Source organism: Myodes glareolus, chromosome 15, assembly GCF_982192425.1.
Source record: "Myodes glareolus chromosome 15, mMyoGla1.1, whole genome shotgun sequence".
In the NCBI taxonomy this organism is placed as follows: Eukaryota; Metazoa; Chordata; class Mammalia; order Rodentia; family Cricetidae; genus Myodes; species Myodes glareolus.
The window spans coordinates 19,888,602-20,021,393 of NC_142040.1; the positions used below are offsets into that span (position 1 = coordinate 19,888,602).

The 132,792-nt window shown below is 45.5% G+C and overlaps 1 protein-coding gene across 2 annotated transcripts; it reads left to right on the top strand.

Moving 5' to 3' along the window:
- Positions 1-3,425: 3,425 nt before the first annotated feature.
- Serinc5 (serine incorporator 5) lies at positions 3,426-105,208 on the top strand. 2 transcript variants are annotated; one of them, XM_048455916.3, is made up of 12 exons: positions 3,426-3,593; positions 54,430-54,597; positions 72,417-72,595; positions 72,982-73,064; positions 74,779-74,872; positions 80,843-81,054; positions 83,102-83,197; positions 85,757-85,883; positions 95,247-95,313; positions 98,873-98,912; positions 99,528-99,672; positions 101,034-105,208. In XM_048455916.3, the coding sequence occupies exons 1-12, from the start codon at positions 3,567-3,569 to the stop codon at positions 101,179-101,181; spliced, it is 1,386 nt and encodes a 461-aa protein (XP_048311873.1). In that variant the 5' UTR covers positions 3,426-3,566; the 3' UTR covers positions 101,182-105,208. The 2 variants fall into 2 exon arrangements, with proteins under 2 accessions (XP_048311873.1, XP_085532984.1); XM_085676858.2 differs by lacking the exon at positions 3,426-3,593 and adding an exon at positions 27,956-28,087.
- The last annotated feature ends 27,584 nt before the right edge of the window (positions 105,209-132,792 follow it).

Below are 132,792 nucleotides of genomic sequence, written 5' to 3' on the forward strand. Positions count from 1 at the left end.
TGAAGCTAGTTTAGTTAATTTAAGAACATTTTTGTGGGGGAATATTTTACCTGGTCTGCCAAGAACTACAATCTTACTAAAATAGATCTGTAACTGCTTGTTCCTGAAAAAGCCACATCAAAAGGGCCTGTCTGTACAACTACCTTTAAGTTAGGAACACTGCGTCCTGCTTCAAAAAGTATGCAGACTACTTAAATATAGTAATAATAATAGTAAATTAAGGTGCCACTGTTTCTGTTGGTCTCCTAGCAGTTCCTAACTCTTGTTAGGGAACCGTACATATAAAGGGTGCCTCCAACCAGACGGCTCCTCAGAGTGGGGAAGTGAGGAAGCCTCCATGCCTGGCCACAGTAATTTGAGATCTTTGATGAAAAGAAGAGCGCACACAGATTTTCTCTTTTTCCTGCTGACAAGTCCTGTGTAGAGTTTCTTTGTACAAGGAGCAAACAGGCCTACGGCAGCCCACGGGTCAGTCCAGGCCTTCAGCACAGAAGTCTATATTAAGGAGATTGGAGGGGCTGGGCCCCCTTGGGAGTTTGAGCTTAGAGTTTCAGCTTGCCTTGGCTAGAGGGTTAGCCTAGAACTTTGGCATTCTGAGCCAGTCTTGGTCATAGAGCAGCACACACACTCTTCCTGGGCTGGGCATGGAAGTCAGAAGTCTGCTGAGTGTGCAGAGGACTTACTTCTGAAAACAGAAGGTTTGGCCTCCTTGGGCTTCGTGAAGACCTTAATAACCTGAGCAGCCACAGGGACGGCTTTGGCATCCTGGACCCAGTGCCTCCTGCGTGCTGGCAAGCGCTCTCAGACTCTAAGCTCTTAGACTGTGCTTCTTGACAGTTTTCTTCAGAAATTTGGACTCCAAATCCTCCTCTCTGTTACTGGGGTTTCTATGTTTCTTTCCGTATTTCTGGGAATGGAACCTGGGTCGCCAGGCCTGTCAGTGCTGATGTGAAACAGCTCTTACTCTCAAGGGAGTAAGAGATTGTTGATTCTGGGCCAAATATGAATACCCATGGCCTGGGAACATAATTTCAGGTTGACTTGAATGACATTCTATTCCAGAAGAGGGTAAATGAACTTTTATAGTCTCAGGGGGAAAAAAAACCTCATAAAGGAATGTATTTACCAAACACTTTGGTGGGGCTATTAGATAGGAAGGACATAGCAGAATGGGGAAATAGCTACAGGTTTCAGACATGTTTATAACACTCAGCTTCATGGTTGGAAGCCAGCACTCTGCTAAGCAGCACATTCCGAAGGTTTTACCTAATAGTCATGAACATGTTAGGTAAGATTCTGGAGGTGGGCAGTAAGTGGCTAGTGAGACAGCCTGAGATAACTTTGATCTTCCATCTACAACATTCCCTCTTTCCACAGTCATGAAGGTCCAGTCTAGTCTGCAGACTTCAATACCAGTGTGTTAAGGAAGAGAAAGCGATAGTGTCTACAGTAAGCTTCAGTTCACACCAGGCATGGCAAGGCTTCTACCACTGAGCGACATCCCAGCCTACAAAGAGTTTTCTTGATGCTATTTGTAAAAATGGCTATGCACGACACGGCGTTTGTACCACAATCCACATAGATCTTGAAGGGGCTGGGATCAGAAGAGAAAATCACAAATTATCTCTTCATTTTACTCAAACATATTCATTAATACAAGTGGTGATAAGTCAGTGCTTCAGAGGTCATGTTATCCAGCCTGTTCTTAGTCAAGCTAGAATTTGTAACTTCCTGTGGGAAACTCAGGTTTTTCTTAACGCTTTTTGGTACCACGGTATACATCTGACATGCCCGCAGGCTATTTATTATTGTTGGCGTGCTGGGAAGAAACTCATGCAGGCTGGGCAAGTGTTCTACCATTCAGCTCCAATCCCAGCCCTACCTCCAGGTCATTAAGATGCGTGCTTTCTCTACGGGACACTGACGCCCACACTCTGGATCCTAGCTTAGGTTTGGCAAACAAAACCGAAACAAAACAAGGACTCTGGTAGGAAGTCCCTGATCCTAACCCATCGATGTTTGATGAGAATTCTCCAAAAGGAGTGGAGAAGTCCCAGCTCAAAGGGCTGTGGGTTTTTACCTCGCCTACACCTGTTGGGCGGTTCCCACAAAGACAGAAACTCTTGGTGTCCAACCGGTTTCCCCAGGGGCTGAGTTTCTAAGTCAAGTGACCTTCCTGCAGCAAAGAACGAGGTTCACTGTAAAGCCGCACGGAGGTCCTGGTTCTGAGTCACAGGCCACCACCCAGCAAGTGCTGCCTTGATTTGGTGTGCCACCACCCTCACCCCTTTAGTTTTGGTTACAGCCACGGTCTTCCTTCCTAATTTTTCTGGCCTCCAAGCAGGGCCTGCTCCGCGTGTATGCTACTCTAAGCTCCTGGATCTATGACGCTGGAAGATTGGGCACTGATTGTCAAAAAGCTTTCCTTTAGCCTGAACTTCCCTAGACCAGTCAAGCCCTGGGTTGTGTGCCTGAGGACCAGACACCTGGATCTATGATGCTGGAAGATTAGGCACTGATTGTCAAAAAGCTTTCCTTTAGCCTGAACTTCCCTAGACCAGTCAAGCCCTGGGTTGTGTGCCTGAGGACCAGACACCAAGGTTCCCAGCTTTGCCTTTTCACTTCTCGAGACTCTAGGGCAAGCTGTTTGAGGTGCTTGGGCTTCCCTGTCACTTTCCTCAGTAAAGTTTATCTGAAATACTCTTTCAGTAAAAAGGGGGCAGGTGTAAAATTCATACTAACAGAAATAGCTTTACATTTGAAGTGACTGTGAGGAGAGATTCAGGTAGAGGGGAAAGCCCGGCGCTCCCTTGGCATCCGACAAAAAGGAGAATTGTCAGATCCTCCTTTGAGCGTGGGTCAGGTGAGAGGAAACAAGGACGCCACGAGTCCCTGAATTCCGAGACCGACACTCGGGGCAGAGCTCTTATCAGAGCCCCCAGAGTTCCGCCGAACAGCAGGTGGAACAGTCAGGCGCCTGGGGATCTGAGGTTGGGCGGACCCCCAGAAGAGGGGGTTGGGGAGCAAGAGGAACCGGTGGAAGCCTCTGAAGAGCGAGAGGCGATTGCAGCCCAGAACCAGCGGTGTCCCGGTAGTGGGACCAGGGCAGAAGAGTCGGGAGGGGGTCTCTCACTAGGGCTCCATGCTTTACTAGCGAAGGCAAGCGGTTCTAGCTCACCGGAGCCAGGGCGGAGAGACGCCGCGACGACCGAGCTGGTCGGTAAAACCCGGAGGCTCTGAAGACGAATTCCCATCGCCTAACCCGGAGGGACGGAAGTGCTGGGGAGGAAGAAGCCCGCTGCGCCGCCCGGAGAGGGGCGGGGCCGGGGAGGGGGCGGAGCCTAAGCTATGGGTGGGATCCGCAGGCTTGGGCGGTCCCGGGGCGGGGCCTGTGGCGCGGGGCGGGGCTTGGCGGCGGTTGTTTTCAGGCCGCGGAAGGCTGCTCTCAGCTGGGGCTCGCGGCTAGCAGGGGAGTCTCTTTTCCGAGACGTGCGCTCGCGGACGGAGCCGGGAGGGCCTGAGAGGCGGCTCAGAGGGCAGCGTCCCCGAGGTCGTCGGCCGCGGCGATGTCTGCGCGGTGCTGTGCTGGCCAGGTGAGTGAGACGGGCTGCCGCGCGGGTTGTCAGAGCCGTGAACGAGCCGCGCGCCGGGCTCGGGTTCAGGAAACCCCGTGGGCGGGAAGGGACGCGGGGGAAGCCCGAGAGGCAACCCCTCCCGCGACCTCTCCGGGATTCCCGGCTGGCGGGGCAAGCCTGGCTGGAGTCGAGAATTCCATCGGTTCCCGGGACGTGTCACCTCCAGAGCTTCGAGTGAGCGCCGCTGCTCTGCTGCCACTGCACTGCCTATGGGAGGAACCGGAGGAAAAACGTGGGGTCGGGCAAGATCTGCTTCCACGCTCCGAATACAACTCGAGTCAGTCCAGGCAGAGAGCGTTGGCATCTCCAAGTCTAGAGCGTGGGCTCTGTAGTCGTGAGAACGTCTGGAAACCTGATTCGCAAACTCCCGGGCACAAGTCTGGGCGCAGGGAAGGGTCAACCCTGCTTCCTGGGTTTACCGGCCGGACCCGACCCAACCCTGACTGTGCACGAGCCTTCGCACCCTCCTTGGCAATTCATCTTGCTGGAACCTGTTTTGTAATCTTGCTAGTTAAATTCTCATTATCCAAGCTATAGGCGACTCCTAACAGGAGAGAATTATTAGGTTTTAGCCCTTTAATGCTAATTTCCCTTCTTTCGACAGGGTTAGAAAAACAACAGCGAACTAGGTAAAGCCATCTGGATGTTCTTCCCCCATGTTGATTATGTCTTTTTGTTCGGTTTTAATGGGTTACTAAAAATAAAAACAAAAACCCCCATCTGATCTCGGTGGGTGGGCATTGAGGTGCGGGACTGGTCTTGTTTACTTTGAGCGTCAGGACAATGGAGGCCATCTGTAAGTGCTGTGGGGGTTAAGCTGAGTCTCTGGACCCACCGGTTGTAGTGGCCTGCCCTCTTTGAGGTGGCCCTGTAGAGAGTCATCTTGGTTTCTGAGGTCTAATACTGTGCTTGGCATGTAGTCATGCTGGCATTTTCAGAGATGAGGAAATTGAGGCTTTTTGATTTGAGGTAAAATGATATCCCTCCCCCAAATCCTAAAAGGAGAGAGCAAAGGAATGTGTCCCATCAGTGTCCTCCATTTTATTAGAGCCTTTGAGACCAAGAGGGGCCAGAAAAGATTGCTTTAAAAAAATTGCAAATTCTTTTTTTTTTTTTTAACGTGGTGCTGAAATGGGACAGAGTCTTGTGCCTGTGCATGCTAGGCAAGTGCTCTATCTTGAGCAGCATCCAGATTCATTAGTCTTGTTCTTTTGTAAGTGATACTCTTCAATTTAGCACAACACTTTTCATTGTATACAAATTGCGTATATTTGGGGATGTCCGTTCCTGCTTCTTTGGAAGCCCATTGAAACTCTTTCAGGACAGGTGCCGGAATTCAGGCTCTGAAATTATTGTCAGTAAATGTTGTTTTTTTTTTTAAAATTGGTATGAGTAATATTTTGCCAGGATTTATGACTTGTTTCTAAAACTCCCCTCTTAGGACTTTGGAAAGAACCAAGTCCTGGCCATTCCCCACAGGATAATAACTTCTGCTTTCTTGGTCCTGCCAGAGGCCTCACTGTGGTTCCAATGTAGTGAGCAGCCAATCACACCACGATTTTATATAGTTGGGCGGGCCTATCGACCCCCAGCAGGAGTTTATATGAGGGTATGGGGAAGAAGCAAAATGTTCGAGTGCTTGTCTAGCATGCACTTGGCTGAGGTTAGCCCCTAGCATTGTACACAATGAACCCCTCAAACCTCACAGCATCACCAGAAATTTAAGTCTGCCAGTTGTATCCTTATTGGCTTAAAAAATGCCTGCTGAGTGCTAGGGGAAGGATATGGTGTGGGAAACCAAACATCTCTGCCGGCAATGACCTGTGTGTGTACATAAGTGTGGGGCATTTCATCAGCGTGTAAACAACAACAAGGCCATAGTCCTGTAACAAGACTGGGTAGTAAAACTGCCCTGGGAGGGTTGGGTGAGAAGTCTGCCTGAGAAGAGGGAGCAGGCGGGCTAGACTGGCTTAGAGTGAGAACCGACTGGGCCAGGTGGAGATTGTCAGCCTATCATCCCACACAATGAGACATACCCTCCTTTCTTACTTTTTAGTCCAGACTGACTGGGAACTCAGCCTGTAGCCTAGCCTGCTCTTGAAATCATGGTGATCCCGCTGCCTTAACCTCCTGAGATTGTAGCCATCTGCCACCAGACCTACCTCCAAGACATCTCTTGTTGTCATTACCTGCCTGCCACTGCACAGTCATCTTTCTCTGGTTGCTCTATCCACTCTGATACTCAGATTTTGCCTCCTTGCTGGCTAATGGACATTAATGGAGGCAGAGATCACAGGGGAGAGGCCCCACAGTACCTCCTGGGTGAGAGCACCCTAACAAGGGCCTCTAGGGACAAGCAGAAAGCTTCCTTGCTCTTCTGATTAGGGCATGGTTGGGAATGAAGGTGTCAGGGAACTGTGGCACACTGTTAGACTGAGATGAGATGCATACTTTAAGAACAACATAGACAGCCTTTCCAAGACAATTTGAGAGTGAGAGTTGTCAGGGCTTAAGCATTCACGATAATCATGGTGGTGAAGGCGATAGAAGAGCTTTATTTCAGTGTTTACTGTGCTGTCTGGTTTCACAAATATATCATCCTCTTAGGTACTAGCCTGTCTTTCACAGGTGAGACCACTGAAGTACTAAAGAAAAAGGAAAAAAATAAAAACAAACAAACAAAAACAGATCTGCAGCCTGATCCAGACCTTTGGATACTGATTTTCCAGGCTCCGGTTGGCTGACTTCTCAGCTTGACAGTTGCCCCTTGTTTTGGTAGATAAAGCTACCAGTACGGCGAATGAGGTTTAGTTTCTTCCTCATACCTGGTCCAAGTCACAAACACCCACTTAACAGACTTAAGTTCTGCCAAACACACAATCATTTGCTGATCTTGCAGCTTTTCCTTAAGCTTTGGGAAATTGCAGCTCTTTTCCTTCTTGATGCTATGATCTGCATATTGAACAAAAAGTTCACTGGGGCAGATGTGAGCACCTTCTAGTGGGCAGAACTTGGCTCGCTTCTGCATGGGCTCAGGCAGCCATGACTGCTCCATGAGTGGGGGACTTTGTGGACAGGTCCAGCCTGTTGATTGCCGTTGACAAAATAAATACTCCATTCATCTCATCAGCAGTTTCATGCAAGGGCAGATGCACCCAGATGTTTACAGACAGGTCTATACATCCTCTACCCATCTCTCTCTCCCTCCCCTCCTTCCCCTTTTTTTCTTGAGACAGTCTAATGTAATCCACACTGGCTTTCAACTTGAGGGTGACCCTAAATTCTGATCTTCCTGCCTCTAGCTTTCTAGTGATGGAATTGCAGGTGTGTGGCTTATGCCTTGTTTTTGTTCTTGTTTTTGAGACACATCTCATCATGTAATTCTGATTGACCTGAGCCTCAAACTGAAGACTTTGGCTCTGACTCTTTAGTTCTGGGATTAAAGGCATGTGTCACCATGCCTGGCAAAATCTTCTTTCTTTCTTTCTTTCTTTCTTTCTTTCTTTCTTTCTTTCTTTCTTTCTTTCTTTTTTTCTTTCTTTCCTTCCTTCCTTCCTTCCTTTCTTCCTTCTTTTCTTTCTTTTTCTTTTTTCTTTTTCCTCTTGAGACAGGGTTTCTCTGTGTAGCTCTGATGTCCTGGAACTTGCTTTTGTAGACCAGGCTGGCCTTGTATTCAGAGTTTGCCTGCCTCTGCCTCCTGAGTGTTGGGATTAAAGGTGTGTGCCACCATTGCCCAGCCAAGATCATATTTCTTGATCACTGAGGTTTTTCTTAATGAAAACTCACTCTAATGTCTATTATGTTAATTCATAAAAACCTTTAATGCTACCAGGGGCTATCATCCATTGTTGAAGGTTAAAAACCAAAAATACCCAGGACATTTGTTAATGCATAGTATTTCATTTGGCAAGAATTGGGTAAAGCACTAAATTTCCACTTTGTGCTGCGTGAGCTGCTTATTTGTTCTGACAGAGCCTCACTGTAGCTCTGATTGGCCCAGGTTGTACTGAGTTTGAGAAGATCCTCCTGCCTCATCCTCCCAAGTGTTGGAACCACTTGTAGAGTCGACCTCTTAAGGGAAATAGGAAAGGGGAAAGTCGTAACTCAAGTCCCATTTAAGTAGTGAGAAGTTAGATACGGCTGGCTCTTGTACATGTGTCTGTCAGCTCTGCCTGCTCACGGGCTCTGGCAGTGTTAGGTTCTATCTTCCCACAGAGCTTAGAGCCCCAGTCTTGTTGGTTTTTTATCATAAAAGAATGTTCTCTCTCTCTCTCTCTCTCTGAATTTGCTTTCTACAGCCTTCTCTCTTCTTGCAGAGTATTTTAACGCATCTTTAATTAGCATTTGTCTGAGATGTGTGTGGAGGGATATGACTGCCACGGTGCACGCCTGTGTAAGTCTGAAAACAACCTTGTGGAGCAAGTTTTCTACTTTTACCTTTATGTTGGATTGGGGTATTAAATTCAGGTTGCCAGGCTTGCATGGCAAACACACATACGCGCGCACACACACACACAATGTACACACACAACATACACATATACGCACACATGCATTTGCACATACATACATACATGCATACATACACACATATACATGCACACATATACAGACATCCATATACATGCACAGAGAGAGACATACACAAATAAAAAATATAGACTACGTACCGCAAAGTATTGTCGACACCCCCAAGAATATCCTTCTGGTGCCCTTGGTACGGTGTGTCGCATCTTGTGTGCAGAACATGTACCATAACCTAGCTGAAAAGCTTGATGAAGGCTTGATGATGTTCGCAAAGCTCTTGACCTCCTGTTCTTTACTGAGCCCTCATAGCAGGTGCTCCCACCTTTGGAAGGAATTTAGGCACAGATTTATTCTTTCCAAGACTGATACTCTTTTGGAATTATGTGGCAGTACTGTGAAACATTGAGGAAAAGAAAAAATCACTATTACCTAGAGAGAGCCATGTTTTGATATTTAATATATCCAGTAATTTCTGCTTAACATAAGTGATTGATTTTGTAAAACTGGATCATTTCAGTCATTTTAAGTCTTTTCTTTAACTTTGAGATTTTTCTTTATCATTTATTATATATACCATTGTCCTAATGAACGGAGTCACAGTTTTGACTTTTTCCTGTGTTATTATGCCTAGTTTTGTTTTGGCTGCAATAAATTTGAGTCCTACACTTATCATTAGTGTAGGTCACTTTCAGTTTTCAAGTCATTTACTGTTTTTTATGTTTAGTGTATAAAATGATGACAGAATACAGTGGATGTCCATAGACCACCTCAACCCTGCTGTCAGGCAGGTATCCTGTTATCCTGTGGGCTGGCACAGCTCACAGTGAGCTGATACTGGAGCCGTGGCCAAGCAGTATCGTGGCAGGGTTCAGCCACGTTCCAGTGTTAGAGAGCTAAGGCTCTGCCCCGGTCTTCACTGGGCACAGTAAATCCAGTGAAGGTTACTGGGTGAGCTGGAGAGTTGGCATGCAGGTGGCTCCCTCATGCTTGTTTCCTTAGAACTCATGAGAGCTGCCCAGGGCTAGCTGACAAATGGTTTTGGGCCGGGTCTGTGTGGCAGAGCAAAGACGGATGAGTGCTGGGGGGTCTGGGGAGGCTGTGGAGCCACTGGTATGTAGGAAATGGAAAGCGGGTTCTGACTCATCTCTGGGCTAAAGAGATAGAGTCACATTCCTGCCCTATTGCTAGTTCCCTGACTGCTATTTTCCATGTAAATACTGGCGGTAGATTTCCCACAGATACTGGGTATCTGGCAGTGAGTAGAGTGAGTCTCATCAGCTTTGCCCAAGTGTAGTAATGTAATCATCCTAAAAACCTAAAAGAGGATAAAGCAATGATTATCATGGCATGGCTGCTTGTATTTTAGAGCTGTCTAAGTCTAGTTGTCTGGATCTTTTGATACATTTTGATACACACACACACACACACACACACACACACACACACACGGTCTTGCTATGTAGCCCTGGTTGGCCTGTGTGGTGGTTTGAATAAGATTGCCCCCCATAGTCTATCTGAATGCTTAGTCACCAGGGAGTAGCACTATTTAAAAGGATTTGAAGGATTAAGAGGTATGGCCTTGCTGGAGGAAGTGGTCACTGGGGATAGGCTTTGGGGTTTTAAAAGCCTAAGCCAGACCCAGTGTCATCTCAGCCTTTGGGCCAGGATGTAGCTCTTAGCTACTGCTCCAGTTGACGTGTGCCACCATGTTCCTTGCCATGATGACAATGGACTAACCCTTAAACTGTAACAAGCCCACAATTAAATGCTTTCTTTGATAAGAGTTTCCTTGATCATGGAGTCTCTTCATAGCAATAGGACAGTGACTAAGACAGCCTGTTACTTGCTGTTAGGCCAAACTGACTATGAATTTGTGGGAATCTTCCTACCTCTACCTTTTTAGTGCTGCAATGAAAGGAATTCTTTTTTTTTTTCTTTTTCATTTCCCTCCCAGACAGGGTCTTACCTGTATCCTAGTTTGGCCTGGAACTGTGTACTTATAGACCGGGCTAGTCTTGAACTCACTGCAGTCTTTCTTCAGGTTCTCCAGTGTTGGAATTAGAGGTGTGCACCACTCTGCTCAGCTTAGAGGGGTTCTTGTGCGAGCTGGTAGGTCTGTAGCACTAGCCATTACACACAATTGCTTTTCCTTCTTGGGCTAGGCTGTTTCCAGTACTTTGAAAAGGTGATAAAACTTGCCTAAAATGCCCTTGCTCCAGTCCCCTTGACCTTACTCAGCCTGAGCAGTGAGGTCCCACTCACCTGATGACTGAAGCTCATGGACCCCTCATCACCCTGAGGCAGGCAGCTTTGCTAGTGAGTTTCCATTTCAGATTGCTGTTTTCATTTGAGTTTAGTGTTATAATTGAATGTTGAGAGCAGTATTGGTCAAGTTACCAAACTAAACCACTGTGATTGTCCTTAAATTCTAGGCTTTCTAAGTATTCAAAAGTAACCCTCTGTGGCTCTAGTGAAAGAATATTTTATAATATTTTATACATCTTCTAACTTGTATATTAATGGTCATTTTTCTTATTAATGATAATTTTTTAAAAATATTTATTTATTTATTATGTATACAATATTCTGTCTGCATGTATGCCTGAAGGCCAGAAGAGGGCACCAGACCTCATTACAGATGGTTGTGAGCCACCATGTGGTTGCTGGGAATTGAACTCAGGACCTCTGGAAGAGCAGGTAGTGCTCTTAACCTCTGAGCCATCTCTCCAGCCCCTATTAATGATAATTTAAAGCAATTTTTACAGTATAGCTTGTGAATCAGTGTGGTATGTATAGGAAATTCAAACAGTGGTTTGGTTCGATTCTGTAAACCATCTGCCTGCACTTGAAGGGAAGGAGGCTTTTGCTCTTGGCCTTTCTTTTGTAGCTTGCCTTGTGAGGTTGAAGTGTTTGGAAAGCAGCTGCTATGGAAAAACTTGGTCGGATTGGGTTTGTGTCATAGAGCAAGTTTGGAAGCACTGTGGGTTTGAAGTCGTGTTACAGCACGAAGTGATTAGATAACGTTCTAGAAAAGTGGGGCAAGCTCATATACACCCGCAAGTCTTGTTTCTGAGACGACGAGGAGTGGAAGGAACTTCAGACTTCTGTTTACACAACATTTTTGTAGACTGGCTTATTGCATTTTGAAACAAAGCTTGGGAAGTCTGTGTGGAATTTCCCCCCAGCCTTTTGTTCTTGGACTCTGTTAGTACTCTAGTGGATGGCTGGCTCTCTTAACTTGCTCTGATCTTGGGTCACAGGAACCAAGGAGGAATTCGGTCTTTTGTTCTTGACTTCATGCCCGGATCTGCAGTGGTCTTCTCAGAAACAATGGCAGTGCTTTGTAACCATAGCAATGAAACTTCTCTGACATAGGATTCCGCATCTGTGTGTTCTTCAGCTTTGCAAGTGTTCTGCCTGAGGACCCTGGATCATTATTGACTTACCCCATTGGCTGCTGATTTTTTTTTGTAAGAGCTGACAAAGCCCTTAAAGCAGCATGTCCGCTTATACGTCTTCACTGGGTACGCAGGATAATGCAAACGAAAGACTTGTGAATCAGAACGTAGTTTCTTAGGGTAATATCTCTCCTCAGGTGACTTTCTTCAGGGCTCACTGAGGGCTGTGCCCCTGAGCTCAGAAGCTTCACTCTCTGGGGTAGGAGAGTGGATGGGGTTGTGTAGGGTGGGACACACATGGAGGACATGTATCTATCCCATGTAGCCCTGCAGTTGTACGCACAGCTATGTCTGTGTACCCTAGACATGTTACCCATGTATCCCTGCAGTTGTACACACAGCTATGTCTGCAAGAGCTCATGAGATGGCTCAGCTGGTTAAAGGTGCTGGCAGCCCAGCCTGGTGACCCATGTTCCATCCCTGGGACCTGTGTGGTTGCAGGAGAAAACTTCCTCCTGCATTTGTCCTCTGACTCCCACATGCATATTATTCCCCACTCCCATGCACAAATGTCTACATACGTCTCACTGAGCTCCCGTCCAGTTAGAATAGCCATTAGCAAGCTGTGGCACTTCACATTGGATTTTACACTTTTCATTATCACCCAAACCAAAAAGTCTGTGACAGGCTTAAAATTAGAAAAACAGCCAGTCTACAAAAACAGCCCAGTCTGGCCTGGAACTCACTCTATACCCCAGGATGGCCTCAAATTTGCAATCCTACTGCCTCAGTGTTCTGAGCCCTTTATGCCAGAAATAAATACCATGTGTCTTTTTACTGTGCTAGAATTAGTTAACTAACAATAAATGCACAAGGTTTGCCAGTTTCCTTGACTGCAGTTTACCTAGTAGTCAGGATTGGTCGTGCCCCAGAACCGTGGCTGCCACAGAGGCCACAGAGGAAGATGAGTAGATATTTGTCGCCTTCTAATCTTCATTGTCAGGGTCCTAGATCAGAGTCTGGGAAATGCAGCTGGAGTTGACAGATTCTTCAGCACTGGTAAACAGAATTGGACGTGGAGGCACAAGTGAAAGGTTGCATGCATGAGTGTGGCTAGGATGCAGGCCCCCAGCACTGCGCTACTGCTGGTGATGGTGCTGTCCTAATCATGTCGTCTGACCCAAGGCGGGTTCTATTCATGCCATTCTGCCCGATTTGTCGAACTGACAGGAAGTGAATGTGATGGGTTTCCTAAGTGCACGTGCTTTGGAAATGTCTCTTCTAGGGGCTGGGAAGATGGGTCTGTGATAAAGAGCACTCACTCTTCTAAAGGGCCCGAGCTTGGCTCCCAGGTGCCTTTACAGCTGCCTGTCACTCCAGCTCCCAGGAGGTCTGATGTCCTCTGCTGGTCTCCAGGGCCACCTGTGTGTGTGAGAACACACGGCACACACAAATAAAGATACTGTTTTTTCTTTCAAGAAAAGAATCTCTCCTATTAGTTCATGATTCTAAATGTCAGGTTGCTCGATACATATATGTAGTCATGTCTGTTAATTAATGTGGCTAGGGTGTTTGTTGATTTTTATAACTATTGTTATTATTACCATTATTATTATTGTGGTGCTGGAAATGGAAACCCAGGGCCCTGCGTATGCTAGACAAGTCTTCTAACATTAAACTCATTCCTCGTCCTTGTTTGAGATAGGCTCTTTTTTTTTGCTACATATATCTCAGACTGGCCTAGAAACATAAAATTAATAGATTTATAGATAAGATAACCCAAACTTATTAAAGCCTTCAAAATTAAGGAGTTTAATTTTTTTTAACATTTGTTTATTCGTGTGTGTGGGCACCTGTGCGATGGCGCATGTGTGGGGCCCCAGGGTGATTGTGGCAGCCAGCTCTCCCCGTCATCTCAGGTTGTCAGTCTCTGTGGCAAGCTCCTTTACAGCCAGGGGCTGGCCTTGGGTCTGTTGAGACACCCTCCTGCTGCTGCCTTCCTTCCAGTGTGAGTGTCACTGGCTTGCACCTGTCTCTGGCTTTAGTACTCCCGTGGAAGATAAGGCTTTTGACTTCCCAGTGGCAGCTTTCATTTCCCTTTTTCTTTGAATTCTGAGATAAGGCTTTGCCATGCGACCCAGGCTGGTCTTGGGCTCAGGACCCTCTTGTGTCCCACACCTGCTACAACCCTTCATTTTCTGTTTTGCTGACTTCTGCTTTGTTGGTTATTTTTCTCACTTTCAGCTTAATTTGCCTCTTGACTGATTTTGTAAGGCAGATGCTTCGACCATTATTTTCTCAGATAAGCATTTAAACTATAGCATCTCAATCCACACATTTGATGCGTTTTTATTATCACTCAGCTCAAAGTATTTTTCTTAATTCTCTCATAATTTCTTTTTTGACCTGGTGGTTATTTAGAGAATGTGTTTTTAATTTCTGGGTATTTGGAGGATTTTTCAGGGGCGTTTTTGCTATTGATTTTTAATTTAATTGCTTGATGCCTATAGGATATTCTCTACGTGTGTGTATCCTTTTTTATGCATTCGTGTGTGTATGAGTGTCTGTGTGTCTGTGGATCTAATCCAATGCTTCATGCATTTTAGACAAACACCACCTAGTCATACCCTAAGTCCGTCTATATTCCTTTTAAAATGTTGTTCCATGGCTCAGAATGTGGCATAGTTTGGTGAATGTTGTCTCTTCTCTTGAAAAGAACACTCTACAATTATTAAGTGTTCTATTTTGTTGATAGTGTTGCTCAAATTTCCATCTTTCCAGAATTTGCTTTGCTTTGCATTTTCCTTTTTTGCCTAATTCTATTAATTATTGGGAGAATGGTGTTAAAATTACAAATATGAATCTGCTGCTTTCATTAAACTTTGTCTTTTTTTCTTTAAGGTATTTGAAGCTTCATTAGGTGTGTGCCCATTCAGAAACATATCCCTTTAATAAATTGATCCTTTGTTGTTTTTTTTTTTGTTTTGTTTTTTTTTTTTCAAGACAGGGTTTCTCTGTGTAGTCCTGGCTGTCCTGGAACTCATTTTGTAGACCAGGCTGGCCTTGAATTCAAGGACTTGCCTGCCTCTGCTTCCTGAGTGCTGTGGGATTAAAGGCCTGTGCCACCACCACTGGCTAAGTTGATCTAAAAATTCCTGTTCTTGAGTTTAGAGATAGGAATTCTTTATGCACTTGCACGTGTGTGTGTGTGCGTGTGTGCGTGTGTGTGATTTAGAGAACAACCTGCTAGATTGTCTCCTTCCACTGCGCAGAGTCCAAGGATTGAAACAGCAGGACTGCTAGCCGCTGCTTTACATGATGAGCCCTCTCTCCAGCCCTTTACATCTGAGTTTTCAAGGAGGCAGTTGGTTAGGTATTTCTGTTCTTTTAGATGTTTTCTAAGAAGCATGGTATGCAGCAGGTAGGGCAGTCAGCATGCTAGGAATGTTACCAGAGGCCTGGGAGCCTTGCTTTGATAGCAGGCGGGCATTGGCACCTGGTAAATTGGGTCATTGTTCTTGTGCTATCACGGAAAAGAATTCAAGCAACACATGTACAGTAGCAGAAATAAAAATGTATTGAAAGGAAATGGAATTCACTGTCAAGTCTGGACAGTGGACCTTTTATGGGCCCAGAAGTCCCTAGGGTGGACAGTTTTTTTTTTTTTATTCTAAATTTTCTCCCTTCCCACCCCCAGAGTGGAGGTTTGAAGTTTGATTGATAACCCAAAGACCTGTGTGAGCTGTTGCTCGCTGAGCGTGCGGCTGCCTAGAACTTATGTGAAAAGTCGTTGAGAAGCTTCAAGTGTCAGTGCAAGCGATATGGTTGATACAGTGAGCTTTTGGTTATTGTTGGTCAGTGTCCAGGTCTAGCTGAAGTCCGTTCTCCTTAATTGGGCTTAAATATGGATTTTAAGAATTGCTTTTTTAAAGTTTTGGTTTTATTCCTGCAATTAGTTTAAGTAAGAAAGGAGGGCCCAGACACCTAGGACACCTGCAGTAAAATGTCCCATTCCCAAGATTTAACCTTTTCTTACTTTACTGCTTGTATCTGGCTATGTGTACTATCATCAGTAGTCAGCCTTCCACTCCAAAGCACAAACAGCAAAAGTAAGTAGAGTAGGAGTAGGAAAGCAATGTATTGAGATGGCTGCTGGATCAGCCGACTTGTGCCTGCCTTCAGAGAGCTAATAAATCACTTTGGGTCCTAAAGGAAGGGGCAAAAGACTGGGGTGGGGTGGGGTGGAGTGGGGGAGCAGGCATGGTCAAGCCGTCATATTCTTAATGTAGTCTGCTTGGTTGGAGTTCAGTACTGACCAGCAGAGCAGCAGCAACAGGAGGCTTCTCTGTAAGACCTGTGACCCTAGAGTCCAAGGTGGCGGCACTAGGGCAGACTGTGGTCTGGAGTTAGCAAGCTCTCATTTATGATGCCCTGCAAATACTGGAAGTGCCTTAGTCACATATTGATGTGTGTAGTCTTGGAGGGGAGGATTCCCATTTTCAGAGGAGTACTCTTAAATGATTCACGTGTTTGCCTCCAGATTCTGCCCAGAATTTAGGCTAGCAAAGGAGGCAGGTATAAAATGAAGGCAGACATAGTAAGTACACGTTCTGTTTCGTGTTACCCATTGGGCATCTGCAAACCTAAGTGGGGAGTTGGCCTCCAAGTAACAGTACTTATCAGAGGGACATTGTTTTCCTTGCTGGGAATGACTACCAAGGCACAGTGCTTTGTGACACGCAAGCCCAATGCTGCTGAGCTGCGCATGTTAGCCCCAACTGCCTGACTCTTAAAATGTTAAAGTAATATTACTTGGGAATTAATTTTAAAACAGTGCTCAGGTGCCTGGACAGGTAGCTCAGAGTTGAGCACTTCCAGAGAACCTGAGTTCAGGTCCTGCACCCAGTGCCAGGTGGCTGGCAACTACTTGTAACTCCAGACTCAGGGAATTTGATGCCATATTCTGGACTCCAAGGATGCCCACATATGCATACATGGCATACGTGTGTGCGTGCACACACACACACACACACACAGAGTGAATGAAGTCTCCTCCCCAGATCAGGCACAAACACCTCAGCACTTTATGCTTTAAAACCATATGGTTAATATAAGCATGTAGGCAATATGATTATAAAGGAAAAATATAACTTTGATCTGGGATTCCCCTCTGTGTGCTGTGAATATGGTTTATTACCATTGGTTAATAATGAAACTGCTTCGACCTATGGCAGGGCAGAGTAAAGCCAGGCAGAAAATCCAAACAGAGATATACAGGGAGAGTAGGCGGAGTCAGGGAGATGCCATGTAGCTGCTGAAGGAGAACCAGCCTTACATAAGGACCAGTGATACACAAATTAATAGAAATGGGTTAATTTAAGATGTAAAAGCTAGCTAGGAATATGCCTAAACTGCTGGCCAAACAGTGTTGTAATTGATATAGTTTTTGTGTGATTATTCGGGTCTGGAAAACCGAGAAAAGAACAAGCAGTCACCAGTTATAACTCACAGAAAAAAGCAAGCCCTGTCAGTACTTGATTGTATTTCATTCTAGGATTACAGTAAACTGTGTTCTGTTATAATTTAATCTCATAGAAGAGGGAATATTTTCAGTATTGTAAGAATTCTTCAAAAGCAGACCTTTAGGCAAGGGAGATAGCTCAGTGGAGAAGATGTGGAAGGTACAGGCCGGGGTAGCAGGGAAGCTGGCTAACTAGACTGGCCAATTAGACAGCGCTGCATTCAATGGAGGGCTCCTGCCTCAAGGACTAAAGTGAGAAGTGATCAGGAAGTCAGCTGGTATCAACTTAGAGCCTCCACCAACCTGCCCACACACATGCTCACGCACCCTCACACAGGTTTATGGCGTATTTAATTAGTTGAGATTAATATTTAATAAATAGCATGGACATCTATTGCACTCTTTTTCTTTTAATCATTTAGTGCATTAATAAAGGTCATAAGTAATGTCTCTTATCCTGGGCTTAGAGCCCTGGAAGCAGTGGTGCTTCAGCGAACAATGCGCAGAGTGCACTGTGCGCTCACACTCTGCATGCGGAGCTGTGCAAGTAAAACCACAGACCCCATGGGGAAAAGCTAACCTGGGGCACAACATTAAACATTAGCACTTTGTCACTAACACATTTTTAAGAAAAAGGACGTTTGAAGCTGAAGAGATGGCTCATCAGTTAAGAGCACTGTTAGCATTTCCAGAGGACCGGGTTTCGATTCCCAGCACCCACATGGTGGCTCACAACCAGGTGCAATTCCAGTCCCTGTGGATCTGACACTCTCTTCTGGCCTTTGTGTGCACCAGACATGCAAGTGGTGCACAGACGAACATGCAGGCAAAACACATCTGTACACATAAAGTAAATTAATTACAAAAAAAGAACCTGATGAAAATAGTATTAAAGATTTTTTTTATAAATCCAAGGTTGCTAAAAATTACTTAAACTGTGATAAACTTGTCACTTTACTTTGAAAAATGCTTGGTGTGCTTGTTGAAATAGGTGTTGGCAGTTCCAGCCTCGGGGTGCTGTGGAGGAGGGGGAGGGGGGCATCTGCCATGGATGGAGGCTGGTGCCCAGGTGTGCTCTGGCGTGACTCAACACCATTTGAATTGTATGTATCTTAAGTATTATGCAGCTCAGTTCAGCTGGGTCCAGTTCTCTGGAATCTCAGAGAAACTTTCCTTCCTGTTGAGCTCAGATCATCCCTAACACACAGATCCTGTTGGAACGTGTGTTCTTTCAAAGTAAGTATCGGAAGAATAGCCGAGAACATGTGGACTTGCAGCTTTCTTCAAGGAGGATGACCCAGGCACATTCCTGTTGAGATGCGAGGCCTGGAATAGCCAAGAAGCCCTGAACTTTCAGCTTTCTTCATGAAGGATGTCCTCAAGTCACACTTCTGTTCAGCTGCGAGGTCTGGTGTCGGTCCAGCAGGCTCCCTTTGGATCTGCTCCCAGAAATTTAGTGCTGGAAGGATCTGCCCTCCTGACCCATCTGTGTGTTGCTTTCTTTTACTGTACTAAGCAAACAGCTCCAGAGGCGGGATCTTCCTGTCTGGAGTCAGCTTTTCTTCATTGTCAGTGACCTCTGACGCAATCCTTCTTCCTGCTAGATGCCCAGGACCGAAAGAACTTAGCTGTGTCCTGCAGAGGGACACAGTCATTGCAGTATCATAGAGTCAGAAGGGGCAGCGTGGTCTTGTCAGTGTACAACACAGATTTCATCTTAAAGAGAATAAGAGATAGTTTTTTGTTTGTTTGTTTTGTTGTTGTTGTTTTGTTTTCTGATATCCTTCTGAGTGGCCATGGCCTGGGACCACAGGTTAGGTTACCCCATGTGGTGGTTGCAATGAGAATATTCTACCCCCCATAGGTTTGAATGCTTGGTCCCCAGTTAGTGAACTGGTTGGGAAGGGTTAGGATGTGTAGCCTTGTTGGAGGAGGTGTGTCATTGGTGGTGAGCTTTAGAGTTTCAAAGAATCCATGCCAATCCAGTCTTTCCTTTCCTGTCTGCAACTTGAAGATCATGTGAGCCCTCAATTACTGCTTGTCCATGTCAGTCTGCCTGCTGCCAGGCTCCATACTACAATCACCATGGACTAACCCCCTGAAGCTGTAAGCAAGCCTCCAATAAGATGCTTTCTTTAAAAGTTGCATTGGTCGCCTGGCAGTGGTGGTTGGTGCACGCCTTTAATCCCAGCACTCGGGAGGCAGAGGCAGGTGGATCTCTGTGAGTTTGAGGCCAGCCTGGTCTACAAGAACTAACTAGCTCCAGGACAGGCACCAAAGCTACAGAGAAACCCTGTCTTGAAAAAAACAAAACAAAAAAACCAAACCAAACCAAACCAAAACAAAAGTTGCATTGGTCATAATTTTTTTTTTTCACAACAAAAGAGCAGTAACTCAGGCACTCTAAGTTCCGACAGCTTTTACAGTTCACAGAGGGAAGGAAGTTCTGAGAAGGGGCTGGTTTCAGCAAGGCAGAGGGAGCTTTCCCTCAGGCCTCAGATGTTATCTGATGGCATTTTACGTTTGGGGTTGGTGGAAGTTAGTGGTCTGCTAAATTAATACTATATTTAAAAGGTTTGTAGTTTATTAATCACTGGCGGAGGAGGTGAGCATGGCTACTGGAGCTGAAGCTAGCCCCGTGGTGATGGCGTAATTAGACCTGTGCTGCTGCAGCCGCTCCACGTCACCAGGCTTGTAGTCAGCCTCTGTAAACACAGCTTCTTTCCAGGAATTCCCTTCAGAGTCTACAGCGTCCAAGTCACAAAAATTCCCAGTCTGGCTGTTAGTCCTGCTGTGTGAGCAGTTTTAGTGTCCACAGGTCTTCTTCTGGAGCCAGAAAGATATGCACCCTTCTCTAGTAACTAGGGGAAACAGACTCCTAGCATGGGGCTCTGTCAAGGGCACACATTGCTGCTGTAAGCAGCTTGCTGCATGGACAGCTGCCCTGCCCCCTGCCCCCTTTCCTGCTGCTCACACCATCGTGCAGTATAAAGTAGACACATACATCCTGCGAGGCAGTGACTGGGTGTTGGGGTTTTTCAGAGCAACCCAGCGAAGCTCATGGCTATAAATTTTAAACATGATCTTGTGGTTTAAATCTCATATTCGCTTTTTTTTCTGTGATAAATTTGGTTTAAGCTTTTTGTCTTTTTGTGTCTCTTAAACTCCCAAGCAGTTGCTTATTTTGTTGTTATTGTTCCAGAAAATTCTACCCTGTATGTGGATCACAAGATTTAACAGAAAACAGCCTTTCCAATGCTGTCCTGCCCTGAGATGTACTCTGGGATAGTTGCCGGTTGCTGAGTAAGGGGAATTAGGCCACTTCAACAACACCCGCTAACCAATGAGGAACCTTATGCAAATCATTCTGCCCAGCAGTGGCTTCTGGCTGGAGGCTTTGAAAAGCGTGAAGCAGTAAATGATTTCCTTATGGTGGCTGGGATGGAGGGTGAGGTGAGGGCCGCTGCACGTGGAAGTTTTGTGCAAACAAGAGGTCCAGTGGACCTGTCTCGAACCCTCCTTATCCCCCCCGGGGTGAAGTGGCAGAAAGTGGACTGCTTAATGAGAAGCCGCTGTGCCGGTTGTGGTGGCGCCCGCCGGTAGGGTTTGCGGAGGGAGAAGCCGCTGCTCCTTCTGCTCTTTTACGCGTGCCTATAGCTGTTCCCAGTGGGAAAAGGTCTTTCTCTTTCACACAGTAACTTTTAAAAACATCTTGAAGAGTATGAAAATTAGCAACTTGCATGCAAAGTCTAGAGCTCCTGATGGAAAACATCTATTCTAAGTCAGATATAATGGTATAGTCCATAACCCCAGTACTCGAAAGCAGAGGCAAAATGCAGAGATCCAGCCCCTGAATCCCAGTACTCGGAAGGCAGAGGCAGGAAGAGGATCAGTGCAAGTTCACACAGTCTCGTTATATCTAGCAAATTCCAGCTAGCCAGAGCTATATAGCAAGAAGATGTCCCAGTAAACCCCAACTCAACCCAGCCCAACAAAAAACACCAAAGCAGAGCATCCCACTACTGCTGAGGCTGATAGGTTGAAGTCTTAACCAACCTCGGTGATACAGTAAAAGGTCTAAAGAACAGTTCACCGTCTGTGTACCCCCTTGACATATGTAACGTGTAATACCTATGTATAGTACCTAACATAATGTGTTAATATAGAGCCTGTTAGGTATCGCTAAGACACAGTAAAGAAAAGCTGTGATGTCATTCTGTGAGCTGAGAAACTAGAGGTGAGCATTGCTGGTGAGGGGCTTGCTAGAGAGAGGCGCAGGCTTTTTGGCTAGAGTACTTCTTTCCTTTTTTTAAAAATTATTTTATGTTTATAAATGTTTTGCCTATGTGTGTCTATGTTTACCATGTATGTGCATGGTGGGTGCCCATGGAGGTCAGAAGAGGCTGTTTGATCCCCTGGAACTGAGCTCCCAGGTGGGTCCTGGGAATTGAACCCAGGTCCTCTACAAGAGCAATAAGAGCTCTATAAGAGCTCTAAATCACTAAGCCATCTCTCTAGCCTGGGCACGTCCTTCTTAGGAGGTCCATGCAGGCATGTTGTTTGTGGAACACTGCTTCAGCCGCTCAGTTAAAGTCACTCAGGGCTTTGGGCGTCCTGATCTCTTCTTACAGCTTAGATCTTCTTACAGACTTGCCCTGCTCCTAGTCCTGGACAGCTAGAAAATTAAAGGACAAAAATAAGAAAGGTTGACACTTGAACATGCTTATGTGTCTGAGGACACATGGTTGTGCTTTAGTAGTGGCTTACTTTAAGCCTCAAGGACATTATGTTCAACAAAACAAGCCACTTACAAAAGGACAAGTCTCGTATGACTCCATTCAAATGAAGTATCTGAGGTAGTTAAAAACAGTCACAGCCTGGCAGTGGTGGTGCACACCTTTAATCCCAGGCAGAGGCAGGTGGATCTATGTGAGTTCAAGACCAACCTGGTCTACACAGCGAGTTCCAACACAGCCAAGGCTACACAGAGAAACCCTGTCTCAAAAACCAAAACAAACAAACAAAAACAAATACAGAAACAAATAAATACAAATAAAAACAAATACAGAAACAAAAAACAAATCAAAAACCAAAACAACAGAATTGGGTTTCCTAAAGGTTGGAGGGTGGAAGCAAAAGGGGACACCTGTGTTGACTAAGCATAGTGAATGTATTTAATGCTAATGGACTACAAGCGTAATGTTGCTAAGGTGACTTTTTTTTTTTTTGAATGAGGTGACTTTGGGTGCATGGAGAGGAAGCGGTGACTGCGACGGTGTTGAGTAAGATTTTCCCCTGCGGGAGGGGGTTGGAGGGCAGAACATGGTGAATCCATGTATCTGATTTTCAAAGAACAGCACATGCGTGCTTCTAGGTGTAGACCCTTGTGCAAGTATGAGCGTTTCTGAGAGTTATCTGGCAGCAGGATCACTACAGAGGATCCTCTCAGGAGGCTGGAGGGTAGGCGGCCGTACCTACCTAGGGTACTGGTCATTGTGCTGTCAAGCTTCATCTTGAAACATGTCGGTTGCTTTTTAAAATTTCAAACCTTATTTCAGCAAAGCCAAATGTGTAAAAACTGGCATCTTACATAATTGCATTTCCCAGCATGGCTTTGATTTTGATGGTGATTTTAGTATTCCTGCCCAGGAGAGTCAAGGGCTGGAGGGTGTGGTGCTTGATGCCTTTAGAAAGCAGGCTGGACCATAACAGAGTCAACCCACTTTTACGTAGGCTAGAAACCGAGATGCCAGTCTGGCTGCACATCTGGTGTGACTGTGTGGCGTCCCTTATTCTTATCTGCATACCCACAATTTACATATGTAAATGGAGGTCTTTCTTTCTCCCCCCCCCCCCCCCAGAGTACTGAGGTGTAAATAGAGCTACAGAAAAGGAGTGTGCCACCCAGAGTAGCGGGTGCTAAGATAATAATAACCAGGCTGTCACATCACTTTGTCTCCGTTCCAGCTGGGCTGTGGGTTGTCAGCATCATTCTCAGGGCTGTGCTGGTGCAGGACAAGAAAACAGACTCGGGAGTCCCAGCGCTAAGACTGGGCCATTTCAAATGTACACTCTTAAGAAAACTAAACGTTGAAAGATCCATAAAACACTTCATGTAAACTTTATAAAACGTTTTACAGCAGGCTTACAACTTCAGGAACATAAGCACTTTCAGCCCCAAAGTGCTGTGAATTTGCCTTTGGGGGCACTTGGTTCATGCTTAAACTAACAAGTGTTCAGAGACCCTCCTTATTCGTAAAGTGGAGCTGGACAAATGCCTAACCTCTACTTCACTCTTGGGCAGACACGCCCGACCAAATAATTTAAGAATTTTTTTGTTTTATTGTTGTTGTTGGTAGAGTGAGTGGTGCAGGTGTGAGTCCATGCATGAGAGAAGGTGTGCATGCGCCGTGCTGCGCAGGAGAGAGCAGGTGCAGGTCAGAGAACAGCTTTTTGGAGTTGGTTCTTCCTTCTTGCTGTGTGTTTTGGGGACTCAGATGCAAACTGTCAGGATTGCAGAGCATGCAATTTTCCTCACTGACAAAAAACAATCACGATTTAAAACATTAAAAGTAAAGGACTTACAGAGATGAAAGGGCCATCATCTTGTTGGCCACAAACCAATTTTTTTCAACGTTATTTGAAAGTGTAAAACTTTTTTTTAATCCTAAAAGAATAACAGATTAGGTTTTAATTTTTAGAGATGTGAGGGAGGTGGCCGGAGAGGTGGTTGAGTGGTTTAGAGACCTTCCTGATCTTCCAGCAGGCCAGAGTTCAGCTCTGGTTCCTTGTATCCAGGTCAGGCCCCTCACAACCACCCGTAACTCCAGCTCTGGGCATCTGACCCTCCTTTAACTTACCTGGGAATTGGCATACATGTGAACATACATTCACATAGACAATACAGACAAAACATACATAACAGTAAACATAAATATTTGCTGGATGGTGGTGGTTCCTGCCTTTAATCTCAGCACTCAAGAGGCAGAGTTGGGTGGGTCTATATGAGTTCGTGGTCAGCCTGATCTACAGAGTGAGTTCCAGGACAGCCAGGGCTGTTAGACAGAGACTCGCCGACTCAAAAATCCAAAATAATGTGCGTTCATTTTTTCCAAGTCTGTATGTAGGAGTAGAAATGCTGAGTCATCAGATTTAACTCTTTGGGTGCCATCAAGCCGGAAAGGAACTGCCGCCTTTCCTGACTCACCAGTGTCCCAGGCCTCTAACTCCTACACACCCTCCCACGTGCCCTTAAAGAGAAAGGGCATCCTAATGGTGTGAGCTGGCTCTGCTTTTTCTTAACTATAAACCCCATTCTAGGATGAGGGCCATCTTGGGCTATTCTAACATCACAACAAGGTTGCTTTTGCCTTAAGTCAGGCTGTTCTTGCAACAAGAGTATGGATCCTAGAATATTGGTGCTGCGGGTTGACTGCCCAGGTATCTAGGGTCTTCCTAGAGGATAATAAAGAATTGAAACCGAGGTACGAAGAAAGTAAGGACTCTGGAGAGGCGAAGACAGATGTTTATTGAAGCAGAAGCTGCAAGCACCTTTGTGGCAGGTGGGGTCACCAGAGCTGGCAGGCCATCTAACAGGCCCTGAACTAGTCTCTTATAGGACTCTTGAGCTCTCTCTCCTCTTTGATCCTCCTCTTTCTCTTTATTAATTTTCTCCTCCCCTCTCCCATTACTTCATCTCCTAGCTAGTCCAGGTGGTCCTTGGCTCAGGGGGGTGACAAAGGCAAGAAAGCTGGCCTCCCTGCTGCAGAGTAGGGGTGTTAGCTCTCTTTGTGGTTTCTGTGGTGTGTGGGCAGATGTGCCTGGTTGTCCTTAGCAAGCTATGAGATTAAGCCAATAAACAGAATTCTTCATGGTCTCTGCTTTTGTGGCCTCTTCCCGGATTGCCTGTTCGCTGCTAACTCCTCTCATTCTCATGACCAGAGGAGCTGACCTCACAAGCCTGGCTGCAGTCTGTCTAGACAACACTGCAGAGGATTCCAGACTTTTGTGAGCAGACTCAGACCATTAGGACTTGGAGTACTGTGCTGTGTTGTGCAGATAGTTGTTTGTAAGAAAGGAGAAGCCACACTGGAGAGCTTCCATCTTTGCAGAGTAGTTAGATGTCTGCCTAGCCATCCAGACATGAGCCTACACAGATGTCAGCCCCATAAGACCTACCCACTTCCCTTTTAACCACTGTGAAAAGGGCTTCCCCTGCCTCCCAGCAAAGCCATCCCTCCCAGAGAACACTCCAACTGCAGCTTCACTCTAGTCATGAATTCATTCACAACCTACATGTCACTAGCCTGTCACTCGGTCCCTGCACAGCACTCATGACTCAGAATGCTAAGTGTCTTTTCAGGAGCCTAGTGGCTGTTTGCACCTCTTCTGGAGACATGCCCATGTGGATCCTTTCCTAGTTCTGAGTTTTAAGACATCTTAATATATTTTGGATTCCAGATATGTCCCTCCTGAGGCGAATAATTTGCAAATACTTTCATTCTTTGAATTGTCCTTTTTAATGATACTGCTTATAACAGAAAAGTTACTAATTTTGGTGAAGTATGCTTAAAAACCTCTCTGTTTTGAGTTGTGCTATAGGTCTTTTATCTAAAATCCTTTTGCCCAAATAAAGGGTTAAATCTTATTTTCTCTTAAGATTTTTACACCATTTTAAATCTTACATGTAGATCTTAGCATTAACTTTTGTACACTCAAGAAGATGTCCAACTTTATTCTTCTGAATTTAGATACTCAGGTCTAGTCACATTGATTGAAATGACATTTCTTCCCCTCATTCCATTATGTTGACAATATTAACTGTCTGCAAATAATCAGATTTAGTTCTGAATGCTCAGATTTCTTACTTAAACAATTATTATTGTTGTTGCTGCTGTTTTTTATTTATTTGTTTTGAGGTAGCCTTGGCTGACCTGAAACTTTCTATTTAGACCAGGCTAGCCTCAAAATCACAGAGATCTGTCTGCATTTACCTCCCAAGTGCTAGGCATGTACCACCATACCCCAATTTTTATTATTTTTTAATGATGTGTGTACACACACACACACACGATAGTTGGTTCTTGCCAACTTGACACAAATCTAGACATTTAGGAAAAGGGAGTCTCAATTGAGAGTTGCCTCCACCAGACTGGCCTGTAGTCATCTTTGGGTCATTTTCTTGCCCACTGGGGGCAGTGCTACCCCTGGGCAGTGGTCCTGGTTACCCTGGGTAAGCCATGAAATTGCGCCGGTAAGCAGTGCTCCTCATGGTGTCTGCTTCAGCTCCTGCCATCCTTCCCTTAATGACAGACTGGGACCTGAGAGTTGAGAGATGAAATAAACCTCACCTTCCCCCATACTTCGGGTCATGGTATTTTATTTCAGCAATAGAAAATTAACTAGGATATTGAATGTGGGTCTGTGCACTTGAGTGCAGTGCCCATGGGGGCCAGAGGTGTCAGATTTCCTGAAACTGGAGTTACAGGTGCTTGTGAGCCACCTGACATGGGTGCTGGGAACCAAACTCAGGTCCTCTGCAAGAGCAATAAGGGTTCATAACCACCAGGCCATTTCTCTTTTTATTTTTAAACATTGTCCTATAGAAGAACTCATTTGAGGTTTCAATGTGGTGAAACTGCTGTCACCTAGCTAGGGACTTACTTTGGGGACTGGCAACTGGTTTTTCTGAGATGGTTGACTCATCTCTGTGAATAATAATGACGTCAAATGTTCATAGAGATCTGATTGTTACTGCACAGGCTTTCTATAGATTCTGGTGGAAACCTGAGAGATGGTTCTGTTTACACACAGCATCTACTGTAGCAGTTGTTGCTGGACCGTCCATCTGTCAGTAAGACTGCCCTGAGCCCTGGAGCCGTCAGAAGCACACTTCCCTGCCATAGGGATCGTCTTCAGCTTCTAGTCTGATACAGTCATTTATTAAACTAAAAATACATTTTGATTGGGTTGTAAAAAATAATTATTGATTTCTTTTTTAAAGTGTGGTTCTAGGCCTGGAATGGAGAGACCAGTTAATAAAGTATTTGCTTTGTAAGCATGAGACCCAATTCCACCCCGAGGACCCACATCAGAAAAGCTCATGCTTGTGATCATAGTCCTTGCCAGACACATAGATCCTCAGGTTCCTTTGCCAACCAGACCACACTACTTGGCCAGTCCCAGGCCACTGAGAGATCTTATATGGACACATATGTGTGCCTATACACATGTGTATAAAGTGTGATTTTCCTGTTCTTTTCCACTTTGGTAGGATGGTTTCTTAAGTTGGCTTTGGTGTTGCTCCTAAGTTGGTCCTGTCGTCACCTCTGCAGAGCAATAGCTGTGACCGTCTCATTGGGAAGAGTCTGAGCTTCCCACAGCCGCCGTGACGGTAATGACAGTGACTGCTTCGCCAGCCGGGAGAAACTGTCCACACGGCGTCGCATCTGCCCCAGGCCTTGGCAGCAAACGCTGCATAATGAGCATTTGTCTTTGTTGATGTTTGTTCTTTGTTCTGCGTGGTTAAAAACCTGCTCAGGCCCCCTGGAAAAGGATAATCAAGGAGTTGGAAAGCGGAAATGCAAGGAGGAATAGTTTATTTGTTTTTCTTTTTCTGGGGCCCAGATACAAAGTTTGAGTCATGAAGCTGCTGCAGTTTCCCAGAGAGCAGATTGTCCCTCAGAGGAAGGGCATCTTTGTTTTCCTGTCCCCTGGGATTTCCTTAAGCAGTGGAAAGAGAAGCCACCAGATAAGCCACTGTGAGCCAAGTTGAGTTTGAAGAGATGAGACTCGAGTCCTGGGAAGCCTAGGCTGGGCTGCTCTGTCAACAGAGCATTCTTGTCAACAGCACCAAGATCCATGCAGAGCAATTGGAAAGCCCTGCACTGAGTGCAGCCACCATTTGCTGCAACTGACTGTGAGCACTCTGCTTCCGGACTGTGACTTCCCTGCCGTGGTGCGCTGGACCCTCGAGCTGGACCACAATAAACTCTTCCTCTCTTAAGGTGCGTTTGTCAGGTTAGTTACGTGTAAACAGATACCACATGTGGGCAGCTGTTGGGCTGCGCTATGTAGAGGAGCTGTGCACAGCTGTGCAGGGGAGAATGCAGGGGAGATGCCCATCTGGGACTTCAGGAGACTGACTTGGTGTCTGTCGGGTTTTTCTCATTTACGGGTGAATGGACTTGACATTGCTCCAATTCTCTCTCCTGTCCCTTGTCTTCTGCTTATTTTACATTTTCCTGAATTCTTTAAGATCATCATTATTTTTATGTTTGTTACGATTTTAAAAGTAGCACATATTTATGCAAAGTATTTTAAAGGGATGCTTTCTCATCCATAAGAAGTACTTGAGAGTATTTGTGGGCTGTGGAAGGATTAAATGAATCCTCACCAATAGCTGAGGACCCTATCTGTTAGTCTGTTTCCTAGTTCTTTAACAAATGCCCGAGTTGGGGGGAGGATTTTTTTCTCCTGGCTCCAGAGGGTCAGTCCTCAAGTCTCTCACTCAGTTGCTGTGGACCTACAATGACATGATACGTCATAGGGGAATACATAAGAGAGTGTGGCTCATTCATGTGGTCATACCAAGAAGACACATGGAAGAGGTTGAGGTTCCCAAAACCCCTTCAAGGGTATCCCACCCTGTAACAGTCTTCCCACTAGGTTCCACTGCTTAAAGGTTCTGTTTCTTCTCTTTAGCCCATAATCTGGTATATGACACATGGCCTTGGGAGAACACTCAAGATCCAATGTAGATCAAGGGTTATTGGGAGGATTAAGTGGACCCTATCAGACACATGCGTTTTCCATTATTTAAGAACATTTTAAGAATGCTTTTCTGAACACTGTGACGGTGGCTGTGTCTGCAGAGTGAGTTCCACATTGGCCCTCAGTGAGGGCAGGTGAGGAAGGCTAACCTCCATCTAGCATGCCGCTGTACTAGGCTCATTGCAGGTACTGCCTGTAAGGTCTCCTTGACTTTAGACTTTTTTATGGGACCAGGTGGAAGAGAGATCAAAATAGTATATTCTAGATATCCCAGATTTGGTAAGGGAGAACTGACTTCCGAAGTCAGATGGACTTTGGGGTCAGAGATCAGGGTTTCGGTCATTCCTAAAGGTTTCTGTAGTAGTTGGCCTTTCAGAGACTCGGGTTTCTGAAAAGGGATTGTGATTCAGCATAGTCTTGTTAAGATGAAGTGAAAGCCCTTAACAGGGGTGAGGGTGAGGGGAGGGTGAGGGTGAGGTGTGTATGAGGGAGTGAGGGGAGGGGTAGGGTAGGGGTGAGCGTGGGCTTGAAACAGGAGGAATGATCAAGAACGGAGGTCCCTATTCTATATAGTGGGTGCTGGGCAGAAAGCCTCCGTGGCTCTGATTTTCACCTATTTCTGGCCACGTTGACAGCTGTGCTTCCTTTTAGTCCATTCCGGAGGATGCTTGACAGTTTCCAGAATTTGCTGTGTAACAGTGCAGTTTATTTCATCAGAGCATTGACTTTCACTGAAAATCCCATCCTCGGGGTGGGTCGCTCTTTGCAAAGCATGTTCCTTGTACTGTGTCCAGTGAGAAAGCTAGAGATAAGAATCAGATATGACTTCAGAAATATGACTTATCTGTTCTCCCAAACCCCAAGCGTATTTGTATATAAAACAGCAAGCTAAATACCATAGAATTCCCAATTTCCCATTAGTGTTTGTGCTGTGTTCATTCTGCTTGCCATCTGCCCATACATAATGGGGAGCAGGTGGTGAAGGCTTAAGGAAAATTTATGGGATTAAGAAATAAAAATTAAACTGTGGTGTGTGTGTGTGTGTGTGTGTGTGTGTGTGTGTGTGTGTGTGTGTGTTGAAATGTAAGGTCTGTTACTATTCAGGTGGGTGAGGTCCACAGGCCAGGGGACAACTACAATGCACAAGTAATGGTGAGAGCTGTCAAGAGGAAAGGGACAAGGCACACCATTCAGCTACATGGGAAGCCACAGAAGCAGGCTGAAGTTGTTCCTTTGATGTGGCTTCCTTGAGACAGGCCCATAAGATTAGTGTGTATGTGCTGAGGTGAGGTGGCGGGCTAATTTCAGTGGATTCTGGGTGTTAGTCTGATTCAGAACCTGGGGTAATTGGTAGAAGGCTGTTCCTTTCTAGAATGCAGGGCCTGGGGGAGGAAAGCGTGGAGGGGGAGCTTTTGCTTGGTTGATTTGAAGTTGTGCTAGCAGGGAAATAGCTTGCTATTTCTAGGCATGAACTTGCCCTGCATTGGGCAGCCCCTCCTGGGTCAGCAAGACCTCAGAGACCTGGGCATTGGAAATACAGAAAATCTGAAAGTAAGTATATTATGTTCTGTTCTTGTAAAGTAGTAGGAAATCACAATGGAGTTTTACCTCGTGGGATGGCATGTGAAGCATAAGTGGTCTAAGGAGCTGGGTGTGAAGTCCAGGTACGAGAGGGCGAGGCCTTGTTTCAGGACTGGCTCCAGCACGGCTCCATTTTGCTCTCAGTGGAACTGAAAGCTGCAGATTCTCACGTGTCTCTGCAGACACCACACTTGTCATCTTCCCGTTGGAAGTCACTTGGGACAGTGGTCTGTCCACTCGTGGGTGTGAGTCTTCTTTGGGACAGCACAGTTGGATATTCCCCGTGACAGGGCGGTGTCTGCTTACAACAGCAGCCAAGAGTGAGGTTTGGACTATCTTATCAAATCTATTACTTAATCTCACTTTATGGTGTTTTTTTTCCCTGATAATTGTTGATTTTGTTGGGGTCATTCTTATCTTTAATTTATACTGATAGAATGTATTTTATAAATAAAAGTCATATTTTATGTAGAATGTAACAAATTAAGTTGACTTAATTTTTTCTGGTTTATAAGTTTCTATTATTTGATTTACTAAAAATTACATAGTCATTAATTTAAAAATTTAGGCAGACTAGGAATGTAGCTTAGTGTAGAGTAGTACTTCCTTAGCTTGGCAAAACTCTGGGTTCTATTCCCAGATCTACAAAAAAAATAAATATTAAGACAAAACAAAAACCAAAACAAGCACTGAAGCCCAAGGAAATAAAACTTATAAATTCAAGCTTAGTGTTGAAAACCTGGCAAGCTAGACTGTGACAGAGAATCAAAGGTCACTGTTATGCCCAGATCTATGAAGGTACCCCCAAAACCAACAAGGAGACTGAGTCCCGTATGTAAAAGCAAAGAGCCTTTATTTTATACAAGTTTGCAAACTTGGTCTCTCCATGTGTCCAATGTATTGGAATGATTGGATAGTCCTGTGCTCAGTTAGAGTTGGATTTTTATAGTAGTAAAGGTGGGGCTGAGGGGTTTCTGAGGTTCAGGACCCCTGATTGGCTGACATTTGTCTAGGGGTGTCCTGGTGAGTGTGTTCTGGCAGGTGATCCTATCTACAGCGGTTGGAACTTAAGGCATTTCCTTTGGATGGTCTGTTCTTGGGTGGTGCTCAGGTAATCTCAGTTATGGTCCTTCCTGAAACCAGGTATTGCTTCAGGGTAAACTACTGAAACTCAGGCCTCCATTAAACTTGTTGATGGCTGAGTCCTACTCTGGCAGGTGATAATGGTTGGAAGTAAAGAACTTCATTTGGGTCCTCTGTTTCTATTTAGCTTATCATGGCTGGCTCCTACATCCCTCAGCCCCGAGTGGTGTTTTCTTTCCCAAGAATGTCTGTTAGCATATTTCTGTACTAAAGACTTCTTCAAGATGACCTCCTAGTCTGTCTGCATCATTTTATTACACTGAAGTTGTGTTTGATCTTGCTGGAGACCTCCCTGCCGTGCTCACCACCACTGAGGGGTCCTTTGAATAAATATGGGGACACTGCTGTCAGGCATGTGGCGTGGTGTAATTTAATCACAGGTTGAACTGAAGTCTGCACCAGCTGTTGGACTGGTTCCTGATGGTCACTTGGAGACGTGATCTTACAGTACAGGCTCCGGGTGTGATTCTGTGGGTTAGGATGGAGCCTAGAAACTCCCAGCATGCCCGTACTGCTGGCCCATGAGCCATTAGGTGTGTCACAAGCAGAGGTGCTCCTGTCTTCTGTGGGGAAGCAGTTCTTGCTTTTCTTCTGCTCTGGGCTGATCTGCATGATGACTGCCTTCTGCCTCACTGTTCCATTTCTTACCAGGGCTGCTGAAGAGCTCCGGCTCTTCCCAACTGTGCCCAGAATACACACTCGTTGCCACCCAGGCTTTGCCCTGCTGACCCACCTGGCTAATCTCTCCTAGTCTAACCCCCTCGTATCACCACCAAATCAGAATGTCCTATTCTGTTGCCTTTCCCCACCAGCTTCTGTCTGGGAGCTCAGGTCTACTGCCCCTCTGATCCTCTTCTCCATGGATGGTGGTAGCTCCCTTCAGAGTCATTGTGACTCAGCCATCTTAGCCCATCCTGGCTCCCTCCTTGGCCTCCCTGAAAATCAACAACCTTGGGTTTTCCTTCAAAAAGGAATGAATGGGACAGGTCAGGTGTAGAGTCTTCAAAGGTACCCCTCTTGCTCAGTCCACATTCATTCCACCAGCTGACTAGAGAAATACTGGGTTTGACTGTGCAAATAACAATAATTAAGATTAATTTCCTGAACTGCCTCTCCCTTGGGCGGGTTTACCTCCCAGCCCAATTAACAGCTCACATTTTATGTTTCCGCCTGGCTTTGAGGTCCTCACATTTGACTTTGATGCTGGAGTGCTGGCTTTCATAGTCTAGGGAGGATAAAAGAGTTCTGCCTTTAAAAGTAGAGGGGACACTGCTTCCAGTGTGAGCAATGATCTATTTATGAAAGTGATCTGGGGAACCTCTCTTTAGATCCCCTGATGCCTAATGAATAAAGAAGATAAAGGCTGAAGCAGGAAGGCCCTGCTTGCGACTATATGCATTTCTATTGGTATTTTGGCAGAAGTGACTCTTACTTAATTTCACCTACTGATGTACTGTGTTTTGGGGATTGAATCCAGGAACCCCAGGCATGCAAGTGCATTGAACTGCATTTTCATCTGGGCTGTGACTCCTTTGTAGGGACATTTTAAACAGGCCACTTCTCAGTTGGTTATACGGGGGAGTTGCATGTGTGTGACAGTTGTCTACAACTGTTGCTATTGAGGCAGTGTGCCGTGACGGCAAGCTTCCCACACCAGCTGTATAGGGTTGGGTCCCAGCCTCGGAAAGAGGACTGGCTCAGAAGGGAGTGAACGGTCCTGGGACAGCCGTCTAGGTGACTGAACAGTGCTGCCTCTGGGAAAGGTAATGAACTTGTGATACCTTTTAAGGGACCGAGCCAACACTGGTTCTTTGCATTTCACGTTGGAAGGGGGAAAAGGAGCTGGATTTCCGTGAGGAGAGGAGAAGAGAGTGAGGATGAGGCTTCCTAATGTTTTGGGGATTGATGGCTGGTAATATAACCGTGAGGAGTATTTTCTCGGCTGTAGAAAATGAGTGCAGTTGCTGTCCCAGCTATAAGGGAGAACTGTCCAGTAAGCCCGCTCAGGTCCCCACAGCCCTTCATCCAGAGCAGGGTGCTTTGGAAGGGTGAGGGTGGCCTGTGGATTAGTGTGGGCCTTTCCTTCCCTCCCCTCTCTGTCCCTCGACTCTGCTCTTGCCTTTGGCACCATGGCACAGTTGTTTTTCAGACCAGAGCCTAGTTGCCTGACACCTCTTTTTCTGATTTACATGAAAATTGTACTTGTTTATTGAACATTTTGTGAATAGTATTATATGGAATCCTGACTACCCTAAGCAATCTAAGATTGGTAAAGTGTGGACAGAGCTCTCATTGTGAGACAAATTTAGAACCATCTTGGGGCTAGGGATGTTCAATTCCTTAGAGTACTTCCCCAGTATGCATGAAGTACGGGATCAATCACCAGGAAAACCAGGCATAATGGAGTTGGAGGCAGGAGGATCAGAAGTTCAAGGTCATCCTCAACTACATAATGAGCTCAAGGCCTGTACTATATGAGATCCTGCTTCAAAAACAAAGCACAAAGAGAAACCCTTCTCACTGGACGGTCCCAAGGTTTTACTTGAGTACCAGCTTTTCTGTGGTGTGGGCAGGGGATGTGACCCTACATGGAATGGAGGAGGGGTGGGTAGGGAATTTCCTGTTCTTTGCTTCTCAGAAGGTTGGGGGGAGGTTCATTAAGGCTAGGCATTGATCAGGACACAGCTGTAGCTGCGGGAAGCCACTCGGTTTTGTGACCAGCCTGAGGTTAGGACATTGTTCTCCATCTTTTGGCTTTCTCTGGTTGTGATGGCAACCTTTCAAAGTGCACTAGACTCTTACTGCCCGTTGGCTGGGATGAGCGGAGCGCTGCTCCAGTTTGTCTACCATGACTTGTGCAGCAGTTTCAAGTGTCTTGTCGTCGGCTGCACTGCAGAGCCTGAAGCGCGGAGCCCAGAGGCCAAGTTACCGGCTGAACCCTCTTCCAGAATGCCGCGTTGTTCCTGTTCGTGGAGTTGTTATTTGTCCACTGTCCATCACTGAATTTGTTCTTGAACCCACCGCCTTTCTGGACATCCGGTCTCACTTCAGAAAAATGAGGGGACTAGATTACATTCAAGGCTTTCCACCTACATTTGCAGACGTGCCCCAGGTTGGCTTGGCTTTCCAGGGTGTTAAGTGGTAAAATTTATTTACTAGAATGTGAGCTTCCTGAGGGCAGAGATTGCATGTCAGGTCCTGGGTCAGTGTTGCTTTACTAGGCAGCCTTGGTGCACATTTCTCATGCGAATGTTGAATTGTTTGTAGCATTATGGTGCATCCAAGTGTCTTACATGATGCATCTGGGCAGAAAATTTTGCTTGAAAAGAAGTGTGTTCCCCATGAAGCCCTTCACACTGGCACTCCTGGCCTGGCTCTCTGAGAGCAGTGAAATGAACTCACTGCTGTTCCCGTGCCAGAGCATATTTCCCCATCTCCGTGGCTCTCTGACCTAGTCTCCAGCCTGGAGAGTGCTTTGTGGCTTGGCAGGCTCTGGGAACTGAGCTGGCACTCAGTGGCTCTTGGAAAGGGCTCACCAGATCTCTCCATTACCACATAATCCCCATGACACAGGAGGCAGATTTGGGGTTTAGAGTTTCGGTAATTGACAGTTGATAAGCTGTTATTTATAAAGTAAGATAAGCAAGATTCTCTTTCCACCTTTGAGAAGAGTGTTTAAAACTAATTTGCAATAGTGATTTAAACTCAGTGAGTGTTTTCTCCAGTTCTCCAGACTTTTCCATTTTGAATTCCATGGATTCATTTCCTAGCAACATTTTCTTCTAGAACTTGAGGTTTTCTTTCCCGTCCCCTCCACTCCTACCCCTTTGTCTGTTTTACCACAGATACTGCCCCTTGATGGGTACAAATGATGCTTCTGCATCCATACTTTCTCCTCACCAATAATGAAAGGATGCAGATAGCTTTGGTTGGAAAACCACACAGCCCATGCAGGTGTGGTTATGTGCACAGAATCACCTTTCCGATGTTGTTGGGATATTCTTCTGGGTTCAGACTCCAGTTCACACTACAGCATATGAACCCCCATCTGAATCCATTACTCTTGTTCTTGGCTCTTAAGTCTGTGGTTCTCAGCCAAGGAGCAGTTGTCTGGAGCATTGATGACTGAGTTGTGAAGGAGAGGGAGCACTGCTACTGCATCTAGCTGAGGAGGCCACGAAGGAGGTCGGGAGCACGGCAGAATGTGACATAGAGCACAGGCCATCTTCTACAGCAATTAAAACCCCACCCTCACCCCAACATCAGTAATGCTGAACTCGAGGAGACTTACTCCCAGTATTCTACCTCTTAGGAAAGCCTGTTTTCTCTTGAACTCAGAGAAAGGTAAAGTTTTTTTTACCTTTAACCTTAAGCCTTGAAGAATCCCTTTTTCCAACCAACTGGAATGCATAGTCATTCTGCCTTGTCTGTAGGGCATACTGTCAAAACCCTCAGTAGATACCTGCAACCATGGATAAGTACCAACTTTACATATTATAACTGTAACTTTCTCTCCCACCTGCCAATTCCCAAATAACCACTCTGAGGCTTAATATTAATTACAAACTATTTGTCCTACTAACTCAGGCTTATTATTAACTAGCTCTTAAAATTAAATTAACCCATTTCTAATAGTTTATACCATAAAGTTCATGGCTTGTTACCTCACATCTTGCTTCCATGGGAGCTCCAGGTGTCTTGCCCAACTCTGCCTTCTTTCTCCTGGAAGTGTTTGGCTTTTCTGCCCAGCTATATTCTGCCCTGCCATAGGCTAAAGCAGCTTTATTCATCAGTGAATAAAAGCAACACATATTTTCAGCATACAGAAGGGCATCTCACATCATCTCCCCTTTTCTCTTTAATTGAAAAGGAAGGTTTTAACTTTAACATTGTAAAATTATAAATAACTAAACAGATATCAAGCAAGAATTATAGTTATAGTATTTAGTCTACTTGTTTTAGGCAAAATTAAAGAAAATAATCTATCATCTGCCCTATCTTTGTGAGTTTAAAGTTTTATTTCTAACTTATCTTATATCATAACTGAGGAAAACTATAGCTATCTAATCTTTAGCTCCACCAAAGACCTCAGAAGGCTATAATACTACCTGAGTAAACAGGAAATATATTGTATACAATTTCCAAAATTCTAGAAATAACAGAGACGTCAGGCTACTTAGACCATCACCCAGAGTTCTTTTGTAACATTGGGGCATCCATCTTCAGCGTATAGGCCTATAACACTTGGCAGATTTCTCAGTGAAGCAGGAAATTTGAAGGACTATCCTGCATATTTTGGCAAAATTTGTCAGTCACTTTCTTTGTCCTGCAGAATGTCTGGCAGACTCTTTCATGAAGCAGGAACCCTGAAGGACTGTCCTGCCTTGTTTTGGCAAGATCAGCAGTCATTTTTCTGTGGGTCTAGTTTATACAGCATAACATCAAGCAGCCCAGGCAAGAGCAGTTTCTTGCCCAAATGACTAACCTTGCCACACAGAAAGCAAACTCCATAAGGAATTTCTTTGATGTCCATCATTCTCTCAAAGTAATTGGTGCTCTCAGAAGCAGATGTCTCATGTCCAAAAAATTCTAAGTTCTTAAAACAGTTTAAATGCCATATTCTATAGGACTTTGAAGTGTTTGAAGATTACCTATCCACTTGAAATATATCTTTGTATATCTAGAAAATCTAAATAATATGTCTATAAGTTTGGCTATTAAATGGCTATTAATTTGTATTTCTTAACTATTCATTACTTTTTTAAATGCTCTGCATAAACATAACATTTTAAACAAGAATAGAATTATATATATAAAACAACAAAATTGACCTTAAATTTGTATCAGTAAAACAAAATCTATAGCAATATAAATTATTTTGAGATTAACAGTTGTTTTTTATATCCTGTATTCCCCTAAATATAACAAACACCCATAACCTACCAAATAACAAAAGACCATCCATACCTCCCAAAGCTCTTGGGAATGTGGATGTCGTTTTCTCCAAATTGCTAGGAAGTATATTTAGGGTCCCTGAGAAAATCTGAGATAATATTCAAGTTTTGGAAAGACCAATTATAACCTTTGTTGATAGATAACACTTGTCAAGGCTCAGGAAGTTTCCCTTGATCAAAGCTGGTCCATCTTAACCTGGACAGAGTTCATAGCCTCTTGTTTCCTGTGGAAACACAAGCAAAACCTTTTCTCCAAAGCAATGCATCTTAAAAATTCTGTTTTAAAGCTAAGGCATTTAAAAACATTTAGGTTGGTGAATTTTATCAGCCTTTCTTCCAGTCCCATGTCTCCCAGCAGCTGTCTCTTCTTGCCTTTCAACCATCAAAAAATTCAAAATCATTACAATAATATACAGAATCCAAACTCCTTGTTTATTTCTCATTTTTACGTGGCTTTTTTCTCTTATATTATTTTTCACTATCTCTTTAGAGACTTTGTTTTATTTTTTAAAACTTTATTTCTATAACTGCCTATACCCATTTTCTTTCTTAAGTCTACAGACATTGTAAAACACACTGGAACCTGTTTAGAGGTTTTCCCATCTGGACCTCTTTTACTGTGTATTGTTTAGCCCTTTTTGTCTGTATGAGCAACAATCCACTGTAAATCCACCGTAGAGTGCACAGCTGATTAACCTCTCTGTACTGAGGCCTTTGTGAGACTGCAGAAACCTGTCCTGCTGCGTAGCTCATGGCGGCTGGCTGCTGGCTCCATCTTGCAAACAGCTGTTGGTAGATGTGTCTCTGTGCTGCTGCTGGCATGAGACTGTGAGACTAGGAAACCCAGTGTGGCTCCATTTCTGTGGGTTCAGAACCTTTTTTAAACTTTTTCAGGTCTGATGTGGATCTATGCGAGACGTTGGGCACCATTTGTAAATGGAGTTTTCTTTCCTGCCTTCCAGTTCCCAAATAACTGTTCTGAGGCTTAATATTAATTACAAACTGTTTGGTCCATTAGCACAGGCTTATTATTAACTAGCTCTTACAACTAAATTAACCCATTTCTAATAGTCTGTGCTTTACCGTGAGGCTTGTGGTTTGTTATCTCACATCTTGCTTCCATCATGGCTGCTGGCGTCTACCTTAATTCTGCCTTCCTTCCCCCTGTATTCAGTTTGGCTTTCTTGCCTAGCTATATTCTGCCCTGCCATAGGTCAAAGCAGTTTTATTCATCAACCAATGAAAACAACACATATTCACAGCATACAGAAGGGCATCCTGCATCAACATTTACTCTCTGCTTTTCACTATATGTAAATATGAGAAATTTTAATTTGTTAGTCATAGTAAAAGATTAACACTATTAAATTATAATAAAATTGAACAATTCTAACAATAACTGTAATAAAACTTACTTCAGACTTATGTATTACATGTTCCTAGAATTTTCCGTTTAGTCCCTTTGGAAGGTGAAGAATAGCCACTGTCCTGTGTGATGTTTTCTGTACGGCACCTAAGTAGGGGCGGGAGTGTGATGGCATGCTCAGAAGACTCCATCTGCTGCCCGAGAGTGAGAACTCTATAAACATTCTTTCGTGTGGAAAGTAACCCTATCTGCGTGAGAAAAAGCTCCCCAAAAGAACAGCTCTGTCCAGGGCCCCATTGTAACTCCATCACAGGTGCTGGCTTTGTGGATGTTCACAACCTGTCCTTGGATTTTGCAGATTTGGTTCTGGTGGCCAAGGACACTGAATTGGTTCTTGACTGTACTTTTTGTGGAAACTTGTGTGTTTTGTGATAGTGAAAAGGAACTCCTGTCTGACAGCCGTTGGTGTCCTGCTGCCTAGCTAGACCCACGGAGAAGCCTGGCAGCCTGAGGATGTTCTTGAACCAAAGAGGAAAAGTCTCGAGGCAGAGACAGGTCTATAGGAGCGCCCATTTCTAGGCTCTGTGCTTCACAGCTTCCTCTTCACCTGCTTGACCTTTTAGGTAGTGGTTTAGTATTTTCACTTCTCTCACTGTTGCTCTAGGTCCCACCAAGTAGAGGTTTAGTTATACTAGTTAAACAGAAGAAAAAATGATTAGCCGGGCCCCAGAGATTTATTTGTTATTTGTTTGTTTGTGTATGCTAAGGAATCCAAGTCAGGAACTCTCACACACTAGACACATGTTTAACCACAGGACCACATCCCCAGCCTTAATGGTTGTGTTTCCGTGTGTGGTACAAACATGTAAATTTTACCATCTTCAATATTTTTAAGAGTACAGTAGAAATCTTTAATCTCTTGTGTCTCAGTTACCTGGGTCTTGCAGTAGCCTCCTGACTGAATAGAGTTCTTTTATTAGCTCGCTGACTCATTTAGCAAACGTTTAAGTGCTCCCCAACTACAAGATGGAGCAGGCATGCTGTTTGTTTTCTTCCAAACTGAAAACTTGGGGCAGTGGTTTTCTAACTATAAGCTAGATAGTTGTTCGGAGTTCAGAAAATACAGATCAGTATGCTCACTCCTGTCCTGTAGCTCTTCAGTGCTGTTGACATATTGGCCTATCTTCTGGGTTGTGTTCTTCTTACTGTTCTCTCTTGTTAGGTTCTGTCTTGTTAGGTTATTAGCTGTCTTCGGTTACCACCATAGAGGACTTGCTGTATGATGGGAAATCCTTGCAGTGAGCATGTTCGAAATGGGAATCTGCTGAAATGTACGTGATCAGTTGATCTATACTCCAGTTATTGAACATTCAAATTTCCTTCGTTTTCATCTTTCCCCTTAGTCAATTTTCTTTTCTTGTTACTCCTTCTCTTTCTGTATCTTGTTTGTTTTTGTAGACAGGTTATAGTTCTGTAGCCTAGGTCAGATTGGCCTCAGGCTTATTGCAGTTCTCCTGCCTTAGCCTTCCAAGTGCTGAGATTGTAGACTTGGGTCACCAAGTGCCTGACATCTTTTTTTTCTTAAACATGTAGTTAGTCATTTTTACAAATATCTTTCTTTTCTTCTCAGTGATAGGAATGAAATTCCATGTTCACTGCCACATTCCCAGGAGCAAATGTTGTTCTGTTTTCTCTCTCTCTCTCTCTCTCTCTTTTTCTTTTTCTTTTCTTTTTTTTTTTTTTTTTTTTTTTGGTGCGGGGGACAAACAGGGTTTCTCTGTATAACAGCCCTAACTGTCTTGGAACTAGCTCTTACAGACCAGGCTGATGTCAAAGTCACAGAGATCCTCCTGCCTCTGCCTCCCGAGTGCTGGAATTAAAGGCGTGCACTGCCAAAGCCTGGCTGCAAATGCTGCTCTTAATAGACACGCATAAACAAATACTGGCTGAGTGAGTGGATGGCCTGGTTATTTCTGTAGAGGTACGAGCTGGGATTTTAGTACAGGGAAGAATTTGGGGAGGAGGTAAGGAATTTGGTGCCTTGGTAATTGATCTGCTTGACAGAAGGAGCAGAGAACACTTCCAGGTCCCCTGCTGCCAGAGAAGATGAGCAGAGAAGGGGGTGACTTGTTGGCCCCTTATTTTGTAGAGCAGAAAAGAAAAATTGCTTCTTCCATGCTTACCCCTTCTAATTCCATCTCCCTTTTAGAGAAAGGAGGTTTGGCCAGTGTGATCTGTTCTGTTAGCACTTAAGCAAGCAGGAAGTGGGGCACAACTCACCACATGAAACCCTGCTCTTTCCTCACCAGCTCTGTCACCGTAAGTTGCTTCACGTCCCTGAGCCCTGGCCTCCGCTCTTTCACAGAGGTGACAGCCGTGACAGCAGTAACTGTAATCATTGTCCCTTGCAGAGAGTAAGTGATTGACAGGTGTTAGCTAATACAGATAAGTAAGCTTTGTCTATGTGGGATAAATAATGTTCCTAATGCATGTCTGTGTGTTGAGTTCATGTTGTGACAGTCATTCTGAGTCTGGGATGAGCGGCAGCTATAACTGAAGGACTAGCTGCAGTTGTGACCGTCCTACCTGAGCTTGAGTTGTTTGCTATCGTACATGTCAGTGAGCAGAAATGGACGCTAAATCTCTAAGTTGTGCATTAGCTAGGGGTCCGGTGATCTGAGGAGGTGGTAGGTTAACCCCCGCCCCGTAGAAACATGCTACCATCTCATCTTTAGCTCACAAGCTTTTGCAAAGAGGGGAACAAAGACTATTTATCATCCCAGAGCATAGCCATGCTCCCCCTGGTCAGGTGACCACCATTCATTCTTTCCCCCTCCTCTTTCTGGCTGTCTCAGGCACGTCTTGGACTACTGAGTCTGGCCAGTGTCTGCTGGTATCAATTCTGCGTCTCCCCAAGTGCTGCCTGGCCTGGAAAGTTAACCCAGAACCAATAGCTCATTAATGGTGTGTAAGTGTAGTGTTCTACCTATAGTGTGGAATACAAAAGTTTCCCATTCTCCTTGGGCACATGGTACACACTCTCAGCAGAAGGACTCCTTCTTTAACCCCATTTCAGTATTTCATAGGTGTTTGTAAAGGGCAGAGCCCAGCATGGACTATCCAGCATGCACTGCCTGGCACCATGGAGGCACCAGTACTCCTCTCCCTAACCCTTGTGCCGTAGGATGAGCCCTGCATAAATGCACAGAGGGTGAGGAAAATCAGCTGCAAAGTACTGGTTGTACAGTCCAGGATCTCAGGTCCTAGGGCTGCCCAGTTTAAACACTGACTTTCTAGTTTTTAGATCTGGGCTCCACAAGTCCTTTCTATTATGATACAAAACAAAAACAAGTTAGTATTAAGGAGTGTGAGGCGAGATTGAGATGGTGAGATCCAGAACACTATGCAGGAGAAGTAAAAGGGCTTGCAGCTGGGTGTGACATTATTGAGGTGAGCAGATAAGAGGAAAGACAGGCTCTGAGCTAGTGCTGGTCAGTTGAAGCTCCCCCCAGGAAAATACACACAAGATGCTATTGTGTTTTCATGCTTTTTTTTTTTTTTTTTTTTTGCTGGCAGTTATAATAGACTAAATTTTAAGTAGGGAAAGTTTCTGTTCCTTTTCGTCTATTCTATTTTGCCTATTTCAAAAAGGTGAACACCACAGCCCAACCTGTAGGCAAAGAGTTAACCATGAGGTAGCCAAGAGAAACTACAGTTAGCTTTTGGTAAACTATGATAAGACTTAACTATCCACAGACAGAAAAAGAAAAAGACCCGTGATAAAGTTCTAGCTGGTTATGTAAACACGTGAACAAAGACAGCATAGTCTTAACAGCCAGCAGACCTCACAAACGTGAGTAGTAATGTTGGCCGTGGCATTACATAGCAACAAGTTAGAGATGTGTGGAAGAGGGCATCAAAGCCTGGCCACTTCTCTAAGTAAGTAAGTGTGTGAACATGCACAATCATATTCCTGCTTGAACCGGTAGAGTGTGTAGAACATGGGGGTCGCTATTGACTCAACTTCACTATGCTCAGAGAATTAATCAATTTTAATAAAATTTGCCTCAATCTCTTCCAAGTTTCTGCCCTAAGTCATGTAAAGAGTCCATAGACAAACACTTGAGCATACCCGCTCCTTACAGGAGCAAATAGAACCTCTGTGGCAGCCCCTGTTGGGTCGGCCCCTTTGGGGCTTTGCTTGCCTTCCAGAGCTCTGTTTTCTGCAGCAGAGCTTTGATCACTCTGCTTTTATTTTTTTCTCTCTGTAATAGAAGTGTCTTTTAAATCTCATCCTTTTGATTGACCATGACTTTCACTCCGTGAGTTCGTGAGAAAAGGACCCAGAATAGAAGTTTCGTGTGATCACGAGCATTGGCACCCAAACCCTTGAGTTAAGCTTCACGCTCAAGGACACCCCCCCCCCCACACACCATCTCTGATCACCCCCAGCCATTCCTGCTCCATTTCACAGCTACCTGCTGTGAGCTTCAGAACCTGAAAGAAGGTTTGAGCTGCAGAGAGGACTATTGTGTGAGTTAGGTACCCCTGTATGTGTGCGCCTACCTGGAGACACGTGTGGACTTCTGCTGCGTTGCTATTTTCAGTTTGGACTGCTGGCGTGGGCTTCCAGGTAATGAGGATATTGTGTTTTGACTTAATAGAAGCACACGAAGCCACTCCCCATCCTGGCTCATGTTTCCTGGTACATTTCCTCATGGGGCGATGACTTCCCAGGGCTTGTGGGCAAGGCCGGGAAGTTAGAGTGGAGATGGTATTCACTTTTGTGGCATGTGTTTTGGTTTCTCCTTCGATAAAAGGGCAGCAGTGAGAACAGCTAGCCTGGCTTCATTTTGAGCCTTTCCCGGGCAGGGACAAAGCACCTTTCACTTTGCGTTGAGCATACCTCAGAAATGAGCCGGGCAGTGGGAGGACTCCAGGAGTGACAGATTCCTCTTTGTGATTTGTTTGAGAGACAGGAGACTCCTCAGAAGGGAAGAGAATCACTTAAGTCCATACTGTATTCACACATTCATTTGCAGAAACATCTTCAAACCTCATTGCTGTTCTAAAATACATAGATTTCCCTTCCTCCTTTGACAGGATCACATACATCCCAGTGTGCATGTGCTACTCTTTAAAAAGAAAAGAAATATGACAACTTGTCAAGTACCATGCCACATGCCTGTAATCCTAGCACTTGGATGGAGAATCCAGAGTATAAGACCCCCCCCCCCCCAGATACATAGTTTGAGGCCAAAATAGACTTCATAAGACCCTGTCCCCAAACAAAACAAAAGTAATATACACATAGTAAAAACTTGAGTGTTAAGAAGTAGATGTTTCTTTTCCCTCCCCATATCTTGTAACAGGAGGAGTGGGCAGCTTGTTGGTCCATCCGAAATAATCATACAGAAATTGTATTAATTAAATTACTGCCTGGTCCATTAGCTCTAGCCTCTTATTGGCTAACTCTCACATCTTGGTTAACCCATTTCTATTAAATCTGTGTATCACCACGTGATTGTGGCTTACTGGCGTGAGTCTAACCAGAGTCCATCTCGATCAGGAGAACCATGGCATCTTGCCACTTTACTTTTTTCCTCCCAGAATTCTGTTCTGTCTTCCCCGCCTACCTGAGTTCCACCCTATCAACTAGGCCAAGGCAGTTTCTTTATTAACCAGTTAAAGCAACACAAATACAGAAGGACCTCCTACACCAATATCTAGGTCATTTCCCTGGTAGTCTGTTTATAACCTTGTGTCTTCCCACATGGCTCTATGTATCTCTCTGCATAGGTAGTTTATGTCAGCGCATGCAGACTGTGTTGGGGGGCGGCCACACTCAAGCTCTCCAACCACATGACTTAAACAAAAAATTCAGTGTTGTTTCCAGAGGCTAACAACTCCAAAGCAAGGTTTTGGCGGGCTGTCTTATAAATGGCCCCTTAGCATCTTCTCCTAGGGCAGTCACTGTGACTGTGTTCTCTCCCAATGAGGACACACACCACTGGGATAGGGACTATTCCAGGGAAGCTGTTCAAAAACATTGACCTCTAAAGACCAAACAGAATCACATTTTCAGGTGCTGGAGCTCAGTACTTCAACACTTGAACTTTGGAAGAGACACGGGCTCAGTAATGTTAACCTACTCATTTTAAAACAATATCCCATTGGGTACATAGCTCATAATTAACAATAGGTCTTGTGTAAATGGATTATATGGTTTCCCCAACGTTTGTAACTAAATCGTTGAATACTTGTAGGCGTTTACTCACAAGAATGAACTTTGAAGAATGGTAAGCATTGTCCTCTGAAGAGTTTAAAAATTATACAGAGGAGAGTTCACAAGGCCTCAACTGTACAGTAACTAAGGAATACCAAGAGCAGGAAAAGGACTCTTTCCCAAGGAAGAGCACACTGAGTGGTTATCCAATACCAGTGGTCAGCCCTGAAGACATACATACAAATAACACTATACAGAACGAGCAGGTTGTTTTTTTTATGTATTTAGGAATATACATATCTGTATATACAAACATATACATATGTACATACATATAAATGTAGCAACAATAATGAAATCAAAGGTCATGAATTTGAAAGAGAGTAAGGAGGGTTGGTGGGAGGGAGAGGCAAGGGAAGAATGAAATGATGTAATTATATTCTCCAAAAAATGAAAGAAGTAAAATTAAAATTATAGTGCTCTGTGATGTAATGCTAGTAAGAAATTCAAGAGTTTAGTATGTGGTTTGTGACTTCGGCCCCAGGGACTGGGAATGCTTGTGCTTTTGGTTTGAGGAGTTTGCCACCCACATGACTTCACCAGGCATTACTCATTCGGCATCCGTTACTGAGGCAAGAATGGACAGCACTGCTTTGTTCATTTTTTATTTTTAAACAAAAGGCTTTAAAAGAGTAATTTTAAGCTCACAGCAAAACTGAATAGAGAACATAGAAATATTTTACACACATTCTGTCACCACAGAAGTTCATCTCCCCAGTGCTGACTAGCGTTCTTCCAGGATCAGCTTCCCCAGTGACATCAGAATCTACCCATGATCACCCGCCCTCACAGCCTCCCCCAGCACAGTGGCTCGTTTGTTTTGGCCGATGACTCTATCTCCACTTTGCCTCCCCAAATCCCTAGTCTGTCTTGGTGCCCTACAGATGTTTGTTTTATAAGCTGACTTGTGGTATAGAGACACACACAGTACACTAGCTTTTCTCTTCTAGCTTGTGACAGTTTGGAGTTGGACCAGCCAAGGTTTGTCTGAGGTAAAGAACAGGACGAGTGAGGTCTGTTATCCAAAACTGTGGTCAGTCAGCACAGGTGGAGTACAGTTTCCTGGAATTGTACTGTTCCTTTCACAGACACAGTTTGCAGTTTCCTCCTGGTGCATTTGTCAGAATTCAGCTTAAGGCTATGCGTGTATTCCCTTGTTTATTGGTATGCTTTGCTCTGAAGAGTGAATCTTGGTATAGCAGAGAAAGGTTCCTGTTGAATTGCAATATTTTTTAGAATATTTTGGCAATACCATGTTTAGACCAATTGTGCTGCATCTGCTAGGCAAACTCTACCACTGGACCTTCGCTCTGTAAGTAAAGAGAAGAAGCATTTGACAAATACGGCGCATACATTGGTACATGACTTTAATGACAGCGTAGGACTGAACTGCTTGCTTCATTGTAGTGTCTTCCATAACTGTGTCCTTTCTGTCACTACTTTATTTATTTATTAAAAATTTCCACCTTCTCCTTGCCTCCCTTTTCCCTCCTTCTCCCTACCTTCCCCTCCCTCTCTAGTCCTAAGAGCAGTCAGGGTTCCCTGCCCCGTGGGAAGTCCAAGGTTCTCCCCTCTTCATCCAGGTTTATAAAGGTGAGCATCCAAACAAACCAGGCTCCCACAGTCAGTCCATGCAGTAGAATCAAAACCCAGTGCCACTGTCTTTGACTTCTCAGTCAGCCTTCATTGCCAGGCACATCAGAGTGTCCAGTTTGATCACATGCTCCATCTCTCTCAGTCCAGCTGGCCTTTGTGAGCTCCCATTAGATCAGTCCCACTGTCTCAGTGGGTGGACACACTTCCTTGCTCCATGACTTCCTTGCTCATGTTCTCCCTCCTGCTCCTCAGTTGGACCTTGAGAGCTAAGTCCAGTGCTCCAATGTGGGTCTCTGTCTCTATCTCCATCCATAGCCAGATGAAGGTTCTATGGTGATATGCAAGATATTCATCAGTGTGGCCATGGCACAAAGCCAGTTCAGGCACCCTCTCCTCTGCTGCCCAAGGAACAATCTGAGGACCTCTCCTTGGACCTTGGAACCCCTTTTGAGTCAAGTCTCTTGCAAACCCTAAAATGTCTCCCTTAATTAAGATATTTACTTCCCTGCTCTCATATCCACCCTTCCTCCATCCCACCCATCCCACTCCCCCAAGCTTTCCCCAATCCTCCCCTTCTCTCTTCTCTCTACCCATCTCTCCTTACATCCACCCCCCACACAGCCCTGTGCACCCAAGTTTTGCCTGGAAATCTTGTCTACTTCCAATATCCAGGAGGATACCTATATGATTTTCTTTAGGTTCACCTTGTTATTTAGATTCTCTAGGATCCCGAATTATAGGCTCAATGTCCTTTAATTATGGCTAGAGTCCACTTATGAGTGAGTACATGCCATATTCCTCTTTTGGGGTATGGGTTACCTCACTCAGTAAAGTGTTTTCTATTTCCATCCATTTGCATGCAAAATTCAAGATGTCATTGTTTTTTACCGCTGAGTAAAACTCCAATGTGTGTATGTTCCACACCTTCTTTAACCATTCTTCTATTGAGGGACATCTAGGTTCTTTCCAGGTTCTGGCTATTACAAATAATGCTCCTATGAACATAGTTGAACAAATGCTTTTGTAGTATGATAGGGCATCTCTTGGGTATATTCCCAAGAGTGGAATTGCTAGGTCCTGAGGTAGGTTGACTCCCAGTTTCCTGAGAAACCACCACACTGATTTCCAAAGTGGCTGCACAAGTTTGCATTCCCACCAACAATGGATGAGTGTTCCCCTTGCTCCACATCCTTTCCAGCATAGGCTATCATTGGTGTTTTTGATTTTAGCTATTCTGACAGGTGTAAGATGGTATCTCAAAGTGGTTTTGATTTGCATTTCCCTGATCGCTAAGGAGCACACACTCACCCCTCTGGATGGAACTCCTCAGCACAGACACAGGGATAGCTGGTAGTCCAAGGACACCAGAGACAAAAGGGCCTTTCTGTCACTATTTAGACACATTTAAATGTCTGTATGTATTTATTTGTCCTTCTGTGGAGATAGTGAGTTTAGCTATTGACTCTGCTCTGGTATAGTTCTTCTATTAGTTTGAAGCTTTCTAGCTAGTTCTGAAACACCTAGGATGACCAACCTGTAAAGGGAAGAGACTTACTGGGCTCAGCGTTTTAGATGTGTTTGGATGTTCCTGTTGCTGTGGACTTAGGATAAGTAGTGCATCATGAGGGGAGTACATAGCAAACAGAGGGAGCCAGGGCCTCTCAGTCGCTTTTCTTTCCTTTTCTTTTTTAGGGCATATTGTTCCAGACCAGTCTGTAAATGGAAGGCTTTTCTCCATCCCACTGGTCCCCTGGACCAGTCTCTCTATGCCAGCCTGTTCCCGTATAGGCACTCAGAGGCTTAATATCAGTTACAATTGTCTGGCCAGTGACTTAGGCTATTTCTGGCTGGCTCTCTCTGTAAATTAACACACTTCTATTAGTTTATATTTTACCATGAGGCTTGTGGCCTGTTACCTCATATCTCATTTCTTGAGTGGCTATATGGTATCTCAGTGACTTCACCTACTCTCTCTCTATCTTTGTTTGGATTCTCTATATAACTGTACTCTGCTAATTGATTGAAATATCTTTATTCATCAACCAGTAAAAACAACACATATGCAGAAGAACATCTCACATCCTTTCCTTTTTTCTGTCTAATTAAAAAGGAAAGTTTTAACTTTAACAAGGTAAAATTACATATAATGAAATAGTTATTAAGCAAGAATTACAGTTACAACATTTAGTCTATTTGTATTAGGCAAAATTAAAGAAAATGCTTTATCATATATTCTTCATAAGTCTAAGGTTTATATCTAATTTATCTTTTATTATAACTAAGGAGAACTATCATAATAACTGTGTCTTTAACGCCATCAAAGACCCTAGAAGGATATAATATTGCCTAACTAAATAGAAAATGCATTGTAAGCAACTTCCAGAACTAGAATTGACAAAGGCATTTGGCTGTTTGTGTAGTCATCCAAAGTTATTTTGCAATGTTGGGGCATCCATATTTAGCCTATAGGCCCATAATATCTGGCAGACTTTTCAGTGAAGTAGGAAATTTAAAGATCTGTTCTGCTTTGTACTGGTAAAGTTTGTCAGTTGCTTTCTTCTGTGTCCTGTAGAACGTCTGACAGTTTCCTCTCTGAAGTAGGAATCCTAAAGTGCCATTCTGTTTTATCTTGGCAAGTTTAGCAGTCACTCTTTTGTGGGTCCTTCATGCCAGTTCATACAGCATACCATCAAGCAGTCCGGGCAAGAGCAGTGTCTTGCCCAAGTGACTAGCCTTGTCATACTAAAGGCAAATTCCATAACGAGTTCCTTCGAGGCCCATCATCCTCTCTGATATAATTGGTGCTGCTAGAAGCCGATATAGCTCACTGTTGAGAAAAGTCTAAGTTCTTAAAACATTTTAGATGCCATAGTTTGTTGGTTTTTGAAGCATTGAAGATTATTTATCTAACTGAAATATATCTTTGTATATCTAGAAAACCTAATTAACATGACTAAAAGTTTGGTTATTATAGATGACTATCTGTTAATCTGTATTTCTTAATTCTACATTACATTTTTAAATGAGCTGTATAAACATAGTATCTTAAATAAGAATAGAAATATGTATACACAGTGTAACAAAATTGACCTTAAATTTGTATCAATAGAACAAAATCCATAATAATGTATTTACTGTATATTGTATCACCCCTTTTTAAAAAGACATTAAACATTTATACCCTGATTTTTGGGATTCCCCTCTGTATGCTGTGAATATGTTTTATTACCTTTGCTTAGTAAACAAACTACTTCGACCTATGGCAGGGCAGAATAGAGCTAGGTTAGAAAACTAAACTGATTATAGAAAAAGGCAGAGTCAAGGAGACACCATGTAGCTGCAGAAGGAGACAGATGCCAGAACTTTCCAGTCTGGGTGGCCGGAAAACGAGCATGCAGTCTCTGCTTACAATACCCAATCCCTTTTAAATGAAAGTAAGCATTTATAAACAATCATTTTGGGAATTTTGGTATAGTTTTCTCCAAACTGCTTCCTGCTGTTTGTTGGACAAAGTATTTTTAGGATTTACGGAGTCCTTTTGGGGGATTTTGTTCCATCAAACCACATTAGCCTGGAAGGAATCAATAGATTCTCATCTTCTGTGGAAATAAGCAGAACTTCTTTTCCAAAGTAACATATCCTTAGACTCAAATTTTGAAGTTAAGATACCTTTAAAATATATATGTTGGTTTAGCTTAGCAGCCCCCAGAATCAATGTCTCTCTGCATTCAAAAAATTTAAAGAACACACTAATACACATAATCCAGACTCATTGTGTATTTTCTATCTTTACATGGCTTAGTATACATATCTTATACTATTTTAAAGGATTTTTAAATTATTTTAATCTAACTGTTTCCTCCTCCTCCTCCTCCTCCTCCTCCTCCTCCTCCTCCTCCTCCTCCTCCTCTTCTTCTTCCTCCTCCTCCTCCTCCTCCTCCTTCTTTCTTCTTCTTACTTCTTTCTTCTTTTTTCTTCTTCTTCCCATCCTATGCATATTTATCAAACACATTGTGACACATTTATAGGTCTTTTTATCTGAAATCTGTCCTGTTGTGTATCTATAATCTTTTTCTGATCAGGAGCGTTTTAAATGTGATAAGAGGGCATGGCTAAGACCACAGCCGTGGCTGTGACTGTTGTCCCTGTACTCAGCCCTCTAACAAGATGGAAACACGCTCACCACCTGCCTTGGGACCACAGGGTGGGAGCCGCACTCACCTCCCAACTCTGGGGAGCAGTATATAGCACATAAACCTTTTTCATCTGAGTAAAGGCCTAGATCTGCCATGCAGCACATGGCTGTGCTCTCGAGCCTGCATATAGTAGCTGGGAGAAGCCTCTTTGTACCGCAGCCAGTGAGAGAGGAAGTCTGTCATGTTTAGCTGAGGCCCACTGCTACCAGGGGACGTGGTACTGTACTGTGACCTGCAATGAGAGACATGAATTAGGAAGCCATTTTTGGCTCCATTTTAGAACCTTTTTTAAAAGCTCACTCTGGTTTGTGTGGAAATTCCTTGGCCCCAAATGTAAACAGCAGGCCCGTCTCTGTTCCACTGGTCCCCCGGACTGGTTTCTCTCTGTTCCCAAATAATTACTCAGAGGCTTAATATCTGTCCAGTGACTTAGGTCCATTTCTATTAGTTTATATTTTACCATGAGGCTTATGGCTTATTACCTCATATCTTACTTCTTGGGTGGCTACATGGTGTTTTCCCAACTCTGCCTACTCTCTCTGTATCTTTGTTTGGACTTCCTGCCTATCTTTACTCTGCTAAGCCATTGGCCAAAACAGCTTTATTCATCAACCAATGAAAGCAACAATATACAGAAGGACATCTCACATCACCAGTCTTTTACTATGTGGTTATTAAGTGATGCTTAAGGCCCAAACTATAGAAAACTGCTTCTAAAGGAGTTTTATGGGATAAGTATTTATTATCACATAATGGAATGCAGCAAATCTGGTTATCTGAGACAATGTGACTTAACCAAAAGCTAGGAAAGAAGAGGGAGAGCCTAGAGAATCAAGTTAGTTTGGGAGCAGAGGGGAAAAACACATTGGGTTCAGTACTAGCACATTATAAACCCAGTGTGGTTGTGCATGCCTATAATCCCAGCACGTGGAAGGAGCCTGAGGCCCAAACAAAATCCAAACAGAAAAGATGAATGAATTGTGAAGAAAATGGAAGTGTGGCTGGTAAAAACGCATGCAGCAGCAGCAGTACCACAGCGCGACCTGTTGGCTCAGCCTAGGGAGAATTGATTCTTTTATAGTGATGACCTAGGTTTATGAGCATTTTGAGTAAGATGTGCGGAAAGTAGAATGTAAGGTACATAGAAGGCCTTAGCAAGAATTTGAAGGGATGTTACAGCGCAGAGAGACAGAGGCTCTATCTAATGCTGGCGCGTTCACGAAGTAAGGGAGGGAGCATGAGATGTGACCCAACTTCTGGGATCCACCATAGCATTATAATTTGCTGTCTTAACTACATACCTGTTGACCTGTCTCATTGTGCATGGTGTTTACAATGTACTCTTGTGACTGGTGTCTGTTTTGAAGCTTTGCAAAGTCCCAAACTTTCTTCTACATCATTATCACGAAATTGAATTATTAGGGCTTAGGTTCTGTATAGAACAGTGTTCATACTCACATATTCAGATATAATTTGCAGTTTTTGTAATTCCTTTCAGAGAAGCCCTGTTGGGTAACAGCTCCTCCCTCAAGTCAAATGCACCTGGGGAAGCTTCCCACAGCATGTATAAGGGACGTGCAGCCTATGTCCTGTTACCATTGTTACTTTATAAGTGAAGTATACTGAGTCTTGATTGAGGAAGTGGCTTTCCCTCTAGGTGGCAGAGCCTAACCTTCTCCACAGAGACTGAGTTCTAGCCTGAACTGCTGTCCACCACCCTGCTGCCTTGTGTCTTATCAAGGACCTAGTCTTCCAAATAACGGGGGACAGCGAGGACGTTGAATTGGAAAAGTACCGACTGCACAAGCACAGGGAACTGGTTTGATTGCTAGGTCCCACGTTGCAAACTGAATGTGACAATCTGCCTCTATGATCCCGGCACTGAGGAGCCTGGGTCTGCTGGCCAGCTCATCTAGCTGAAGTGATGAGAGAGACCCTTATTCAGTGTAAGACTCTGTCTTGGGAATATAAGGGGGCACATGGCTGAGGAGTGACACCCTGTATAGACTTCTAGCCTCCACACACGTGTATACATATGTGCAATACACAGGGTCTTTTGGCACAATGATCTAGTTTTCCCAAGTGAAGGCCTTGCATACTGTTAGTGGTGCTGCAGGAGATCTGAGCTCACTGAGCCCATTCCTCACTCATTAGCTTAGAAAGATGGCCCCTGATAGGGCACGAGGCTGAGAGACAGCCCATGTGTAAGACGTACCTACGAACTTGTCTTTGGGGTTTCAAGTTGCAGGCTCCCCTTTATAAGCGCATCCATGTCCTAGGTGACACAGTGTGTACTCAGATTCTGGGTTTTGGTTGTTGGGTCCGGCTTCTTGTTTCCCATGTCGTCCTTCCCATGTCCTCTTTCACGCAGCGCCTTTTCTAGCTCTTAGCTGCTGTTTTTGCTTTTAACTGATCCTAGAAACCTTTGTTTTCTCTTAAGTGTAATAATGACTGTGTACTTCTGAGGAAGACCCTTTCCTGCTTATTCCTGGCGATCTCCCAAGCCGTTAGTGCTTATCGTCAAGACAGACTGCTTCTAGCCAAAGCTCTGCCACACACTCTCCTTGTGTCCTGTGGTCATGATGACCAAGGGAGTCGTCATCCTTTAGCCTGGAAGGTCCACCACGAGAGTAGTCATCCTTTAGCCTGGAAGGTCCACCAGCCAAAACCTAGGCAAATGTTTGTAAAGCAGTGGGCCTGTATAGGATGCCAGCTGGGTCTCCTATAATTTAGGTCAAACTGGCACTACCAAGGTTTGGTATACAGTTTCACAAAATTGCCAACTTCTCAGGCCACTCATAATCTCAATATTCCATAGCCTTTCTGATTGGGTGTAAGCCTGAGTTCCTACCTTTTCCTTCTAGGGTTCAATAGTTTGCCGAATCACTCACAGAGTTTAGGAAAAGTTCTGTACTTATTTTTCCCAGCTTACCATAAATGTTAAAAATACACAGCCAGATGTACAGGGCGAGGAGCCCCATAAGTGTGAACCCCAGTAGTATCTGTTTCCACAGTGATGGGACACATCTCCAGTGCACGTGGATTCTTTTATTGACACAGACGTTTTGAATCCACTGGTGAGAGTTTTTGCAGAGATGTCAATGTGTATCACAACTGCTTCAGTCATCAACCAGGGATTATTTAACTCAATCACCCCTTCTCTCCCTGAGAGGAGAGAGTGGGGAGCTGAAATTTCCAATCTTCAGTGCCACGTGGCTGACTTCTGACAGCCAGGTCCTAAAATGACTGGGGAGAGGGGCTCACCAAGAGTTGTGCCGTTGAGCATAGACTCAGGTGTGGCTTAAAGGGCCTTATGTATAACAGGACACTTCTCACTCACCCTTGAAATTCCAGCGTTTTCAGAGGCTCATGTTCCATGACCCTGAAGAACAGTCTTATGTTTCTTGCTAAGTCACAATGACACACTCTGAGAGGATGTTTGTGTCTTCCCTAGCTGGCCTGCTGTTGCGGTTCTGCTGGATGCTCCCTCTGCTGTGGCTGCTGCCCTAAGATCCGGCAGTCTCGGACCACCCGCTTCATGTATCTACTCTACTTCCTCCTGGTCATCGGCCTCTGCTGTGTGATGATGTCATCCTCTGTGACTAAGCAGATGAAGGAGCATGTAAGTTTGTGGTTCTTGATGGAGTTGTATGAGAAGCACGATTTAGAGGACTGGGTTCCATACCACTGTAATTTGGGGTTTGTTACATGCCTGTTGCTGAGATAAAACATCACGACCAAGGCAACTTATAGAAGGAAGTGCTTATTTGGGCTTATGGTTCCAGAGGGATAAGGGTTCATTCTGGTGGATAGGCATGGCAGCACATGGTGGGCCTGGCCGCAGGAAGTTGAAAACTCAAATTTTGAACCATAGCACACATAAAGCAGAGATAGAATGGAAGTTGGCAAGGCTTTTTAATTAGCTTGTGCCCCCTCTGCCCCCATGGCATACTTCTTCTAGTAAGGCTGCACCACCTAAATCTCCCCCCAAAGAGCACCACCAACCAACTGGAGATCAAGTATCCAAGTGCCTGAGGCTGTGGAGGACACTTCTCATGCAAACCACTTTTCTTGGTCTTTGAACTGTCTCAGAACTTGTCCACTGCGTCCAGGCCAAGCAGGCAAGCCATTCAACAGCTTGATCTTTAATTAATCAACCAATTAATGTTTGGTATGATGTCTAGGTATGTCTGTGGATGTGATGAGATATGTTGTGTGTCTGAGCACTCATGAAGATCAGAGGGAGAGCACCAGGTGCTCTACTCTCATTCTCTGACTTGTGTCTTTGAGGCTGGGTCTCTCACTGAACCTAGAGCCGGGTTGGTGGTTGGAGGCCAGCAAGCCTCAGTGAGACTCTTCCCCATCCCTGCAGTGCTGGGGTTATAAGCATGGGTAGGCATGCTCAGCTTTTTATGTCGGTGCTAGGATCCAGCTCAGGCAGCAAGTACTTAGCCACTGGGCCATCTTTCCAGCCCCGGTAGCTTTGTCTTAGTGGTAGGATAGGCATAGTTGGATGCTGTTGGTAGAGGATGTTGATGTCAGAGGATTGTGTTTGGTCTCTGTTTTGTTTAGCTGTTTCTGATAAACACAGTCTTTGCTTGTAGAACTCTGCCCATCTCTGTCGTAAGGATGACTGCCAGTGTTACAAGTCACAGCTTGTTATGAAGACGTAATTTCGGCTGATGGAAAGGATGATGTAGCTTAGACAGTACCATAGATACCAGGAAGTGGTTTTTGAGGCTTTTAGCTTTTCTAAACGGACCACTGGACAGTGTTGCCTTTGGGGGTTAGGGCAAGAGGTCAGCCGTTTCTTGGGCAGTCTACTCAGGGATGCCTGGAGTGTGACGTTTATGGAGACGGATGTGGAACCTTTTCCTGTTTCCCCAAAGCAGGCCTCTTGACGAGCTGTATCAGAACGCAGCGTGCTGTGGTCATAAGAAACCCCAATAAACAGCATAGCTCTTCCTGTCCTAGGTTCTGGGGGAGAAAAGAGAGACTGAAATGTCCGCAAGGAGGACACAGATACCATGCCCATTACTCAACAAGGCAGGTGAACTCATACAGCTTGTGTTTGCAGGGAGATAGGCTTTCTCCTGAGCTCCTAAGCCAGCAGCTCGCTCACCCATGCTCCGCTGGCATTGTTCGAGGCAGAGTTCCTCTTCTAGGACTCACTAGCCAGGAAGAGAGGGCAGCAGCATGTTGAGGGCAGCTCTCATCCCAGGGAAAGTGGTGGTTGAAAGCGGAGCTGTCGGGGCCCATTTCCCTCTCGCACACACTCAGCCCTTCATCCTCACAGGCAGGCAGTGGGGAGGGAGAGAAGCCGGGTCTATAATGGAGCTGCATCTCTACTGTGGAGATGATAGCCTCAGCTGGCGCAGCTCCTAAGCATACTGAGCCCCAATCCTGTGCTATGCTGTGGCCATTTAATTGCACTCTGCTTTAAAACAATCATTTCCCTTCTCTTTATGCTGGGGATGCAACCCAGGGTCTGGCATGAACTAGGCGATCTCTCTACTGACCTACACCCCAACCCCATGACATTTTCTTAAAAGCTCTTGGTCTATTTTTATCCTGTTTATCCTTCAGTTAGGATAGGCCTGTTGGAGCTTCCTGTTGGCTAATACATTTCTAAGTGTAGCTGTATGGTTTTGATTAGAATGTAAGCTACTTATCTCCAGTTAAGGTGCCCCAACGGGCGACATGGTACGCTTAGATGAGGGGGACAGCTTGTCTCTCAGAAGAAAAGATGTGAACTTTTCTGAGGCCTAAAACAAGATAAAAATCGATAGGTTCTGTTTGGTAAAAGTTTGGAGGTAGAGAGACGAAGGGTTTGGCTCTTTGAGGAGTCTGCCAGATTTGCTTTGTGCTGGTTGATATATTTACCACCCAGCCCTACTAGCATCATGGTTTAACTTGGTATGTTTGGGGAAAGAAGTTTGGGCCTACGGAACCTGGAAATATGGCTCAGCAGTTAGGAGCACATACTGCACTTACAGAGGACTGAATTTGGTTCCCAGAACCCTCTTCATACAGCTTGCACCTGCCTGTAGCTCCAGCTCCATGGGATCTGGCACCCTCTTCTGGCCTCTGCAGGCACCTGCATTCACATGCATGCCTGCCCGTGTGTGTGTGTGTACAATATACAATGTATATATTTTAAAATTAATACTTTAAATTAAAAGAGTTTTAAGAGCTACAAGGCTAGAAGGATAGATTTTAACTCTTATGCTGAGGGTCTGCTTCATCTTCCCTTTAAATTCATTCATTTGAAAAGAACCTCAAAAAGGCTCAGCAAATCTTCTACCATTGAGCTACACCCCAGCACGCCATTTCTTACTTTTATTTTTCTAGTAGTGTGATGCTCTCTTCTTAAGTTCTGTGCCTGAGCCGCTGCTTGATGACCCGCCGTGGTAAGAAGTCGGTATCTTAGCGTCTGCCGTGTGAGCCCTGCTCTTAAGCTTTCCGTGCAAGTAGAATGAAAGCCTTAGGTCCAAGAGGTAAAACCTGTAATTATGCCAGTGTGTGACATCTCTTGGAGCGAAGCACTATAATTGCAATTGTATGGTTAGTAGAAGCCCAAGGTGTGTGCTTCAGGCATAAATTTGATTCCTGTTTGGGTATCCTGCTTCTGCTCCGTGCAGCACCCGCTAACAACTCCATCTGCTATCTGTGCTTCCTGACAGAATGTTCAACAGGAAGATGTTGCCTGGTGTTGCCCAGGAAGGCAAAAAAAAAAAAAAAGTATTTTAAGAGCTGCTTTTTATAGGCTAATACCATAATACTATTTTAATGTGAGCATTTTGCCTGCATCTTCGTCCTTTATCAGCACTGTCCTTGCCCGTACCGCAGGTGCTGCCGACATCCCCTTCTATAGGAGGAAGCAATGAGTCATTTAACCAGTTTATGTCCGCTCTTAATAGCCACCGAGAGGTAGAGTTGGGGGTTTGAATGTGTGAATATGTGCTTAGCTACTGCGCTGTGTAGCTGGGAAGGCAGAGAAGAGAAAGGACAAGAGAGACAGGAAAAACACCATGGGTCACATGACCAGAACCCACAGGTCCATGGGTTAAAGGAGGAGCCATTGTAGATACCCAAGCAGAGGTGATCATCATAGACCAGGGAGAACCTGGGGGACGTGAGCACACTGGGGTGACTTAGGATCAGAGATCAGATGGAAGGGGAGGGTGGGGGGAAGGTACAACTCTGGAGCCTGCCTCTGAATATACCTATTTAAAACTGGCTTGGCCAGGCTTCCTGCATAGGGAGTGAGGTCACTCTGGGTGGAATAAATCCTTTTCCCTTCAGGGGACAGCTATCTGGCCACTTTTGTGGTGCTAGAATCAGGTTGACCTCATGCCCAGGCGGCACTTGAGGGTGGGTCCTGAAAGGTCTCCTTGTAGTGCACGGGCTGGTCCCCTGCGGGTCCTTGCCTGCCCTTTGTTGGCCTGTGGGAGTTCGAGAGGTGAGAGTGGCAGTTGAAAAAGAACTGCAAACTTGTGGCCTGCACAAGGTGTGTCCTGTGCTGTGTTCCTTGGAGCCCCTCCATATACAGTGGTGTTACCAACTTACGCTGAAAACAAGCACAGAACCCTTTTCACCTCAGGAGGACACTAGTCAAAGTCACTACCACTCAAAGCTGCCCAGACTTCTCTCTGGGAAATAATGTGCAAAATAAAATGTTTACAGAGAGATCTGACGGCACAGACAAGCATAACACCATCTAAAAATGAATAAAGAACAACAGAAAGACAATAAAGATCGTAGTAGACTCTTCACAGCAAAATGAATACTTCTTTTCAATTCTAATCTAAAACAAATGTACTACAATGTCATGCTCCACACTCCATATACCAAACAAATGAGTTCCCAACACTGTTTATCATATATTTGGGTTTTAAAATGTTATAATTCACCATGTCAGACATTTCCCCCAATCAGAGCAGTGCAGGTACCAAGTGAAATACAGGAAGAATGTAAACTTAAGACGTAAGATTGGAGCCCCGAAGGCTCTTCCCACATCGGCCAGTGAGCACACAAGAACTTTCCTGTGTTCTCCCTTCCAAATGACTAGCTTCTGGGGCTCTCAACTGTCACCTTTATCTCCAAATTTGGCAGCAGATCTTATTTTATCAGTGAAGATCTGGAGCCCTATTCTCTCACCTCCTTCTCCTCATGTGTTCTACATTCTGAAGTCACTAAAGCCCCAGGCATCAATCAGCCCAAGTTCTGTACTTGCTTAAATGCCTCAGTGACTGGCAAGAACAGACTGTTTAAAATGGCTCCTATATTCTGACACAGGAAAAAATGCTCCAAGAAGGCAGAAACCACAAGCTGTGGCTCAACATACAGGAGACCCTTCTCTGAGTCAACAGTCTCATGAGAAGAGGAGTTTCCCTCATGCAAAAGCAGGGCAAAGCTGCCTCAGCATCTCTTCCAAGTCCCTTCTCACAAAGATACACAGGCAACATTCTGAAACCAGAAAGAACCTACTGTTCTCAGCCCACACACCACAGACCGTGTGACCCTGACAGGGCCCTCCTAAGATCAAGAGTGCAGGGTGGGAGGCAGTGACACATCCCGAGCAGGCCACAAGTCTGCAGTTCTTTTTCCTCTGGATGGCAGGGCTTCTGCTCATGGCTCCATTGACATCGGAAAGTAGTGTCTTGGATCCTCTTCCCCTGGCCTTGGTGAAAGCACTTAGGATGACGGTGGCTCTCCCTGCTCTCAACTCATGGCCAGGGCCATATGCAGACAGGTCAGAAGCATAGACAAATGCCTGGAGATTTTGGCCAGGTGTATAGATTAGCTTTTATTTGGTTGAGAAGTTCCCTTGTTGTCTGCCTTGAGACAAGCTGTCATGCTGTAGGGAGACCCCAACTCTGGACTATGCTTGTATCTCAGAATTCATGATAAGTATTAACAACTCTTGGGATAATGTTGTATTTCTGATGGAGTCTTAAGTGTCAAAATGGACACCTCCTGAACCATGAGCTAAACAAAATTCTGTTTTCTTTAAACTAATTACCTTGTATTAGGTATTTTATTATAATAATAGCTAATGGACTAATACATACTTGTACTTTTTTGTGTCTGGTGTCTTTTACTTAGCGTGTTTTTAAAGGTATGTTGTAGCATATGTCAGTACTTTGGCTGAATAGTATTCTACTTTATGAATACTCCATATTTTATTTGTGTATTCCTCAGTTAATGAACATTTATGTTGTTTGTACTTTTTGACTCTTAGTGATAATATCACCATTTTTGTGTGAATAATATTTTCTGGGTATATACAGTAGAATTTCTGTACTAGATGAAAACACCTTGCTTAGTCTTTGAGGAGCTGCTATACTGTTTTCCAAAGTAATTACCCCATCAGCACCCCCATCATCATGAGAAGCACTCGTAATAAGTGATGTGTTCTGTGCCCTTGCCAGCCCTCATTGTTGTCTTTTCTGTCTCCCCGTCCTGGTGTGTCTGTGCTCCTATGATCTCTTCACTGGTGTCTTGAACGCTACCCTGACCACTGTGGTTCCCCTGGGGCAGCTCATTCGTCTCTGCCTCTGGCTGTCTTCTATGAGGAATTGAGGGTAAAGGTACCTTCGCTCAGAACAGAACTGGGGACATTCTTAGATTCTTCCTTCTCTCCCCTTTGTCCAGTCCTGACCACAGACAGTACTGATCATGGACAGGCCATGGAAATACTTGTGCTGTGCATTCTACTCAGTCACAAATGAGTTGGCCACACCGGACTTTTGCCCTCAGCCTTCCTTCTCCTGATAATTGATCCCACAGGTGAGGACACCCTTGCTACTTGTAGTTCCCCATTGGAGTCTCCCAATGGCCTTAACTGTCAGCAGCAGAGGCTCCGTCGCTTGGGTTTTGAAGAGGCTTCCTAAGTACAACATCTAATTGTCTAGCTAGTTTGAATGACATGTTGCACTACTTTGGTGGTTCTTAGAGTTGACAGTACCGTGTAATATACTTAAGACTGCAGATTGACAGATAAGCTGCTTCCTTTCCTGTCATCAGCATGAAGAACTAAGAGGGCTATGATGACATGATTGCCTTCCTGGGCTAGTCCCTGTGATCCTAAGAACTAAAATCTGCAGCTAAAGCATCTAATTAAAGAAATGAGCAAAAATAGAATGCAGCTCACATCTATGATAGGTGATGGTAAACAGGGGCCTGTTAAGTGTTACACAGAGGAAACACGGTTGCTTTTTAAAGGGTATAGTTTACCTGTAATCAATTGGTAGAAGAATAAAGGAGATTGGAAAATGGAAGAAACCTAAGGGATTATTTTACCCATCTAGTTGTCTGACAGATGACATGGCCCATGAAGTGAAGTGTCTTGTTCAAGGCTGAAAACACTAGTTACAGCAGAGACTGAAATTCAGGGTCCCTGGGTGCTTGGCCAGTGATTTCTTGCTCTTATAACTAGGTTTGCTTGTTGGCCAGATAACCTGCAAAACTCCCAGAAACAGCAGTCCTAGCCTAAAGCAAGCCTCGCTTCACAAGTCTCCTAAACACTCTGGATACAGGGACAGGGAGAAGTAGCCTATCTGGGAGGTGACATCCATTTAGTAAGCAGAGCTTTCCTTGACTCCTGAGTGTTCTCTGGACACAGTGGCAGGAAGAAGTATCTGGTGACCTTCTGGAAAGGTGACCTTTCCAGCTGCCTCCTTCCCTGCCTACAGCCAAAAGCTGGGCTCAGAGAAGGGCTGTTGATCTGAAATGGAGTAGCCACAAAAGAAGTGCTTATTTGGTGCTGCTCAGAAAGTGGACCCTGCCCTCAGGGTGTGTTCGTGTATCTGTCTTTTTAAAGCAAGCAAACAGCACTGGTGAAGAATACTTCACTTTGCAAGACACCATGCGGTTTGCTTGGCTCAGAATGGCAGGGGTTCATGCTAATAAACAAATGTCTGGCTCTAATTGTGAGTGTGGTCTCTCTTGGTTGAGTGTTCAGAGTGCTGGAACCTAGGCTCTGGGGTTGTTTGAGTCAAAACCCCAGGCAGAGCTCTCCATTCTCAAAAGCTGCCTGTTAGTTTTTAAAATCTTTATTATTATTATTATTATTATTATTATTATTATTATTATTATTATATTTATGTGTGTGTGTATGTGTGTGTGTGTGTCTGTGTGTGTGTATGTGTGTGTGTGGTGTGTGTGTGTATGTGTGTCTGTGTGTCTGTGTGTGTGTGTGTGTGTGTGTGTGTGTGTGTGTGTGTGGTAGGATAATATCAAATAAAGAGAAATCCTGCTAGTGCAGTTCTTTGATTCTGGAGAATTTTCAAGTTTATTATTTTAATCCAGCTGAGATAAAATGGCTTTCAAAAATCCTCTTCCTGAACATCAACTGAATTCCATGTCAGTGTGTGCCTTCTGGGTCAATTGGGTAGAATTGTGGTGAACACAGTTCGTGTAGATCATAGTTTCACTGGACTTAGGGTTAGGGGAGCTGGCAGTGAGACTCCACCTCTTACATTTTCCTGGGTCCCATCCTTTCTCAGTCAGGGTTGGAAGGGACACAGGTTTGAAAACAGTGCCATCTTTGGTCTGAGGTCATCTAAACCAGAAGCAAATAGTCCCTGCAAGTCTCGACCTTGGCTCCTCTCGGCTGGTCCTTCCTCCACACAGTGAATGGTGCTGGCAAATTGTTCAGTACTTGAGGAGGCCGCCCTTTGTACTGTGCTGAGAGGCTTTTGTTAGATTCAGACTCAAGGACTGAGATTGACTCTTGTCTAGTAACCACGAGCTTGCCAGGAGCCATAAAGCAATAGGCAACTGTCATTGTCCTTGACTGTCAGATCCCTTACACAGAACTCTTGGAGGCACCAGATGTTAGCCAGACCCTTTATAAGGTCGCCCTGGCCATGAGAGGGAGAGGATGATGACATGAGAATGTGACTTTTTTCTCAGTCCTTTCCCTGTGGCCATCAAAGCACTTGCAGATAACGAGAACAGAGAAGTGCTTGCAGTTAGGATGAGCACCATATTTTGCTATAAAGATGGAGCCTGAAGGAGCAAATACCGCAACGCAGAATGAGCTAGAATGAAGCAGCTTCAGGTTGATAACGAGAATAAGCACATAAATGCTGTGAGCACAGCAGCACTCCAACCCTGGTGCTGTTTCTGTGGCATTGATTATCTGGGGTCAACTAACGTCCGAAAATATTACATGGAAAATTCCAGAAATAAATAATTCATATCTTTAAATTATGCAGCACTATCTTACTCTATGCTGCTTAGGATATGAATTATCCCTTTATGCCACCGGCTGTCACTCAGTGGCCTTCTTGGTTATCAGATCTGCTGTTGTGGTGCCAGTACTTTTGTTCAAGCAATCCTTATTTTGTTTGTTTATTTGCTTGCTTGTTTATTGGTTCTGGGGATTGAACACAGGGCCTTGTACATGCTGAACAATTACTCTACCAATAAGTTGTAACTAGCCTCCTCTTCTCTCTTTTAAGGTAGGGTCTCTCTAAGTGTCCTAGGCTGTCCTTAAACTTGCCTTAGCTTCCCAAATGGTGGGCTTTTAGGAATGTGCCACTATACCCAACTCAAGTGATTCTCATTTTATACAGCTCCAAGTAGTGATGCTGACTGTTCATTGCAATGTGTTACTATTATTATCTCATTGTATCATAGGAATTGTGTGTATATTACTCAGCTGATTTGCCCATAGTTTTAGGCATCCATTGTTTTTGTTTCTGTTTTTCAAGACAGGATTTCATGTAGCTCATTCTGGCCTCAAACTCACTACCTAGTGGAAGATAACCTTGAACTCCCTTCCTTTTGTCTCTCCCTATAAATGCTGTGGTTTACTGGCATTACAGGTGTGCACTGCTGTACCTGCAGATAAAGTGAGCAAATGTAGTCTAATTTTGATGCTCTTCTGATGTTCTTCACAAAGTATAGTAAGGGTAAACTGTAATCTCAGTGCATTCTTTTTGGAGTGTGGAACTTTGAAACAAAGTATAGTAAGGGTAAACTGTAATCTCAGTGCATTCTTTTTGGAGTGTGGAACTTTGAAACAAGGCCTAACTGTGTGCACAGAACAGCAGAAATTGATTTGTAGTAGCTCAGATGTACAAGAACATGGACTTTTCTGCCCCAGCCACAGGCATGCACTACCAGTTACTGAATACATTCTGTGTTTTGAGATACACACACACACACACACACACACACACACACACACAAACACACACACATAGAAAGAAAGGAGAGAGGAGAGAGTGTGTTTATTTTGTTTTGTAGTGTAGACCAGGCTAGCCTGGAACTTGTAGCTTGTAGCCCAGGTTACCTTTGAACTCAAGTGATTCTTCTGTCCCTTAACCTCTGGAGAGTATGGATTACGAACAAGCACCATGATTCCCAGTTTCTGGTTACATTGTTTAAAAACTTCTCAAATCTGCTGCTGCTTTTGTTGATTTGCCCATTCATGTAAGTGTAGGTATCAAAGATTGTACTGGGGATAAAGTATAACCAACACATGGTTGTTGCAGAGCACTGAACCTCACTTAGGGGACAGCAGTAGTTTGGTAGCTGGTTTTTGTGGTGCACATCTGTAATCTCAGCACTTGAGAGGCTGAGGCACGAAGATGTGCACAGTTGTGGAAGTATGTGCACTCCACTGAACTCCTGGGCATGTCTGGAGAGACAGCCGAGGTGAGGGAGAGACTCAGAAGGGGAGCTTAGGCTGTTTGCTTCATCTGGCTGGGGAAACCGGGACCTCAAGGGGTGCAATTCAGTGAAACAGCTGTCTGCAGTCAGCACACTAGTCTGAAGACGCCCCTCAGTGTGATTTATTTTTGGTTGTAAAGGCTGTGGCTCTGGAGCACATGGAACAGATGTGAGGTTTCTGCTAATGCTGCTGAAGGCTTCTATGCACTGGGCATCTCTACCCAATTCACCTCTCCATCAAAAAATAAGCACACATCCTCTTTGTTGGCTAAAAAACAACTTGCAGAAGGTTCTACCATTTGAATAACTAAAGCCAGCTTCTGTTTGGAGCAGATCCAGTGAGGGCCTTAGGGGAAAGGCCACAGCCAGAAGCTGTGCTGTGTCCCCCTCTCAGCTCCTGCTCCTTTGGCTTCTGACGAGTAGAGGGAGTTGTCACAGTTGCCACTTGGCTTTTGAAAGATAAACGCATACTTCAGCAGTTTATGTTCAGTATTAGTGGGCAGTCTCTTCCCCAAAAGTCAGCTAGTGAAGTCTGTAGGCTCTGGGCTTCCACTGTAGTACAAGAGTGGCCCAAACAACACCAACAAATAAGCATGGCCCCTTCTAGTAAAATTTTATTTACAGAAATGGGAGACTGGCTGACTGTGACCTATGGGCTGTAGTTTCTCTGGCTTTTGTTTTAGACCCTGAGTGGCCCCATGTAGTTCACAGTCGGTCCTTTTTTCTCTCAGGGACAAACTTCAATGGCCTAAACTTTATGCTCAGCCAACCACAGCTCGGTTAAGTTGCAGGTAAGGGCTGCTGCATGAAGCACATGCCTAGTCAGGCAAGCATAATTCATGTCTTTTATTCTATATGGAACCATCGAATAAATGGAAATAATTTACAAGGAAAATGATTTATTTGTATGTGTCCATGTTAAACACGTTAGGGATGAAGGAGTAGTGAGCTGTGGAAAAATGAGGATGTGGGCATCTCAATCCGATGTAAGAGAGAGAGAACCACCACCTGAATGTTCGCTGTGCATGGGTCTCAGGAAGGGGTTTGAGAAGCAAGTAATCTGGGCTTTCAGAATCCTTAGTTGCTTAGGATGTTGGCATCCTATCTTACAGAAGACAGTTGATTCTCATATCCTACCAAAGTTTAAAAAATATCATCAATAGCCAGGTGATGGTGGCACATGCCTTTAATCCCAGCACTTGGGAGGCAGAGGCAGGCAGATCTCTGTGAGTCTGTGAGTTCGAGGCCAGCCTGGTCTATAATAACTAGTTCCAGGACAACTAGGGCTGTTACACAGAGAAACCCTGTCTCGAACCACCCCCATCATAAATAGTTCAAATTAACAGATGAAAATCCTTGAAGTATACATAAAATACACGCATGGTCAGTGTATGTATCTCTCCATGACTGCCTACATAGCCTTTCTTGAGAAGATTAGCTCCGTGTTAGCCTGGATTTCAATTGATTCTATAGCAATGGGATCAAACCTAAGGCTCTTTATGCTGGGCAAGTAGCCTACTGGCTGGGCTACACCCTAGCCTTGGAGTGGGGGATCTTACACCTGTTTTGTTTGATGCTTATATCCCAGTGACCTGAAAAATACTTGCACATAGTAGGTGAGGAAGAGTGGGTAATGAAATTCTGTCTGTGTCACATTTCGTGTTGTGTCGCATGTATCAGGGAATAAAGAGCACCTGTACCAACCAATTTGACTGAGTTTCAAATTCCCCCGGAAAACGACCATGCATACAGTTGTATTTTTTATAATGTTTCACATATTTAAGAGTGTCTTAGCTGATTGGTTAGCTCAGAGAGCTTTGTCTCCAAGACCCTTAGCACTCCCTAAGTGTTCCTTTCTCTGGGTTTAGGACTGACCTTCCTCTGCTCCTTTACCAACACCCATAGGTTGCCTCCTTCACCATGTGTATACTGGCTACCCCCAAAATCCTCACCCCTTTTTTGCTATACAGACCAAGCTGGTCTTACACTTCTTTCTCTATCTACTTCCCAGCTGCTAGAATTCCAGGCTTGTACCAACATGCCCCTTGTCTCTAGTCCAGCTGTCTTTCTGGAGCCCCCTTGTGGAACCGTCCACCCCCACTTCCTCTTGATAAGGTACCTCCAGGACAAGCTGTCAGTAGTGACTTGCTGCCCCACTGTTGCTGTGATTAACTTCTGTGATTGCCTGTCAGCTGCAAAACTGGGAAGTCTCCCCCCAGGGCCCTGCACCTTTATTCACAGATAATGTCACGTCCAACAGGACAGCCTCTTTCATGGCCTTGCTCTCACTGTTCTTCACTGGGAATCACTCCTGCTTCTCCTTCAGAACTGTGACTCATGTGATTCGGCCTCATGTAGTCTACCTTCATTTTAACCGAATTTTCTGCCAATGGAGGGTGAAATTCACAGACTCCATTCTGTGTCTGGAAGAGCCCCTCCTTCAGCCCTGCTTAGTCTTCTGTGCATTTTCTGATTCAGACTGGAGCTTGTTTTTATTTAGCTCTTCAGCTAGAGCTGTTGTCTGGCTATGTGGCCACACTAGCCACAAACAGAGGACGTGTGTGGACTGTACTGTCAGTCTGCCTGTGTGCTTTTGGTCTCTGAACGGGTTTGAGAGGTGGTAACATCAGATAAAATCAGACAATGGATTGTTGCCCCCCCACTTTTGGCACGCGCACGCGCGCGCGCACACACACACACACACACACACACACACACACACACACACGGCTAGATGGCTAACCCAAAGAGAGGCAAGCCCTAGTTGGTATTGCTGTTTTTAAATACTTCTAGGTTCCCCGAAGGGCTGAGGATGCTACCATACCAAGAAAAGAAGCCTGGTGATTCTCTCTGTCCAGGAGAGGGTGGAGATTGGCTCAATGTTCCTGTCTCACAGCTGTTGTACCCTGGTTGGTGACCGCCTAATACTGCTATCAGAATTTCTTCAAGGAGAAAATCTAAGGGAGTCTTAAGTGGAGACTAAGGGAGAGACCCCCCCACACACACACACACAAACATTCTTCTCAAGTGAGAGCTGATGAGGAATTCTTAGATACTGTTCTTCTACTTCTGTGAGTTAACTTATCACTCATGCCGAGATGCCCAGAGCTGTTTCAGCAGTATGATTTCATTTGAAACTCCAGAAATTTGGTAGAATCAAATGTAAGACTAATTTGCTTTGCTAATACCACATTTTTATGTCTGATGTCATACTGTTTCTGAGCCATGTGACTATCATCTTCCTTCTGTTTCTGAGAGAGCCCACCCAAAGAATCTATTTTTTTCCTAAGTTTGCATCTTCTGAAACTCTAGTCGATAAGATCAATAGACCATTCTGTAGCCGTGTGTGTGTGTGTGTGTGTGTGTTTACCATGTGTGTACATGTTCATTGTGCAGGCGCCTGTGCTTGTATGTACTTATGGAAGCCAGGGGTTGATGTTGGGGGTCCTCATTTGGTTTCCACTTGTTTTGATAGGATCTCTCACTGGCCCATCAGCTCAGTGATTCATCCAGACTGCCTGCCTGTCCAGCAAAGCTCAGGGATTCCCCATTTTGCCTCCTCATTGGTGGGATTAAAGGCAGGTTCCTCAGTACCTGGCTTTTTACATGTGTGCTGGAGTCCAAACTTGGGTATTCAAGTTACCATAGTGAGTATTTTAGCAATTGAGCCATCTCCTCGACTCCTCTTGACTTAATTTTTGATATGAACTTACTCGAACTTGAAGACGGTAAGGACATTGCTGGCCTCTCACCTTTGCAGGCAGGATAATTGGTGCTGCTGCTCCCAGCTCTTTCACCCGAGGCTGGTGCTTCTGCTCATGCCTTGGACATATTTCCTAGATGGATTTTCTTTAGGAGGTGACCAGGTCTGAGAGTTCTGTTTATGTTTTTGGAGCTTTTGTTTTGTTTTGTTAAGTTCTGCAGATCAATTCCAGGGCCTTGCACATGCTTGGTAAATGTCCTACCAATGGCTTCTGTCTCTAGCCCCTCGTGTTTTGAGATAGGGTCTTCCCTTGAAGCTCAGCCTAGCCCTAAGCTTCGTACGAGTGTCCCAGCCTAACTTCTAACCTGTGTTACTCCTGAATCAGCCTCTTAAATACTAGTACTAGAGTGGAGTGCCGTTATGCCTTGCTGGAACTCAGTTCTTACAGAACCTGGCCATCATTCTCATTGGCGTGGCACTGCTGTAAACCCTTTGGCACAGTCATAGAGTCCCAAGATGCTCACCCTACCTTGTTTAGATCAGTGATCCTTGCAGCATGTCTGACTCCCTCTCCAGAAAGCTCCTTTATGTGTTAGTGCCCGAGTGTAATGACTGCTGTGGGCAAGAAACTGTAGTTAGCCCTTCAGGAATTAGCCAGAGGAGTTTTCTGGGTAACACTATGAGATTATTTCATTTTAAAGTTAGGGAAGTTGGGAGTGAAGGAGGCGAGGCTTGCCCAGGTGAGCAGCAGAGTCAGGATTGTAATTCCGTACAAACTATTTATTTTTACTTGACGGTTTTGGCTTTGAGTTTGATTTCTCTATGGGGCTGGAGAAAGTCCTTGTTCCCAGAGGCCGGCACAGAACAACACAGACTCAGTGTGTGCTGTCCTCGGATGCCCAGAGCAGACTTGAGAGGTTACACCCTTGAGCATGAATTCTGTGTGTGATGCATGTTTTCTTTTCCCAAAACTGGAATAGAGTTTGGAACAGCAAATATTTAATCAGAGCAAATTCCTCTTGTTAAAATCGTGTTGGTTTGTTCAGCTTGGAGGTTATTGCCTAAAAATACTCAGCACTTACTGAGGGCTAAATGTGCTAAGTCACCCACAGAGCATAAAGGAGGCTTGGTTAGGATTTGGAGCAGGGGCTGTTTGCCCACTTCTAGTTTGGATCGCATTCACAGCGCCACACACTCACCCTTGGATGAGCTTCGGGCTGTGGCCACAGGAGAGCTTGACTGGGGTGAACAGAGGAAGGCTTTATTGGGAATGGTGCAGAAGTCTTACCTGCCAGTGTTCAGGGGAAGAACAAAAGGAAGGAAAGGGGTGGGGGTAAGGTGAAGGATGGACTGGTGTAGTTGGAACATGACATGTATGTTGGTGCATGTATGATGGTGTGTTTGGGGGTTCAGGAGGTCGCATGCTCAAAGACAAAAAAGACAAGTTTTGTAAGTCGGCACTTGGGAGGCAAGTGGGTTGCTGTTAGTGCAAGGTTACCCTGGGCTATGGGGTGAGATCCTGTCTTAAAAAAATGAAAAAAAAAAAAAGGGAGAGGAAGAGGAAACAAAGGCAGACCACAGTGGGTGTGCTGGGCAGGTAAGCCATACAGGCTGGAGCAATGGTTGAGCGGTTAAGAACTTGGTTGCTCATGCAGAGATGGGGGTCAGTTCCTGGAACCCATGGCAGCTGATACTCAGTTTCCTGGTTTCTGATGCCCCTTCTGTGGGCACTGCATTCATGTGACATACAGATACACATACAGGCAAAACATCAGCACACATAAACATATTTTTAAAGGGGTATATATAAATGAAATAGTCTAATAAGTGAGGTTGTCAAGTTTCCTCTTTGTAAATATAATTTTTACTGTTTAAAGCGACATTCTTTGTCACCAGTACTATTCATATAGAGTGGCTTCCTTTGGGGCAAGTTGGGACTCTGAAAGTCGTTTTGTTTCTGGTCCCCATTTATATTGATGAAATTTTCTTGTTATTCGACTCCAACTTAAGGAGAAATTAATCATTTTGGCTCATGGTTTCTGAGGATTTGTGGTCATTTAACTCAGTATTTCTGAGCCTGTTGTGGGAATTTGAGGTGTTGGAGTGGCTGTTCTCTGCATGGCACAGAAAGTAGGAAAAAGGAACACTCAGGAAGAAGCCGGGGCACGATATAGCGCAGGAAAGGAGCTGGAAAGATTGTAAAGGGTCAGAGGTGGTGGACAACCCCAGGGAAACGAGGTTTTCCTAATGCATGGGGACTGGGGCACAGTGTGGACTCGCAGACTGACGGCATGCAGAAGACCTGCAGAAACGTAGCATGAGCAGAGCTCCAGCACGGAACAGAGTTCCACGTCTAGCCAAGAAGCTGTTGGAAATTGATAGTTGCTGGGAGGGAGAAACATAAGTTTTCTTCAGTGGAGTAACACTGGGTATATCAATCACACTCCAAGGCAGGCTCAGTTCTCAGGAATAACTGGAAATACAAATTGGATTTGATGCTTTTTGTGGTTTTTTTTGTTTGTTTTGTTTTGGGGGAAGAGATAACATGTAATTGACTGAGTAAGAGAAGGGGGTAAGGATCTGGGAGGAGTTAGAGGAATGGAGAGAATATGATTAAAATGTATGAAATTCTCAAAGATCAATAAACAAAAAGGGATAGCCCCGAGATATTGCCCAGTTACCGCCTTTCTCCAGCTCTGCTCCACCTCCTACTTTTCAGCCCCTCCCAATTACACATCGTGTCACGAATCCATTACGTCAGGTCTCATGAGCAGACAGTTCCTGGACTGTCACACCCGCCCACCCAGACGTGTGCGGCTCCGCTCTCCTAGGAGTTTCTCAGCCTGATGAAGTCGACGGTCAGGATTCACTGTCACATCATTCTAACCTAGATGCTCACTCATAGTACAGTCCAGCTAAAAATAAATAGATAAGATCCTGCAACAGACGCTCACACGGCTTCTCTCATGCCCTCCATTGGGTGCTTTCCATGTCTTTGTGCTCACTTTTCATCACTACTCCGAAGTGGTAAAAAGGTGTTCTCATTGGGACGGCTCAGACGTGCTCTCCAGGGCCTCGAGTTATGTTTGTGAAGAAAATCAAATTTGTGCTGTCTTTGTCTCTCAGCTTGAATCTTTGTGGCTATACTTTCCTTACACGCAGACAGCAACACATCCAAGAAAGATTCTTCCTCTCTGCTGCTCTCCCCCCCCCCCCCAAACTGGAGGGATGTACCTCCTGAGTGCTGGCATTGTAGCTGTATATCACCTGACCTAGCTTTTGTTACAGTTAGGGTTGAGCCTAGGGCTTCATGCATGCTAAATGAGTACTCTACCAATTGTGCCAATCCCACAAAAGTTTGTATACATAATGTGTATAGTACTACATGAGTGTGTATAGGTGTGTGTATGTGTATATATGTATTGTATAGATGTCTACACACACATTTCTATTTGTAGGTGAGTAAAAGTTCACCATCAATTAAGTCGTTGACTCTTCTGTAGGAAGGAGTGACACTTGGAATGACTATAGGCAGTTTCTCACCTCATAATATATATGTTATACATTGTGTATTTCAAGAAGTGCCCACCTATACTCTATAAATGCAAAGGAAATTCTGATATTGAAAATCGCTGGAGTAACTAAAGATTGATCAGTACTGTTATTGGGACTGTAATTTTGAAAAGGGGTTTAATAAATTTAAGAACAAGTCTTTATACTTTAGAAATGTCTTTAATTTTATGTGTAAGGGTGTTTTGCCTGCATGTGTGTGCCTGGTGCAGTTGGAGGTCAGAAGAAAGCATCAGTTCTCCTGGAAGGGAGATTACAGAGCCTGAGCCACCATAGGTGTGCTGGGAATTGAACTGTGGTCCTCTGGAAGAGCAGCCAATGCTCCTAACCCTAAAGTCTTTAGAGGGTGTGTAGTTTTGTGTTTAGTTTTGTTGTGCACATAGCTATTTTTTGTTTTTAACTTAAGGCTGGACAAACACTCACAGACAGTTCCTCTTTAGCCCAGTTCTAACAGGCAACTTTTGTATTTCCTTCTTCCTCAGATTCCTTTTTTTGAAGATTTCTGTAAAGGCATTAAAGCTGGTGACACCTGCGAAAACCTGGTGGGATATTCTGCGGTGTATCGCGTCTGCTTTGGAATGGCTTGCTTCTTCTTTGTGTTTTGCGTACTGACCTTAAAAGTCAACAACAGCAAAGGTTGCCGGGCCTACATCCACAATGGGTGAGTCTTCTGTTCTCCCAGGGGTGTTCCAGGACCCCCTCTGCTCACCAGCACTAACCGATCTTCTGGAGAACCAAAGATGGGTTGTGTGACTCTGATAGCCCAAGAGCGACGGTGCTGTTTTTGTGCCTGATGCATGATCAGAAGTTCAGTGTGCACAGAGAGGTGTTGTTTCTACCACGGCCATTTCAGGTCATTTCCACCCTGCCCTGAAACGGTGTTTTGTACAATCAGAGCCGTGCCAAGTGTGCCTAATTATGGGTGAAGGCATTCTGCAGTCACTTCACTACCAGGGGCAGCAGCATGGCTGGCGTGCTACCGTCAGAGAGGTCTTTTGTGCAACTTTGAATATCATTTAAATATATTTTCTGTTTTTCTCTTCCCAGCTTCTGGTTCTTTAAGTTTCTGCTGTTGGGGGCCATGTGCTCAGGAGCATTCTTCATTCCGGATCAGGACACCTTCCTGAACGGTACAGATGGGTATTCCGGGCACCTGGTTATTTTGTTTTTACACCTCGTAAAATTCTTCAAAAGTATGGTCAGGTATCTTATATTGTGAACTGCTTATTCTTTTCTGAGTTAAAGACTGTTGAGGTGTTAGGGATTTAGTTCAGCGGTAGCGTGCTTGTCTAACGAGTGCAGTACCCTGGCTTTGGCTCCAACAGTGTGTGGGAGCGTTAACGGCAGCTTTACCTGCCTCCACACCCCGTCCCCTGTTCCTCTGCTGGCTAAGGAATTGGAATGATGAACTTATCGGCCTGGAGAGTAAAGCAGGTCTTTAGTGTTTGCTTGCAAACAGATCTGACACATCAGATCATGCCTCTGCCATGAGGGGACCTTGTTCTCTCCAGGTACCACATAGACCTGGCAGCATGGAACAGTCGTTAGCTGTGAAAACTGGACAAGGAAGTCAGTCTCCAGTGTCTTTCTAAAGACAGTGTGTGTGAAGTTATGTAACCTTGAGTTATACTCCTTATTTGTATTTAATATGAAGCCACTAATCATATCTGAAACAGAGCCTCTTCCTCGGAAAGGATCAGGTAAAAATGTTATGACGTCTCAATTAAAGTGGGTTAAACACTGCATTCAACCTAAATCGATTCACTTTTCTAACGGAGATGGCAGTTCATAGGCACCAGCCACACTTCCTTAGATGCCCTAGATATTAGGGTTCAGCTCCACCTTTAGGGATGCCTCAGTTCATAGGGTTTTAGAATAGTGTGTCTAAGTCTTCCTTCTAGCTGTAGCACTGTTAACTAGTTTTTATTCTCCACAGAGAAACCTTTTGTGTGTATTTTAGCATATTGGAGATAGATAGCTAGAGTGAGAGGTGACCTAAAGTCCTCAGGCCAGCTGTAGCTCAGTCTTTTTATAGACAGTCTGCAACCCACATGGCACGGTTCATCCAACATTATAGTCACTTTATAGCAGAGCCCAAAAGACCTGAGCCCTTGTCCCCTCCTTTCCATACTGAATAGTCAAGACTCACTGCCCAATAAGGTTTCAACTCTTGATCTTTCTAGCAATATTTCCTTTTGCTTGTGAATTAGGGACCTTTGTGGACTTTGTGAACTCCTGCATCTATTGAGACAGCTGTCAGTTCAACATGAGGTTCAGTTTGGGTGCTCCAGGGCAGACTGATGTCCAAGTCTCAGCCGTGCCCTTTATATGTGAGAGGATTTGCCAGTTGTCTTAGTACTACGCTTTCTGTGACTGTGATAAAATACACAGACAAAAGCAACTTAAAGGAGAAAGGGCACATTCGAGAGTTTGCTTCAGGGTAGGGATCAAGGCAGTGTCTGAAGTAGCTGGTCACAAGCCCAGGAAGGAAAGCAGCAAATGCCAGCTCCTGTGCTCAGGTTGCTTTCTAGTTTACACAGTCAGACTCCTCTGCCCAGGGAATGGTTCTGACAATTAAGATGGATTCTCCAGTCTTAATTAACATAGATAAACCCCTGTAGGTTGTGTCTAGAGGCCCATTCTGTCAAAGAGACACCATCGTACCAACTCACATCTTTTATCTCCTGCTTAACAAGTATGCATGAGATTAGTACCTACTTATATGGTTGTGTGGGAATGAAATGTATTAGAAGTATAATGAACGTGAATCAAAAGTTCATTTTCTTTAAAGTTAAATGCATTCAGTGCTCACCTCCCTGACCTTTGGGCAATGCTCTTTTGCAGCCTGGCGCTATGTGGGAGCTGTGGGGAGCTTCGTCTTCATTGGCATTCAGCTCCTCCTGATTGTTGAGTTTGCACATAAATGGAACAAGAACTGGTATGTACCTTTTGTGGGAAGCTCTCCCTCATGTAGTCAAAGAAACTGCCTTGGCTGAGAAAGGGCTACTCTGGGTTCCAGTTCATTTGGATCTCTCTGTTTTCTCTTCTCTGAAATTGCTTCCTGTCCTCTCTGCCTTCCCATCTTGCTTATGCCTTTTGTGACTGTCTGTGTGGATCATGTGTGACTGTCTGTGTGGATCATGTGTGACTGATTGTGTGGCCCCTGTGTGATTGCCTGGCTGTGTGGAATATGTGTATCTGTAACTTGGATATGCTGCATTTAGGCCCCCAGTCTTATAAGGTTAAGAAGCCGAAGAAGCCACAAATCCCTTGGAGCATGAGATTCTTCTGTGAAGAATGAGATGAAATCGTTCTCTTCTTTAAAAAAAAAAAAAATTGTCTCCACTTTCCAAGACACAACATCCCTTTGTTTGACATAACATCCTTTGCTGTCCTGCTGGACGAAGCTGTCTTGCCTGCAAATACTCTTTAGTGCCTTGAAAACAGAGTTCACATCCCAGGCCACGGGGGAAATCCTATTAACATCTTTCTTTCTTGTTGGGCTACACTGAGGAAGTGGCAACCAGACACGGGTCCTGTCCTTGTACTGAGGCCACGTTGATGTTGAGGTTCAGAACAGTGTGCTCCACAGCTCTGACTTGGTCTCTGTCTTGGTGTTGTTGGTGATCAACTCTGGGCAGGTGTTCACCACTGAGCTAACTTCTTTGCTTTTAAAATAATTCTCTTTTATACTCAATAAAACTGTTGCTTATTTATGTCTGACTGTCTCTGCAACTCAGGCTGGTCGTGAATTCATGATTCTTCTGCCTCTGCCTCCTGAGTTCCAGGATCCTAGGTGTATATGAACTATGGCTGCTCTCTTATAGATCTTTGTAGGCATCACTTTTTAATACTGAATTTTGACAAAACAACAACAACAACAAACAGTGCCATATGAGTGTACATTTTATTTTTTATGTTGAATAAGACAAAGCACACTGTCCAGACTTTCTCAGTACTTTGTATCTTAAACATAGTCTTCAGCTTGGACATTGTTCTGCTTTTGTTTCCTAAACTTGATGATGAGGTGACGTGGCTGCTGAGGGTACATGAGCGAAGACAGTGTAGTGACAGCCATTTTGCTACTTAGTGGATAGTAGGTTAGTACAGCCCAGTAGGACCAGACTTCAGATGTTGGGGCTGGAGAGATGACTCAGTTGTTAAGAGCACTGACTGCTCCTCTATAGGATCCAAGTTTGGTTCTCAGCACCCATTGTGCACTCAGCTCACAACTGCCTGTAACTCCAACTCCAGGGGATTGGACTTCTTCTTCTAGAGACACACACAAATAAAAATACATATTGAATGTTTACAACATAGTGATTGGTCACACAGAAGTGTTCCTGGTACATTTTTGATATTTTATAAAGTCTTCTTCAGTTACATATTTCAGTTGACTTGTGCCCTTGTAAGAGTTAGTTATTGCATGTTGTCCACATTTTGAGTCACTTTTAAAATTTAGTGATTTGTACTATCACATCTTCTAGGTCACGCTTGGAGGCAGTAGTGTTTTCTTAAAGATCAGCTTAAGGGGTTTTGTTTGGCCCTTTGTACAGAAGTACCCATAACCAGTTAGAAACACATCTTAGCCGACAGTGCTGCATGTACCGTCTTTATTTTGGACAGGATCAAGGTTTCCTCTAAAGTTCTGCAGATCTATCACTCGCGCGTGCTTTATGCTGAGGTATTAGTGTCTTGGACACCAAGCCCTGACTTGTATGTCGCGTGCATGTTCCCTGGGCATGTTTGTGCTTCTGCCTCTCCTCAAGAGTTTTAACTGATCCGTTAAAGTTTTCTGGCACTGATTAGTAATGCCAAAGTTTAATGGGCATTTTGGAAGAGTTTGATCACTTCGAAAACTCAGAAGAGATGGTGGTTGAGCAGTTAAGAGCACTCACTGCCCTTACAAAGATACCCCCCCCACCCCCGCCGCGGTCAGTTTCAGTGCCCATGCAGGGCAGCTTGCAGCTGCTGGTACCACCTGCACCTCCAGCTTCACGGAATCCTACGTCACATTTAGACTCCTTGGACACCACATACATATGAAGCATATTTATACAGCTGTCTTCCTACACGAAAACAAATCTTAAAAAAGACTTTTGCAGACAGCAGTGTTGCCTTGAGACTAGAATGTCCCAAAACCTTTGACGGCACACCTGCAGTTGACTGTCAGCCTAAAATTAATAGTAAGCTGGGAGCTCACTAGAATTGTTTTCTTCCTTTTAACTTTTATGCACACTCCCCCCCCCCCCCCGCTTTTCTGTTTTTCTTTGATTTGAATAGACTTATTTCAGGGCTAACACAGAAAATTTGATTACTGGTTTTAGGGGAATGACTTACCAGACGCCACTGTTTTCTTTCTCTTTTATTTCCTTTATAAATCTATCAGAAGAGAAGACCCCAAAAGCTACAAGGTAGACATGCCACGGACCCGCAAACCAGATAAACACACATCTTTCACCCCCTCCCCATTCTGGAATGTCACTTTGAGGAATGTTCCTTGGCATTTCCAACACCAATTTCTGTACTATAAAATGGCATGGTTGGTTGGATTGGATGCTTAATAGTTGTGGTTTTGTTTTATGTTTTACTGTCTAGGTCATATTCACGATTTGAAAGGTCAGCTCAATTTTACAGTTGAACTAATGGAACATACAGGTGCTGGCCAGATGGTTCAGTTCTTGGCACTAAACATATGAACCCATGTGTTAAAAGGAGAGAATTTCCATAAATTACTTTCTGACTTCCATACATGTGCCACGGTACATGCGTGCCACCTGCCCACTTGCCCCTCCATAAACAAGTAACTGATGAAATAACAGAAAGTAGCTAGTATAGTCAGGCGTTGATAATGAGACTTGATGTTCAGAGCATTGGAGATTTTAAATTCCCCTTGTTAGGTTTAGTTTGTTCCTGCCTCTCATTGAGCCTAGGCCCAGCCAGCCTTCCCAGCCTTTCTTTCTTCCCAGCACACATCTTTCTGCTATGTGCATAGACTCTGCCAGTCAGCCGGTGTGGTACTCTTCTGGTCTCTGTCCCGGGACTTCTTACTCATCTTGTGGTCAATATCTTCTGGACAGTTGTGCTCCAGACAACACTTTGATGGGCATGGAAATGGAAAGGTGATTAGTCACAGTATTGACTGGGATGGCCTCTGGCAGGATGCCAGCAGGAGCACAGGTGAAGCTGGAGCAGCAAGACTGACAGCCTCCTTGCTATTTCACTAGGGCATTCTCAGGGAGCGCAGCTCACTTCCCAGGCACTGTTCTACATGGTAGCAGTGAGGCAGGGGGCAGCCCCAGCCTGCTCTGCAAAGCTGATAGTGTTGTAGTGGAGAGGTAGATCCCCAAGCAGAACCGCGCAGCTATATAAAGGGCGCATACGAACTACACCATAACGGGTGCAGGAGAGTAGGCCGTCCTTTGGGAGGACCCTGCTCAGACTTAAGCTTGCTGGGCTTGTTTAAGGAACAGAGGGACATCTGTGTCTGGGGCCCAGTGGCGTGGGAAGAGTGGGGAAGATGATATCAGAGATGGCCCTGGGCCAGATCATAGTGCCTTTGAGGGCTAGTATAAAGGCTTTTTTAAAAGTTGTTTTTTACCCGGGGCATTGCACCTGCTAGGCAAGTACTTCACCACTGTGCTGCGTTTCCAGACTTACAGCTTTGGCTTAAATGAAATGCTGGGAGAGAAGAGTCTGGAAGGGAAGAACGTAACTGAATCATTCTTAAAAAACCAAAGATTAGAGAGGGCTGGGTGCGTGCTAAGGAGACTGGTGGGTGCTCCCACACTGGGGGTGGAGCCCGGTCTGACCAGGGTTCAAATGTGGGTGGAGCCCGCGGTGAGGAGAAGATGTGGAGCTGAGGAGAGCACCTATGGTTCTTGTGTTTTCTTTCTCTCTACAATAAGAGTATGGTTGCCATTTTCAGAGGCTAGAGGGGAGGGAAGTGAACACAGAGTCATTGTGATCTGCCAAGGTTCACATGAGACCAACCTCTGAGGCAGAAGAGGCTAGGACCGAACTCTTAACCTGGGCTACCAATGTAACTGTAAATCCCTCACATGCTAACAGTCCCAAGACCAGAGGAGGAGCAAGCAGGGCCGTGCCCCTCCCTCCGGTGCAGTGCTCACCTTTTGTTGTGTACTTCACCTTGTCTCCTTGTCACTTGGTATATTTTGTCCCCCCCCCCCATGTCTTATTTTCTCTCATTTTCTTTGTGTATCTTTCTTATGGAGTAACTCTGAGGTCATCAGAGTGCCTGACTTAGTGTCAGGAATGCGATGCTCATTATCTCAGCCTTCCTTCCTATTTTCTCTGTCTCTGGCAAGAGTGACCTTTCCGTTGTGAAAGCATTTTAGCTGTGCTACTTGAACCCTTTCCAGCTCTGTGGGAACATTAGGCAAGCTGCGTTCTCTGAAGGTTGTGGGAGTGTGATGCTGACACCAAGAGCAGCTGAATCACGAGGTGGTGACAGCCAATCATCCAGTCTCCCTTTGTTCTGTCCTTTGCTTAGCTTTCGTAAAAGCCTCCTCTTCTTTCTGAACAATTTCTACAGAGTTCTGCCACCACTAATCTTACTCATACCTTTATTAATATCTATAAAAACTGCAAGGTAGGTTCGTCTCTTAGTTTCTTTATGGTATATCCCAGTAAGCCATCCCTTCTCTCCTCTCCCCTCCCCTCCCCTCCTCTCCCCTTCCTTTCCCTTCCCTTCTTTTGTGTGCATATGTGTGTACATATTCATGTTTATGGGGTGAACATATGTGTGCATGTACATGGAAGCCAGAGGACAGCGTGAGCGATCATTCTTCAGATGCTGTCTCCAAGTGGACTGGACTTGTAGATGTCCAGAGAACACCAGGAATCAAGCTGTTTACACCTCCCCAGTGCTCTGTTACAAGTAAATGTCAGTATGCCCAGTTTTTAGATATGGAGCCCAGGGTCTCATGCTTGTAAGATGCACTTTTCCTGAGTGAGCTACCTCCCCAGCCCCAGGACAGCTTTTCTTTCTCTGACTTCAGAGACTTATTAAATAGTTCGCATGTGAGCATTGTCTCTATGGGAGTGTGTGCATGCGAGTGCAGGTACCCTGGAGGCTTCGGGTTCCCAGGAGCTGGAGCCACAGGAAATTGTGAGCCTGATATGGATACTGGGAATTGCGCTCAGAACTTCTCCAAGAGCTGTAAGTGCTTTTAACCACTGGGCCATCTCTCCAGCCTCTCTTTCCCTGATTTTATTTACTGTAATATTTCCTCATGGTATTTCAGAGATTGGTCCTGACACAGGCCCTTCTCAGTACATAGGGAAAAGAACCGGGGCTGCCCAGGCTTCTGGGAGTGGAGCTGTTTCCCCTCTAGGAGATGTGGCCTCAGAGGAGCTGCTGGCAGCACATGGAATGAGAGTGCATCAGCTCCATCCAGGCTCTGCACTCAGAGAGAGGGAGAGAGAGAGAGAGAGAGAGAGAGAGAGAGAGAGAGAGAGAGAGAGAGAGCGAGCGCGCGAGCACGAGCTTAAAGCCAATCCCACTTCATGCCCCAGTGCTGCCGCCACCTTCCCCAGCACTGCTAGCATTCAGTATGGAGAGCGCTAGGGTAACGCTGGAGGATGTTCATTTTAGGTGTTGAACACACTTGGGCCAGGAGAGGAAACTCATGTTTAAAGATGGCTCTAAGCCTAAGTCAACAAGTCTGCATAATTGTGAGAACTTTCTAGCTGAGGTAGAGTGCCATCATTGCTGAAGGTTCAAGGATATGAGAACCATATCCGTGGTTCTCGTGTCCCTGATGTGGCCTGATCCTGTCAGTCAGTATCTGAGGGATATTTTTATCTCTGGAGAATGGGAGCCTTCACTGACTTGATCTCTCTCTTTCTCTCTCCTAACTCCCCTACCACCTTCCCGGAGAAACAGGAACGCAGGCACTGCCAGTAACAAGCTGTGGTATGCCTCGCTCTCCCTGGCGACTCTCATCATGTACTCTGTCACTGTTGGAGGCCTGGTCCTGATGGCGGTGTTTTACACACAGAGGGATGGCTGCACTGACAACAAGATCCTCCTGGGAGCGCACGGTGGCCTGTGCCTGCTAATCTCTCTGGCAGCCATCTCGCCCTGTGTCCAGAATCGTAAGTGTGGGTTTCCTTTCTTCTGTATGTATTTTTCCTTTGTGATTTGGAACACATAGAGTGGTGTTTTTTTAAAGCCCAAGTCATTCTTTAACTTCCTGTGGATAGGCTCAAGTCTCGTCTTCAGAGTCTCCATGGTTATTTGGAAGTGATGGCCAGGTTTACTTTGTGTCCAGGAAGATCTGAACTTAAGGCATTACATAGGAAGATAGAGTGGGGAGCTTTTCCATGGGTATGGCTTGTTGTGTCCTGGGTGAAATCTGAATGATGGGACCCAGAAGGAGTTGTTTCTGGATTGTCTTGGACAGGTGGCTACCAACCGAGGACAACCTGGCTCATGAATCAGGAATAGAAAGTCTTACCTGGTTGTTTCTTGTCTCATGACCAGAGTCTACTCAAGTGAAGTCAGCAGAACTGTGTGAGCCTGGCCTTGCTCATGCTGTTTCAGAGCCACAGAGGAGACAGGGTTGATAGCACATTAGAAAGTAGAGGTGTGAAATCAATAAAGTACCTCTCACACCTTAGCCTTGTGTGCTGAAGTCATACTGCCTTCAGAGTTACAAATGTGTACCCAGTCTGGTGTCTCTTGAAGGACTTTTACTCTATAAGTGACTAGTCTACACATGTGGTTCAGATCTGTGCATAGGAAAACGAAATATGGACAATAACTATATAGCCCCTTTGAATTCTTTCCACGCTGTGAGTTTGAAAAGCCAGGCATGTTTGTGCATGCCTATAATGTCAGTATTTAGGAGATGGAAGCGAGATGATCAGAAATCTACAGCCAGCCTTTACTGCATAGGGGTGTTCGAGGCCAGACTGAGCTAACGAGACTCATCTCCTTCAAGGAAAGAGGAAGCAGGTGAGGAGTAGCAAATAATCATAACAAGATTATTAGTACAAGATATTATCTGTACTAAGTTTTCTACTGCATTACAGAAATAGAGGCGATTATTCTCCCAATCCCTGCAACTGATCAGTAAAGAGTTTCCTGAAACAAACTATCAGTAATCTGGCTAAAAGCTCCTTTGGGCTCAGTCTTACCTTCTGAAACAGGCAGATCATTTTGAAATACTTTGCTTAATGCATTAGTTCTAAGGATGTCTTATTCCAAAGAGCAATATTGTGAGAGCCTATTACAGTACTTCTATTGATAATTATAATTGAATAACAGTAATTTCAGAAGGAATTTTAACCAGAAGGAAGCCTGAGTCCTTTCATGTTAGTAGGTGGTTAGAATTTTCAGTGAGGAGACGTCATGTGTCAGCAGATTCTGTAGTTACCCTAAATGATTCCAATACTAAGTTGTAACTTAAATACTGTAACTTTTAAAAGTCCCTCTTCCGGTGAATGCCACTTCCCATAGCTTTTATTTTTTAGCCTAGACTAGGTCTTGTACGTAGTGTGGCTAAGAGTATTTCGTTGTTGTTTTGCTTTGTTTTTGTCTTGACAACTAAGTGATTGTGCTTCATGGATTGTCTAATTCTCATACACCTGTGTGTGTTCTGTGAAGTTTGTCTATCACGCTAAGCCACACAGTGATGCTGATTCTCTTCTGATCTTGTGATTTATGAACTAATGTTATAAACTTCAGGGGGAAGGGCCTGAGAGATGGTTCAGCGGGTGACAACATTTCCTGCTAAGTCTGAGAACGGAATTTAATCCCTGAAGCCACAAGGTAGAAGAGAACCGACTCCTGCAAGTTGTCCTCATGGCGCTTGTGCCCTGCGTGTCTGCATCCACCCATCCATCCATCCATCCCATTGAAAACCTCCATGGGTCTGGGCATTGTATTGCATAGCTTTAGGGTTTGAAGCGTTGATTATGGAGATGTTGGCGTTTTTAAAATAATAGTATAACAGTAGGCATATCCTCACCCAATTTTAATTTTTTTTTTCTGAGACAAGCACGTCATTAGATTCTTCTTTTCGCTGGTAAAGATGGGTGTAAAGTTTAAGGAGTGTCATCGATGGAGAAGGAAATTTGTTTAAGGTCCAGTGTCTTGCTGCTGGGCCTTCAAGCCTGTCTTGTCTGTGTCTTGTTCCAGGACAGCCACACTCCGGGCTGTTGCAGTCGGGGCTGATAAGCTGCTATGTCACATACCTCACTTTCTCAGCACTGACCAGCAAGCCTGAAGAGCAAGGTAAGGAACGTTGTTCAGGAGTGTGTGCTGATGGTACACATGTCTTCATTTCCCTAGAACCTGAGCTGGCGAGGAGTCTCTAAGTCAAGGAAGTAAGATGATCTAGGCTTTCTTATGAAATAAAGCCATTAGCTGCAAAAACGAAATTTCTTCTCTTAAAAATTTTGGTTGTATTCAGTTGTGTGTGTGTGTGTGTGCGCACACGCGTGTGTGTATATGCACATGCATGTGTGAATGCAGGTGCTCCAGGAGCCCAGAAGGGGACATATGATCCCCTGAAGATAAATTTCAGGTCACTGTGAGGCACCTGGCATGGGAACAAGAGCCACAAGGACTGATAACCCCTGAGCCCTCTCTCCAACCCCCAGCATCTTTTGAGTCTTCCTGCTGAGTAGAAAAGACACAACCAGAGCTCACCAGCTCACCTTCCCCATTGTGTTTGGGTCTCCTCTGCACTCTGCTGTTCTGCTTTGTCAAGAACCACTTCATTTTATACTGTTGTCTTTTGTTTTGTTTTGCTTCATTTTGTTTCGATTTTTTTTTTTAGTTATTAATTTTTCCCATGTCAGGAGGTTATTCTCTGACAGTGAGAGGGGGTGGACAAAGTATGAAGGTGAGGGAGCCAAAAACCACAGTTTGAACCTGGATCTGTCACTGGCTGGCAGGGAAGCTCAAAGCCTGTCCTAGATGACATTCCTTAACAGAGACAACAGAACACAGCAAGGAGCATGGCTGTTGGGGCTCTGTTCTGTGTGTGGTTCTAAGAGCTCAGTGAAAATGTTCAGATGTGTGCATTACTCAGAACAGTGGCTGACACACAGCAAGTTCTGTGGGGTGTTACCTGTTACTAGTGAAAAGTGATTACAGTGAGTATTTTGAAAGCTTTCAAAGGCAGGTTATATAATCCTGGTGGACCTAGAACTCCCTCTGTAGACCAGGCTGGCCTCAAATCCACAGAAATCCACTTATCCTGCCTCCCAAGGGTTGGGACCAAGTGCATTGCCAAAAGTAAGATTTTAACTTACATAAGTAGTATTATATTCTAATATAATATTATGGTCCCCCAGCCTTATGAACAAAATTTTCATATCAATTTTCTAGATCATTATATTTTGTATCTATCACTTTTGTCATACATAAGTATACATATGCACTAATGTATGTATATACATACAGATGCATGAATGTGTGAATGTTTAGGTATATTTGATTTTCTATAAATCAAGTAAATTTAGTCTTAATTGGAGAGAAAATAGTTGCTAAATTTAGAAAACAAATATAATTAATTTAGATACAGGCACTTATCTGTCTTGTTTGTTTTGAGAGAAGGCCTTACTATAAAATCAAGTTGCCATGGAACTCACTACATAGCTCAGGCTGGCCTTGAGCTTGCTCTTTTCCTGCCTCAGCCTCTCAAGTGCTGGAATATAGGCACATGCCACCATGCTCAGATCGGGTCTTGTCTTCGTAGTGATGGTAGGAAGTAGTAATTGGAGATCTTATAGTAAGTATAGCTTATCCTGAGTTTAATTGTACACAAAAAAAGCTCAGTCCTGACTTAGTTTCCCCCGGGGTCTTAAAACTTCCTTTTCTGATTGCTTATGTATTAATCTCTGGTTTTAACTTAATGGAAGTTTTGTTCACAGTGGTTTTTTAAATAGCAAATATTTCCCCAAACAGTGAAACACTCTTTAAGTAGTACTACCTGAATATAAATGTTAAACTTTGTTCAATCTCACAAAAATTATTTCCCCCACTGGCCTCCAAAATCAAGGGTTTTAAAACCATAGCTGACATGGTTATATATACTCTTTTGAGATGAACTCCAGTGATAATTCCCATTTAGAATATGTGTTTGAAGAATGATTTGTATACTTTTCTGTTTTGGGGTCAAGTTGACAATCAGATCTAGCTGGATATTAATAATTGAAGCTCAGTGTTTTTTAAAAAATGCTAATTGCTACTGTGAGTGATATTATATGAACATTTATATCCAGATTTATTTCTTTAAACTTTTAGACTACCTCAGGAGGTTCCCAGGTCACAGTCTGAAAGAGGCGGTGTCCCTTGTCATCCATAGTAATCTGTCTTCTCTGGCTTAGTAGCCCCAGTTTCAGGCACCCATGACCCTGTCTCTAAGTGGATTGTTTACACCAGGAGGCCTGTGCTCTAGCCCTCTCTTCAGAGCTGTGTGGATCCAGTTGAAAAGAAAGCATAATAATATTTTTTAAGTGGATCTGGCTTCACTTTTACCGTTTTCTGCTTAAAATAGGAAAAGAGTAAGAGTGACTGATTCCCGAGTCATCACATCCTTGAACACTTAACTGGAACACAGAGGGTGCAGGGTGTTCACATGTGTGCAGATGTGGGAGAGCAGTGTTCTGAACTAGCGAAAGTGCAATCGTGCAGAATCAGAGGGAAGAGTGGAAGCCCCAGAGTGAAGGCCTCACTCAGTATTGAGAGGAGTCAGCCAGAGCAATCCGAATCTTCCCAGGTGAATATTGTAGGGTACAGTAGACCTTCCTAATGTGATGACTGTGTTTGCTTTGTATTTTCAAGTTCAAGATGAACACGGGAAGAATGTCACCATATGTGTGCCTGACTTCGGCCAAGACCTGCATAGAGATGAAAACATGGTGACCTGTCTGGGCACCTTTCTCTTGATTGTGTGCATCGCGTATTCATGGTAAGTCCTAGGGGTACTGAAGTTCAGCTTACAGGCTTTAATGTTACAGGGAAAAGGTTTTTTCAGCCCCTGTCCATAAGAGAAAAATAGCCACAAGTGACAGAGCGCTGTTGCTGTGTGGCCTCCTACGTGAAATCTGTGTACGCTTTACTACATTATGTGGGGCAAATTAAATAGAAGCAATGCTTTATTTAAAAGATGATTGAAAATTAGTTGCTGTGGCATCCACTGTGTGGAACACATAGTGAAGAAGATGAAAGCATAGTATATGCCAGAATATTCTGGCAAAACTGTGATCCATGGGAAACAGCATTTTGTTTTATTATCGGTGTAGAGAAGCCTGGTTGTTTTATGCATGGTCGAGTAAAGACAGAAGTGTCCCTCCTCTCCTGTGCTGAGACCATCAGTGCTATGAAGTTGGCCAGGCAGCATCTCCTAGGGTCTGGGAGAAACATGTAATGTAGGCAGGGTGTCTCTCATGTCTATGCCAAGGAGCCTCTACTGTAAAAACACTTCAGAGGTTGCTGGAGAAAAAAGTCAAGAACAGAAGTAAGTGGTTGCTTACCTATTCTGGGTATGTACTTCACTGGTAATGGAGCTTCCTTTCGATGGGAGCCTTTTCAGAGTGAGGTTTTACTTCAGCATGTTTAGTATTTGGTTTCCGTGTGTAGGAAACTCAGCTTGTCATGAGCATGTTATAGTTTTCCTCTTGCTGAAACTGAACAATCGTGGTGGTGACAGCCTGGGTGAGAAAAGTGTCTGCGTGCATTGACACACTCCTAACACTTCCTCTGTGAGGAAGGGGCCAGCAAGGATCTGCACACTGCAGACTGTTTGCTCAGAACTGTGACCAGCCAGGAAATGCTTGGTTGTGTGCTGTGGAGTTAAAGCGATGGTTCTCTAATCAGCACTGACCTGCAATCTCCCTGTGCTTTGTGACAGTCTTTTCCTCATGTCTGAGGGAGCCCTTCAGACATTTACTTCCATCTACCTAGGGCCTGCTACACTGAAACAGAGAGGGCTGAGGCTGGGGAGATGGCCCAGTCGGTAAAGGGAAGGCCACACAAGCATGAGGACCTAAGTTCAGATTCTCATCTCCAGTTGATGAGAAAGCTGAGCTTTGTCACCCACTGCGAGCCTGGTGCTGGGAATGTGGGCAGATGGAGCCCGATTTGCTGGCCAGGCAGTCCAGTCAGTGAGCTCCAGGTTCAGTGAGGGACGCTGCCTCAAGAGTAAGGTAGGAAGACATTGAGGAAGATACCCAGCATGTTCTGGTCTCTACCTGTGCGCACAGACATACAAAATTAAACAACGAGGGGATTCAAGTCTTTTTACATTTCTGGTGAGCCCATACCCCATGCAACCACTTTTCCTACTGGCTGTGTGCTGGCTAGTTGTTTGTCAAAGCCTGAGTAACTGGGGAAAGAGCTTTAACTGAGAAAATGAGACCCCATGGGGTTGGCCCGTGGGAAAACCTGGGGTGCATTTTCTTCATTAAGGATTGAGGTGGGAGGGCCCTGCCCTCTGGAGGTGATCCCACTCTCTGTGCAGGCAGTTGTATTAGAAAGCATGCTGAGCAAACCCTGAGGAGCTAGTCAGCAACAATCCTCCATGGTCTCTGCTGCAGCTCTTGCCTTGAATTCTGGTCCTGACTTCCCTCAGTGATGGGCTCTGATGTCAGAGTGTAAGATGAAATAAACCCCTTTCTCCTCAAGTGCTTTATGTTACAGTGTTTATCACAGCAAGCAGCAGAAGAAAAGCCAGCGTGTGAGAGTGTTGGTGAGCAGGGCTGGTGTGGTGGCCAGCGTGTGAGAACATTGGTGCGTAGGGCTGGTGTGGCGGCCAGCGTGTGAGAACATTGGTGCGTAGGGCTGGTGTGGTGGCCAGCGTGTGAGAGTGTTGGTGAGCAGGGCTGGTGTGGTGGCCAGCGTGTGAGAACATTGGTGAGCAGGGCTGGTGTGGCGGCCAGCGTGTGAGAACGTTGGTGAGCAGGGCTGGTGTGGCGGCCAGCGTGTGAGAACGTTGGTGAGCAGGGCTGGTGTGGCGGCCAGCGTGTGAGAACGTTGGTGAGCAGGGCTGGTGTGGCGGCCAGCGTGTGAGAACGTTGGTGAGCAGGGCTGGTGTGGCGGCCAGCGTGTGAGAACGTTGGTGAGCAGGGCTGGTGTGGCGGCCAGCGTGTGAGAACGTTGGTGAGCAGGGCTGGTGTGGCGGCCAGCGTGTGAGAACGTTGGTGAGCAGGGCTGGTGTGGCGGCCAGCGTGTGAGAACGTTGGTGAGCAGGGCTGGTGTGGCGGCCAGCGTGTGAGAACGTTGGTGAGCAGGGCTGGTGTGGCGGCCAGCGTGTGAGAACGTTGGTGAGCAGGGCTGGTGTGGCGGCCAGCAGGTTCACACGGACTGTTCCTCCAGTGCTCTTCCACTCAATGACTTGGCATTGAGTTAACAGCTGCAGTAACTCAGCTCTAGGATCTGACGTCCTCTTCTGGGCTCTAGGACATCGCACACACAATGCTGTACAGAGAGACATGCGAGCAGAACTTCAGACACATTTAATAAAAATGAACAAAAATCTCAAGAATATCGGTAGGTCAAGAGAGAAGTAGGTTACTAAGCTGCTTATAGTTCATTCTCAAGTCCAGTTGTGTTTATAAACATTCCCAGGAAGAGGGCTTGGAGTCTCAGTGGTTAAGAGCACTGGATGCTCTTGTTGAGGATGCAGGTTTAGTTCCCAGCACACATGACAGCTTACAGTCTCCTCGGACCCTAGTTCCACTCTGGCTATCAGGCACTCATGTGGTGCACAGACATAATTGCAGGTAAAACACTCATACTCATAAAATAAATATTTAAAAATAAAACAAATTAAAAAAAAACAACAGACACTCCCAGGAAGAGACAGACGAAACTTGTGGTAGTAGTAGCAGTAGAGATAAGTGTTTTCCTTTATTTTAATTTTTTGGTGTTTCAGTTTGTATTTATTTGTAGTGAAGTAGAATTTCTTTTTATCTGTTTTGATATTATCAGAAGAAATTGTAAGGGTACTTAACAGAATAAAATACTATATTTTTTGAAGGTTAGTCAGTGTCTAATAAAGCTGGGGTGGGGAAGTGGTTGTTCCTAGGCTAGCCCAGAGGTGTAGCTTTGCTTTGGCCATCTGTGGAAAGAGCAGAGTCCTCCTGGGTACACTGCATAGATTGACAGTCGTTGGGGCGTCTCACAGTATGAAATTTTCACCCACTCACATTTCCCCCCTGCTTCTCAGAGTTGTAAAAACTCACTGCTACAACTGGGTATGTTGGTTGTGTGACTGTAATCTCAGCTAATATGGGAGGCTGAGACAGAAGAATTACAAGTTTGAGGCTAACCTCAGCAATTTAGCAAAACCCAGTTGTTGTTGTTGTTGTTTTTAAAGTCACTTTTAGGACTGGGAGTATGGCTCAGTGGCAGAAACATTTGTATAAACATAGACACACACACACGCACCAATAAGATGGATTCAAGTCCATTTCCCATGAGTGTGTAATGGCCCCACAACTTAGCATAATAATTCTTAACTCTCAGCCTTTGCAAGGATCTGGGTTTGAAACTGCCCCCATCACTTTTAATTTGGGGCTTAAGTGGAAGTGAATCTGCCTGCCATTCCATATGTATAAACCCTAGATTTATTCCCTAGCACTGTAGCAACAAGAAAAACCAGAAAGATCTCTTTGAGAATTGAGGCGGCACAGTGGAGGTGGCAGACGGTAGTTTGATGTTCCCCAAAGATGTCAATTTTCAAAGCTGACAGCTGCTATTTATCCTGTTTAAATGCCAGCAACAAACGTTGGTATTAGTGCTGGTAATTAAACCGCAGAACTATAGGAGCCTGCAATGAAGGCGCAGCACAGCAGCGCACAGGGGATGCTTCCGTCACACTCGTAGGAGTTGGCTCAGTTTCCTGTAGGTCTGGAGATCAGATCCTTGTAGTGACCACTGCAGCGCCAGGATGTTATAAACAATGGGTTAGCTTCTAGGTCACAGGGGCTGAACTCAGACTTCACAGGGCCTTGAAGAAAGGCCCTGCTGCTAAGGGAGGGCACCAGTGCAATTGGGGGTTTTCAGCTATTTCCAGAGTTTACACTGATGAAGCATGGGGGTTTGGAGGATGCTCTCAAATGAGGCCACACTGTCTGGATAGAAGCTGTTATTTGAACATGATTATAGGAATAGTTAAATTCTTGGTGGAAATTACATAGGCTAGAACACTAGGTAGTGTGCAGATTAAAAGAAAAGAAGTAAGAAATTAAAGACGTGCTCGGTGTAAGACCCAGGATTGTCTGAGGTTACATTTTGGACTGTAGATAGCATGGCCCGCTTACCTCGTCTGTGGTCTCTGGGGATCCTTGTTTCACTGCCAAATACTTCCTTAGGCTGTGTCTGCCCCAGGTCCTACTGCCAGCGCTCTTCTGAGAATTTGCTCTATGTTGTCCTGTTTAAACCTTGCTTCCTGGGCCATGTTCTCTCTAGAGTCTCTGCCTGATGCCAAGGAGTTACCTCTGTGGAGAATCACCCCAGCCAGGACTCCAGGATGACTTTCACCATGACCCATTTGCCAGGGTTCCCTAAGAGTTTGCTCGGTTAGTCCAGCCTTCCCACACTCTCCTGAAATGTGTGACAAAGTCCAGCTTCCACTGGACACAACTGGAAAGTCCTTAACGTCTTCAGATTCGGAATACTGTTTTGTTATGCTCAGCTAAAGTTCTCAGCCTGGGGAGGATCCTGGAGTCCTTTGTATTTGTAAAGAATGGAGTATTGTCTGCAACTGTGCCTCAGCTTTACGAGCCCCATTGGCTTGAGCCTCCTTTGCTAGATTATGTGGAGAGATTGATAGTTATATAGGATGGATAGATAGATAGGTAGGTAGGTAGGTAGGTAGGTAGGTAGGTAGGTAGATAGATAGATAGATAGATAGATAGATAGATAGATAGACAGATAGATAGATAGATAGATAGTAGTTACTACTTTTTTATCACCACGACAAAATACCTGACCCAAAAAAAAAAATTGTTAGAGAGGAAAGATATATTTTGGCTCCTGATTTCCGAATGTTCTGACTTGCTTTCTGTTACTGTTAACAGAAAATATGGCCATGCTGTCTAGATGGAGATAGTCATCTGGGAAGAGGGAACCTCAACTGAAAAAATGTCCCCACCAGGCTGGCCTGGGGCAAGCCTGTGGAGCATTTTCTTGGTTGATAATGATATGGGAGGGCCCAGTTTACTGTGGGCAGAGCCACCCCTGCGCAGGCAAATGAACAAGCCAAGAATGAGGCGGCAAGCAGCCCTCCATGGCCTCTGCATGTGCTGTTGCCTGCAGGTTCCTGCCCATCTGAGTGCACTGTGATGAGGAACTGTAAGCCGAAGTAAACCCTTTCCTCCTGAAGTTGCTTTTGGTTATGGTGTTTTATCACAGCAATGGAAACCATAACTTAAGACAGTGACCAAACGCATGGAGAAAGGGGTTTGTTTTACCTATAGCTTATAATCCACCATAAAGGGCAGGAACTCAAGGAAGGATCCTGGAGGTAGAAACCAAAGCAGAGACCGTGGATTAACGCTGCTTACAGACTTGGTCTTCGTGACACTTGCTCAGCCTACTTTCTTGTACCACCCACACCCAGTTGCCCAGGATGGCACCACCCACAATGGGGTAAGCCTTGAGAACTAATGGCCTTTCCAGCCCAGACTTCCAAATGCTTCACCACCATCCCTAGAAAAACATGGTCGGGTCTGTCACAGCGGTAGCCCACTCTTTTGGTACACTTTCTGTTATAGTTGCTTTCTGTGGATATGACAGAAACCACCCCAGCGACGGCCTGGGATGGTATTGCTAAGGCGGGTCCTGAGCTGGGTGACCTGCACAGTTAGACTGTTAAGAAGCGTTAGTGTTGGAAAGTGATCCTTAGTTATTCTCATGTTAGTTATGCTTAAGAGAAAAAAATTACCCTTTAGTATTTAAGCCATCTAGGAAAATGCCCACTGAATATACAAGTGGAGAAGTTAAGACTCTATATTAAGAGCTAAGCAACTCCCTGGTCATTCACAGCAACCCAGCACGCCATGTGGAAGAAGGCTGGTGCTATGTTCTGGTAAAGAGGCTGACTTCAGCTGAGAAAAATGGCAAATTGCAGAGGAGAGTGATTTCTGTTTGTTCTGGGCCTGCTACTCTGATTTAAGAAGGAAGGAATGGTCGTGGTTTGCTTTTTAATTTCCAAAATCCTGCCACTACCTCAGCAGCTAGCCAGAACTCTTCATGGCTGTGCACCAGGAGCACGGGGTAGCCTTCCCTGGCTCCCACGGAATGCTGGTCTTTGATAGCCGCGAATCAGTGATTGCAGCACCATGCGAACATCATAGGCTTGTCAGCCAGAGTCTGGGCAGAGGCCTAGGGCGTGTCCTCGGCTGACCTGTCAGTTTCCTAGGCTGAGTAGAGCTCTGGGGTCTCTAATAGTAAAGTTTGGAATTTTCATGGGATTTTCTGGAACCCATGGGACCTCAGCTCTCTCCGGCATGAACTGAAGCAGGTACTCAGGAGGCATACGCACTGTGCATTGTTCTGACAATATGGCAGAGTTTGGAGTACTGTGATGGCTTCTCGTGAGGAGGGAAGGAAGGCAACATTTTGGTGAATGTGTGAATGATTATAAGGAACTTGGGGTTTTGTGGATGGGATCCAGAGACCCTAAACAAACTATGCTGCGTTAGCTATTCTCTCAATGGCGAAAAATCACATCCCTTGGTACTGCTGTCCATCTTTCCACCCCTGCTCCGCTCCAGGGTAGAATGGTTGGCATCCGTGTTCCCATCACTCAAGAGGTTGTGGCAGGAAGTTTTCTATAAGCTCCAGGGTAGTATGGACTGCATAGGGAGTTTCAAACCAGCAAGGTCTACATAGTAAGCCTGTGCCTCAAAATAAAGAAAGAAAATTAAAGGGCTGGGGAGATAGCTACCTGAGTTCAAATTCCTAAAACCAGACGCAACGTGTGTCTGTAACCCCAGTGCTTCTCCAATGAGATGGGGAGTGGGGAAAGATGAGAGAATTTTTCTAGAAGCTCAACAAGAGACCTGGAACAACATGAGACCTTGTCTCAAAGTGACAGGTAAGGACTTACACCCGAAATGTCCTATGACCTTCACATGCACACAGCAACACACACATCACACATAGACACAGATGGGAAGGGGAGGGGGAGAGAGAATATTCTAGGCTTTAAGAGCTTGCGTAACCATTATTTTCATTAATTTTCAAGAAGTTTTTGTTTTGGTTTGGTTTTGTTGTTTGTTGAGCCAGGATTTCTCTGTATAACAGCCCTGGCTGTGCTGGAACTCACTCTATAGACCAGGCTAACCTCAAACTCACAGAGATCTGCCTGCCTCTGCCTCCCAACTACCAGGATTAAAGGTGTGTGCCACCGCCGCCTGGCAATTTTTCAAGAGTTTTATGGAAAAGACTCATACTGCAGCTGCATCCACTCTGCATATAGAAGACACGGTCCCTATGGCTGGTCTGGGTGTAAGGAGTTTTAGATGGAGAAGCCTTTCCTGGTTTGGTGCTGTCTGAGGGTGAGTGAGGTGACAAAGGTCCTTGAATCAAAAGTTTTGTCTTTCTGAAACTTTTATTCCAAAGAATTTATAAAATGAAGTATTTATTACTATGCTCCAAAGACTCTTCTTTAGTTTTCAGTTGACAACTTCAGATACTGATGTCCCACTAAAATTAAAATTTGGGTTTCCCTGCCGAAACTTCCCGCTGTACTAAAGCATACTTGGCATGCAGCAGTCGGAAGTGCATTGGAAAGGTTTGTCTTAGGTCAGGAAGTAGAGTGGAGCATGGAGGGTTAGGGTCTGGGTCCCAGAGGACCTCTTTACTAGGGGTCTATTGCATCTCTGCAGTTCATTGATCTCTGTTCTCCTCGGGCAAGAGACTGAGAGCAAACACACAAGACCCTGCCACCTCCTGGGGTTGGTTTGGTGGCAGGAATCTTGATTCCTGCCTGTCCACTAGGAGCCTAGCTTCCTGAGCAGCAGCAGTCACCCTGTGTGTCCTTGTAAGCTCGGTTCTGTGTGAGGTAGGGTAGCTCCATTCTCGTGGAGGAGCCCCTAGCACTCAGAACAGGGTTTGCCGCATACAGCACTCAGGGCCTTCAGGAATTATCAAAATAAGCGCATAAAGTCAGGCTAGATGCTGAGCGTCTCGGTTTGCATAAAGTCCTTCTATGATCTTACGTGAGGGAAGGTGGACAGTTTTGCCTTTGCAAGTCAGTTCTCCATATCATTTTACTCTTCATGTGGAGGGAAGGACGGGGACGTGAGATAGCAGGGTCTACTGTCTGGTCTCAGATTCACTGTGTAGTCAACGATGACCTTGAATTGGATGCCAGATCTTCAAGCCACTCCCCTCAAGTCTGAGGTTACAGGTCCGTACGCTCTCACCCAGTTTGTGTGGTGCTGGGAACTGAACCCACAAATCCCAGCATGCTATGCAAGCACTCTGCTAACTGAGCTGCATCGCCTGGATTTAAAGGGGGGGGGGGAAGCAAAAATAAAAATATAGGCCAAAAATTCCTCTAACAAACTTCAAAGGGAAAGTGTCTCTCTGGCCCCCTTTGCTTTTCTCTCACCTCCTCTCTCTGGGTCCCCTCATAGCTGTGATCTCTAAGTGAGACTCACACTCACCAGAGAGAGGGAGAAGGGGGGGGGGGGGTAGAGGTGAAATTACAAAGTGATTTTAGCATTTGAGCAAGGAGCAGCAGGAACCCATGGTGAATAAATACCAAAATAGAAGACCAGAGATATCAGCAAACTTGTGTCTGGATGAAATGATCTAATACTGTGTACATAAAAAGATCATTGTAGAATCAGCCAACAAGCTTGGGTAACAAATGGAATATCACAGTAGCTTGTGTTCTTCCCTCCGTGTCTGGTGCGGGGTTGGTTCCAGGAGTGCCTTCCTCCCCCAGTTACCAAATCAAGTTCCTTACATATAACATGGTGTAAGTATTATTTTTACGAAAGGTCTGCATACATCCTTCATATATTAGGTTGCCCCTAGATGGCATGTCTGATACAGTGTAAATTATGTAAGGTATCATTACTTAGGAAGTAAGAGCGAGGGAGGAAGATGTGCTCATGTTCAACACATCCTTTTCAGACATACCCTTGCCCCCCAGATAACTTTATGCAAAGTTAAACCCCCAGATGGAGACAAGGGGGGCAGATGTGCTTGCACGAAGGCGCCGGAGCTGTGGGCACAGTAAGCCTCAGCCAGGCAGCGCCCCCTCCGTTCCGCTTGACAGCTTCTCACTGTGCCCTCTGACTTTTCTTCCTAGTTTGACATCAACCACGAGGTCCAGCTCGGACGCTCTGCAGAGACGATACGGAGCTCCTGAACTGGAAGTAAGTTCCTTCCTCCTTCCCTGCTCCGGCTCAGGTCCCACTCACAGGGCCTTTGTGCTCTAGTGTCCTTTTTTTTTTTTTAAATCAATTTTGTCAGGCAGTGGTTGTGTTTACCTTTAATACTAACACCCAGAGGCAGAGGACTCTTGAGTTTTAGTCCAGGTTGGTCTACAGATCAAGGTTCAGGACAGCCATGGATACACAGAGAAACCCTGTCTCGAAAAACCAAACCAAACAAACAAACAAGCAAAACCAACCAAACTAAAGAGCAAAAACTAATTTGTTTGCACAGTATATTCTGTCCATGGTTTCTCCTCCTTGTCTCTTTCAGAGCCCACCCCCAACCACCCAGCTCCACCCTTCTCTCTCCCTCTGCTTAGAAAACAGCAGGCCAGTTTAAAAGCAAAGCAAATCAAAGCAAACAAGGGAAATACAAGAAACACAAGAAACACTTAAACACATACTCAAAGAGAGAGACACACAGGCACACATACATGTACATATACACATACTCAAAGAACACACATGCACACACACGTGTGTTCAGACAGACAGACACACACACACATAAAACCCATACAAACATAAAATCAGAAACCATAACAGTTAAGCAAAAGACAAGTAAGGTAGAAAATGCCCGAGCAAAGCATTATGAGCCAGCACATCTCCAAAGATGCCACTGAGTTTGTTTCGTGTTGGCCATCTACTGCAGGGCACGGGACCTGCCCTTGATATGCTTTCTATAGCCAGTAAAAAAACTCATTTTTACTTTGCATTATGCTGGGTTTTTTTTTTTTTTTGGCATTCATGGTTCTATTTTCGGTCTGGAAAAGAATAAAATTTTTGTATAGAAAAAGCACTATTGTCCTGTGTATTAAATGAAAGAATTCTTAAATTTTCCATCACCAATGTTGGCCTCTTGCCCGTTACCCTGGCACCCACCCCCGGTCTGAGCCGAAGCTTGTTCAGCTCCTCCTTGTTTACTCTCTCTGGTTGTAACGGGATACAGATGTTCTTTTTGTTTTAAACCACTCACCTGTCTGACACCCATCGGTATTCTCCATAGAGACCATAGCCGTGCAGTTCTGTAGGAAGACAGAGAAGGCGGGGGGGGGGGGGGGGCCTGCACGTGCCCTGCAGACACTGCCACCTCAGTTGTGCACCAGTGCTTCACACGTGTGTCCTGCAGCAAAGACTCAGAACTGTGAACACACCAATGACGCCATTCACAGCGTGTGGATGGGAGGACAGAGCCTGCAGCCGACCATCAGTCAACAAAGCCCTGTTGTTTCCTTTTCTGTGCAGAAGGTTTTTATCTGGAGCCCTTGATGAACCATAAGCCATAGTCGGAAGACTCAAACTTGCAGGGTAGTTAAGACAAGACAGCCCTGACCCCAGGATTGGTAAGGACCTGGCAGTCCAGTGATTGGCTAAGCCGTTTAACACTGGCCAGGTGCTGTTCTGAGCTTTAAGTCCTCACAAAAGCCCAGTGAGGGGCTGTTCTTTGCATTTTACAGAAAAGAGATTTCCATTTTCCAGGATGTGGCCCCGGGGTAAATGTTCTTGACAGCACATTGCTTAGGAGCACAGCTGCTGTCCCTGGTCCCTGCTGCTGGTCTTGCCTGGCATCTGGCCACTGGCTCCATTTGAATAGCGTTTACTGGGCATTTTGCTCTGCAGCTGGCTGTCTAGGATGCCCCTTCCAGCGCCTGACCTGGAGATAGGGAGCTATAATGAGGGCTTGTTACTCACAGTGTCATTCACCAGGCTTTTTGTCACTTACAGGGAAAACTGTGCTGGGTTGAATGGGTCACTGCTGTCCCTTACAGAGCAGAATGTCCTCCAGAAGCCTTTGTTCCTTTGTTCTCACACTGACTGAGTGGCCACCTGCTGAGGGTTGGGTATTATGGCTTCAATGTCCCCGTTGTGTACGGTTGGTTCAAGCTCAAACGGCAGCGGCAGCGAGTCCCTAGGTTAGAGTTAAGAGAGAATGTTGTTCTTTTCCTTTGAGAGGGAACCTGCCCGCCATTTGCCTCTGAGCAGGTGGGTTCATGATCCCACGTGAGTTGCCTGGGATATACCTTTGAAAATCCAAGCTGGTATTTTTCGTGGTAACTTAAGCTTCAAGAGAAACAGGACCTCAGCATAACTAAAGTGAACCCACTGCTGTTGGTGAATTGTAGACCGCCTCACATGGTCCAAGTCTTGTGGAGCTGGGGGGTCGGGGGGTGGGCAGGCAAGGGCTTGACCTTGAGTGGGAACACAGGGGATGAAAGGCTGGTGCTCTGGTTTCTGCAGTTCAGCTTTTCCACTAAAGACAGTGAGGGCCTGGCTTCCCAGGCAGTCTTGGCATGTTCTGTGCTTCTTACTCTGTTTATCAGTCTCTCTGTGATTATGTAATAAAGCTTAGATAATTTCTTTTTCTTTGAGCTTCTTGTTTTGAACAAGTAAGAAAAAGGATATAAAATTCAAATTGCTCTGAAAAAGCTAGTGTCCCAGCTATCTGTATCTGCAGGCAGCTCAGCAGTCTGATTTGTTTATTTTTATTGTTTTGTTTCTATTTTTATGAAAAAATGGTCTCACTACATAACACAGGTTGGCCTGGACCTTGCTGCATAGCCCAAGCTGGTTTGAATCCACTGTCCCACCCAGGCTAGCCTTGAGTTCACTACGTTGCTCAAGCCAGCCTTGAACTTGGGATTCTTCTGCCTCCTGAGTGCTAGGTCAGGGGCAGCAGCGTCCCTGCTCAGCAGCTTTCCCCGTTCCCATATCACGCTCTTTAGCTTCGGCCCCCTGAATACCACATGCCAGCTGTTCCTGTGAATCACAGATCCCAAGGTTTCCATTCTGCATGTATCCCAGCTCTGTCATGAAACTAGTTTGCTGGCTTCTGTTACACCTGCCCCATTTCAGCATCTTCAGCTGTGAGCACGATCCCACTCCCAGCCCCAAGGCAGGAGCAGAATTGGTGGGTAGCAGCAGAATGAGCCACTAGGAAGTGTGAGACAAGTAAGGTCCTCATCTCATTTGCTGCATGTTTCAGTCACCCAGAAATAGAAACTGAGGTAGAGTGGCTCAAGTGGGTAATTTATTAGGGGTCAGCACACGTAGAAGGGAGGAAGGGAGAGGAAGGTAACAGAGTATAAATAAAGTTAAAGGACAGTATAAGCTGGATTAGCCCCAAGGCATGCTCCCAAACATATATGGTGCCTCAGAGTCCTAGCTGGCCTGTTAGCTGGGCCTTTATATGCCTTCCATGATCAATCCTTCGATGGAGGATGCCCAGAAAGGGCTTGCTACAGGACAAAGCAGTTCTGCAGCAGAAGCTATGCCATAAGGAGCTGTACACAGGCTTTGCTCCCAGGGTACCTAGCTAGGACATCCCCATGCCCAGGAAGGTATTCCCTCTTACTGTACCCAGTGTATCTTGGGACAGATACTTAGCCAAACCTTTTGAGATGCCACCATGTGCTTCTGATAGCAGCTTTGCCATGTGGGCAGCCTTCAGTGCTAGGGACATGAACACAGGCGTCTGACTCCATTGTCTTTGCTCTCACAGGTAGCCCGGTGCTGTTTTTGCTTCGGTCCAGATGGAGAGGGTAAGTGCAGCATTTCTCTTCTATGCCTGACCGTGGCCTTGCAGTCCGGGATTTCTCTCTGTAAGCATCTGTAATTCAGGCATGTGTTGGTACCTAAAACACACTTCATCCAAAGCTGGTTCACTGTTTATATACTTCTTACATCTCCCTCAAGGGCCGCTGCATTTTGTTTTGTTGGCAGCCGGCAGGGAAAATTGCTGTGGATTCTGGTTCATGTCTAATTTAAGTAAGAGTTAGAAAAAGTAGAATATGTGTACTTTTTTTAAAAGAGTGATAAGAAAACGTCAAGAGGTCCCTACACCTCATTTGGGTACCATTTCTTTTCATCTACTTGCTTTTCTTCATAGAAGGGAAAGTCCTGGAGGCTTGAAAGCTCATGGGCTACCCTCCTGCTAAGCTTCTAATAGTCTCTATGTCTTTAAGAGCTCTTCTGCCTTACTGAATTAACGTATTTCCTGACTTGTCTAGTCAAGGAATTTCCTAGGGTGACGGAGGTACAGGTGGAGTTTGTCACTGTTTCCACTTAGCAGCACCTAGGACAGAAGGCACAAGCAGGAGCTGCTGTAGTGTCCCCTAGGGCTCACCGCTGCCCTTGGCACCCTTTGTCACCTGCAGACACTGAAGAGCAGCAGAATGTCAAGGAGGGACCCCGGGTCATCTATGACGAGAAGAAAGGCACCGTCTACAGCTACTCCTATTTCCACTTTGTCTTCTTGCTGGCTTCCCTCTACGTGATGATGACCTTGACCAGCTGGTTCCAGTGAGTGTCCTATTTGAATGCCTTAAAGCCAAGCTCAGAGTAAATATTTCTGTAAATGGTTGTCTGAGAAGCAACAAAACCAAACCAGACAAACAAACCCCAAGTTCAGTGTGGTTCTCAAAAGTGTGGAGTCCAGCTCTTGTCCGGCTCTCACCACGCCCACAGCCTTTGTAGCCGATAGCTCACCGCTCTTCCTGGTGGATCAGCACCTTTCCTGCACCCACTGCTCACTGCAGTTAAGAAGTAGCAGGTGCTGGGGGTGCTCAGAGGCAGAGCACGAGCTCAGTGTGAGAGGCCTTGAGTCCCATCTCTGTACCGGGAAAGAAAGCACACAAGACGGGAAGGGCTAATTCCACTTGGCAGATCTGGAGAACCGTAGCGGTAATAGATGAAAGGTTGTCTTAAGAAAGATTAATATAGTGGGTTTTTCCTACTTCAAAATACGTATGTTTTATTATTTCCAGTTTTTAATTTGCCTGTGCCTAATGGATCTGATTCCTACATGGAGATTCATACTTTTTGTACAGACCTAGGCTTCCGCTTGTATCCATGTGTTTGTTAATAGGTGTTGTGTGTGCCGTACTGGTGTAAGCACCAGAGATCTAAGTGTAGATCTAAGACAAAAAGGAAAAAAACACCAAAAAATTATAGGCAAATGCTCACGTCATAGTAATTCATAACAACACAGAAGTCTGGGATAGCTCAAATGTCCATTCCTGATGAGATAACCGAGTGTGCTAGTCTCAAACAGTGAAATACTGTGTACGAATAAAAAGGAGTGACAGACAGTTGAGTACCCCCAATCCAGAAATCCAGTATCCTCTCAAATCTAACATGACATGGGAGGGTTCCCATTTCCAATTTTGCATTTGCTCAACTGGTAACATCCTTGTAAATATCCCAGGGTGAAAAACTCTAAAATCTGGTCCTAGGCATCTCAGATAAGGACTCAGTCAGTGCTGATACATGGTATAACACCAAGAACTTTGGAAACGATTCTGCTACGTTTAAAAAACCAATTATAAGAGACCACATAACTGCATTTACATGAATTGGCTTAGAAAGGGCAAATCCTACTGACAGGAAATAGTTAACGAATGCAGGTAATGGGGGACAGTGGGAATGGGGGGTGCAGCTGAGGGATACATGATGTCTGGGGAGATGGTGATGTTCTCAAACTGATTGTAGCAACGACTCTACAAGCATGTGAGTCTTTGAAAAGTCGCCAAATGATACATTAAAATGTATATGAGTTACAACCCCATTAATTGCTAAGAAAGTTGGCGACTGCTTGGGGCAGGAAGTGCCTAGCAGAGGAACTCTCTTCCACTCTCACCACACCTGTGTCCTTTCCTCAACAGTTATGAAAATGCCACCATTGAGACCTTCTTCACTGGAAGCTGGTCCATCTTCTGGGTCAAGATGGCCTCCTGCTGGATGTGTGTGATACTGTACCTGTGGACTCTGGTGGCCCCTCTTTGCTGTCCCTCCAGGCAGTTCTCGGTGTGAGGATGCCCAAGTGCCCCTTGGCTCAGCAGGCCTGTGCCCCACTCTGGAGGGCCGCCCTTTGAGCATGGGCATCAGGGATGTGAGCAGCAGCTGATGCCCTGTGACAAGCTGGCGCTCTCTGGCTGTCTCCCCAGGTCTGACAACAGTCTCAGAAGCAGGCAGACTCTCCCAGTCAGCTCCGCAGGCTGACCTGCCGGAATCAAAATCTTTAGCCAAGCTGATAGGTGCAGTTAGTTCTTTATGCCCGTCCCCTAAATGGTAGCTAAAGTTCTGTCACTGTTTTTCTTGTGTTATAACCAGAACAGAACTCGGGGTACAGCGTCCATCACAGGGATGAAAATGGCCTTGCATAGCCTGTCGTTCTCATATTTGGTATAAAGAAGCAAAAACAAAACCCTCGAGCCCTAGCCCTCAGGTGGGTCTTGACCTCTGTCACTCACGTTTGTGTCCTGGAGCTCTCACGGCTCCATGTTCATAGAGGACAAGAGGAGGGTCCTCCACCCTCAGACCAGGGCCCTGTGTCCCTGCCGCAGCATTTTCCTGTGAGGTCCTGATGCTGGGAGTTAAGGCCTTTCCCCTCTACCCTTGGCAGAGGTTCTTCATTCTTTTCGGGGTAATCTTTGTAATAATGTGAAAAGCACAAGTTGATCTCACCTCCATTGAATTCTCCACCATTTTATGCCTACCCAATCTGAGTCTGCAACAACTGTGGCTCTTATTTATGGTGGTGTTCGTGTGATTGTAGTCAATGTTATTTTCTTTGCCCGAGCAGCAGAGGATTACAGCTCTTGTGTTATTAACGGTAATGCTTTAAGGATCTTAACAGAAACACTGCTTCTTGACTGCAGCTCGTCACACCCTTCTCAGAGTGTATGGGCAGGCTCCTCTACCATGAGGCCTTCCTCACCTGCAGTGTGCCCCAGTGCTAGCATCTTGGCTTCCTTGAAGTAGAAGGGCTGGGGTGAGGAGCTTCAGCAGAGCTGACCAGGCAGAGCTAGACAGGCTGTGGAAGTGAGGATTGAACTGAGATGCAGAGGTAGGTGGCCGAGGGCATCTCCTAGGATTCCATCCACAGACATTTCCCAGATACACTCTTGGAAAGTAGTGCTCACAGGTATGCATTTTCAGTGCTGATGTTCGTAGTCTAGGAGATTCCCCAGTGCCAAGTCTGCCGAAGATGCTGGTGGAGTCATATTCTGCTTTCATGTGGAGTAGAGATACTCTCTAGACATCCCAGAAGGGCTCAGTCTAGCTGTTCTTTTCTGTGCCTATCTGAACAAGTCATGCCGAATTGGGACCCACCTAACCCTGGTTCCCATGCGCCAAAATGTGGATTCCTGTTTCTCCTCACTCCTGTGTCCACCTACTGAAGTGCCACGGGAGGATAAATAGGGGCAGATTCTCTGAAGAACTTGCCTGATTGACAGTGTTTGAGATCTAGTCTTAAAGGGTACACAGATAAGGATGCCTTCCTTGTTTGTAAATGTCATCCTAATTCCTTGTATAGGTCAGGGACTCTTTAAGCTCAGCAGTTTAAATACACTTGAAAATCACAAACGATATAGCTACACACTAACTCCAACAAGTCTAGTGAATCCCATGGGAGTGGGAGCCCCATTAACGGGTACCGGTTCAGAAAGTGGACGGTGTGAGCCTCCTCTGTGGCGGCAGCCTAAAGGACCCATCCTGTGAGAAGAAGCAGAGGGGAACTGACGTAGGGGTGGAACAGTAATGTTTCCCTCCTGCTAAGGTCTGTCTTCTCTGTTGAGTCTGGTAGCTGGGTCTGGATTTTGAATTGGCCTTCATAGGAGATGAAGGTCAGACTGACAAAGCCACACATTCCTGGGCTGGTCTTTGTTGGTCCCCTTTCCTCTGCAGAAAACAGCTCAGGGAGACACAGGACAGTGCCAGCGGCAGCTCCCTGTGGCTTCTCCGTCAGCTGGCCAGGCCCCACTTATTTTCCAGCTGCCCAAGTGGTGGTGAGGTACATGCCCTCCCCTTCAGAGGCAAGGTCTCCCACGAGAAGAGTTGGCCACGCCCATCTTTACTCTCAGCTGCTAGGGTTCGGCTGATGGTCAGAAGTGAGATGACTACACTTGAGTTTTGTGGGCTTCCTAGTAAGATAGAAGTTAAGAATTAAACCTTTAATCTCAGCAGAAGCAAGGGGATCTCCGTGAGTCCTAGGCCAGTTAGACCCGTCTCAAAATGGCAAGCGGGCACTCGTGGTCAGCTGTGAGAAACTACTCAGGTGGTGGTCCATATGTGGGTTTAAGACTCCGTTATAGCTTTTTGCACTTGAGAAACTGGAAAGTGTGCCAATTGCTTTGAATTAACAAAGGCAGTGTTCACCTGCCTTATCGACCAGTAACTTTTAAAGGTAGCAGCTCTTTGCTTCTTGCCACGCTCACAGAGGACCATAAAACTCCACGCCTGGCAGCTGCGCATCTGACCCCTCTACCGTGGCAGACCTGGCAGCAGAGCTAGAACCTGCATGTGTTCCCCTCCCTCTCGTTCTTATGAGTAAAACACTTAAGCCAGGAGGGGATTCTCCTGGCAGTCTTGCTTAGACTCGATGCCTCGTTGGAGACTAGAGACTGTCCCCATGTTCACCCTTGGAAAGCCTGCCAATCATTGCTGAGTCAAGCTTTTGTACTGCTGGGTAGCTGCTCCAGGCTTCTTGGGAAGTCAGCAGATGAGTTGTTTTCCAGAGGTTTGGGGAAGTTTTATATCTGGGTAACTGTGGTGGGGAAGGAGTTGAAGGGAGTGTGGGGTATTGAGACTTTGGGGTTCTGATTCCCATAAGGAATGGCCAGCAGGAGTTTCCACGTGACAGCAATGTTTCCAGTTTCACTGATGACGTCACCAGTGTCATCAAAAGGGGGTGTTAATTGCCCTCTTCCCAAACTGTCACCCTCTGCCTTTTTCAGATGATGTACTTATTTAAGTTTTGCCAGATGGCCCATCATTGGTGCTTCACGTTTCTCTGGAAGGGAGCTCCAGAGCCTATATTTAAATTGCTGGGCTTTTCTTCTTCTATTGTCTTTTTAAGCGGGATCTTGTTTTGGTGTACCAGCGTGTATACCAATGCCTACCATTTATACTGCTAAGAAATGAAGGGGCTTCAGAGATGAGACTGAATGCCCAGAAAGGATGCTGGGCCCTCCTCCTTCATCAGAGATGAGGTTGACACCTGGGCCTAGAATCTGAAGGGTTTTTTGTGTAACTTAACTAGTAAACATTTTCATTTCTTTCAGAGATGGGCTCTCTAGTGTCATGGTAACATCAGCAGACAGGAGAGCTGATCACAAGGTCTTTAGCTAGCTCTTTTTATGTTGTCCATCAGCGAATCATTCAGAGACAGTTATTTTGAAAGGCCAAGATACTTGACTTTTACCAAAGAGGTGTATTTGATTTTGTTTTAGTTGGGGAAGGGCAGGTAACTCAGAAATGCATTTGCCCAAAAAGACTTCGGCAAAAGTGTAACCACGTTCACGTGAGCAAAATGATGAAAGAACTCTTTAAGGTGATCCTTTAGGAGAAGGGCTCCTGGGAACTTCTCTCAGGTAAAGAAAGAGTACAGCAGATGAGTAATATATGTCTTGAGAGCTATTTATAAAAATTTTAAGAGGATCATTTTGTCTTCATTTATTAAAGATTTAAACTTTTTTTACTTTGCAAAGAAAAAGTACAAAAACTTTTATAGATATCTGTTAATTTTTTAAAAAGATTTTTTGGAAACAATTAGCTGTAGCCAAATTTTGTGGTTACTTTTTTTCTATATTGAAGTTTGAATGCAATTTGTATGGTAAGTCTACTGTTGGTTTATAAGGTTTCTGACATGGTTAGATTTTGCTACCTTTTAAAATTGCTGTTTTTTTGCCACAACGCCAATTATGGGTTTGTACCTGTTGTTTTTTTTTTTTGAATGCTAATTTTTCTATGAACTACCTGAAATTGACTGGCCTTTTCCTATGTACAAAACTCAAACTTGTTAACTCTGTACTTTAATAAAATTTAAACCTGAAAACCATGTTGTTTGTTTTCTTTTATTAAACACATGACTAAAGCCTCCAGTTATCCTTTGACAGTTTGTGTCTTTACATGTCAATCAAGGATCAAACATCTTGGCAACTGTGCTGATAGTTTATACTTAACAAATAAAATGGATTATTTATGGTATCCAGTTTAAGGCTTTGAACTACAAATAGATTTGTAGGTGGAGTTTCTCTGTCCCACCAGCATCTTTCAAATAACCACACAGAGACTTAATATTAATTATAACTGTTCAGTCGATAGCTTAGACTTGTTACTAACTAGCTTTTACAACTTAAATTAACCCATATTTTATCTGTGTTCTACCACATGGCAATACCTTTTCTTCGTACAGCATGTACATCTGCTTCCTTTTCATCTTGCTCAGGACTCCTCAGACTCCAACTTTCTTCCCAGCATCCTCCTAGTCTGGCTCTCCCACCCAGTCTCTTCCTGTCCAGCTATAGACCAGTAAGTTCTTTATTAACCAGTGTGAGTAATGCATATTTACAGTGTGCCAAGATTGTTACACAGCATAGACTGGCTAAAGCAAGCTAATTAGCATGTATTACTTCTTTCTTATGGTAGGAACACATATTTCCCCCTTGTAGCAATTTTAAGTACACTGTTAAGTGCAGTCACCATGTTTTACAACATTTCTCTTGAACTTCTTATTTTTAGGTGAAATTGTGAGTTCTCTAACATGATCCCAAAGTCCTTGGTAGCCACAGCTTTATGGTCTGTGTCTGAGTTTACCTTGCTTGTTGCTGTGTTTCAGGTGCTAGAGGTTGAACATAGAGCCTCATGCAGGGTAGGCAGGTACAGTAGCACTGAACTCCAGCTCCTGCCACCCTGCTTCACTCTAGCCTGCTGTTACTAAAATGCCTTCTTTGAAGATCATAAGCACCTTCCCTTCTAAGGTCCTAGCCACAAATCGGCATGATCCTGTCCAAGCTCACTCTAGGGAAACAATTTATTATGCTTCAGAGAGCATTGGGAGTGGTGATGTAAGGGGTATAGGTGCTCCTTCCCCCCACAAAGATGGTGCCTTCTTCCTCCGGTCATCCACCTGCAGAGCCTACTCCCCACGCCAGGGCCACACGAAATTCAGGTGGAGTGTCTGAATAGTCAGGTAAGGGTCCTGTGACCCTCTCCATTCCTCTATGACGAGGAGTAGACAGTCAACAAGCCCTACTGGAATGATCTTTTTGCAAGGGGTGTCACTAAACTACCCAAAATGGTGGTTGCTTGGGCTGGAGGACAGTCCCAGCACTTGGCCTGATTCGTATGCCTACACCTCCCTTATTTTATTTACCAAGGTTCTGCAAGTTCTTTCAGGTGGTGTACATTGCAGGAGTCCCTTCATGTTAAAGGCTGCATAGCATTCTGCTGCACGTATACTACATATTCTTTGTGTATTTTCTCGGCAAAGGAGAGTAGCAAGATCATCTTGTAAAACACCGAGTTAATGTGCTTTAGCAGCTATCGTGGGAAACAGTTCATCATGCTCTCTAAACGGCTTGCTGTCTCATTCAAAGCTGAAACCAGCCTTTGTAGGGGTGTGTAAAAGCCTGCACAACCTGTTGCCCTTGCTCCAGTTACCTGGCCGACTGTACCTCTGTCACTTTCCCCATGGCCAGTCTGCTCCAGCATCCTTGGCTTCCTGACTGTTCAAGGTCATCAGATGTACACACCATCTCTTCCTGAAAGAGTCCTCCCTAGGATTGCATGGGCCGTTCTTCCCAATCTTACACTCCCACGCTGCTTTTCCAGGGACCTCCTGGACCCCCTCCTCCACTCTGTCAGTTTCCATAGAACCATCACCTTCCGTCTTAGTTGTTTTCCTGTTGCTGCAGGAAACACCAAAAATGATCAAGACAACTTATAAAAGAAGGCACCTAGCAGTGGGGGCACACACCTTTAATCACAGCCCTCAGGAGGAAGAGGCACCCATGAAAAGAATAGCCTACAATGTTGACAAAAATAATACAGTAGAAATAAAATTCATCTAAGGTGTATATGGAAAGGATAGGCAGCTAATAAAATGGCGGTGCAGAAAATACTGTGTTCTAGATTTGTTGCCTGGAAAATAATTTAGAAAATGTTGTGTGCTACAACAGAAGCCACACATGTGCATATATGTACATGCACACATCCACATGCAAGAAATGGCCCAAGTAGCTAGCTGGGTGGAGTGGGACAGACCTGGAATCCCAGAAATCATGAAACTCAGTCAGGAAGATGAAGAGTTCAAGACCAACCTGAATCACATAATGAGGCTCTCTCAACATCAAAATATTTCAGGTATTCGCCTGTCATCTGCATGGCCCTTCCTCACCCTGCCTTCCAGTCTTCATGTTCTAGAGACTTTTCCAGAAGGAACAGTCATGGCCTTTGCCCATACTACTCTGTCAGCTGCAGCTCACTGAGCCCGGAGTAGATTTTCCCTCCCAAGATGGGCAATCAGCCTCTCCATAGGAACCGGAACTGTGTGTTAAGGTAGCTGCTGCCTTTGTCTGCATTTGGTGGGAGGACAGAGACACTGTTCCACATGGCCACCCTCAGCAGCCCGAGGATTTCCTATAGTCTTCAGGGACCTCAACTCCGGTAAACCCAAAGTTCCTGACTTTGATTTCAAGATGAACCAGTGGGAAGCAGGGTTGGTGTTCACTAAAAATAGAAATGTACTCATGGAAAGAACAAAACACACCAGAGAGCATGCGTGTGCACAAGCCAAGGGGGAGTTACAGTTTATTCCGTGGTATTTTTAATACTGTTTTTAACCATGGAGGTTAAGAGAGAGATATCTGGGGAAGGAATAGGACACATTTAAGTGTAGATATGGACTTCTCCAGGGAAAGACACAGCAATGGCTTCACTTTAGCTAGGTGTACCATTTTGCTGCTATCCTGTTGTATAGCAGTGCTTTAGTTAGGGTTTCTATTGCTATGATGAAACCATGACCAAAGAGCAAGTTTGGGAGGAAAGGATTTATTAGACTTCCACTTCATCATTGCTGCTCATCACTGGACAAAGTCAGGACAGGAACTCAAACAGGGCTGTTGACAGAGGTTTCTGTCCTGCAGCATTTCGGTCCCAAAGAAACACACAAAGGTCTACATTATTCATAAACTGATTGGCCTATTAGCTCAGGCTTCTCATTAATTAATTCTTACATCTTAGCCCATAATTCTTATCTGTGTTAGCCACGTAGCTTGGTACCTTTTATCAGCAAGAATTCTCATTTTACTTCTGTGCCTAGGTTATGACTGCAGACTGCATCTTTCCTCTTCCCAGAATTCTCCTGTTCTCCTCACTCCACCTATACTTCCTTCCTGGTCTCCCCACCTATACTTCCTGTCTGGCTACTGTCCAATCAGCATTTTATTAAAATAATACAAGTGACAGGATACAAGACCATTGTTCTATAGCACAGGGCAGAATCCTGGATGTTGACAGAGGTTTCTGTATGCCCAGTTGTGCAGCCGTTCAGTCCCAAAGAAACACACCGAAGCCTAAATTAGTTATAAACTGGTTGGCCTATTAGCTTAGGCTTTCTTATTAACTAACTCTCACATTGTACATTAGCTCATAATTCTTGTCTGTGTTAGTCACGTGGCTTGGTACCTTTTATCAGTGAGGCATTCTCATCTTGCTTCCTGTGTCTGGGTGACTGCTACTACAGACTGAGCCTTTCCCCTTCCCAGAATTCTCCTATTCTGGTCACCCCACCTATACTTCCTGCCAGGCTACTGGCCAATCAGCATTTAATTAAAACAATACAAGTGACAGGGTACAAGGTTGTTGTCCCACAGCACTCCCCACCTCCCCTCTTTTTTTTTTTTTCAAAAACAAGAACTCTGAATCTAATCCCAGAGGCAGGAGCTGATGCCTAGGCCATGGCGGGAAACTGCTTACTGGTGTACTTCACATGGCTTGCTCGGGCTGCTTTGTTATAGAACCCATAACTGAATATTGTTAATTATGGTGAAATCCTGGATTCTTAGATGGCAATGAAAATAGGAGATGTGTTGGCTAGTTTTATGTCAACTTGACACAATCTAGAATCAATTGGGAAAATCTTTCTGTAAAATCGGCCTGTAGGTAATTCTGCAGTGCATTGATTAGTGATTGATGTGGGAGGGCCCAGCTCACTGGGGCAGTGTCAGGCCTGAGTCCTGGGGTCTATAAAAAAGCAATCCGAGCAGCCATCAGGAGAAAGCCAGTGAGCAGTGTTCCTTCATGCTTTGGTTCCTGCCTCCGGGTTCCTGCCTTGTTTGAGTTCCTGCCCTGACTTCTTGAAAGTATAGAGTGAAATAAACCCTTTCTTTCCCAGGTTGCTGTTGGTCATCATGTTTTGTCACAGTGATAGAAACTCTAAATAAGAGAAGAGTTAAAACTTGCCTGGGTAGTTTAGGGTAAAAAGACCCCAAGAGAAGGACTCTCCCTCTCCCTCCCTCCCTCTCTCCCTCCTCCCCCCTTTCTTCTGAAATGCCAGGAATGTCTTTGGGACTCTAGGCAGCCTCATCTTTGTCAGAGGTCAAAGATGCCAAAAATGTTTGGGGGGGGGGGGCTTTGATCCCTGATCTGGTTTCTAAATGATTTTCCTTGTTACCTCTTCAGAGAGGAGAGCACTGCATGGCCATAGAGAAACACTAAGGGAAAGCCCCTGGTCAGGAGAATAGACTCTGTCCTGGGCAGAGACCTAACATTCCTCTTAGACGGTGTCAGTGTCCTAATTAGGGCATCCATCCCTAGAAAGGTGGGTTCACCTTAAACTATGTTAAACAGATGGGCAGAATAATTATCCTCTTAATGAGATACTGTACTTTTCCTTCCCAGAATTCATGCCCTCCAGTACAGTTCCTTCAAGCCAAGCCATCACAAGGTTCATTTGGGTCTTCCATCCTTTTGAATCCTAACTCAGAAAGGTACAGCTGGTTCTTTATCCTTTTTCTCATGATTGCTAATGAAGACTGGAACTGGTGTGCTCTTTCTGGTGCTTTGGGCTTCCTTCCTCTTTCTCTGAAGTTCCCACCCCCACCACATGACCGACTTCTATACCACCATAAAGCAAACAGCATGCCTTGCCCCCTCTCTACTCTCCTCCTCCTAGCTATTGACAAGATTTACAACTTGCCTTTCCTGGGGCTTACCATGTAAATGTTAACAAAATTGCCCACAAACTTCTGTTTGAGGTCTTTCTTAACAAAGATAACCTCACGGTTAGGGAAAGGCATGATTTCCCAGGTATCAGGAAGAGACTTGAACTGTGTTCAAGTCTAACTGGCCTCTCATTAAGTAACTAAGTTCAGAAAGCTGAAGATGTCATTAGTGACCATAGAGCCCAAAAACAAGGTCAATTGCAACAGATAGAAAGTTCAAACAGGTGCGCAGAGGAGCAAGCATGGGAAAGAGCAAGAAAGACGAATGAACCAGTGTCTGGATTCCTCCTGATGTCCTGCCTTCGGTTCTAACCCACATGGGAGGCCCAGCTTGATAGAGTAGAGCCAATGGCTTGATAGAGCCAATGGTAGCACTTGTTCACGTACAGCATGTATATGACTGCTGTCATTCTCACAGTACTTGATAGCTGTCAGTGTTCTAACCCCCTCTAATACATGAAGGAGAAAGGCAGGTTTTTCTAAAATCCTTACGAAGCATACGTTTGGTCTTACAGACACTGCCAAATGGCTCCCTCTCCCAGCCCCGGTTCCAGTCTTTGCTCCGCTCTCCATCCTTACCCCTTAGAGTACCCCAAGACCTTGTACCAGGTCTACCTCTTCCTTCTCATATTTAGCTCTTTCCGCTGGCTTTCCCACTGTGTAACTGCTGTATCGGGAAGAACTGTATTGAGCCACAGTTGGACTGAAGGGCTCTAAGCCCCTGAGAACTCGGTTTAGCTGCTCTTGACTGTGGGACCGTAGACTGCAGAGAATTTCTGGCTTTCCCCTCAGTGGCCCCCAGGCGCTGTTTCACAGATGTGTTTTATTTGAGCTCCAGCCACAAGCCCACCATAGTCGTGGTTGGATGCTTAGTGTGTGTGTTAGGAAAGGAAATATCAAGATGAGTCTGGAATATCATGTTATTGCCAGAACCCCAAACTCTTCCAACAACTGTTTCATGACAAGCTAAGTTTTGTTGAGTTAGGAATTTTATCTAGAAATGAATTTTGTTGTATGCTCTGGTATTTTGCATGTTTTCTTGTTTTCTAGGGTGAACAAAGACTGATGTTTTAAATTCAAAATATTAGTTAAAACTTCAAAAAAAATGTAGGTGGTTAAGTTTAGGATCTGTCCAAATGTTTAAATTATAATCGTTCATTAAATTTAGGCTTAGTGTCTTAAATGCTTAAGAGGGTTCTCCCCCCCCCCCCGTGGACTAGAAATAAAATGTTGCCTTGTTGGCTATTTTTAGTGCATGTGCATCCAAGCACAAGAACATGCCAATATGGTCATGTACACATGTACAAGTGTGGAGGTCAGAGGTCAGGTGTCATTTTTCTGACACTGTCTGCCGTGTTTTTGAAACTGAATCTCTCACTGACTTGGAACTGACCAAGTAGGTTAGACTGGTGACCATGGGCTCAGGGATCAGCCCATCTCTGCCTCTCCAGCAAGAGGATTCTAACACACCTGAGGTGGGGCTACTACCACATCTGGCATTTTATGTAGGCTCTGGGTACTGAACTTGGTTTTTCCTTCCTCATGCCTGCAAGGTAGGTTCTTTACCCTCTGAGTTCTCTCTAGTCAGTCTTGTTGACTTGTGGAAATCAATTTAAATGAGATTATAGCTGGTTATGGTGGTTCACACTTAAGATCTTCAGGAGGCTGCATAAGCATGTGAGTGTGTATGTGCATGTGAATATATGCTCGTGTATGTGTGTGTGTGCTTGTATGTGCATGCTCGTGTGAGTATGTACATGCATGCACGTGTGTGCACGTGTATGCATGCTCATATGAGTATGTGTGCATGCCCATATGATTGTGTACATGAATGCGTGTGTGTCCATGTGTGTGTGTGCTTGTGTGTGTGTGTGCATGAGTGTGTAATTTAAATATAAAAGGTACAAGTTAAAACTCAAGCAAATATTTCACTGCACAAAGGCTTTCCAGACAAGAAAAGAAATTGGCAGATGGATGTATCAGTCAGTGTAGGCTGAATTAATCCGTGGTAACAAGAGGCTCCAAAAATCTCAGTGATTTTCCAAAGCTGTTTTTTGTTTACATTCTCATCAATTGTGACTGTCTGCTTCTCTGACCCAAATCCTCTTGCTCCAGGACTAAAGTTAAAGGCGCCACCTCCCTCTAGAAGGAAGGAAGAAGATGGCCCTGCCACGTGATGACTCTTAATGCTTTCACTTAGGATTAGTTCTGTTATCTTCTGCTTTGGTTAAGACAAGTGACACAGACACTCTTGAGGGCAAGAGGTAGAATTATGCACTCCTCCCACGAGAAGGGGACCGCTAGTCACACTTCAGGCTGATGTAATGAGCCAGAGAAGCTCCATCCTCCCGCTGCGTGGGCGGCAAATATTCTCAACACTGACATGCTTATCAGAACTGGAAATGAGGCCAATGATAAAGATTCTTACAAATTACTTGTATCCCCATGATGTGTGTAATGCCAGTGTGTCCTAACCTTCAGGACAGAGTCTTTCTTGTTATTGGAACTGAGGTGATTTTCACATTCTTTGAAAACTTTCTTCCCATCAATTAAAGCTTTTATTTAAAAATATAAATTGAAGTCAGGCATGTGACACACGGGAGGCAAGGGCAGGCAGATCTCTGAGTGTGAGGCCAACTGGTTACAGAAGGAGTTCCAAGGACAGCCAGAGCTACACAGGAAAACCCTGTTTCAAAACAACAATGTGTGTGTGTGTGTGTGTGTGTGTGTGTGTGTGTATTAAAAATTTCAGCCAGATTAAAATGTTTAACTTTTGTTTAACAAATAAACAATTATTTTTATTTTCAAATTGTGTGTGTATGTGCACATGAGTGCAGTGCCTATGGAGGCTAAAGGAGGGTATTGGGTACCCTGTAGCTGCAGTTACAGATGGTTCTGATCTGTTAGACATAGATGCTGGTTGTTGACAGTTTTCTGAACTCCCTGAACCCACAGTTGTTCAGTCCCAGTGAAACACACAAGAGGCCTACATTATTCATAAACTGGTTGACCTCTAATCTCAGGCTTCTTATTTATTAATTCTTACATATTAACCTATAATTCTTGTCTGTGTTAGTCACGTGGCTTGGTACCTTTCATCAGTGAGGCATTCTCATCTGTGTCCTCTGTGTCTGGGTGACAACTGCAGACTGAATCTTTCCTCTTCCCAGAATTCTCCTGTTTTCATTATCCCACCTCTACTTCCTGACTGGTTGCCCCGCCTGTACTTCCTGCCTAGCTACTGGCCAATCAGCATTTTATTAAATAAGTACAAGAAACAAGTCTGTACAGGGTAAAACCATTGTCCCACAGCAGCTGGGAACTGAACTCGGCTCCCCTGGAAGAGCAATCAATGTTCTTGACTGCTAAGCTATCTTTTCAGCCCTGAGTTTGATACTGAAAGGTGGTATGTACCAAACAGGGCTTTGAAGCAACATATCTCAAAGTGTTGGAGGAAAATATATCTTTCAGAATTTAGGCTTTGCATATCTCTCCAGCATATCACTTGTGAAGGCATGGCAATGAAATACAATGTAGGTGTTAAATAAATAACTCAGGAAGGGGTGAGTGTAAGTCAGTTGGGCAGGGAGAGGCTGACACTCATCTTGTATTACATGATATATTGTCGTGGTTATCTGGCCCGAGCATCCTGACTTAATGTCCCCAGGGGAGATTACAATTCTCTGGCATAAAACTTAATTGTTGTAATAAAACTTACGTGCTCCAATATCAAGCTAGTCAACATTTCAGAAACCAATGGGGAAGGGGTTCATGAGGCCCCGCCCCTAGCTGAGAAATTATTGGCAGTTGATGGCTGCTGAGAAGAGGGGCTGGGCTACTGGAAGGTTACCCATGCTGGGGAATGGGTCTACACTCAAGCACAAGCACACACACACACACTAACTGGGCTCAATGAAATTTTTTTTAAGACAAAAAGATGGGAAGGTGACAGATGCATTGGGAGAGGGGCCCAGGGTAAGTGGGAGGGAGGCATTAGGGTCACATGAACAAGAAACATTGTATACAGGTGTAAAGCTGTCAAAGAATAAATGAAAACTACCCTTTAAAAATGACTTCATTGGACAGTGGTGGCGCATGCCTTTAATCCTAGCACTTGGGAGGCAGAGAGGCAGGCGGATTGCTGTGAGGTTGAGACCAGCCTGGTCTATAGGGCTAGTTCCAGGACAGCTAGGGCTACACAGAGAAACCCTGTCTCAGAAAAGAGAAAGACAGACAGACGGACGGACAGACAGGAAGGAAGGAAGGAAGGGAGGGAGGGAGGGAAAGAGGGAGGGAGGAAGGAAGAAAATAAAAGTGATGTGCCTGACCCTCTATTCCTTCTTTCTCTTTTCTCATCCCTTACTTCAGATAATAATGACCTCATCTCTCCATCTACGCATGCCCTCCCCCGCCTCGCCCACTACGTCTCCTTTTCTCGCCCTAGTGATGACTCTGCGTGTCTTCTGCACATCCCATCCCATCCCCATCTCCACACCCTGGTCACCTCAGCCATAGCCCAGCCGAGGTCCCATCTGCCAGTGCCGTGACCTCCAGAATGGCTGAAAGTCATCTCTATTGTTTGTTACCCCCAGTCCCTGGCACGTTGTAGATGTCTGACCTGGTGGAAACAGGAAGCGTCCAAGCATGTATATATACACTTCCTGGAACCACAGCTGTGTAGAAGGGTAGTGAAGGGTTTGAGCAGGGACATGTTTCTGCATTTTTTGGTGGTGACAAGATTCCGTATATGAGAAACAGTGGAAAAAATAAACACAGAAGACAAGGCAATTTGATGGGCGGGCAGAGCTTAGAGGATGGGACCAAAGTAAGGAATGCTGACGGCCACTAGAAGCTTTGAGGGGCAAGAGATGGATTGATTGTCCTCAGAATCTTCACAGGGTGAGCAGCCTTGGTAACAACTTTATTTCAGACCTCAGTCTCAGGAACTGTGAGAGAAGTTTCTGCTCTAAGCCGCTGGTTTGTGTTAGTGACTTTGGTTTTGTTTCTAACACCAGAGTTAGGAAAACTAATACATTCTCAACTTTATGAATACAGAATGACCACTGGTACGGCAAACAAATAAAAAACTAAAAGTAGAACTCGTTATTGATCTCAATAGCAGAGCTCTTGTCCAGGGTGGGCTGGGCTCAGGATTCAAGGCCCAGTGCCATAAAATCAACAGAATGATGGAGGTTTGTACAAGGCACGTTAGAGGAAACTCTGGAAAGAAGAAAATCGGGTGGTTGACCCTGGGAAGTCAGTTGGCTTAGGCGATCACCAATGAGAAGTCATCCTTTTCCTTCATTGTGTGAGACTGACACCTTATGCCATCAGTCCGTGGGGTCTTAGTCTGGGCTAGGTACTAGACACCAAGCTGATCGCTTCACCGGAACCCGCATGCGCTCTGAGGTAGACACCAGCACTAGCCTGCTCTACAAACGGAACAGACTCAGGGAGGCTGTGTCTGCATCTGTGCTCACATAAGGAAGGGACAGAAAGGACCCACTGGACCCCTGCCTTGCGCTCCAGTCCTGGCCTATGCAGCTCCCTGACCCAGACTTCTCTTTTACTGAGATTTTGGTAGTAAGCTTGCTCATTGTACTGAAGCGCTCCACAGTTTCATGAGACCAGAGCTGGGAGTGGACTAGGTGCCTCTAGAGTATAGCAAACTCTGCCTCTGACCTATGGAAGTGTGGCATGGGGAGCCAGCTAGTCCTGACCACCTTGGGGCCACTGGAGTGACTTGTCAGGCTCTGGAAAGGTAAGGTGCCTATTTATGGGTCCTGTCACTGAGCCTTGGCCCACCATGAGGAAGAGAAGTAGACACTGGCTTCCAGCCTTTGCCTTACCCACAGAAGATGGTTAGGCATGGAGAGACAGACGCAGGTCCTAGAGAAGGGCGTGGGCCATTCATCATGGAACTTCTGGTTTGACTTGGTGCTCTGGATTAATGGGTCTGTCCAACTTGCTTTTCAGTAATGAACAGGGACACGAAATTAATTTTCACTTGCGTTCCGTCTCCAGAACCTAGCAATGTTCCAGACACAGGCCCAGGTAAAATCGTCAGTGCAGGAGGGAATGGAAACTGGCTGGCTGTAACTCTGACAGGAAGGCCTGGTTTTAGGATTTAGAAAGGTGTGTGTCGCTTGCTTTTCTCCAAGGAGGACAGAGACAAGATGCAGGGCCAGAGAAGCCAAGAGGAGGAGGGCTTGCACTGGCCTGCTGCAGCATAGCGGAGGCTTCCAGCCCTGCCCCACATTCTCCCTTCCTCCCAGCCTCCCTTGCATGAGTTTCCCAGATGAAGCAGGTGCTGATTTATTTCACATGTGTGCGGAACGATGCCTTCCATCCCTTTCAACGACTTTGTAACCAATTCTGCAGGAGTTTCCGTAGGCTTCTCTTTCTGTCAGTGTCCCCGCTGTCATCGGTGGCTGAAGATGTGCTGTGGTCACAGAAGGGAGCCAGCAGGCTGGGGTGGTGGATGCTCACGATAGCAGTTCCTGGAGGGTGGAGGCAGAGGCTCGAAGAGTGAGACCTAGTCTCAAAAAAAAAAAATCCACACAAGAGCTGCTGCAGAGGGTAACGGCTTGCCGCCTCTGCTGATAGAGTCTGGAATACTCTGGCCAGCACTCATAGATACGTCTGGGATTGAAATCAGCCTTACCAAATGTCACCATATTGTCATTAGACCTCAGAGGAGGTAAATGTAGAATGAAATGACAAAAGTGGCCTTCATGCAGTGAACTCAGGGATTCTCTTTCATTTCTGTGTGGTGCGTGTGCATGCGTTCATGTTTGCGTATGAAGGGGCACACATGTGCACGTGCATGGAGCAGGCAGAGGGCGGCACCAAGTGTTTCCCACTGTCACTTAGTCTGTGTTTACTGAGGTAGAGTCTCTCTCTGGAGCTCAGGACTTATCAAGTCTGGTTGCTCTAGCTAGACCTGGGTTGTAGTTAACCTGTGTATTGTGTGTCCACTTGTTCACCACTGTAACAGAATGACCGGCACAGTGAGTAAAATAAAGAAAGATTTATTTTAACCCATGGCTTTGGAGGTCCATCATGGTTCTGTCCAGTCGGGTCCCACGGTAAGGAAACACATCACGGAAGCAGGAGCAGATGACAAATGTCATTCTCTTTGTGAGGAGCAGGGCGGAGAGGAGGCAGGGAGAGACTGAGTAAGGATGTGTAGGCACCAGGTATTCCTTTCAAAGGCAGGCCCCTGTGACTTCCTCCAGCCATGCCTCACTTACTGATGTTTGCAGAGGCTCCCAAAACAGCACCAGCAGTTGGAGACAGAGCATTAACTCATAAGCCCACAGTGGATGCTTCCTATCCAAACCATAATACTGTGTGCATCCACTTTGCCCTAGCAACGATGGTGTTGTCCTGCACAACATCTTGTCAGCTCATTTCCTCCTAACCTCATTTAATGGTGAAGTGTCTATCAGTAAAACTCTCTGAGCCCTGGGAGCCATTTTCTAGGATTTGGGGTATATAGCAACTGAACACAGGGGAGGTGGTGGCACTCACTAATTGCTAGGGAGGGAGCCTTGCCATCAAGCACAATAGAAAGCTATCCTCCAAGCCAAACAGTTGCCATTGTCATCAGGTCAGCTGGTCCGGGCTTGGGAAAGCATCACAGCTGGGGTTGTTGCTTGTTGGCATTCGGGGTAGAGTGGAGCGCTCACTGGATCTTCTCCTGAGTGTCTGGTTGCTGCTTTCAGCCATTTGAATACATTACACTGATCCTTTGAGGTGCAGGGCAGAGCCTGGGGGTGGGAATCTGGTGAGGTTCTAGAGGTTGGGAAAGGCTAACAGGGGAAGCTTTGTGTGAGGAGTCATGACGGAGTTGTCATCCATGCTTGGCACAGACATGTGGCTGCCTGCATGTCATCCATCCGTGCTCTGTAATTAAGTCTAAAAGACTCACTGGTTCCCCACAGCGAACTCTGGTGGAATCATCCTTTGGCTTGTTGTTGGGACTCAGACAATTTTTACATCTCTCAAAGGAAGGAATTCTCACGTAGATGGGGAACTGGTCCTATCCCTGCATTACCTTTGTGGGGGGGCACAAACTTCAGAGACAATGTCCTGTTCTACAAAGGGGAATTTGTGTCTGCCTCATTCACTTGAAAATCCTTGTGCATGACTCCTAGACAGGGCTACTTGAAACAAGCTTCTGTGGATGGCCAACATTCTGAGCAAGTGGAGCTTTGATGGGTTTGTGTATCTGAATCTGCACCTTGTAACAGCACAGAAAAAGTGAAGAAACCAGGGCAGGATGCGCTGATCCAAAGCGGGATCCTGGGAACGTTGGGATGAAGCGGGTGAAAGCACAGAGTCCAATACCAAAGGTAACAAGCGTGCACCACACCAACAGTCATGGCTGGCTGCAGCACTAGCTTTTAAGGGCCGCAGAACCGATGTAGACTTGTACAAACCACAACTATGCATTATAACAGAATGAATCCGGTTCTGAACTCTAGGATTACAGGATCCGTTCTTCCAGCGTGTTTTCACCACTTTTCTAAAATGGGCTGTCCGAGTGTGATAATTACGGAGGAAAAAGAAGGGTGCTACTGAAGAATGAGTGTCTGTGATTGGCTGCAGCCTGCACTCAGTGGTCAACTGATGGTCAGCTGAGACCCGGCCTCTGACAAGAGGCCGATTCCAGGAGCTTAGAGGCCCTGCTAGGAAGAAGGCAATTAACCAAGGAGGCATCCACCCTGAGGCTTGGCTGGCCCCTGCCGGAGGGAGGGAAGGCACAGAGCAGCCGCAGGGAGAGAACGACGATGTTTTTCAGGTGCATTCCCAGACTGGGCTGTGCTTCTCTACAGATCCCAGAGCCCTAGCTAAGGACGAACTGCAAGGTCTGGCTTGAATACCCAGCCAAATGCCACCTAGTCTCTGAGGCTGTGTGCCAGTGCTGCCACGAAGAAAGACGGGCAGGTCAAGTGACCTGGATTCCTGGTCCATTTCTGAGCAGCTCTGAGCAGCGAGGGAGAACAGCACACATGGCTTTAGGCCAGCAGCTAGGCCAGGAGCCCAGGTTTCCATGTGGATGCGTTTGAGGCTAAGATTTCCTCCTGCTGTCTTGTCTAGCACTTTCCCCTTGGACCAGTGACATCTGCATGGTTGGGAAGCATGCTGGGCATGCAGAAGCTCTGTGCCCCCCATCTCTCGTCAGAATGTGCATCCTAAGCCAACCTGGCTGAGAACCAGTTGACACCTTAGAGCGAGGGGAGGCACCCACACTAATAGGCACACAGCCCCAGTCTGGGACCACTGGATTTGAGGTTAGACCCTTGGCCTCAGAGAGCAGGCTGGCCCAGGGCAGCAGGGAGTGGGAACCTGCAGGAAGCAGGTTGGAGACTGGGGATAGGGAGCGGGAATGACATGCAAGGATTGCCCACGGCAGCTGGAAAAAGCGTTGATTCATGGATCACTTCTGCTCTTTAGGGCAAAGGAGGCCGGGCAATAGTTTGAACCCCAGCAGCCTCCTCTGAGGATATGGGGGCTGCTTGAGTAGATCCCTGGAGCCTGGTAGCAAGCAGAGGTCTTATTCCATTTTCCAGATGGTTGAGAGGTAGGGCTGGGCTGTTGCCAGCTGGCTGAACAAACTCAGGACCCTCTCTTCACTCTGCTGGTGCCAGCTGGTTCTTGGGCCAGCTCCGCAAGCTGTGCCCAGGCACACGTCATTCCAAGTCCCTGGAGACATGCCAGGAATCGAGCTGTTGGTTTTCCTCATCACAGCCAAAGCCCTGCCTTGGGGCTCCTCAGAGGCAGAGACCCACGCCTCTTTCTTTCTTCTCCAGTCTTAATGGCAGCTAGCACTTCCCAGACCACACATTGCCCCTCACACAATAGCACAGATAGATGTTGGCTACGGAAAGGCTAAGACAGGACTAAAGAGGCCGCAGTGTTCAAGGGGCTGTACTTTAGGCACAGAGAGCTGATGTACTCCGGAGTCTCTTTGGGGGACCAGATAAAAAAGTTTAATAAATGCTGAGCACAGCGCTGTCAGATGTAGGTCTGGAGGGTGGGCAGTTTGGAACTGCTGGTATGTCTCCTGCTCATGACATACAGCCTACTTCGAACAGGTGTGGCCCAATCCCTCATAGCTCCCTTTACTTTCATTTTGGAATCCACACACCAGGGTGGTCTGGGGAGGAGGTGGTGCCCTTTCCCCGTGGAATTCAAGGGGCTCCTGCCCAGGCATGATTGGACGCTTGATTTTGCCTGGCCCAGTGAACTCTGTTCTGGAAACTGTCCCATTTGTAGGTGCCCATCAGGATGGCATTGGGCCTTCTGGATTTGTTACCTGGGGGAAGGTTTCCTTGGCTCTTGTCTTCTTAGAAAAAAGAATTCCGCTAAGAAACTGTATAAGCAGAATTTTATTTAGCAAAACAAAAGATAGTACACTCCAGAGATTGGAGGAGATGACCCAAAGAGGTTTTAGCAGCCCGCTGTGTTCTGCATTGTGGATTTTAAGATTTCTATAAATATTTACTAGATGGGTGGCAAGGTGACCCCTTCCCCTTTCCAAATGTGTTGGACTGGATCATTCTTCTAAGTCCGTGATCCTCTTATAAAGCTCCTGAGGTGGGAGTTAAAACCATAATGTAAATCATTTCATGATTTGCTCGTGGTCTTTTTAGAGCGCAGAGCCCTTTGTTAGGATGTATGTGCTGCAATTAGGAAAATGCCCTGGCGATTAGCTCCTGACACCATAGGAAGAAACTGGCTGTAGCTTCAAGGATGTTTAACCACCAAAGGGGCAGCATGACCATCGGGAGGCAGTTTCCTTGGGTCCCACGTCTACCTCCCTGCCTGCCTGACTGCAGGCGGATGCTGAGACTCCATTGTAGCCCTGTGGACCCTGCTCAGACTGAATGTCTCTTCCAGTTTTTGTTGTTGTTGGTTGATTATTAATGGATGCTTGTGTTTTATCTTCTACAGTTTCTGTTGAATGCATTATTTTTGGCTACCCTAATTCTCCAGAACCGTTATCTGGTTGTTCCTATCTATCCTCTCTGATGCCGCCTTCTGTTTTTGTGATATAGATGGATGTATATCTTTACATATTTTAAATATTACATTTCTCTATCTCTGTATCTCTGTGTCTGTCCATCTCTTTCTCTCCTCTGAGCTGTTTTTATTCTGATTGGTTGATCTATGGTCTTTTAGAGAGATGAACTAAAGAAGTACTCAGGCATCCCTAATCCATCGCCGCACAACCGATTGTCACCATGATGCTGTCTTTGTCCTCTCTGCCCTCCCCCTAAGCTTGCTTCATTACATTAAGCTGGTTGGTGCTTCTATTTAATTATACCTGCCCTATTATTTTGCTGAACTTTTAATCCCTCCCCTCCTCTGACTCTTTTTTTTTTTCCTTTTCACACTAAGATAAACTTGTTGTAAGTCGTTTTCTATATGGACCTTCTATTTTCATGTAAGTAACTTCTTAGAGTAAATACTAACAGATGAATTATCAGGTCAAAGTCCGTGGGCATTTTCAGCACTGTCCTGGTGCTAGCAATTCCTTCCTTAAAGGTAGAGGAACAGCGTCAGTGCAGAAACAAATGAAGACGGCTACCCAGCATGAGGCTTTGGAGTGTTTGCTGTTCCGATAACCTAACGTTAATTGCTGAGAGGTTGGACGTTCTTTCATATGGAATGTGAGGAACAGAGACCCAAGGACCACAGGAAATTGCCCAGAGCCTTAAAAGCCTTTTGTGCAAAGGCAAAGCCAACCTGTGTTAGCTGGAGTCCTTGACTGAAACAGTTGACTTTCTGAAGTTGTGTTCATCAGCACAGTCATCAGGAGAGGGCCTTGGCTTGCAGTACAGCCTCACAAAGGTTGGACCTGAAAAGGCTAAGTGATATGATGGACCATCCTGCCTCCATCTAGGGAAGAGGGGCAGTGTAGTCAGACCCTGGTGGGAGACTGACTGCCTAGCTTGAGAACCTTGGGGCAAGTCATTAATCCTCTGTGCTGTCTGTCAAATGGGGATGGATGTGACGGTGACTGTCTCACAGGGGGGTTGCCCCTACTCAATGAACTGACACAGATCAAGCACTTCAGTCGTGCTTGGCACATATCAAGCGTATAGTGAAAGATGCCTACCTTTGGAAGTGACAGGCTGCTTCAGGTAGGGGAGAGTTCCCTGTCACTTTAGGTTTCCACAAAGCAGGTGACAACTGTTGGGAAGGCTCTGGGTGTTGGGGGGTGGGGGATCCTGGAGCTGAGAAGGGGTCGGATTTGGCCAGTTGAGCGGCTGTGAATTGCATCTGCCCTCTGGGCAGGTGGCACATGGTAAGCCTAGCAGACCTCAGTCAGCCAGCAGGCGTGACAGCTGTGCTCGCTGAAATGGAAACGCACTTCTTTTCGAGCAGGCTGCTTGAGGAACGTGTTCCTGGCAGCTTTCGCCAGTGTGCAGAGGAACAGGGTGAAACACCCAAGTGTGACTCTGTCAGGGAAGGCAGGAATGGGCGAATCAACCTTGCCACCCCTCGACTCGCGCAGGGTGTGCAGGACAGACTCTAGCTGCCTGCCGTTTCTGGCTGTACTGAAGTATAGGAGGAGGAGGAAAAGGAAAAGGTCACGGGCTGTGTGTGGTGCATGGGTGGGGGTTGAGTAAAGGGATAAAGATGAATGAGACCCAGTACTGACATTACTCCCTTATTCTAGTTTGCATTTACTTACTGCACTTCTAATTATCATGATGATAAGTTTTAATCATCAATTTATGAGGGATTCCATATCAAAGTGGCCTGCAAGCATGTCTATAGGTCACTGATTTGATTGCAAATGTCAGCTATCTGTGAGGAGCTAGCCCACTGTGGGCAGTGCCATCCCCGAGGCAGGGGACCATAGGGTGGGGGGCTGAGCACTGATAAGCGTGTATGCCTTCATTCTTCCTCTGCCCTTGCCTGTGGGCATGACTGTTACCTCAGCTTCCTGTCTAGCCTGACTTCTGCTCAGTGACGGACTGTACCTGGAACTGTGTTCTACAACACACCCACCCTTTCCTAAGTAGCTTTTGTTGGGAAATTTTATCACGGCACCAGAAATGAAAGTAGAATAGCTATTCTTGCTAATTTCTTTACCTTTTGGAAGTCTGTTTTGCCTGACTTCTTTTTGTTTGTTTTTTTAGAGACAGGTCGCTTCCTGGAACCCACAGCCTTTGCCTCGAGCTCTCAAGTCCTAGGGTTGTGGGCATAAGTCACTACACACGGAGGAAAGCCTGTCTGGAGGGTGAGTGTCTTTCTTTCAGAGGGATGCTGGAAATTGTGTGTGTGTGTGTGTGTGTGTGTGTGTGTGTGTGTGTGTGAGAGAGAGAGAGAGAGAGAGAGAGAGAGAGAGAGAGAGAGAGAGATGGGGGGCGAGATTCATTCAGATTTGAGATTCCACAAGTCTGAATTAAGCAAAATCTGAGTGAGCGGTGTACTTGTGACCAGCTTCCCCTAGAAGCAGACCCTGAAATGAGGATTTGAATGCAGCTCCTTCAGGCTCAGTTGGTAGAGTGATAGCCTAGTATACACCCAGGCCCCAAGTCTGATCCCCAAGCGCTGTATAAACCAGATAGAGCACTGTGTGCATTCCATCTTCAGCTATTGGTGAGTTCAAGCCAACTAGGGACAACTAGGGACACATGGGCTCCCATCTCAAAATATGACGTATGACGTAAGTAACTTTGTTATTTGAGATACGGAGGAACTCTACATAGGGGATGAGGAGGAAGGCGAGTGTCTTGAGGGCAACTGGAGGTTAACCATACTGAGGGCATGTGGAACAGTTTCCACAAAGCCCCACTACCATAGACCAGCTTTCTTTAGTCCTGTAGGGGATCATCCCAGGGCTTGTAATTCTCCGGTACTATTGCATGCACCTGTACTGGCTAGTACTATGTGAATTTGACACAAGCTAGGGTCATCAGAGTTTAGGGAGCCTCATTTGGGAAAATGCCTCCATAAGACTGGGCTGCAGGCAAGCCTGTAAGGCACTTTCTTAATTAGCAATTGATGGGAGAGGGCCCAGTCCACGGTGGATGGTGCTATCCCTGGGCTTCGGCTCTATATGAGAACAGGCTGAGCAAATCATGAGGAGGAAGTCAGTAAGCAGCACTCCTCCATGGCCTCCGCATCAGCTCCTGCCTCCAGGTTCCCGCCCTGACTTCCTTCAATAACGAACAGTGGAAGCATCAGACAAACCCTTTCCTTCCCGAGTTGCTTTGGTCATGGTGTTTCATCACAGCAATAGAAACCTTAACTAGGATACCGCCTGAGTGGCCAGTGGCTTCTGCAGGTACTGGTGGCAGGGTGTCAGTGAGCCCTGAGTGGCAGACCATCAAAGCATCCGGACTTTTTGGAGGGTTGGGGTGTGCACTGGGAAGTGACATAGGTCCCAGCGAGGCCTTCTGCAGCCTGAAGGTTCTCAGGTGTTTGCTTTGTTGGTGTTTTGGTTTGATTTGGTTATGACAAACGGGTGAAGGAAACCATCTGAAAGAAGAAGAGTCAGAGGCTGCAGGCCATGAACAGCTGGCTCTGCTGCTCCTGGGTGCTCATGGGACCGGGGGTGGGGGTGGGGTTGCTCACCTCACTCCACTTGGGAAGCAGAGGGAACCCCGCACTAGCAAGTTTCCGACCCTTTTTCCTGCCAGGCCCCAGCCTATAAACTGTCGCTACCCAGCACTCAGGAGTATCCTGGCCCTCAGTCCTCTCTAAAACACCCTCACGGACACTTCCAGAATGAAAATTATGTTTCATTAATCTAGGAGACTTTCAATCAAGCTGACAACGCAGATGAACCACTACACAGCCAGGCCCAGTTAGCTGCCAAATGTTGGTAGGAGAGCTCGGCTTCCTAGGCCTGCTGGGTCAACTCTTATTTCTACCCCCAGCCTATGTCTTCTCTGACTAGAGAACAGTTTTAGGTTTTGAAAGTATGTGTGTTTGAGTCTGCCTCAACCATTCAAGGCGGGTTCTCTACAAAGGCCTTAGCCCTCTCTGACCCTCTCCAGGAAGTGGGAGAGAACTTCCTGGGAAGAAACCAGGAACATGGAGGGATGGTTTCTTGTTTCCTAGAATCTGCCCACCTCTTTTCTTCTCCAAGACAGAGACTCGTGTACCTCGGGCCAGGCTGGCCTTGGACAGGCTCTGTAGCCTCTATCTCCCAAGTTCTGGGGATATATGAATACATTACCTCTCCTGCTTGTGTATGATTTTGGGGTTGAACCCAGGGTTTTATGCTCACTAGGCAAGAGCTCTACCAGCTGAGCTATAACTCCAGTTCCCAACTTTCTTCGCCAGCCTCTTTACCCAAGTCCTCTTAGTTATTCAGTTTATTAACCTGTTCTGTGTTAAGGGGGTCTTGCTGACGAGTGCAGATGAATACCCAGACTGGAGCCCAGGCCCTGCCAGCCCTAGCTGAGGGACTGAGAAAAAGAGACACCGCGAGGGCATCTCCAGGCCTCACAGCACACCTCAGCCTCACAGAGAGAAGGGCTCGGCTTCAGTCACTAGGAGGTGGGAACCAGGTGGGTGCTGAGGGTTTAACAGAGACACATGGAGACACAATCCCTCTCCACAGGAGCGCACACAGTGTGGCTACAGCATCCTCGTTTTACTGTTTTTTTTTTTTAATTCCATTTGTTTTGTAGTGGTGGCTAGGAATTGCACATAGGGCAAGCAAGAACTACGCCCCTGCTTGAGTCCCCAACAAACCCTACCATATTAGACATGCCAGGCGAGAGCTGCACCCCCGTGTGAATCCCCAGCTGACTTTGAGTTTTCTTAAGAGACATTGTGTGATCTTCCAAGTTTTAGATGTTTGCTCAAGTCAACAGAAATCTTCCCCCACACACACCCCCTCCCCCACACACCAGACCTAGTTTCTCTCTCTCCTCTCTCCATTAGTGTCAGACAATCTGTTCTGGATCAGATGCTGCCTTGGTTTCCTTCTCCTTGGAAACCCACTGTCTGGGGCCAGGAACTGTAGGCTGGGATCACATTTGGACTCAGCTAAAAACTCATGGCTAAGCAAATACAGGTTCTTCCAATAGATGAACACATATCTAACTTAAAAAAATGACGTTCAGTTGCTTGTCTGTCTACACACCATGTGCATGCAGTGCCCTTGGAGGTCAGAAAAAGGTGTTGGAGTTATAGATAGTTGTGAATCACCATTTGGACACTAGGAATGGAACCTGGGACCTTTAGCAAGAACAAGTGCTCTTAACCACTGAGCCATCAACAAAGTTCACTTTTGAGAACTCCACAACCAAGTCATACATGCACACACATAAACAAAATAAACAAAACCCACCCAAACCAAAACATACACACACAGAGAAAAAAAATATCCATACAAAAACAAACCAAAGAACTCTTGATGTTTTAAATTTGCATTTTCATGTGGGACTGAGTTTATAACTGTCTTGTGGTGTGCGTGGTCCATGGACCATGGGTTGGTTATGTCTGCAAGAGCCAGAGATAAAGGCTTGAAAGCTTCCAGTCTAAGGGAACTTAGTATGAGATGATGAGGGCTTTCCTCGAACAGAGGCCTGGCCTAAAGCCTTGGTGTTTTGTGTCGTTCTGGCCACCACAGGGCCTAGCGTGGTGCCTGGTGCACAGCAGAGCAGATTGCTCAGTGAGCCTGGAAAGAATGAATGAGTGAACGAGAGTGGACAGATGAATGGCTCTGTGCTCATGGCGATGAGGCTAGAGAAATAATTTCAGACACGACATTCTTCTTACTCTCCGGGGAGGAACTTTCCCAGGATGCCTGTGGTATAGAAGGGGGTCCCGGAGTAGAAGGGAACATTCTAGGGAGAACAGGGAGATGGGGAGAGGGAAGGACAAGAGAAAGGCTCACTCCACAGTAAACTTATCTGGAATGACCAAAAGGAATAATTTGTATGCAAATTTTAAAAAATTACCTTGAAGAGCAGTTGGTTGAGAACAAGGCTATTTCTAGAGGATTGCTGCCCCCTAGTGGATCATATACAAAGAACTGTACACTGGCAACCTCTTGGTGATTTGATGCTGTGGGTCTTCACAAGTCCACAAACCCTTCTATTTATCATCTATCTATCTGTCCTATCTGTCTGTCATCTATCTGCTCATTTTCTCATGATCACCAGAGTGGAAATTAGCAGATATCTAGTGTCTAGGAAAAGCATGTGGAAGGAGTGCCTTAGTGGAAGAGATTTTGGTCAACTTGTTTGTACTGTTTGGAGAAAGGTCTTGCTGTGCAGCCCAGGCTGGCCGAACTCACACTCCCCCTCTACCTCCCAGTGCTGGGGTGTGCCTAGGTGGTAGTCAGCTTCTTCCATATGCTGTTGCCCACCGTCCTCACCTGCTCTCACCCTTCCAGCATTCAGTGGGGTGCTGCACGAGAAGACAACCCTCCAGAGTCCCTCGGTCCTGGGCTCTTCTGAAAGCCCCTGGAGGGTAAGGACCAGGACACGCTCCGCTCCATATGCTCCCCACCCCACCCCTCTAAATAATGTCCTTGTGAACAGGCTGGTGAAATGACCCACCTCTGAAAAGTGCTTGGTGCATAGGCCCGATAATGTGAGCTCAAGCCCAGAATCCCATGGTGAAAGCAGACTCACCAGACACACCATGGCACATGAGTGCTGCACGGTGCACACACGCACACACTCATGTGCATAAGTGCACACATACACACACACAGCATGTATTTGCTGCACACATGTCATGCTATGTATGTCTTGCACACAATACACACAACAGGTAGATTAGATGGATGGATGGATGGATGGATGGATGGATGGATGGATGGATGGATGGATAGACCGATGATAATGATGATAATGAAGATAGATAGATAGACAGACAGACAGACAGATAGATGAATAGCTGTCTAGGAAATGTGGTGACAGACATTCACACTTAGCTAGAAGACTTCTTGTGGACATATTTGCTCTCAACAGTGGGTTTCTGTCGTGTCTTATGGTTTGAATGTAAAATGTCCTAACTCGGCGTAGGCCTTGAAGGGTGTGCCATCCTCTGGCTCCTGCCTGGCACTGTCTTTCCTGGTCTGGTAGCCATGATGGACTGGAACTATGAGCTGAGCCAATATCACAACCCTTTCCCCCTAAAGTCACTCCCATCCATCTGCCACAGTGCCCATCACACTATAGAGTCCAGAAGCAGCCCCTGCACCGAGTGCTCTGGCAGGTTAATAGCTGAAGCCAAGGTCTCAGGCCCCAGGAAGTCACAACTGTGGTCTGGCGACCTCTGAAATGGGCCTTGTTTCAAGTTCCTTGTATGTATCTCGACCTCTGAAATGGGCCTTGTTTCAAGTTCCTTGTATGTATCTCGACCTCTGAAATGGGCCTTGTTTCAAGTTCCTCGTATGTATCTCAGCTTGGACATGTGGTGTTAAAGGTATGCTGTGTTTTAATTTTAGTTACATTTATACTTGTGTGTGTGTGTGGGGGGGGGGAATCTTGCATGTGAGAGGCCAGAAGAGAGCACTGGACCCCTCAGAGCTGGAGACACAATTGGCTGTGAACCACCAGACATAGATACCTTGGTTCGACCCGAGGGCCTCTACAAGGGCAATACGTATTCTTAATTACCGAGCCACCTCTCCAGCCCTGCACTTCAGATTTCCTTAGCCAATATTCTGCCACTCATTGCTTTTTCTAATTAATTATTTAATCAGTCAGTTATTGAGATAGGGGCTCTTGTACTCCGGGCTGGCGTCCGCTTTGCTATGGAGAATACGACCTTGGATTTCTGATCCTCTTCCTCTCCCTCCCAAGGACCGCAGTTACACGCGTGTGCTGCCACGCCCAGGTTATGTGATGCAGGCGCTCGAACCCAGAGGGCTGTGCATGCTGGGTAAGAACTCTACAACCCGATCCATACCCCAGCCTCTCACTCTTCCTTGACTTTCATGCTCATCACTTCTTTCTCTTGTAATAATAGCAGAAGTCCAGAGGGTCCCTCTGGAATGGCAGATTGCTTTGAAGTCCCCTCTCTGTACCCGAATCTGAGACTGTCTGATTCTGCCTCTAGTGACTGGAGGATGGATAGTCAGGGCCCCTAGAGCCACCTTTGAAGCTGGCTGGGCTTTTAGATTTGAAAAGCGCAATAATAGTTAGCTCTCTCCACCTCATGCTGTGGATCAGGATGTGAATCAGCTACTGCTCCGGTGCCAAGCCTGCCCGCCCGCCTGCCCGCCCGCCCGCCCGCCTGCCCGCCTGCCTGCCTGAAGTTGTGCTCTCTGCCGTGATGGTCACGGGCTCCAACCTTCTGGAACCTTGAGTCCCAAATTAAATGTTTTATTCTGTAAGTCACCCTTGTCAGCATGTGTCGACAGTCACAGAAAAGTAATGAAGACAATTGACCTCTGAGGTCATTCAGGTGTGGAACCCATCCCTTGGAGACAGTGACCCCCTTCCTCCTCATGCTTCCCTGAGTTCAACTGTTCCATTTGGATGGGGTGTAGACCCAGGCTTCCCATTCCAGCAATGCTGTTGGTGGATGAGCCAGTGACCGACAAGCTCTTCTGACTTTTGTGCACCCCAAAATGAGCTCATAAGAGTGGGAGCTTGGGGCTTGGGGAAGTAAACAAAAGAAAAATAAAAGAAGAGGACTTGAGGATCCTACATGGCCTTCAAAGTATGGGTCTAGGTGTGACATGGTCATGTCAGGAGTGATCTGTGGACCTATGTCTCCTCTTTCCCCCCACCCCTGCCTACTCCTGCGTTATTCAATGTTTCTTCATTGTTACAACATGTATGAGATGATCTATTTGCAAAGAGTGAAGACTTGTTTCTCCTGGTTTCAGGTAGCCTTAGCGTAAACAGTCTACTTTCACCCAAGAGAGAACTTAGTCCGAGGAGAGAAGCAACGCTCTATCTGTGAAGAGCCTATCCTTACTGAGGCAGGCCAGACAGGCAGAGGGGACGGGGGCAGCCACAGCAGGGCTGGAGGCTGACACATCTGTGGGCTGTGTTACCTGGAACATGAGATGACTGAGATGAACATTAACTGACCTTTGCTTCATTGTAACGGCATCTGCAGGTTGTCAGGGTGACAGGATCACCTGTCACACCACACACTGGATGACACATGCAAGAGCAGGTAAAATGAGCAAAACTTAGTCCAGAAAATGCCGCTGTTGCTAGGACCCCACACGAGGCTCTAAACAGCACCTTGCCTCCTTCCGGCTTGTGTTACCGGTCATGTCATAATTCCCAAGTCACCTTACTTCTGGGTCAGATTTTGGTTTTGTTTATTTATACTTATTTAGTGACTTACTTCCCTATTAGCCTTCTAATTTGGACCATAAAACAATACTTGAAGGAATTTAAATAATAGTGACTTTCTATACCTCTGCCACCCTCCTTGACTCTGTAGCTCACCTCAGAAGTGGAGCTGCGGGCATTCATTTATGCTGTGAAACACAGGCTAGTGCCCTGGGTGGGAGATGCAAGGGTTTCCTCTCCTTCTTAGGCACAAACAGAATGTCTTCACATCCAGTTCTTTGACTGTCCCTAGGCACTGGGGCCACTCCTGATACCCTGCATGTCCTCTCTACCCCAAGGGTTCTCCCATATGTTCTGTGCAGTTTCACCCGGGCATGGGCTTTCCCATACAGTGATGTCTCTTATACCCCAAGTAACAGAAGCGATCTGGAGAGAAGACGCATGGGAAGGCATTCATAGAGTGGGTGAAGGATTATGACTGCGTCAACTCCTGGAGCCATTCATATCAGATGCAATAAAGGAGGCTTTTTAGAGAAGCAGAACTAGAGCCGACCAGAAAATATCTGCCCATCAGCCCTCACAGCACTGGGAAGGCACAGTGCAGACTTCTGGGGGAGAAAAGACATCAGTGGTCTTGCGCAGTAGTGGGCCCAGTGTGATTCAATAGCAACCTGACATGCAAAATGCTCCCACTGCTGCAGCAGGGCATGATGGTTGTAGGGTAAGCAATTGCTTTCTGATTGGGTCTGAGGGCTGTTGTGCAGGGGGAAATCCATGCCGTACAAGATAAACCTGACCAAAAGCCTATGACTCAGGAGCTCATATGCTCTATGTGGGGAGTCTATTGTGGATTCGCTGAGTTGACATATTGACAAACTGCCTTCTAAACATTTGTGTCTGTGCCCATAGACTAAGGCTGTTGTCACCCTTGACCGGGGAGGCTTCAGCTGTAGTGGACAGTGGTTAATGCAGAGACTCATAACTGTTCACAGCAGAGAGTATGTGACTGGTGAGTGCTCAGCTCTAAATGAGACGTCTATATCACTCCCCACCCTTAGAGACATCTATATCACTCCCCACGCCCGGCCATGGCTGAGGGAGCATCACAGAAGCGGGGACGGGAGCAATGAAAGGGCTGGAGGACGGGCAAAGGTGAAACCCTGACTCCCCAGATCTGATCAGCCAACACACGTGCCTAGGAGATGACTGTATTTTATGAACCTGATTTGGTAGACTTCAGTGATTGGAAATATTTCTTCAGAAGAAGAACTGTAACCTTCCTCATAACGCCTCATAAAACACCAAGAGGTCCAGGGAAAGATCATCCAATACTACACAGGTATAATCTACCCCTGTCATGGACTTGGAAATGTTGTAGTGGCCGTTTGTTAGTTCCCGGCGACTCAGCCCCGAAATAATCACACAGAAACTATATTATTTAAATCACTGCTTGGCCAATCACTTAAGTGTATTGCTAGCTAGCTCTTACATCTAGTATTAACCCAGTTCCAGTATTTTATATTTTACTACGAGGTTTGTGGCCTACCAGCAAGGTTTTAGGCATGTCTGTCTCTGGCGGTGCCTCCATGGCTTCTCCTTGATTCCGCCCTTCTTTCTCCCAGCATTCAGTTTAGTTTTCCCTGCCTTGCTCTGCTCTACCCTATCAACGGGCCAAGGCAGTTTCTTTATTCACCAATGGTATTTACAGCATACAGAGGGGAATCCCATATCAGGAAAACTCAGAGCATCTTGAGGTTCTGGGAGTACCTGAGGGCTCAGAAACTGCTTTTTTGTGATCTGTAAAGGAGGGATGCTTCAAAGGGGGATATCTCTGAGGCCAGTTTGGTCTATTTGAGACCTCAGCTAAAAAAAAAAAAATAATACAAAATAAGTTGCCAAACTTCTTTGGAATTAAATTTCAGAGGGACTTATAAACTTTTGTGTACCTTTGACTGACAACTGGAAAGTAAGAACAGTTCGTACAGCCAGCTGGATGAGGGAACTTCTGCCTGTACACACAGCAACCGGCTCTACTGCCATCTGGGCACGGATTCCGAGTGGCTTTGAGGGTTGTAGGAGGGCTCACCTGACCCATCTACAACCCACTGTTCTTGTTACTTAAGAGACAGCGATTTACTAACTCAGTGAATGTTGGCTGTTTA

Bases quoted from the DNA above. Each gene is read 5' to 3' on its own strand.
- Serinc5 (XM_048455916.3), top strand. From the start codon at position 3,567: ATGTCTGCGCGGTGCTGTGCTGGCCAG. The intron at 72,596-72,981 runs GTGAGTCTTCTG...TTCTCTTCCCAG, and splicing joins CGGGCCTACATCCACAATGG to CTTCTGGTTCTTTAAGTTTC. The intron at 81,055-83,101 runs GTAAGTGTGGGT...GTCTTGTTCCAG, and splicing joins CTCGCCCTGTGTCCAGAATC to GACAGCCACACTCCGGGCTG.